This window comes from Natator depressus, chromosome 2 (genome assembly GCF_965152275.1).
Source record: "Natator depressus isolate rNatDep1 chromosome 2, rNatDep2.hap1, whole genome shotgun sequence".
NCBI lineage: Eukaryota > Metazoa > Chordata > Testudines > Cheloniidae > Natator > Natator depressus.
In genome coordinates, this window is record NC_134235.1 from 262,249,570 (window position 1) to 262,393,748 (window position 144,179).

A 144,179-nucleotide genomic window follows, 5' to 3' on the forward strand; every position below is an offset into this window, starting at 1 on the left:
ATCTACCATCCTGATTTTACAGAGGTGATTCCTTTTTACTTCTATTAAAGTCTTTTTGTAAGAAAACTGAATGCTTTTTCATTGTTCTAAGATGCAAGGGTTTGGGTCTGTGGTCACCTATGCAAATTGGTGAGGATTTTTACCAAACCTTCCCCAGGAAGTGGGGTGCAAGGGTTGGGAGGATTTTGGGGGGAAAGACGTGTCCAAACTACTTTTTTTTCAGGAACTCAGATAAAGTTTGGTGGTGGCAGTGGAAGTCCAGTGGCAAAAGGGTAAAATAGTTTGTACCTTGGGGAAGTTTTAACCTAAGCTGGTAAAAGTAAGCTTAGGAAGTTTTCATGCAGGTCCCCACATCTGTACCCTAGAGTTCAGAGTGGGGAAGGAACCTTGACACTCCATCTTGAACTAAATTTTCAAAAATGTAAAACTGCTGCGGGCTCCACACTGGGGGGGGGTGGTTAGTGGGGGTATTTAGTGGGGGTGGTTAGCGGGGGTTCTAAGAAAAAAAAATCGGAACTGTGTATCTATGTCCTTTTAAACCTGCGCCCCAGGCCCAATGGCTGCATCTGAATACACTCAGGCCTAGTCTGCCCCAGAATCACTCTTGTGGCACAGCTGTACCGCTGCGGCTGTAGCTGGGCTAGTGCAGACACTCTCTGCCCATGAGAGACGCTCTCCTGCCAACATAGCGCTCTCCGCACCGGCGCTCAGGTCAGTGTAACTTACGTCACGTGATGCGGGGGCTTTTTCACACCCCTGAGCGACATCAGTTATGTTGACATAAGTGCTAGCAGGGGCGGCCCTAGACTAGCTGCCAGCAACTGGCGCCCTAGGCAAATCATGCAATCGGCGCCCCCCCACCACTGAAGGAGACGACTGGAGCATTTATGACTGAAACTGTTCTACAAGAGCTTGAAACAATGGCATTATCTGTTGAAAACTTACGTGGCCAAGGCTATGATAAGGGGAGTAATATGAAGGGTAAAGACAATGGTGTGCAAAAGAGAATGATGGAAATCAATCCTAGGGCCTTTTTCATTCCTTGCAGTGCGCATTCTCTGAATTTGGTTGTCAGTGATGCTGCTAGATGCTGTTTGGAGGCATGCAGTTTCTTTGAACTGGTGCAACATGTTTGTGTTTTTCTCAGGCTCAACATGCCCTTGGGAGATTGACTCATCCTGTGAATTCTCTAACTGTGAAACCACTTAGTCAGACAAGATGGGAGAATCGCATTGATGCTTTGAAGCCTCTTCGCTATGAACTTGGAAACATTTATGATGCCCTAATTGAAATTTCTGATGATACTACCTTTACTGGATCATCTGGCAATACGTCGTGTTCAGATGCAGAAGCTCTTGCAAATGGCCTTTCCAAATTCAAATTTGTGACTTCACTCATTTTGTGGTATAATATCCTTTTCGAGATTAATCTCACTAGTAAGCAGCTTCAGGAAAAGAACTTGAATACACATTCTGCTATTCAAAAACTGCAGCAAACTAAAAATATTCTGGAGGAATTCAGAAGTGATGAAGAGTTCGAAAGAACACTGGTAGATTCTCTTGAGCTTGCTGAAGAAATAGACTTTCTGACAGAATTTGAACCAGAGCCAGTTCGCATTCGTCAAAAGAAACAGCAGTTTTCACATGAAGGATGAAACACACCCATTCAGAACCCAAAACAAAGGTTCAAAGTGAATTTCTACTTCGCAGTCCTTGATACTGCTATTCACTCGGTTGACAAAAGATTTCAACAGATACAGCAGATAGAGTCAGTATTTGGCTTTCTATATGATATCCACAGCTAGCAAAAGAAAACAGATAAGAGAATTTTGTATAAAACTGGAGTCGGCATTGACTCATGAAAATTTAAAAGACATTGATGCTACAGATTTGTGTAGTGAGCTTCAGGCTTTTTCAAGACAACTTAAGAAACATTGAAGATGATCCGGCCTGGGACGGTATAGGTCTGGTCAGGGTGGACCATGTCCGCCAGCATGGACCCTAGCTGCAGTGAGATGGCCTTTGCTAAGACCTTGTAGTCCGTGCTGAGGAGCGAGACTGGATGCCAATTCCGAAGGTCGCGGGGGTGCCCCTTCTTTGGGAGCAAGGCAAGCACAGCTCGCCTGTACAACAGGGGAGGACCCCGCTCTCCAAGGACTCTGCCCAGACGGTGACAAGGTCTGGGCCGAGGACGTCCCAGAACACGCGGTAGAACTCCACGGTCAGCCCATCCATGCCTGGGGATTTGTTGGTGGGCATGCGACGGAGGGCTTCCGAGAGCTCGGCCAGAGTGAAGGGCAGCTCTAGCCGGTCCTGGTCGCCTGTGCTGACCATTGGGAGCCTGTCCCAAAGCACTCTACAAGTGTCAGGATCGGTCAGATCCGGGGAGAAAAGGCCTGTGTAGAAGGCCCTGGCCCTCCCGTGCATCTCCTCCGGATCCATGAGGGGGGCGCTGTCCTCTGCCAGAAGGCAGGTAACATGCTTCTTAGCCTTTCCCTTTTTCTCCAGGGCATAGAAGAAGCGGGAGCCGCGATCCAGCTCCCGAAGGAGGCGGATGCGGGATCGAATGAAGGCTCCCCAGGCCCGGTGGTCCTCGAGGGCCTGGAGCTCCTCACACTTCTCCCGGCACACTCTGCAGAGGGATGGATCCTCGGGGCTGGCGTGCAGACACCTCTCCAACTCCAAGGCCTCCTGTTCCAACTGCTCTATAGTTGCATCCCTCCGCCGGCTGGCGCCCCGGGTGTAGTCATGGCTGAAGACCTGTGTGTGCACCTTCCCCACATCCCAACACCGCCGTGCTGAGGAAAAGGCCCACCTCTGTCCTCGCCAGGCCATCCAGAACTCCCGGAAGGACACCACAAAGCCCACATTCTCCAGCAAGCTGTTATTAAAATGCCAATAGGCCGGCCCCGGCCTCTCCACACTGAGGGCGGCCATCATGGACACCAGATGGTGATCCGAGAATGGGGCCAGCTGGACGCTGGAGGAGTGGGCCCGTGAAGGGTGACAGTGTGACAAGTAAATGCGGTCCAACCAGGAGTGGCGCGACCGATGGGCCTCCACCCGGACAAAGGTGAAACGTTGAGATGTTGTCCGGGTGGTGGTCGCGCCAGACGTCCACCAGGGAGTGACGGTCGACGATCTCCCGGAGGACGTCCACGGCGGCCAGACACAGCTCGGCCCCCGAGGGGTCCCGTTCATCGAGGGTGGTGTTAAAGTCCCCGCCCAGGATCAGGTACTTGCAAGGATCCAAGGAGCCAAGGAAGGCGGATGTCTGCTGAAAAAATCGCAGCCGCTCCAGGGCCCGACGTTGGGGCATAGACATTGACGAGATTGACCACCACCCCCTCCATGTGGACCCGGAGGTCCAGCAGGCAGCCTGGCACAGCCTTGGCAACCCCCAGCACCTCAGGCCGTAGGTCGGGGGAGAACAGGGTAGCCACTTCAGCTGTACAAGCTGTGAGGTGGCTGAAATAAACCCTGTCCCCCTACTCTAGCTGCCAACTGGCTTCGGTGGCTGGATCTGTATGGGTCTCCTGCCGGAAAACCACAGAGTACCCCCGGTCCCGAAGGAAGGAGAGCACCTGGCATCTGCAGAGACCCACCCTACAGCCCCAGGTGTTTAGTGAGGCAAAGGTGGTGGGTGCCATAGGAAGGGCGGGGGGGATCCTCACCTGCAGAGATGCTCACGGCCACCGTTGGGCCACGCAGCAATCCATGACCAACCCCGTAAGTAAGCAGGGAGTCACGGAAGCAGTGGGTCAGCTGATAGGCCGAAGCGCTGAGCCCCCCGGTCCCTCTACCCTCCCCTAAAATGGCCCGCATGGCCCGGAGGATATCATGAAAGTCCCCCCAGAGCTGGAGAGCGAGCTGAACTTTATTCTGGGAGCCACGGGCATCCTGGAGAAACTCTCAGAGCTCGTCTCTCAGCCTATCGGTGGGCGGGGTCGCTGGCCCCTGGCCTTCCTCCCTTGGGGCCCCTGTCGAAGCCCCGTGGCCTACCGAGACGGGCAGGCGGGGGCGGACCCCCGGCGTGGTGCCCGATGTGCCCGCGCCACGCAGCCCGCCTCAGACCCCGGCTCAGTGGGGGGCGGTGGAGGGAAAATAGCAGCCCCTAGGAGGTCAGGACGGGGAAGAAGAGGGCCGCTCCCTGGGGGTCATCCTCCAGGAAGGGGAAGGAGACGGCCCCAGGGGCGGCAATAGCAGCACGGGAGGTGGAGGGGAGGGGGGCAGGGTCAGCATCAGGGGCGGGGGCAGGAGAGGGGCGGAAGTGGGATCGTGGGCCCCAGCAGTGGAGCCCCTGGGGGGTGGCACCTCTCGGCCGGGCTCAGGGGTCTGTGGAATGGGAAGGGGGCCCTTGGTGATGCTGGGTTTGGGCTCCATGGCGGGTGTTTCAGCCACGGCGTCGTCAGATGGACACGCAACAGTGGGGCCCCCACCCGGGAAGGAGGTCGGCCGCCACGCATCAGCGAGGGATACCCCCGGTAACTCAGGTCCCGGCCGCGTTGCACTGGCCATCGGCTCGGCGGCCGTCAGTGGGGTGCCAGCTGGGGCCGGGTTGGTGGAAGAGACCAGGGGTTCCTCGGAGGCGGGAGCGGAAGCAGCGGGGAGGGAGCATGGGGAAAGGGGGGCCGGGACGAGATCACCCAGATCAAGGCCCACTGGCAGAGGGTCGTCCTCCCCCTGGGTCACTGGGGTCAGACCTAGGGCCTCGATCTCCTCGAAAATGGAAGGAAGATCACCACCCCCCACCCCGGGGACCTCTCCACTGGCACCCGAAGCGACGCTTGCCTCAGGGCTCGCAGCGGCCTTAGGTGGCAAGGGGGCAGGAGGGGCCCTATCAGAGGCCCCCTTGAGGGGGGACTTTGGAGGAGGAGCAGTGCTACCCTCCATTGCTGCCACGTCATCCCCAGCTGGCTCCAGTGGATGGAATTCCCCTGGGAGCAAGGCGGAAGTCCCGGCATCGGTGGCCCCCTTCCTGGTCTTTCGGGAGGCCTCCGCATCAGATGGAAGGAGCGGAGCTCGAGCCTTCTGCTTGCCCTGCTTATGCTGAACTTCGACCCAGCCCTCCATGGTATCATCGGTGGGCTGGTGAACAAGGGTTCTGGTCGAGGGGCAGGGGCGGTGGCACAGGGACTCGGGGAGGTAGTGGTGGGGCGGTATGTGGGAAGGAAAACTCCCCCCGGGGCGGACCCTTTCCCATGCCCGGCGATATCCCTGCCGCACCCTCCTCCAAAGGCCTCACCAGACTGCACACAGCAGAGGCGGGGTGCTCCCGCTCCTCTGGGCACACTCGGGGGGGTGCCTCCAGCGCCTCAGTGGGAGCAGTGGTGGGCTGGGAAGGAGGAGGGACTACTCTGGGCACCGGGCAGCCAGGGGGGCCAGTGATGACAGGGTTGATGCCCTGGCGGGGCTCCAGACACTCCGGACGCTCCTCCGTGCCGGGCCAAGGGGCAGTCCCTCCGGACGTGCCCCATCGCCCGGCAGAGGTAGCTCCGGGCCTCCCCCGTAGAATAATGCACCTGGTAACAGGCCACCTGGTAGGGGACAAGGAAGGACCCCTCAAGCGCTTCTCCGTCACGTGCTGCCGGTGGCAGTTGAAGCTGCACTTGCTGGCGGAACAAGAGGACGTGACGGAGGGCGGGGTCTTTGCAGCCCAGCGAGAGAGGGCTGACTATGGAGAGAGGTTTCCCCAGGGTAGAGAGGCAAGGTAACAGGGCAGCATTAGGGAGGGATGGAGGTCAAGACCAACCAGCTGCCCAGGTCTTCCAGCGGCTCCAGAGGGATGAACACCCCCCGCACAGCCAGGTTCTTCTCCACCACCTCCTGGGCGGCAGCCTCCAATGCCAGAAGAAGACGATCTTCCCGTACATTTTGGAGGCTGCCACTATGGCAATGGGCCCCACCACCCTGGCCAATGCCTGCATGTAGGTCTCCACGTGGGGCGAGACGGGCACCAGGAGGCAGCGGACTTCCTGGTCATGGTGGAGAAGGGGCCCTGGCCGCTATAGATGGTAGCGGAGGCAGTGGGCAGGAGAGATAACGTAGCGGCAGGTGGGGGAGCTGCCGCCACCTGGACGTACGCCCTTGGGGACGGGAGGGGGCACCCGCAGAGCTGGGGGAGGGAGCAGCAGGGAAGGACGCCGCGGCCGGTGATGGGGCTGTGGCAGAGGGGGCAGTCCCTACCATGGAGGGCTTTGCCATTTTGGCAGGGCCCTTGCCCTTCTTTTTCCCTTGGTCTTTCCCACCAGCTGGGGGGACCCCCCCGAAATCGGAGGGGGCAAGGGACATGGCAGCAGTGGAGTCCACCCCTTTTCCCGCTGGTGCCCCAGCGGGGGTGGTAGCAGGTACTTTGGGAGTGGCAGTTGAGGTGGGAGCCACAGGGGACGACAGGGGGGCAGGTGGAGGAGGGGCAGTGGGGGCTGCCCGAGGGTTGGCACCCGCCTTGTCCCCCGCCATAGTGAGCAGGTAGGGAGGACAAACGCTGGCGGGGAGGAGGGGAAATGGGGAACAGGTCAGCCACTCCTCCCCGCTAGGCTGCAGGCAGGGGAGGAGGGCGCCGGAAAGGGAGGACTGGATGGGGAGGGCCATCAAGGACTTGGGGGGTCCAGTCACCAACACAAGATGGAATTCCGACTCCTCTAGCTGCCCTGCCCCAGCCTCTGACGCTAGCCCCTTGGCTTCCCTGTCCTACCTCCAGCCTGATTATTTCCTTCCCGCCCTTCTAGCCTCCCCATGGTCCCCCTGCCCTGATTAGCCCCTTGCTCCGTGCGCCCATGCCCCACCATGCACTTGTGCCCCTCCCATTATAGTTGACCCCGTCTCACTGCACCCCCCATGCTATTCTAGTCGCCCTCCCCGAGAGCAGCTAGAGGAGCCAGAATTCCATCTTGTGTTGGTGACTGGACCCCCAACTGTGGGGGGAAAAGGGTGGGGCAGGCAGACAAACTAAAGCCTAGAGTTGCTGAGGGGCTGGGGCAATAAGGGGGAGCAAAGGCTGCACAGGGCAGGTAGTAAGGGGAAAGCTGGGGGTCTGCTGCGGGGGTCTCAGTCCAAGGGGAGGGGCACGTGCACTTGCAAAAGTCAGAGTTTATGCTGGCTGCTGCTTCAGGCCCAAATGGTGGGAACAGGGTGTGGCAGGCCAAGCAAGCAGCTGAGTCCCAGAGGCAGGAGCTTGAGGCAGATGGTAAACAGCCAGTGGGGGTTGTGGAGGGGGCAGTGATGGGCGTGAGGGTTGCGGGGACACAGATGGACTAGGGGGCAGACTCCACGCCACACCCCCTAGGTCCCCACAGACACAGCCAATACCCCCACCACTGGAGCACAGGTCGAAAGTTACTCAGTTCTTACAAGGCCCCCTCCACGGTGGTCTGCAGAACCCCTGCGTGCTCCCCCAGCAGCAAACAATACTCCTCCTCCAAAAGAAATCTGATGAGGTTCAACAAGGACAAGTGCAGAGTCCTGCACTCAGGAAGGAAGAATCCCATGCACCGCTACAGACTAGGGACCGAATGGCTAGGCAGCAGTTCTGCAGAAAAGGACCTGGGGATTACAGTGGACAAGAAGCTGGATATGAGTCAGCAGTGTGCCCTTCTTGCCAAGAAGGTGAATGGCATATTGGGCTGTATTAGTGGGAGCATTGCCAGCAGATCAAGGGAAGTGATTATTTCTCTCTATTCAGCACTGGTGAGGCCACATCTGGAGTATTGTGTTCAGTTTGGGGCCCTCTGCTTCAGAAAGGACATGGACAAACTGGAGAGAGTCCAGCAGAGGGCAACGAAAATGATCAGGGGGGTGGGGCACATGATTTATGAGGAGAGGCTGAGGGAACTGGGATCGTATAGTCTGCGGAAGAGAAGAATGAGGGGGGATTTGATAGCAGCCTTCAGCTACCTGAACAAGGAGTAATGGTCTCAAGTTGCAGTGGGGGAGGTCTAGGTTGGATATTAGGAAACACTATTTCACTAGGAGGATGGTGAAGCGCTGGAATGGGTTACCTAGGGAGGTGGTGGAATCTCCTTCCTTAGAAGTTTTTAAGGTCAGGCTTGACAAAGCCCTGGCTGGGATGATCTAGTTGGTGTTGGTCCTTCTTTGAGCAGGGGGTTGGATCAGATGACTTCCTGGGGTCTCTTCCAACCCTAATCTTTCTTGATTCTATGATATCTAGAGGGACGAGGAAGGGCACATTGTGTAATCCACATTAAATTCAGTAAGAGCTCCAGCACCTCAGCGCCTGCCACATCAAAGCTGGTGACAGCCCCACCCCCAAAAGATTTTGTTTCATTCCTAGGCCCCCAGGCCCTCCCTCAATCCACAACCACCTGCAACTCCATAAGGGGCGGGGGGCAGGAAAAGCCCACTACACTGTTCCCTCTCAGATTTGTCCCCGAATGAGGTGTGCTGTCCTCCCATGATGGAGGCAGGTGCCCCATGTGTGTCAGGCAGGTCCCTTAGGATCCACACAAACCTTGGGTAGCCTGTGAATCCTCTGGGGTCAGCCTGAAATCCACTGATTGAGGGAACTGGCATCACAGTAGGAATGACACTGGATTCCTCAAAGGCCTGATGACTTAGGTTGGCCCCAATCCTGTTTTCCAATCCACTGCAGATCTCAGGCCAGGCCCCTGTTGGGTCAATATGGTGTTAGCTGGTCCTGGTCTAGGATTATTTTCTTCCTCCAGCAATTCAGCTGCATCAACACACCAAGTCCGACAGTTTCTCTAGCATAGTGCAGGGACCTTCCCCAGGTGGAGTCCAATTATACAGACAACTTCCTGTTTCCTCCTCTGGATTAAATAGGGTCTATGCCCACTCAAGTGCCTTGGAGCTCTTCCAATCAGAGCATAGGGGGTGGGGCATATGCCCCAGTTGGGCTTTATGGGCCACAATCCCAGCTGCTATCTGTAAACTTAGGTGGAGAAGGGAAGTGTGGTGACCTCCATGGACCATGTGACCTGACGGGGTGCACACAATGGTCTGATGGTAGACCATCAGTAACAAAGGCAGGTGAATGTCCCAGTCCCATTACTACTGCTCTTCAGACAAGGAGCATGGCACCTCTACAATGCAATTACTCCATGCCACTGTGTCATTGCTTTGGAGATGTGTAGGCAGGTGCCATCCCAGGATGCTCCCTCATGGTCTGAGATAGACATGTAAGGTGTATTGAAAACTGTTAACGTTGTGATCACTTGGAATTCTCATACAGATCCCCCTCGCCTGAAATGAGGACTAGGTAATCCCTTGAAAATTTAAAGTGATAACTTGAAGTTTTAACTTAATTTTCAACACACTAACATCTACTATAGGAGGCAACATAGTTGTTCATGTCTTGGGGATCTGCAGCAGTCTGCAGCCCTCCTGAAACGCTTCAGCCTCAGAATTCCTGCCCTGGTTGCTGTGCAGCTCTGAGAGGACTCCAAGCTATGAAAAGAAGACAGCCCCTACAATTGTTGTGGCTTTCTGACTGGTTAAGGCAAATGCCTCTGGGGTAGTCTGCATGGCATGGCTGCCAGGGTGCCACAGACCCTGTAAACTGTGAATTGCTGGCTCCTAGCCACTACTTTTCTGGACCTACCCAAGTTGCAGATCTTGGAAGCCCTGGTGTTCACAGCTCAACAGCAGTCTGAATGGATGGGCTGCCTGAGAGCCACAGATAGACCCTGGAAGCCCTGGGTTCCTCAGCTCCTATGCACCCCATTTGGGGCTGTCAAGGTTCCTTCCCCACTCTGAACTCTAGGGTACAGATGTGGGGACCTGCATGAAAGACCCCCTGAGCTTATTCTTACCAGCTTAGGTTAAAAACTTCCCCAAACAAACTTTGCCTTGTCCTTGAACCATATGCTGCCACCACCAAGCGTTTTAAACAAAGAACAGGGAAAGAGCCCACTTGGAGACGTCTTCCCCCAAAATATCCCCCCAAGCCCTACACCCTCTTCCTGGGGAAGGCTTGATAAGAATCCTCACCAATTTGTACAGGTGAACACAGACCCAAACCCTTAGATCTTAAGAACAATGAAAGATCAATCAGGTTCTTAAAACAAGAATTTTAATTAAAGAAAAGGTAAAAAAATCACCTCTGTAAAATCAGGATGGTAAATACCATACAGGGTAATCAGATTCAAAACATAAAGAATCCCTCTAGGCAAAACCTTAAGTTACAAAAAGACACAAACAGGAATATGCATTCCATCCAGCACAGCTTATTTTACCAGCCATTAAACAAAAGGAAATCTAACGCATTTCTAGCTAGATTACTTACTAATTTAACAAGAGTTGTAAGGCTGCATTCCTGATCTGTTCCCGGCAAAAGCATCACGCAGACAGACAGACCCTTTGTCGTCCCATCCCCCCCGCCTCCAGATTTGAAAGTATCTTGTCTCCTCATTGGTCATTTTGGGTCAGGTGCCAGCAAGGTTACCTTAGCTTCTTAACCCTTTACAGGTGAAAGGGTTTTGCCTCTGGCCAGGAGGGATTTTATAGCACTTTATACAGAAAGGTGGTTACCCTTCCCTTTATATTTATGACAGGGGCCTGCCACAGACCTGCAGACCTTGGATGTCCTGGGGGCCTGGCTCCAAGGTAGACCACATGGTGGGCCTGCCCAAGCATTGTGGATCCTGGAAACTCTGGGGCCCCTGGCTCTGAGGCAGTCTGCAGGGTTAGCTGGCCTCAGAACCACAAATCCCGCTCACAGATTAGAATCCTTCAGACCATCCACAAACTGCTTCAGCACCCTCTCCTTGGTAGTTTCCTGAGAAGCTGGTTTATAACCACCCACACCAGCTGCTGCACATCCCCAGCACAACCTGTGAGCATTTCAGCCATCTCTTTCCTACGTGCCTGGAACTGAACGTGGCCACTTCTGTCTGCTTCTGCATCACAACTCTGACAGCAAGAGCCGCACACAAGGTCTTGTACCTGCAATGCTTGCTCACACTGACAGAGGCGAGACCTGGCAGGACTTCCGCAGTCAGGTTTGTGGTCAAACACACACACCCCTTCTCCTCCTCTGGACAGTAGCTCAGCTCACTTACTATTTCAGACAGTGCTAGGCAAGTTACCCACCAAACCTTGCCATCAAATTCGGGTCCTTTCTGCCTCATCAGTGATCTCTGCTTTTCCCACTCTCTCCTCTGGTGCTGAAGCAGGATGCATTGCTGTCCAGTTTCTCCCTGGTGAGTGACCCCTACAATTTCTTTGTTCACCTTTTACAGAAGGGCCTCCAGCTGTCTCTACCTCCTCTCCTATTACCCAGCCTGCTCCATCTTGACTCTTCCTGGTGGCAGCGGTTTGGCATACCCTGCTGCCGCTTGCCAGATGTGCCAGTTCCTGAACTAACTTCACCTCAAATAGAGCCCTTGTGGTCTCTTTAAGGGCACACCACGTGAGCCTCTAGCTGTCACCTTTCTCAGGCCAGAGTCCTGTAACTCTGTCCCTCTAGACCTGGACCTGAGGGTGCAGACCCAGCCCTGTGCAATTTACTGTGATCACCTCAGGAGAACTGATTTTAGTTCTGCACCTGCGGTTCCATACTCTCTGGGACTGCAGACTCCTGTCTGGAACACTCCCAATTAAGTTCAGAGGCCCCTCTAGTAAAGGGGGCCTACGCTATACTACACTCTATTACAGCTAGAAACTAGCAGGGTGACTTAAGAATCTGTTGGTTTCTCTTTGGTTGCTGCTGCTGTTGCTGCTGTTTTCTTTCCATTCTGCTACTGTTGCAGCTTCGTGTCTATTCTTTCTCCTCCAGCAGCCGCTCTTCTAATTCCTTTCCTGCACCTTTCTCACTGGCTTCTAACATCCCTCCTCCAGCAGCTGCTTGCCCACTCTGCTCTAACTGACGTCTGCCTGCTAACCATCTGTCCTCTCGACTGTCCTGCCAGCTATTGACTTTTGTACTGTTTTTAAACCCATGATGCACATGCTCGCTTCCAGGCATTACCTCATTTTTAGCTACCAGAAGAAGCAGCCCCAAAGCAGAGCAGGCTGGAGCTGTCTGACCTCTCCCTGCCCATATACTGCACATAGAATCATAGAATAACAGAGTTGGAAGGGACCTCTGGAGGCCATCTAGTCCAACCCCCTGCCCAGAGCAGGACATGCTCATTGCTAAGCATTACCTCATTCTGCACAAGTTCACTTGCATGGGTTTTACCTCAGAGCCATGATTACCTCATCCAACCCTACTGCCCATGATCCAGATCTAATTTACTTCGAGGCCATACCTCATTTTACTCTCAGCTCGGGTCATGTGACCTACAACAGCTGATGATAAGTGACCTGCAGCTTTCAGTTGGTGAAGTGACTCCTGCTTATTCAAGAGGGAAGCCAGGGACACAAAATGGAGGTTAAGAATACAAAATGGAGTTGGGGAATTTCTTGGGTATCACATTGGCTTAAATGATTTGCTCTCCAATGGATTCAGCTGTTCTGAGCTGCTCTTCCAGATGACTTGTGGTTCTGCTACTTTCTTCTCTGTGTGCAATCTGTTTCCTTTGCCAGGAACAATCATCCTAACCTCACTGGAGCTGAGGCTGTGGTCCCAGCGTGTGTAGACATACCCACACTCGCGCTGATGCAGGCAGGGCACTAAAAATAGCAGTGTAGCGGCAGCAGCATGAGAGGCAGGAGGGACTAGCTGCCCCACGTACAAACCTATCAGAGACACGAGGCAGGTCCTCAGGGCAGCTAGCCTGACCGGCCTTTATTCCTGCTTCCACTACGCTCTGTCTTTAGCATGCTAGCTCTATCGGAGCTAGCACAAACATCTTTCCTTGAGCTGGGAACCACACTCTCAGCTCGAAGAGAGGACACACCCTTAGGCGGGGACCCAGGTACACTACCCAGTGCCTAGCAATTGCTTACCACCCTGCCTTTCTTCCCTGCAGGAACCTGAGGCCAGTGAGATTGACCAATAGCCTTCTTAGAACAAATTCTACCCTCAACTGGATGGCAATTCCCTGTTTGGCTGTCTGTAATGCTATTCATTTTGAAAACTGCATCCAATCAAACCAGAAAAGCCTGATTTCCATTAATAACAGGCCCACAGTGTACCCATTTTGGCACGCAGGATACAGGGATGAGGAACTGCACCGAGCCTGGATACAGGAGTGAGGCAGTGACCTCAGGGTTGGGGTTAGTGGGGTCCTCACCCCATTCCAGCAAATCCCGCCAGTCAGGCCCCTGACCTCCCTCACTTCAACAAGCCTGATTTTGGTGGAATGTGTGAGTGGAAATTGTTTGTATTCAGCCTTTGAAACAAAGCATTAGAGAGAAGAAATGAAAAGATGTTAAAACAAGAAAGGCCTGCCTGAATATTTAGTGTCATCTAATCATACGCTTCACTGCAAGCTAATGTAGATAACCTTCCTCTTAAGTTACAGGGACAGATCAGAACCACCGAACATTCTTCTAACAGATCCTGCCGTATGTCTGTAGGACTCTCAGTCTGATTCCCCTCTGACCCACCCTCTTCAAACTGAAGTGTGGAGCCCCCTGAGCTGAGCAGGCCAGAGCCATTGCAGCTCCTCGCGCCAGCATTGTCTGGTGAGGAGACCTGAGTATAAGCTATTAGGTGACTACTAGAGAGGGCCCCTTCCTCCTTGCCCCCAGCTCTGCTACCCAGACAGCTCCAGATACAGGGTCAGTAGGTGCTAAAGCGCAGCCTCCTCTTTGTCACACCTTCACAGTGTAGACAGGCATTGGTGCCTCCCAGCCTAAAAACCCTTAGCAGACATAAACCCAGCCTTGACCCACTTCCTCTCCATCATCTCCAAACTTACTGAGGGTCTGTCTGCATTGCAGAGTTAGCCTAGGCTCTTACCTGGGGGTTGCCCCAACCCCCTTCCTGGCTACAAACAAACCCTTCTCACCCAAACTTAGTGGTGCTTTAAACCCAGTCTTGGATGGCCTGGATGGGGGTATCAGCTAGGGCTGGGTGCCACTTTCACTCAGGCTGGTAACCCACCCACTTTCCAGTCAAGACACAAGCTAAATCACTCAAGTGCTGATAGTTCTCCAGTGCCATGCCACAATTCCCCCTGTGTACCCAGAAGGACAAATTCTCCCACCATTCACTGGGAAAGAATCATAGAGCGGCTCATCTTACTGCAGCACCAAATACCATGGAAAGGGCCCCCAGAAGACTTAGCAACACATGCAGGTGAGGGCAGCAGCTGCAAGGACACAGTAACTCGGGTGAGTCTTTCCAGTGTGGCAGCTCAAACCTGGGCTAGGCTAACCTGGGTACAGATCACCTGAGTTAACTCTGCAGTGAAGATGTCCCTGAGAGCGACATCTACAACTGCTGGTCTAAATTCTTCTCCTCTAATTCCATTCTAAACCCCTTCCACTCTGACTCTGCCCTGGCACACCACACAAATGGCTCTCACCAAGGTCTCCAATGTCCTCTTCCTGGTTAGATTTGATCGCTGGCTTTCCACCCTCATAATCCTTGGCGTATTAGCTGTCTTAACACTGCCAACCACACTCATTTCCCAAAACCATGCTACTCTCGGCTTTTGTCACTCTCTCCCCCCCTTACCACCTGGATCACTTCTTGGGTGTCTCAGATGATAGGTCTTCCACCTCCCCTCTCCCTCATCAGTTAGGGCTCTATCCCAGGCCCTCTCCACTTTTCTATGTACACCCCGTCTCTGGTTGCTCGCATCCACAAACATGGCTTTGAATACCATCTGAATGCTGATGGCTCTCAGGTCTACTTCTGCACTTTGGATGTGGCTCCCTCTATCCAAACTAAAACCTCAGCCGGTCTTTCTAACAGCTCCTCACTGATGGCGAGCTACCAACTGAAATGTATCCTGGCCAAACCTGAGCTTCTGATCATTATCCCTAAGCCCCTCCCCTTCTCCCCCTTTCTCTCTCCTTGTGGACGACACAACAATTTGTTCTGCCATCCAAGTCTCTAAACTTGGATTCATCTATGATTTGGCCCTCTTCTTTGACCCAGATATCCAGGCTGTGTCTAAAATCCTACCACTTCCTTCTACACAGCATCTCCAAATTCAACTTTTCATTCCAGCACACGCTGCCCAAATTCTTCTCCAGACCCTGATCGTCTCACATCTTGACTACTTCAGCGTCCTCCTTTGTGGCCTCACTGTCTGCTTCAAAGCCAGTCTTGAATCCATGCAAAATTTGGCTGATAAATTGGCTTGTTGCTCACACTATGCCCCCCCCCACCTTCCCTCTATGTCCCTCCACTGGGTCCCCCTCTACCCAACCCTCAAAACACAAACTTTGTGTCTTTACTGACGTAAGCAGGGTCTGAATGATTTCTCCTCTGACAGCTAGCTGGGAGGGGGAGGGACTTCAGGAGCAAACTGTATTTACATTAACACACCTTATCTGCTTAGATATCCAGCAGACAGGAGCTGTCTTGCTCAAAAGTGATCAACTTTGGCTGGTGTTGGGTTACAATACACTGTAGTACTGAATGCCGGGGTAGTGCAATGTTGTTATCAGTGTTGTTGTCTTTACTGCATGAGTAAAGAGGAGCAGAACTGTGCTGAGCCTGTCCTGATTGAGGGGTCACCCTCAGCTGAAAGGGACTCATTGAGCCAGGGGCTCGAATGCTAGACCCCTGTGAAAGTAACAGGAGTGGGGACAGGTATCACAGCCAGGAAATGTGGATGCTCCCTAAGGGTCCCCGGTCTGGTTTAATCTATTTCTCCCCACTGTTCAAAGATAGAGCTAAATAGTCTTCATTAGAGCCTATTGTTATTTTAAGTGCTCAGTCCAGAGCTGAAATCTCTTGTGGTGGAGCAGTGTTTCTGCCCAGACTGCTGAGAGCTAAAAGTCACTAAAGATCTGACAATCACTGAGAGATTGACCTACAACGCTCACAGAAGAGAGACAGGCAGCAACAGAAGTTGACTGATGGGAAAGTGGGTGGCTGGCGAGAGCAGCGAGCAGGTGGCCGGCGAGCGGGATCCGGCTGGAGCGGTAGGCGGCCAGCGGATGGGAGTGACCAGTGGGAGGCAGTGCAGAACAGCAGCTGGCCAGGCAGTCAGGAATAGCGGCTGGCCAAGCAAGCAGCCAGAGCAAGTGCTCAGATGTCAGAACAAGCCAGGTGCTTTCTTCCCCAGGTGGGAGGTGAACTCACACAGATGCACTTCTGAAGCCTGGGTCCTCACTGACCCAGGACAACCACTGTGAGTGGGGTATGGTCTGGGAGAAGAGGAGCACAGTAAAGGACCTTTGGGTTGTTGAATTCAAGAATATGAGACAGAAGGCTCTGCCCCATGCAACCTGGAGTGGTGTCCTGCTCACAGTTTTATGTTTGTGAATCCTGCTTGCAGAATTTTTCCTAACTAATGTTGAGTGACTTCTTTCCTTTCATTAAAAGTTTAAATAAGAAAGAGGTATTTACTTCTTCTCATAACACAAGAATTAGCGGTCACCAAATGAAATTAGTAGGCAGCAGGTTTAAAACAAAGAAAAGGAAATATTTCTTCACACAGCACAGTCGACCTGTGGAACTCTTTGCTACAGGATGTGGTGAAGGCCAAGACTATAACTGGATAAGTTCATGGAGGAGAGGACCATCAATGACTATTAGCCAGGATGGGCAGGGATGCAAAACCATGCTCTGAAGTGTCCCTAGCGTGTGTTCACCAGAAGCTGGGACTGGACGACAGGGGTGGATCACTTGGTGATTGCCTGTTCTGTTCATTCCCTCTGAAGCACCTGGCACCAGTACTGTCAGAAGACAGGATACTGGACTAGATGGACCATTGGTCTCACCTCGTATGGCCATGCTTATGTTCTTATGTTCCTGCTTCCTGCTGAAGATCTCCCATTTCTCTTCTCTGACTTCCTGACTTCTCCTCTTTTCTGCATCTTGAGACACTTGCCTAGCACATAGCTGCCCCAAAGGAATTGGCTGTGCACTCACAAAGCTAGAAAGAGGTACACAGGAAGGACACAGCGGGGGCAGGCTCTAAAAGAGACACACACTCCAAAGAACATAGACACATAGGCCCAGATCCTCCAACATATTCAGGTTCCTAACTTCCATGGATTTCAGCGGAAGTTAGGAGCCTAAATACCTTGGAGTATCTGGGCCATAGATGTATCCTACAGGCTGGAATGTACGTAACAGATATGCTTTTGTGTGGTAAGTCATTTTATACATTTACATGACTTGGGGAGCTGGAGATTATGCAGTTGGAAAGTGCTGATGTTTTGAAGGTTATTTACATTGTACTTAATGAACTGGAGCAGAGAAATGCTGCAAACTAGGGTTATGTAACACAGTGCCGGCCGTGGCATCGCTATGTGGAACAATTGGAGGGTATCACTCTTCTCTGCTGTAGGTTGCTTTGACACACAGAAAATGCTCCAATCTCAGAGAGAAACCAAAAAAAAAAAAAAAAAAAAAGGACTTGTGAGCCCATGCAAATGGCCTCAGTGTGAAAGGACCAGTCCTATCCCCACCAGTCCTGATTGATTAGGAGCCAGGCAGAGCGAGGAGCCAGCCCCAGAGCATGAGCTGGCTAGAGGATTGCATGAAAATCCCACTCCTGGCTCCCTGGTGCCAGACGGTCTCCTCACTGGAGCAGAGGAATGCCACTCCAGAGCAGGAGCCCCTGCCCAAGTGGGGACAGGGGATTGGCTGCACAGGGCTGATGAGGGCGGGAAAAAGGTGGGACAATTGCACTGGGGCCTGACCTCAAGGGGGTCCCCCAAACATCTGTAATGTCTGTGTAAAGTGAAATGGGACAGGGAGGGGCTAATGAACACAATGTACCAGAGTGCAGAAGTTCTCTTGCTGAGCCGGTTTGCAGCCACATGACTGGTTGTGGGGCAGTCGGCTGGCACCGGGTGGGGCAGGGCTGGAGGGAAGGGATGGCTGAGGTGTCTGCTGCTGAGGGCAGCAGGCCCGAAGCAGCCCTGAACCCGGGGCCAAGGGATCAGCTCAGGGAGCAGGCCGGAGCACAGCCCCAGCTAGGCTGAATGAGCAGCAGCCTGGACCCAGTAGAGGAGCACTGTGACCATGAGGAGGGACACCAGGCAACCCAGCAGGGACTGGGATTTCCCCCTCAGAGCCTGCACCACAATCAGGCACTGGTGACCACCACAACCGGCAGAAGGTCCCTTCCTTGGGACTGTCATGAACATTCAGCTAAGGGTAGCGTAAAATCCCTCCTTTAGCTGTAAAGGGTTAAGAAGCTCAGATAACCTGGTTGGCACCTGACCAAAAGGACCAATAAGGGGAGAAGATACTTTCAAATCTGTGGGGGAAGGTGGGGTTGTTTTTTTTTTTTTGTTATTTGTTTTTTTGGTGTTCCTTTGTTCTCTCCAGGTCAGCAAGGAACCAGGGCAGGGAAAATACATTTCCCAAAGCCATAGCTGATTACAGAATCAATTAAGATTACAGAAATTGTAAGGAATAGGAAGGAAATGCGTTAGCTTATCTTTTGTTTTAGCTTGTGAATTTTCCCTGTGCTAAGAAGGAGTTTTATCCCTGTTTTTTGTAACTTTAAAGTTCTGACTAGAGGGGAATCCTCTATGTTTTGAGTCTGACTCCCCTGTAAAATTCCCTTCCATCCTGATTTTACAGAGGTGCTTCTTTTACTTTTTTCTTTATAATAAAGATCTTTTTTTTTAAGAAGCTGATTGGTTTTCAGTGTCCTAAAAACCCAGGGATTTGGTTGGTATATGATTCTCATGCCTCCCCAGGAAAGGGGGTGAAGGGGCTTGGGGGATATTTTGGGGAAACAGGAACTCCAAGGGCTCCTTTTTCCTGAATCTTGGTCTAACTCACTTGGTGGTGGCAGCATACTGCCCAAGGACAAGGAAGAAGTTGTGCCTTGGGGAAGTTTTAACCTAAGCTGGTAAAAATAAGCTTAGGGGTCTTTCATGCGGGTCCCCACATCTGTACCCTAGAGTTCAGAGTGAGGAGGGAACCCTGACAGGAACTAAGAAACTAGGGCTAGGGAGCTGTTTGGATTCATAATCCGGGTAGAGGGTTTTCATCCACACATTCAGATGCTGGGCACTCAGTACATTGTGTTGTTACTAGGCGGGGAAGGCCTGTGTGACTCCCCACAGGGCCCCCTCTGGTCCATGGGACTGATGGAGGGTTTGTCTTTGCCCAGATAAAAGTGTCGATTTCTAGCTGGGTGCAGCGTTTGTTTCTGGGTGAATTCCCCTCCCGAAGGACTGTGGAAGGGAACCAGGGACTGGGCCTAGTGGGAGGCAGCGGGTTTTCTCAGGCATGTGGCTTGAGATGTGGGATCTGCCGAGTGAGCCGTGGGTGCTCCCACTACACAGTCTTGTTCTTTTCAGAGTTTTGCGCCAGGGCTCGTCTCCATAATCCATCCCTCGTTGCTGACCATCTACATCTGTAATCTCACACTAGGCCCCTGCTTGATCCCTTCACTCTGCCGATTCTCCTCCCCCACCCCCAGTCCCCTGCTCCTTGTTCTCCTCCATCAGGGACTGACTCTTGCTTGCTGACACCCAGCTGTCTGCACTACTCTGCCCATGTCCCTGGACTTCTCTGCTTTCCCAGTCCATCTTAAAATGCATTTCTCTGCCTCTTGTTATCAGAGAGCTGTTTACCAGTTCCTCACGCCTCTTCCCACCTCGCCAATACCACTGTTCCCCCTTCATACTGCCCATTCCCATTATCGTAACTGTCCTGAATTGTGTGAATAACACTGTGAAATGTTCTTGTGCTATCTGAAAGGTGTGTGTATAATCTCATGTGCTGGATGGCTAAAAGGGCAGGCTGAGAGGGAAAAGTCAGTGTGTTTATGATGAAATATAGTTAAGCACGTTATTGGTCAAGTCTTTCTTTCCTGTCTGTATCTGCAACGTGACAACAGAGGCGTGGTGGTTACCCACACTGTGCTAGTTTCTCTTCCCCTTCCTGTGTTTGTATCTGTTATGTGTGCATGAAAACATCTCTGAATAATTGTGGTCACCAGCAACACTCTGCTGATGTTTCTGTTCCTAGCAGCAGCTGCAGGTCTCTCTGTCTCCCTCACTCAGACAAGTTTCTTTCCCTTCCTGTCTCTAGCTGCAGCACTGGCCAACTCTGTAAGGGTGCGTGTGGGTACATGTGCACGTGTTACCCCCAGTGAGATGGCGTCTCTTTCCCTGGCTGTCTCTGATCTGGGAGCCTGTGGAAAGGCCTCGAACGTGTGGTTTGGTTTCGAGTCAGTTCAGGAGCTGTCTCCTTGGTGGCTCCAACCGGATCTGGAAGAATTTTAGTTTGGAGTCACGATCACACATAACAGGAGCCTCAACCCGACACCTCCAAATGCTCCCAACCCCGGACAGGTGTCTGAGTGCCCTCTGCTGCTGAGACCTTCCCACCCTCAGTGAAAAGCAGCCTTACCTCTGCCCCGTTGAATTCTTCTAGCTGCAAACTGCCTGTTCAGGGAATTGTTTCTCCAGCCCCCTGGGCCGTCCCACGGAGCAGCCCCGCAGTTCCCATGGGTCTTAAAAGGACAGGTCTCTGGGCAGTGTCCTGGAACGCCACAAACAGAAACCCCTAAGCCCAGGCCTCACATCCCATAATCTCCCGGTTCCCCAGTCTAATGAGACTCCTGCCACTTCCAGTTGTAGTGCTCTGCTGGGCATCCAGCTTCCATTCTCTGGCTTGCCAGTCTTCCTGCAGCCAGGTGAGCCTGTTTGAGGCATGCCTCAGTTTACCAGCCTCAGTGTAGGCACACACTCTATTGCTCCTACATGGACGGCCTTCAGGTTGCTGGGGTGTTGGCAGAGGCCCCTGGCCTACCACAGTGCCACCTTTTGCTGCCCACGGTTGCTGCCCACAGCTGTATGAGAGTGGCCGGGGCTCTCTCCACTTCTTGAGTTTCCGTTTTGCGGCCTCCTGCTGCTGCTGGGGTACACAACATCTGCCGTTCTTTTTCTCCCCTTATATCAGGAACTGCTGCTGCTATTGTCGACCTCCTTCATCCTCCAGGCTGAGCAGGATACCTGCATCACCACCACATGGAAGCTGGTGGGCCAAATCACCAACCACGACATCAGACGGGGCAGAATCTGTCCCTCTCTTCAGGGATGGGTTTATTTTTAAAAACCGAAACAGTCTAATATAAATCAAACAGAGAAACTTACACGGGCTGCCTGGACCTTTTCCCAGATCCTTTCTCCGACCTATTGGTGCTGCTGTGGTTTGGAATGGGAAGGTGTGATGGGTTTCATCACAGCGGGACTGTCACCTGATGTGCTCAAATTACCTCTGGATCCATTTTGCCTACCATCCTGGGATTCCAGAACCCTACCTTGTTGAGCCAGACATGCTAGCCTGCTGCAGCACAGACACAGGGTCTGGTCCATACCCCCAAAGCTGCAGACTTTAACTAAAAACAGCTCCAGCATCCAGACACCCAGCTCCCAAGGGATCCAAACCCCAAATTTTACTCTGTATAAATCTCCATTTTACTCTGTATAACGCTTATACAGGGTAAATTAATAAATTGGTTGCCCTCTATAACACTGATAGAGAGAGATGCACAGCTGTTTGCGCCCCAGGTATTCATCACTTACTCTTGGTTTATTAAGAAACAAAAGTCATTTTATTAAGTATAAAAAGTAGGATTTAAGTGGTTTCAAGTAATAACAGACAGAACAAAGTAAGTCACCAAGCAAAATAAAGCAAAAACATGCAAGTCTAAGCCTAATACATTAAGAAACTGATTAAAGGTAATATCTCACCGTCCGAGATGTTCCAAAAAGCTTCTTTCACAGACTAGACTCCTTCTAAGTCTGGGCCCAATCCTTTCCCCGGTACAGTCCTTGTTAGTTCCAGCAGACATCTCAGGTGGCAAGCAGCGTTTCTTTCATGACTGACTGCCCCCTTTGTCCTGTTCCACCCCCATTTATAGCTTTGGCACAAGGTGGAAATCTTTTGTCTGTCTGGGTGCCCACCCTTCCTTCTAAATGGAAAAGTACCATTTTAAGATGGATTTCATTATCAGGTGACATGGTCACATGTCACTGTCGGACCCCTAGTCTCCATTCCCCATGGGCTGGCCCACACGTATATAGGGAGGCTTTCAAGTAACTAAGGCCATTTACAACTGATTGTTTCTGGAACACCCTTAATGGCCTCCACTTAAATTTGTTAGTCTCTAAGGTGCCACAAGGACTCCTTGTTGTTTTTGCTGATACAAACTAACACAGCTACCACTCTGAAACCTGTCCACTTAATATGTTTATATCAGTGATACAAGCTTATATCTTATTCTCCTAACTCCAGATATAGAAATAATACATACCAACAAATAGGATGAACACACTTAGTAGATTACAAGCTTTCTAATGACACCATACAAGGGGTATTTAGAATAAAGCATATTCCAGTTATGTCATATTCATAAGCATATTTCCATAAAGCATATGGAGTTCAATGTCAAGGAGGGTTCAGCAGGGACCTTGAGCACCTGTTGGGTCAGAGAGGAGCTCACAGTGGATGCAGCCATGATGGGGTGGTCTGGAGAGTAAAAGAGAGAAGGCTACTAGACCGTGGGCTGCTGGAGCCAGGGTTCGGCATGGGACGTCTTTAGCAGGGACAGGGGATTGAGAATGCCCCTGGGGGAGGAAGAGCGGGGCACTGGGCAGAGAGAGGAATAGAAGTGTTGCTCTATCAGATATCCATCATTGCTCAAGGGACAGAAATGGTGGAAGCCATAGGAAGGTTGTCAAGGGGGGCTGCAGCCTGCAGCCAGCCATGGTGAACCTTGGACTGGTGACTGCAAACCACCCAGGCGGTAGAATGTCAAGTAGATGGCAAGTGGGGAACCTGCTGGCAAGGCCTGCACAGTCACCCTCTGAGCTTAGAGGACGTGGGGAAGAGCTTGCAGAAGGTGATTCGTTTAGAGATTGGCTGTTCAGTTGTGCATGGACGATGGTGCCTGGGGCTTGGCAAAGGAAGCTGCAGGGAGAGACGTGTGGGCATAAGGGTGATCCTGGCACAAGTGGGGAGAGGTCAGAGAGGGTGGTAGTGCCGGAGAGAGGTCAGGAGGTGGAAAGGGCTGCGGCCTCTGTGGTGACGATTGAGGCTGAGGGGGTGGTGGACTCAGACATCTGTTTCTAACTTTTCATATCCTTTGATAGCGGAGCTGGGGCTGGAGAGGGGAGGGGCAGAGCCCCCATAGCCTCTAATGCTCTCTGAGAGTAGGGCAGTGGGTGGAGGGGGGTTGGTTTCACAGGATTCTGACCTGGCACAGCTGACCCCTCCTTGGACAAGCAGGAGGTCAAGACTGGAGTCTCTGGTGGAATGGAAGGAGTTAGAGGACAGAATGGATAAATAGGGAGGATCAGAGCTGTTAAAGGCCTTAAAAGTGAGAATAAGAAACTTCATTTTGATTCAGTGGAGGCTGGGGAGGCAATGAAGGAATTCAAAGAGACGGGTGAAGCTGTGCGCGACCAATGGGCAAGGAACTTGATTTTGCCAACTGCATTTTGTAAGGACTGGAGTAGAAAGGCCAGGGAAGAAGGAGTTGTATGCAGAGGAGAAATTATGCAGATCTTGACAAGGGTTTTATAGGTGTTGGCTGAGAGAAATGCTGGATTGTGAAAAAGTTAGCAGAAAGATTTGCAAGATTTGTAAGTGGCCTGCAGTGAGGGTGGAATCAGAGAGGACACGAAGTTACAGGCCTGAGTTTCAAAGAGAATGGTGATGTTGTCAGAAGTGATAGACACAGGGAGGGACAAGGGAGGGTATTAGAGGAAAAAGTAGGAGTTCAGTTTTAGCCATGTTAAATTTAAAGCTATGGCAACGTATCCAAGAGAAGTCAGAGAGAACTGGAGATTCGGGATTACGTGACAGGTCAGGTGTGGAAAGACAGATTTGTGAGTCACCAATGTACATCGCTAGCTGAAATTACATGAATGGATGAAAATGCTGAGGTGGAAGAGGAGTGGACCAAAGACAAAGCCCAGTGAGACTGCAGAGAAGCAGCAGAGAAATCAAAAAAGATGAAGATGGAGTTAGGGTTGCCAACTCAGTCAGACCGGACACCATTTTAGGCAATGGCGTCCGGTCCGACTGAGTTGGCAACCCTAGATGGAGTAGAGGCCCTGGAGGAGGTCATTAAAGATCCTCCTGAGAGCAGTTTCGAGAGAGTGGAGAGGGTGAAGACAAGTTGGAGAAATTTTCCAGAAAAAAATAAGATGTTTATTTTACTGTCACATTAGAATTTCAGAAACGTCAGCTCTCACAGGGAACTACCAGGAATCGCAGTTTCATATTAAGTTGTGAAGCTTCTCTCTGAGCTTCATAAAACTACTAAGGAAGCCGAACATCTCTGTGCACACACTGTCATCTACATTATGCTGTTTTCAGGGGGTGAGGTTTCCTGTTATTTTTACAACTCTTCAATTTCCTCTCCAGCTCAACTCACACACAGGCCTCTGTTTCTATTTTTATTTAGTTTTTTAAGCTTTTAATCAATATAACACTTTGATGACATTGTGGATTGTTCTATCCATGTAGCTGAGTTACTTCCAACCTAACTCCCCCACGTTCCCTGGTATCCCATCAATAACAGTCCCTCTGACTCCAGTTCCATTGTCATGATCACAGGACCTAGTTCTCATGGGGGACTTCAAGCACCCCGATATCTGCTGGGAGAGCAATACAGCAGTCCACAGACAATCAAGGAAGTTTCTGGAAAGTGTAGGGGACAATTTCCTGGTGCAAGTGTTGCAGGAACCAACTAGGGGCAGAGCTCTTCTTGACCTGCTGCTCACAAACCGGGAAGAAACAGTAGGGGAAGCAAAAGTGGATGGGAACCTGGGAGGCAGTGACCATGAGATGGTCAAGTTCAGGATCCTGACCCAAGGAAGAAAGGAGAGCAGCAGAATACAGACCCTGGGCTTCAGAAAAGCAGACTTTGCCTCCCTCAGGGAACTGATGGGCAGGATCCCCTGGGAGAATAACATGAGGGGGAAAAGAGTCCAGGAGAGCTGGCTGTATTTTAAAGAAGCCTTACTGAGGTTGCAGGAACAAACCATCCCGATGTGTAGAAAGAATAGTAAATATGGCACGCAACCAGCTTGGCTTAACAGTGAAATCCTTGCTGATCTGAAATACAAAAAGGAAGCTTACATGAAGTGGAAGTTTGGACAAATGACCAGGCAAGAGTATAAAAATATTGCTCAGGCATGCAGGAGTGAAATCAGGAAGGCCAACTCACACTTGGAATTGCAGCTAGCAAGGAATGTTAAGAGTAACAAGAAGGGTTTATTCAGATATGTTAGCAACAAGAAGAAGGTCAAGGAAAGTGTGGACCCCTTACTGAATGAGGGAGGCAACCTAGTGACAGAGGATTTAGAAAAAGCTAATGTACGCAATGCTTTTTTACCTCTGTCTTCACGAACAAGGTCAGCTCCCAGACTAATGCGCTGCATCCGAGGGTGCTAAAGGAGTTGGCGGATGTGATTGCAGAGCCATTGGCCATTACCTTTGAAAACTCGTGGTGATCGGGGGAGGTCCCAGGTGACTGGAAAAAGGCTAATGTAGTGCCCATCTTTAAAAAAGGGAAGAAGGAGGATCTGGGGAACTACAGGCCAGTCAGTCTCACCTCAGTCCCTGGAAAAATCATGGAGCAGTTCCTCAAGGAATCAATTCTGAAGCACTTAGAGGAGAGAAAAGTGATCAGGAACAGTCAGCATGGATTCACCAAGGGCAAGTCATGCCTGACTAACCTAACTGAATCATAGAATCACAGAATATCAGGGTTGGAAGGGACCTCAGGAGGTCATCTAGTCTAACCCCCTGCTCAAAGCAGGACCAATCCCCAACTAAGTCATCCCAGCCAGGGCTTTGTCAAGTCTGACCATAAAAACCTCTAAGGAAGGAGATTGCACCACCTCCCTGTGTAACACATTCCAATGTTTCACCACCCTCCTAGTGAAAAAGTTTTTCCTAATATCCTACCTAAACCTCCCCCACTGCAACTTGAGACCATTACTCCTTGTTCTGTCATCTGATACCACTGAGAAAAGTATAGATCCATCTCTTTGGAATCCCCTTTCAGGTAGTTGAAAGCAGCTATCAAATCCCCCCTCAGTCTTCTCTTCCGCAGACTAAACAATCGCAGTTCCCTCAGCCTCTCCTCATAAATCGTGTGTTCCTGTCCCCTAATAATTTTTGTTGCCCTCCGCTGGACGCTTTCCAATTTTTCCACATCCTTCTTGTAGTGTGGGGCCCAAAACTGGACACAGTACTCCAGATGAGGCCTCACCAATGTTGAATAGAGGGGAATGATCACGTCCCTCGATCTGCTGGCAATGCCCCTACTTATACAGCCCAAAATGCCATAGGCCTTCTTGGCAACAAGGGCACACTGTTGACTCATATCCAGCTTCTCGTCCACTGTAACCCCTAGGTCCTTTTCTGCAGAACTGCTGCCTAGCCATTCGGTCCCTAGTCTGTAGCAGTGCATGGGATTCTTCCGCCCTAAGTGCAGGACTCTGCACTTGTCCTTGTTGAACCTCATCAGATTTCTTTTGGCCCAATCCTCTAGTTTGTCTAGGTCCCTCTGTATCCTATCCCTACCCTCCAGTGTATCTACCTTTCCTCCCAGTTTAGTGTCATCTGCAAACTTGCTGAGGGTGCAAGCCATGCCATCCTCCCGATCATTAATGAAGATATTAAACAAAACCAGCACCAGGACTGACCCTTGGGGCACTCCACTTGATACTGGCTGCCAACTAGACCTGAAGCCATTGATCACTACCCATTGAGCCCGACGATCTAGCCAGCTTTCGATCCACCTTATAGTCCATTCATCCAGCCCAGACTTCTTTAACTTGCTGGCAAGCATACTGTGGGAGACCGTGTCAAAAGCTTTGCTAAAGTCAAGGCCTAGGTGAACTCCTTGTTAGGATATAGATATTCAGGCCTGTCTGCAAAAGCCTGTACTTTAAGAATTTAGGGGTATTCTTATCATTTGGCTAGTTCTAGAGGTATAAAAGAAAGAATCAAAATCACTGTCTGCTGGTGTAAGGGCCTTCTCTTACTGTGACTGTTTGAGGCCCTGTTCTTAGGCTAAGGCCTTTGGCTAAGCAGCAGAGGCAGCCATAGGCCAGGAAGCGAACAGTCACATCCTCACATTCCAAACTAGTCACATTGAAATAAGGTGCTATTGGGCTGTTAGGAATACAATCCTGTCCTGAATACAATCCTGTCCTGATAATTCCTATCACCTCCAGAGAAAGGGAAGTGCCTAGAAAATGTAAAAGGAGACTTAGTTTGATAGCATCCTGTCTGGCAAGAACTCACTTATCAATAGCTGGGATGTGAAATCCTCACTTCTGTATTGTTTTGTCATTAGAGTTCCAACTTTGCTATTGTTTGTCTGTATAATCTCTGTCTGGTTCTGTGATTGTTTCTGTCTGCTGTATAATTAATTTTGCTGGGTGTAATCTAATTAAGGTGGTGGGATATAATTGGTTAGCTAATCATGTTACAATATGTTAGGATTGGTTAGTTAAATTTCAGTAGAATGATTGGTTAAGGTATAGCTAAGAATATTACTATATAAATTAGGGGCAAACAGGAAGTAAGTTGGGATTCGAAAATAAGGAAAAAGGAACTTGTATTTAAGCTTGCTGGAAGTTCACCCCAATAAACATCGAATTGTTTGCACCTTCGGACTTCGGGTATTGTTGCTCTCTGTTCGTGCGAGAAGGACCAGGGAAGTGGGAGAGTGAAGGAATAAGCTCTCTAACATCTTGGTGCCGTGACTTGGATACATCGCATTGGATAGGTGAGTGGCAGCCTGTAAGTCCCCCTCCCCAGCAGTCCGCGCAGCTGCTTGGAGGGGGTATGGCGAACTCTCGTGATGGTAGTTGCGGGTTCTGGCAAGCTGGGGTAACGGATTTTTTGAACAAATGGATAAGGAAGAATCAGGGCCCATACCAGGTGCAGGGGTTCACCTGGGATGAGATTGAGAAGGAGATGGGAGAGGTTTTGGGAGACCCCAAGGGAAAGGAGTGTAGGAAAAAGGGAATGGTATTACAAGGTTTGTGTGCTGGGATGGCATACTGGGTAAAAAGGGAAGCTGATCTCCTCCAACACATTAAGGATTTGGAGGGGATTGTGGATCAGCAACGCATTTTAACAGAAAAATCTGTGTTAGCAGTAGAGGTAGCAGATTTGAAGGCACGGGATGCTGCACGGACAGAGGAGTCTTGTGAGGCAATCCGGAGAGAGAGGGATGAACTGCTGGGGAGAGTAGGAGACTTAGAGGAGGAATTGTATCATTGTAAACATGGGGGCAATGGACTTGGGGACCCCAAACAATCCACCCCACTACTGGAACTGAAGGAGACACCTCCACCACCCTACCCTGAAAAAACACTGTACCCACCACTGCCAGTGGATGTTGTAAGCCGGCGATCCACAGTTACAGCCCCTGCGAGAGAGGCTACCCGGGAGGAACTGCAGGAGGCAGGAATAGTGGCCCCGGTTGCGGGGTGGGGGGACCAGGCCCCACAGGTAGTAGAACAGGCAGAAATCCGCCCCTTGTCCCTGAAGGACCGGGAGGCAGTACTGGGCCGTTTGGGAAAGGTACCCCGCGATGATTGGGATCAGTTTGTGCTGTGGCTAGTGGAGGTGGGCAGGGAGATGGAGGCTCTAACTCGTGAGGACCAGGTGATCTTATGGCGTAGTCTTTTGGGACGAGGTACCTTGGGAATCGATGTGGCAGGAGTAGCACACCCATTTCTAATCCCCGGACGGGTGGCAAAACACTTGTTTGGGGTGTACTCTCGTACTGCGGGGATGAATAGGATGAAGCGAATCCCTGGGGAAACAGGGCGGGATACACTTAATCGCATACAGGCATGGGCACGGTGCTGGGTGAATCCCCTGGATGGTCCATGGGTGTTGCCACAGGCAGGGGCACCGGGACCTGGTGGGGGTGTGGAGCAGGGTGGGGGTGTGGAATTGCTGGAGAAATGGTTGGAGCTGAGCAATCCGCAGTTCGTGGGGCATTTAAGGTTGCAGCACCCTGAACTTGCTCCCAATCAGCTGCCCCAGTTTCTGGAACAGGCAGACGTGTGGAGGCAGATGCATCAGGGGGAAGAGCCAGTCCATGCTATTACTGCGGGGGATCAATACAAGGTGGAAAGGAGTGGGTCAGCCTGGAGAGGAGGAGGTAGAGGGAGAGTTCATGGCTTTGGGAGGGTAGTCAGGGACGAGCGGGCAGCTATAGAGCAACAGATCCAGAGACTGCAGGCTAAACTGACTACCCATGATCTTACCAGATCAGGGGGAAAGTGGTCCCGGAGGCCAAGGGACTGGGACTGCCTGAAATGCCAGACACACAATTTTGCATGGAGACAGGAATGTGTTCGGTGCCAGGACCCCCGGTCCCCCCATGAACCAGTGGGAGGGACAGAGGTGGGTGCTGCAACTTAGGGGTGCCCTGGGAGGCGTCCTGTCCATGTTCTCAGTTTAGGACGGGATGCATCTGGTCGCCCCACGCTCCAGGGGGCAATCGAAGGGAGTCCCATGAGGGATTTTTTGATAGACACTGGAGCAGCCATCAGTTTAACCACATGGGGGCAGGGGAGACCCTCAGAAGGGACTGTGACAATTGTAGGGGCAACAGGAGGGGAGACACAGTTAACCCTGAGGCGGGGACAAATCAAAGGAATCTGGGGGGAAGGGGAGATTATGTGGGGTTGTAATGAGATGCTTAATCTGTTGGGGGCAGGAGATTTACACAAACTGGGACTTGTACTGGATTTAGCCAATTGGGTGTGTTTACTGGGGCAAACGCAGGACGGTCAGGGCTATACCATTCCCATGGGGATAGCCACTATGACCATTAAAGCGGCACATGCCCTCCCACCACCCCCGGCTGGGTGGGAACACATCCCTGTGTGGGCGAAGGATAACCTGGATTGTGGTAGGGGCAGCATGGAGGTACTGATGGAGGGAGGGGACCCTCCCCCACAGAAACAGTACCCTATTCCTCGGGAGGCATTGGCAGAGGTGGGGGCAACTATTGGGGAGTTGGAACAGAGGGGACTGATTCGGGCAGTTGCATCCCCTTGCGATGCTGCTGTGTGGCCCGTGAGGAAGCCAAATGGTACCTGGCGCCTCACTGTGGATTACAGGGCACTAAATGCTCTGGCCAATTCGCCAGCCTCAGTGGTGGCAGCGTACCCTGAAATGTTGGCCTGTATTGGACCCCAATTCCGAATTTTCACTGTTTTGGACATAGCTAATGGGTTTTGGTCTCTGCCACTAGCTACCTCGTGTCAGTATAAAACTGCATTCACATGGGAGGGCAGACAATTCTGCTGGACAGTCCTACCCCATGGATATAGGGACTCCCCTGCAATTTTTCACAGATACATGAGACAGGCTCTGGAGGGGGTGGATTCAGCAAGGTGCATACAATATGTAGACGACCTGTTGCTAATGTCAGGGACAGAGGAAGAAGACAGGGAACTAACTGAGCAGGTCCTGCAAGCTTTGGCAAGAGCAGGATTGAAGGTCAATGGGAAAAAGGCTCAGATGGGACAGACAAGAGTGACCTACTTAGGAGTGGAAGTGTCTCAGATGGGAAGGGAAATCGATAAGGGACGGGTGCAACTGATCCAGTCCCTGCCACTGCCTACGGATGTTAAAAGCTTGCAAAGTTTTCTGGGTCTAACTGGATTTTGCAGGGATTTTGTGGCCAATTATGCAGAAATAGCCCAGCCTCTATTTGACCTAACCCGAGCCTCAACTTCGGAATGGTCAGAAGAGTGTACTGAGGCAGTGAGAGTGCTAAAGGAAAACCTGGCCAGTGCTCCAGTGCTGGCCTCCCCGGATGGGGAGAAATTCTTTTATCTGTATCCTTTGGTATCAGACACTACCATTGGCTGTGCATTAACACAGGAGTATGGCGCAAAGGACCGACCTGTGGCCTTTGCCTCTCGACCTTTGAGTGCTGTGGAATTGAAGTATGGATGGTGTGAAAAGGTGCTGTTGTGCTCCTACTGGGGGGTAGGGAAATTTAAATACCTTACGGGAATGCAGAAAGTAATAATCCGATCTCATCATGACCCCCTGCGGCTGTTAAACATGCACACTATCTTACAGGGACAAGTGAGTGGGCAGCGTATTGCTAAATGGTTGCTGGCTCTACAGGCAGAAAACATTAAAGCAGAGGTGTTAAAGGAACCCACAGTCTGGGTAGCTGGATTACATCTGGCTGGCACCCCACACCAATGTGAAGCCAGCCCAGGTAAAACCCAACATCAGGTGTTTCGGGCGGCTAACCCCAATCAGGTAGAAGAGGGGACACTGGTATGGTTTTTGGATGGAAGTTGTAGGTATCAAGGGGGACGGAAAACTGCAGGCTTAGTTGTTGTGGGAATCAGAGGAAATGAGACAGTCAGCACCATTGGTTTCTCACTAGAAGCAAGGTCAGCTCAGGAGGCAGAACTGGCAGCCTTGCTAACAGCTTTAAATGAAGTGGATCCCAAATTTGAGCCAGAATGTTGGGTGGTGGTAGATTCAGATTATGTATTTCGTGGTGCCACATTAATGCTGAGATGGTGGGCAGATAATCATTTCAGGGCAACAGACGGCTCCACAATCAAGCATGCTACCTGGTGGAAGCGAGTGGAGGAGCTGAGTCACTGTTTTACACGGATCAATGTGGTAAAGGTAAAGGCACACAAGAAAACAGGACCCCTAAGCAAAGGAAATAATCTGGCTGATGTAGAGGCCAGGCGGGCTGCAACAGAGGCACCCCCATGGCCCTGGGAGCCAGAAGAGAGAGTGCCTGTAGCAGTGATAACAAGAAGCGGGGTGGAGACAGACCGGGGAGGGCGAATTCGAGAGTTGCAGGAATCTGACCCAGGACTGGAAGGCATCATGAAACTTGGGGACAGGCATGTGCCAAAGGTGGAACTAATGGAAGGGATTTGGTGTGTCTTAACAATTGAGGGACCGGTAATGTTGTGCCCTCAGGGAAGTCGGACGGCTTTCTTAAGCTGGGTGCATGGAAGCTTGGCAGGGGGACACCCCGGGTTTGAGGAGGCACTGGGAACTTTAAAAAGGTTGTGCTGGTGGCCAGGAATGGCAGCTGATTTAAAATCACATCTGGAACGTTGTTTGGACTGTGCCAGGCACAGCCCACCTCACAAGGTGCTAAGGGGAGAATTAATGAGACAAACCCCAAGGGGACCATGGGAAAGAATACAGATTGATTACACAGGACCCTTACCACCAGATCACAGGAAAAACCGATTCATGTTGGTGGTAGTGGATGCTTTCAGCCGGTGGGTGGAAGCTTTCCCCACAAAGTATCAAACTGCCCGGGTAACTGCTGCAATACTGGTAAATGAGGTATTCACTCGCTGGGGGGTCCCAAAGGTGATTGACTCAGACCAAAGAGCTGCTTTTCGGTCAGATCTGTTAGGGGAGCTATCAGCCCTCACTGGAATCACACAGTTGTTCCATATTGCTTATCACCCCCAGGCTGCGGGGCAGGTGGAACGCATGAACCGCACCATTAAAAGTGAGCTAAGAAAGGGAGTGGAAATCGGAGGAAAAAACTGGTCACAGTTACTGCCCTTTGTCTTAATGAGAATAAGGGCCCGAGAATCAAAGGGCACAGGATTTTCTCCATATGAAGCTCTCATGGGAAGGCCTATGGAGCGGTGGGAAAATCTACTTACCCCAGTACCTGGGGAAGTCACTACACACGGCTTAACACAAGAATGGATTTTAACTTTAATCGAACATGTAAAACAGGTACAGCAGGCGGTGGCCTGGCGAGACGAGCAAGGAGCAGCAAGAGTCAAAGCATGGTGTGACCTGCTTGGGGAGCGTTATCTACCCATGGTGGGAGATCTTGTGATGTACAAGATTCCAGGTCAACACCATCCATTCCCAGCTCCTAAATGGAAGGGCCCCTATCTTGTCCTTGACCAATTAGGGCCCAGCCTGCTATTACTGGGTACAGAGAATGGTGGACGGGAGTGGGTTCACTGCACGCAAATAAAAAGGTACAAACAGGGGATTGGGAAAGGGGACGTGTAAATTTTGTTATGTGTGTATTACAGGTTAATTCAAAAAGGAGAAAAGGATGAAAATTCCCTGGCCCTGGATGGAACAATTACTAGTGCTAATCACAATTGTCACATTTACAAATTCTATTCAGATCCCACGATGTGAAGTGTCAAAAGGAGGAAACACATGGACGGCTACACATGCAACCGGTGGTAATAAAGCTAATGAAGACTATGAGAATCTCCCCATAGAAAGCTGTACCACTGATACTCCAACAGGAATTTGGCAGTGTCGGTAGATGGTTTATGGATTAGATGGGGGAATCCCAACCAGGTGGAGAATATCAAATTTATCAGGAAATATCGCATGGTACTCCCTGGGTGCTGCCATGATTAACGATAGTGGAAAACACAGTTACCCAGCTATGTGGTTTGTTACAGAGGGTCCAAAGAATATAACCCTCTGGTCCCCTGGAGCAAATGAACCCTCTTGGGAAAATAGGGCCCCACATTTAGGGTGTGATGTTACCATATGTAACCACAATGGTACTTCCATGGAAGATAATCCCCGAGGGTGTGATTGTTATGTACATATTACATTAGGCGTAAAATCCCCTTTGGGACGCTGGGTGTACGATGAGTTAACCATTTTACAGAATGTAACCCTACAGGTGATATGGATGCCAAGTTGGAAGAATCCAAATTTAAAGTGGCCACAGCCTGGAGCCAAGAATATTCCCCAAAGAGCAAATGTATGGGAGCCATTGTGGGAGCAGGTGCAGCCAGCACTTTTTAATGTGTCCTTTCACTCTATTACATGGGTGGTACGCCCCAGGGAATGGTGGGTGGACCAAATCCATCCTAATTGTAGTATGTGCATAAAAGGATTGAAACAACAATTCAATGCATGGGTGAGGGGACACACCTGGAATCGTCGTCGGAAAAGGGGATTGTGGGCAGCTGGGAACACTATGCTGGGTGCATGGAATCTGGGGGACGAGTGGGTAACCAAACAATTAGTAAGCCAAAATGTGAAATTTCAACAACAAATTAATGAATTAATGGCACAGCATCTATCAGCAGTTGCCACAGGGTGGAGGACAGCAGTAGAGGTAAACTTGCAGTTAACTCATTGGGCAGGGGACCTGGTGACATGGGTAGAGGATGGCTTCAGAAGACTAACATGGGGAGAAGTGTGCGTAGGTATTCAAAATGCTCAGTTAATAATGTTAATGGATATTATGAGAGATGCTTGGTCAGAACAATGGCCTTCAGTATTAAATCGGGAGGCTAGCCCATATCTATCCACAATTGCAAAAACATACCCATCTACCTGGAAAATAACATCCCCGACCTGTGGGGACAGTTCTTGTGTAATTGTTACTATGATACCATGGGAAGGAAATGCAAATAAGGTGGTTCCCTTGAACCCTATGGGAGTAAGTAGGGAAGGGGGAGCACGTTGGGAGCCACTAGGGAATAGGTGGGGGGGATGGAATGGGGTAAACTGGACTGTCATCACATTAAGCAGTTGTATATCCAGAGGAGGAATATGGATGTGCCCCTCTCCTATGACTATGGAGGAGCAGGATCAATGGCCTATTGCAAAGGGGGGGCATTTAGGGGTAATGTATATGGGGTACGGTGTATTCTGTTGGGAATGTATCCAATCCTGCAATATAACACTGGGAGGCAAAATCCTTCCAGTGTATGACAAAATTATGAGCTTCTATACACTGCCACCTGGACTATGGTGCACCAATGGATCAGTGGACTTAATTGTTGTAAACAATCGAACCAGTACCTACTACCCCATACCGTACCAAGTAGTTGAATTGGTTTGGACAATACCAAATTTCACTGTGGATATTCAATGGACACACAATATGGACAAAAGTACACAAAGATTACAAGAGCAACTTGCTGCAAGCGCCAACAGTTGGACACACTTACAATCCACACTACAGGATGGCGCTGACAAAATTTTAACCTTATCAAAGGAGGAGAAGCAGTGTTTTTGGTGGTGGCCAGGATGTTGGACCATACTGCAGTGGTCAGGACTCTCGGTATTGCTGTGGATTATCATAGCAGAACTATATGTGTGTTACATTGCATATGGAAACGATCAAGGGGGGCACAACCCCCTAGAGAACAGCCACTAATTATAACCTATAAGTAATGTAGTAAGCCCCCCCAAGTGTACTAGACAACCCGGACCCAACCTTCTCGGGCCCACTATACTGGGAAGTCTGGAACACTAATTGGAATAGGTGTGGTATGCCCGTACGAGAGAAGGTGCAGGGCATGGTACTACACAAGGGGCAGTGGGACAGATGGAGCATCGACACCTTCCACCTTGATGCCTGGCCCTATCAGGAAATGTGTCGCCATATGTCCTATGCTTTTCCAGGGATACCTGGGCAGGAGGATCCCAAAAGAAAAAGAAAAAAAAGGGGTGGAGTGTTAGGATATAGATATTCAGGCCTGTCTGCAAAAGCCTGTACTTTAAGAATTTAGGGGTATTCTTATCATTTGGCTAGTTCTAGAGGTATAAAAGAAAGAATCAAAATCACTGTCTGCTGGTGTAAGGGCCTTCTCTTACTGTGACTGTTTGAGGCCCTGTTCTTAGGCTAAGGCCTTTGGCTAAGCAGCAGAGGCAGCCATAGGCCAGGAAGCGAACAGTCACATCCTCACATTCCAAACTAGTCACATTGAAAGAAGGTGCTATTGGGCTGTTAGGAATACAATCCTGTCCTGAATACAATCCTGTCCTGATAATTCCTATCACCTCCAGAGAAAGGGAAGTGCCTAGAAAATGTAAAAGGAGACTTAGTTTGATAGCATCCTGTCTGGCAAGAACTCACTTATCAATAGCTGGGATGTGAAATCCTCACTTCTGTATTGTTTTGTCATTAGAGTTCCAACTTTGCTATTGTTTGTCTGTATAATCTCTGTCTGGTTCTGTGATTGTTTCTGTCTGCTGTATAATTAATTTTGCTGGGTGTAATCTAATTAAGGTGGTGGGATATAATTGGTTAGCTAATCATGTTACAATATGTTAGGATTGGTTAGTTAAATTTCAGTAGAATGATTGGTTAAGGTATAGCTAAGAATATTACTATATAAATTAGGGGCAAACAGGAAGTAAGTTGGGATTCGAAAATAAGGAAAAAGGAACTTGTATTTAAGCTTGCTGGAAGTTCACCCCAATAAACATCGAATTGTTTGCACCTTCGGACTTCGGGTATTGTTGCTCTCTGTTCGTGCGAGAAGGACCAGGGAAGTGGGAGAGTGAAGGAATAAGCTCTCTAACACTCCTGATGTCCCTTCCAACCCTGATATGCTGTGATTCAATGATACACTAATTATTAACAGTGTTACCATTGTCATCTAGTAATGGGCCTATGCCATTGCCAAGATCTGTGAGAGTGATGGGTCGTCCTTCAGGCTAGGTTGTAGATCCTTGATGATGCGTTGGAGAGGTTTTAGTTAAGGGCTGAAGGTGATGGCTAGTGGTGTTCTGTTATTTTCTTTGTTGGGCCTGTCCTGTAGTAGGTGACTTCTGGGTATTCTTCTGGCTCTGTCAATCTGTTTCTTCACTTCAGCAGGTGGGTAGTGTAGTTGTAAGAACGCTTGACAGAGATCTCGTAGGTGTTTGTCTCTGTCTGAGGGGTTGGAGCAAGTGTGGTTGTACCGTAGAGCTTGGCTGTAGACAATGGATCATGTGGTGTGGTCTGGATGAAAGCTGGAGGCATGTAGGTAAGTATAGTGGTCAGTAGGTTTCTGGTATAGGGTGATGTTTATGTGACCATCGCTTATTAGCACCGTAGTGTCCAGGAAATGGATCTCTTGTGTGAACTGGTCCAGGCTGAGGTTGATGGTGGGATGGAAATTGTTGAAATCATGGTGGAATTCCTCAAGGGCTTCTTTTCCATGGGTCCAGATGATGAAGATATCATCAAAATACTATATATATATATACTTACTTTGGGGGACAGGCCAGTCCTTGCTTACAGACAGCCCCCCAACCTGAAGCAAATACTCACCAGCAACCACACACCACACAACAAAAACACTAACTCAGGGACCTATCCTTGCAACAAAGCCTGATGCCAACTTTGTCCACATATCTGTTCAGGGGACACCATCATATAATCACCTCAGCCACACTATCAGAGACTCGTTCACCTGCACATCTACCAATGTGATCTATGCCATCATGTGCCAGCAATGCCCCTCTGCTATGTACATTGGCCAAACCGGACAGTCTCTACGTATAAGAATAAATGGACACAAATCAGACACCAAGAATTATAACATTCAAAAACCAGTCGGAGAACACTTCAATCTCTCTGGTCACTCGATTACAGACCTAAAAGTCGCAATATTATAGCAAAAAAACTTCAAAAACAGACTCCAACAAGAGACTGCTGAATTGGAATTAATTTGCAAACTTGACACAATTAACTTAGGCTTGAATAGAGACTGGGAGTGGATGTGTCATTACAGAAAGTAAAACTATTTCCCCATGTTTATCCCCCCCCCCCCGCCCCGTTCCTCTCACATTCTTATCAACTGCTGGAAATGGCCCACCTTAATTATCACTGTTAGGGGGCTTATTCCTTCACCCACTTACTTCCCTGGTCCTTCTCGCATGAACAGAGAGCAACAATACCCGAAGTCCAAAGGTGGAAACAATTCGATGTTTATTGGGGTGAACTTCCAGCAAGCATGATTCCAGTTTCCTTCCTTAGTGTCCCCCTTCCCAGCTCTGACACCACAGAACCTTACACCTGTGTCCCTGTTCCCATTTCCCTCTTTAGCAAAACACAATTCCAATTTCCCCACCCCCATTCCCTGATCCCATTTTCCCCACACACACCCACACACCCCCTGATTGACTGCAGACTATATAGTAAAACTTGAGTTCTGCTTAGCTATATCTTAACCAATCATTTTCCTGAAATTTAACTAACCAATCCTAACATATTGTAACATGATTAGCTAACCAATTATATCTCACCACCTTAATTAGTTTACACCCAGCAAAATTAATTATACAGCAGACAGGAACAGTCACAGAACCAGACAGAGATGATACAGACAAACAAGAGCAAAGTGGGAACTATAATGACAAAACGATACAGAAGTGGGGATTTCACATCCCAGCTATTGATAAGTGAGTTCTTGCCAGACAGGATGCTACCAAACTAAGTTTCCTTTTACATCTTCTAGGCATTTCCCTTTCTCTGGAGGTGATAGGCACTATCAGGACAGGATTGAATTCCTAACAGCCCAATAGCACCTTCTTTCAATGTGACTAGTTTGGGATGTGAGGAAGTGACCGGTCGCTTCCCAGCTTATGGCAGCATCTGCTGCTTAGCCAAAGGCCTTAGCCTAAGCACAGGGTCTCAGACTGTCACAGTAAGAGAAGGCCCTTACACTGGCAGACAGTGATTTTGATTCTTTCTTTTATACCTCTAGAACTAGCCAAGTGATAAGAATATGCCTAAATTCTTAGAGTATAGGCCTTTACAGACAGGCCTGAATATCTATATCCTAACAATCACTACAAAAGATTTGTTTTTCTCTCCTGCTAGGAATAGCTCACCTTACCTGATCACTCTCGTTACAGTGTGTATGGTAACACCCATTGTTTCCTGTTCTCTGTGTATATAAATCTCCCCACTGTATTTTCCACTACATGCTTGCGGTGAAGTGAGCTGTAGCTCACGAAAGCTTATGCTTAAATAAATTTGTTAGTCTCTAAGGTGCCACAAGTCCTCCTTTTCTTTTTGCGGATACAGACTAACACGACTGCTACTCTGATACCTTAGAAGACACCTTTTGCATAAAACATATTCCAGTTACATTATATTCACATTCATAATCATATTTTCATAAAGCATATGGAGTGCAACATCACAAGGTCATATCCATACAGCACTGGCACTGTTCATATATTTGGTTTGTAGCAGCAACGTTACAGGCTGCTGGTTTCTGGTAACTGCCAAAACATTGGAAAGTTCTCAGTCCATAGTCCAAAATGATCCTTTTAGTTGTAAATCTACAGTCTGGAGAATGAGAATGGGAAAGAGGCAACATGGATATGTTTCAAAGGTCTTTTATATCCTCTCCCATATGCTTGGAATTTTACTGTCCCAATCAAAGCTCATAGCCTCTGTTTGTGGAAAATTACTGGCACAAAATGGTGTCTGGGATCACAGGAGCATATCACATGCCCTTACATGGCTGGCTAGCTCATAGAGCATAGGCACTGACTCCATGGAGCAGGAGCACCCATGGAAAAAATGTAGGGGTGCTCAGCACCCAGCGGGATAATCAGCCGTGGCAGCCGCAAATCTCTCTTGCGCATGCAGACAGATTAGCTGTTTGGCGGGCAGACAGATTAGCTGTTTCCAGGTAATCAGCTGTAGGCTGCAGCCACCTATCAGCTGTTTGTCAGAGAGCCAGATGAGCTCTTTTGCAGAGTGTGGCTGAAGTTCCTAACCCAGCTCCCATGTCCCATTGCAGGGGAGTGGGAGTAGGGCACCATTTAGAGAGGGCAGAGGGGGGCCTCTCTCCTCCCTGAGTTTCCTACCACAGCAGAGTGCAAACAGGAAAATGAACTGCTGCTCTGTGCTGTCACCAGAGGAACCCAAAGCCCTTAGATGTGAGCTGAGCAAGAAATGTATTTGGCTGGTAGGGCTGTCCCTGAGGAGCTAGATCAGCCGCTCCTCCCTCCTCCTTGGCTCCTGGCTGTGGGAAGTGTAAATTCCCCATTGTGCGGGTGGCTGCTGCTCTGTGGCTGGCAGCAGGAGAGCTTTCTGTAATGTTCTGTCTCTTCTCTGCCTCCTTTGAACATAGAGGGAGTGTTTAATAAGGTTCCCAAATGCCCCCTCAGGCTGAGAGCCTATGTACCCATTAGAAACCCCTCTTCCAGACATTGCAGCCAACAGGAGCGCTAACAGCCAAGGGACCAGAGGGCCACTGAAAGCACTGTATGTGGATAAATAGCTCGCTGTCACCTAGCTGATAGAATGAAACTGAGGAGAGAGCAGCTTCTGCCGAACCTTGGCAGAGAGAAGAGATCTGATGTGTGCTGATCTCCTAAAGTGTCTCCCATAAAGCTGATAAGCTGTCAGTGTAATAAGAACATAAGAGCGACCATACTGGATCAGACCAAAGGTCCGTCTAGCCCAGTATCCTGTCTACCGACAGTGGCCAGTGCCAGGTGCCCCAGAGGGAATGAACAGAACAGGGAATCATCAAGTGATCCATCCCCTGTCGCTCAGTCCCAGCTTCTGGCAAACAGAGGCTAGGGACACCACCCCTGCCCAGCCTGGCTAATAGCCATTGATGGACCTATCCTCCATGAACTTATCTAGTTCTTTTTTGAACCCTGTTAAATTCTTGGCCTTCACAATATCCTCTGGCAAAGAGTTCCATAGGTTTACTGTGCATTGTGTGAAGGAATACTTCTTTCTGTTTGTTTTAAACCTGCTGCCTATTAATTTCATTTGGTGACCCCTAGTTCTTGTGTTATGAGAAGGACTAAATAACTCTTCCTTATTCACTTTCTCCACACCACTCCTGATATTATAGACCTCAGTCATTTCCCTCTTAGTCGTCTCTTTTCCAAGCTGAAAAGTCCCAGTCTTAGTAATCTCTCCTCATATGGAAGCTGTTTCATAGCCCTGGTCATTTTTGTTGCCCTTTTCTGAACCTTTTCCAATTTCAATATCTCTTTTTTGAGATGAGGTGACCACATGTTCTTATGGATAGTTCTCTGAAAACATCGACTCAGTATACAGCAGCGTGAAAAAAAGCAAACAGAATGCTGGAATCATTAAGAAAGGGATAGATAATAAGATAGAAAATATGGTAACAGCTAATTTAGACTCCTTTATTTTATATGTATTGTTGGGATTATGTTTTCCAATGTCCATTACTTGCAGGGATTTCACTTTTGGTGCTGTACCTTTATCAACATTTAATTTCATCTGCCATTTTGTTGCCCAGTCACTCAGTTTTGAGAGATTCTTTTGTAGCTCTTTGCAGTAGACCTGGAACGTAAGTATCTTGACTAGTTTTGTATCATCTGCAAATTTTGCCATCTCCCTCTTTATCCCTTTCCCCAGATAATTTATGAACATGTTGAATAGGACTGGTATCAGTATAGACCCCGGGGGACACCACTATTTACCTCTCTCCATTCTGAAAACTGACCATTTATATCTACCCTTTGTTTCCTGTCTTTGAACCAGCTACCAATCCATGAGAGAACCTTCCCTCTTATCCCATGACATCTTACTTTGCTTAAGAGCCTTTGGTGAGGGACCTTGTCAAAGGTTTTCTGAAAATCTAAGTACACTATATGCACTGGATCCCCCTTGTCCACATGCTTGTTGACCTCCTCAAAGAAATCTAGTAGATTCATAAGGCATGATTTCCCTTTACAAAAATCTTCCCCAAAAAATTATGTTCAGCTATGTGTCTGACAATATTGCTCTTTATTATAGTTTTAACCAGTTTCCCCAGTACTGAAGTCAGACTTACCAGCCTGTAGTTGCCAGGATCACCTCTGGAGCCCTTTTTAAATTGGGTATCACATTAGCTATCCTCCAGTCGTTTGGTACAGAAGCTGATTGAGAGGATAGGTTACAGACTACAGTTAGTAGTTCTGCAATTTCACATTTGAGTCCTTCAGAACTCTTGGGTGAATGCCATCTGGTCCTGGAGACTTATTGCTGTTGAGTTTATCAATTTGTTCCAAAACCTCCACTAGTGACACCTCAATCTGGGACAGTTCCTGAGGTTTGTCACCTAAAAAGAATGGCTCGGGTTTGGGAATCTCCCTCACATCCTCAGCTGCGAAGACTGAGGCAAAGAATTCATTTAGTTTCTCCGCAATGGCCTTATCGTCCTTGAGTGCTCCTTTAGCACCTCGATCATCTAGTGGCCCCAGAGATCGTTTAGCAGGCTTCCTGCTTCTGATGTGCTTACAATTGTTTTTGCTATTACTTATTGAGCCTTTGGGCTTGATGTTCTTCAAATTATTTTTTGGCTCTTCCTAATTATATTTTTACACTTCATATACCAGAGTTTATTCTCTTTTTTCTTTTCCTCACTAGGATTTAACTTCCTCTTTTTAAAAGATGCCTTTTTGTCTCTCACTGCTTCTTTTACTTTGTTGTTTAGCCACAGTGGCAATGTTTTGGTTCTCTTTCTATGTTTTTTAATTTGGGGTATACATTTAAGTTGGGCCTCTATTATGGTGTCTTTAAAAAGTTTCCATGCAACTTGCAGGGATTTCACTTTTGGTGCTGTACCTTTTAATTTCTGTTCAACTAACTTCCTCATTTTTGTGTAGTTCCCCTTTCTGAAATTAAATGCTACCATATTGGGCTGCTGTGGAGTTTTCCCCACCACAGGGATGTTAAATTTAATTATATTATGCTCACTATTACCAAGCAGTCCAGCTATTTCACCTCTTGGACCAGATCCTGTGCTCCACTTAGGACTAAATCAAGAATTGCCTCTCCTCTGGTGGGTTCCAGGACCTGCTGCTCCAAGAAGAGGTCATTTAAGATGTCAGGAAACTTTATCTCTGCATCCTGTCCTGGGGTGACATGTACCCAGTCAGTATGGGGTAGTTGAAATCCCCCATTATTATTAATGAATGTTTTATTTCAATAGTCTCTCTAAACATTCTCTGAGCATTCACAGTCACTCTCACCATCCTGGTCAGGTGGTGGGTAACATGTTCCTATTGCTATATGCTTATTATAAGAGCATGGAATTACTATCCATAGAGATTCTGTGATATAGTTTGGTTCATTTACGATTTTTACTTCATTTGATTCTACTCTTCCTTTCATATATAGAAGACTAAATAATAATATGGGTGAACTCGAGTGCCTCATGTTAAATGAGGATATTGACATAATAGACATCACAGAAACTTGGTGGAATGGGAATAATTAATGGGACATGGTAATACAAGAGTACAAAATCCATCTCAAGGAGAGAACAGGTCGTGCTGGTGGGGGAGCATCTCAGCGGGGTTCCTACCTCGGGAAGAAGAACAGGAGGACTTGTGGCACCTTAGAGACGAACCAATTTATTTGAGCATAAGCTTTCGTGAGCTACAGCTCACTGCATCGGATGCATACTGTGGAAACTGCAGAAGACATTATATACATGCATCCGATGAAGTGAGCTGTAGCTCAGGAAAGCTCATGCTCAAATAAATTGGTTAGTCTCTAAGGTGCCACAAGTCCTCCTTTTCTTTCAGCTGTGTAGGGCACCTGAAAATTTGGGGCACCCCTGGGTCTTAGTGTCCACACTTCTGGCTTTCCTATCCCTGTTCTGACCCTTCCGGCAGGCTCCCACAGCTGGCTGCTGCAGCCTGGTGAGTCTTCCTCGGGAGGGGATCTAGTAGTTAAAAGTGAAAAAGCCTCCAGCCTGCCAGACCTATTAGCACAACATGGAAACTGCTAAAGAGCCATTCAAGGGGGAATGAAGCCATTTAACAGGCATTTGCCAACTCCCAGGTATAGACTGTCAGTTTCTGAATTTACTGACAAAAACAGTTGTGCATTGCTGTAATATTTACTCAGAACATGTCAGTCTACAGGACCTTAGTTTAAAATTTGCTTTAAAAAAAATATTTCATTAGTGAGTTGGTGAAGATTATAAAATCACATCTCTAAAAAATCATTGCATAGATTTTTAGATGCACAAACATCTTTAGCCTTAAATGCTTGGATCTTCAGACATATAGTTTTTTAAATAAATCCTTCAAAAGACCACCCTTATCTACAATACACGTTTTAATTACTATAATAAAAAAAAAACTTGCTTCCAAAGTCTTCCTGTCCTTTCTGTCAATCCCTCCCTTCACACCCCCGCTCACTGAAGAGAGCCCTTAAAGGGACAACACCCCTTTCCTTCCAGATAGCTGGACAAACGAGTTTCCCTTTCTTTACTTCTGACTATTTGATGAACTAGTTTTAAGAGAACCCTCCAGCAAAACCAGTACCTAGTCAGATATAAAATCCTTTGTTATGCCTAAAATCTTTGGAAACATATCTTTGAAAGTTGGTGAAATTTCATAAACACGTCTATTGTTATGGAGATCACACAAAGTAAATTAGTGTTCCCTTTTTCTAAAAACAGTGAACATTGTTATGAACACACTAAACCTCTGTGACTCATTAATTTAAAATAATGTCTTTGTTTCAGTGAGTTAAATATGTAGTAATCTGGAATGATTACTTTATGAAGGCTTAAGAGTACATTTAAAATATAAAGTCAGCTTAGAAATACTGATTAAGAAAATGTAAAACAGAGAAGAGCTGTATCATATATTCCATAATATTTAATGTTGTATTCAGCAGGACAGGTGACTCACCCTTACTACAAAGTTTTTGCAAATAAACCTCTGACAAACTTCAGGGCACATCAAAAAGCCTGTGACTGACATATTTTATTCCCAAGTTTAGTGCTTTTAATTAGGTACCGTCTGCATGTCCATTCTGCGTGAGGGAGAGGGTACGGGGGTCTCTGCAGGGAACTGTGACTCTCTGCCACCATGAGGTGGGCTGGGTATCTCAGTATCCTTTGCTGTCTCGCCCCCCAGCTGGGGTGCAAGCTTGGGCTGCCGTCGGGCATAGGGGCACCAGTTTAATAATACTGCGTAGGGCCCCATAAATCCTAAGGACAGTCTGAGAGCAAGGTACAGAGATGGACGAATGGAGATTCCAGTGGAAGGTCAGATGACAGGGCACATTGATTTGAGCCCTCACTGCTGGTGTCCTTTTGCTCATGGTGAATCTTCAATATGGGACAACTTATTACATTACATTGGAACAATTTCTCATCCTCTCCAGTGATCACTATGTGCTTGGGTGGAATTTTCAGGTATCACTTTATGGGGCGTTGAGACTCTTAAGAAAGATGTGAAGACAATGCCACAGCACAAGACTGAATTCCAGATCGTTGCATCTGATTCCATTGAATCTAAGGCCTCTGCTCTCAGTCTGTCTGGATCCCTGAAGGCCAGTCTCCTGGGGGGGATGGTGGAAGTAGGTGGATCTGCAGCATTTTTAAATGATACAAAGAAATCAAAATATCATGCTCGAGTTACTCTCCACTACTCAGTGACAAACAGGTTTGAGCCGCTGACTATGAGCCATTTGGGGACCGAGAACATCTCTTATCCTGCTGTGTTTGACCAAGGCATGGCCACCCATGTGGTCACAGCTGTGCAGTTCGGGGCTCAGGCTTTCTTTGTGTTTGATCGGGAAGTTTCTTCATCAGAGAGTGTGCAAGAGATAGAGGGAAACATGAAACTGATGGTAGAAAAAATCCCAAAGTTTTCAGGAGGAGGAGAGGTGTCTGCAGAAAAGAAGAACAAGGAAGTAGAAAAAGCTGAAAATTTTAGTTGCAAATTTTATGGTGATTTTGCTCTGGAGAACAATCCGGTTACTTACCAAGATGCCATGGAAGTTTACTCCACTCTCCCTAAGCGGCTTGGAGTCGCTGGTGAAAACGCTGTGCCGGTGAGAGTCTGGCTGTACCCACTGAGCAAGCTGGATTCCAGAGCTACTCAGCTAGTGGGTGAGATCAGCTCGGTGCTGGTTTATGATGCTCAAAGTGCCCTGGAGCACCTGACTGAGTGCGACGTCCGGTGCAACGACATGGTGAAGGACAGAACGGCTACAATCTTCCCCGAGATCCAAAGGAAAATCCAGCAATTCAGAGATCTGTGTAAACAGCCCAGACAGACCTTCCAAAAAGAGCTAGCTAGAACCCTGCCCTCTATCCGTGAAGATGGAGCAGAGGAGGGGGCCCTGGTGGAGATTTTAACTATAGCACCTAGAGACCCCCAACCAACCCCTCTGTGCAAGTCACACAGTCAGAGACAGGCTCTGCCCTGAAGAGCTGACAGTCTAAATAAACAAGACAGAGAAAGGTTGGTGGAAAGGAATCATTTTTATCCTCATTTTACAGACAGGGGACTGAGGTACAGACAAATCAAAAGAGTTCCACTTCCATTTGGGCACCAAACGACCTGAGCAGGTTTTCAAAAAGCTCACTACGTTGGATGTCGTGGCCTTTTGAACATTTAGCCACAAGCAACAGGAGCTGAGTGCTTTTGAAAATCTGGCCCCATTTGTGTGTGCTGAGCACTTGCAAATCTGGCCCTAGGGGTATGATGTACTCGGTCTCACGCCCAGGCTTACACGTCCACACTGCAGTGTTCAGAGCTTGTGACTCGGGTCTGCAGCTTGAGCTGCGTCCACATGGCAAAATGTCAGGGCTTGGAGCCACGTCGCAGGGGGTCTCAGGCTCTGACCCACCCCCCGAGCAGGATTAACTGAGTTAAGAAATTCTACACTGCACACCAAGGGTATGTCTACACTGGCAAGTTTCTCCACACAAGTTATACCTGTTTGATTAATGCGCTGGAATTAAACCACTGTTAGCAGCTCTTGCAAGGGCACAGAGAGCCGTGCATTGTGGTCGCTATCCCACTGTGCAAGGGGCTGCAGGGTGCTTTGGGAAGGGTTTGCAATGCCTCGTGGGGCAGCGTCACATGATGCAGGTTTCCCAATCCCATCATTCCATGGGCATCCTACTACATTTCCAGCTGCTTTTCAACTGACTGGGGTGGTGGGGGAGTGTGGGACAAGGAGTGTGTATGGGAGGGAGACAGTGTGTTTTGCGGGACAGAGAGTGTGTCAGCATGCTGTCTTCTAAGTTCAGACAGCGGCAGAAAGCAACCAGTCCTGGGCAGGGGGAGGGGGAAATCCCGATATCAGCCCCTGCCTACCTCCCTAGCTCTCTGCACAGCAATCTCTCTCTCTCTCTCTCTCTCTCTCTCTCTCTCTCACACACACACACACACACACACACACACCCTGCCTCTGTGTTCAACAACCTGAGCTTTCCACACTGATGGTTTGCCACGTGTCCCGTAGCCGATCAGCACAGCACTCAACAGCTGTCAGAAACGGAGCTTCAAAAGGGGAGCGGCGCGTGCCTTCAGGGCTGCCAGCCGAGTTCAAAACAATGAGCAGAGCGTCCACTTGAGGGATCGGGGGACATTTCTGGAGGCCAGCTACTGTGCTCAAGGCAATGGATGTGTTTACACTGACAACAACACAGAAGCCACTGCGCTGGGAGCCTTATTCCTCTCCTCGGGGTGGTTTTGGCAGTGTGTACACCATGCAGGTTTCTGCGCAGAAAGCTGATATACTGCCCTGTAACTTGCCAGTGTAGACATACCCTGAGTCTGGGCTCTGACTCAGGTTTGAGCCCAAGCCACCCCTTCCATCCACATACAAATCAGTCTGACTTGGGTCAGCGAGCACTCAGGACCTGGATCCTAAGACTCTGCACAATGGGTCCCCAGTCCTGCTGTGACTTGGCTCCAGGCCCTGTCATTGTGCAGTGTGGCTGCAGCTCAAGCTGCGGACCTGCGTCAGAAGGTCTGTGTAGTGATGATGTGCGGAAGCACTAACCAGGTTTACAACGCAGCATGGACGCCCAAATGTGGGCTTGCAAACACCACATCCACAAGCCCACAGATCTGGGCTTAGTGTACAGTGTAGTCATACCCTAAGAAACTTTCCCATAGCCCACATGGAGTCTGTGGAAGAGCAAAATCTTGAACCAGTTCTCCTGAGTCCCAGACCAGTGCCTTAAACACAAGGCCAACTTTTCTTTCTAGGGCTTGAGTGCCCCCTTTGAATATTTAATTACAATTTTGAATAGGTGGGGCATAGGAACAATTAATAAATTCAGCTGAATAAATATATAAGCAGAGCTGCTCTAGACCCTGAAACCAGTGCCCTCCTGAGCCCCTCGTTCACTTACACATGCTCCCCCAGAGCTCCACCTCGGCTATGGGCATGCCAGGCTTCTAGTTAACCCCTTCAGAGACAGAGTTAAGCCTCTTGTACTGCAAGGAACACAGGCTTAGCAAAAAGGAATGTCTTGTCCATAGACCCTTTCCTGTTAAAGCACCTGAGATGCCAGATCTTGGAAAGTAGCAAAAGTCCAGAGACGCAAGACCAGCACATCCTTCTTATGTGTGGCAATGGCCTCTGCTCAAAGCAGAACTCCGCTCATATACAGGGCCTGTCCCTGTGCTCAGATTGAAGCTCTAGACCCGGCATATATGCTCATCCCCCTTGTAAGACCCAGTGTAGACAGACCCCGGAGTTCCATTGAGGTGGGCAGTAGTTGAGTTACAGTCCATGGCCTTGGGCTGCTCTCAGCGATGGTCCCTCAGGTAGGTGTCAGACACTTTTCCCAGACAGGACACTGTCTGCACTGCAGCATAGCAGGCTTGCCCTTGGGCACATTCACACTGGTGTTCGGTACATATGTGGGCACACCTACTTGGGGAGCTTCTGAATCCTTTCAGTGGTATTCTGATTAGAGAGACCTCTAGGTACTGTATCCTGGCTGAGAAGGACTGCAGGGCTCAGGATGCAGTGATGGGCACCCTCTGGGATTGGACTGAGCTTCCTGGGGGTCAGCGGGTTGCATGGGGGCAGGGAGCTGGAAGAGAGAGCTGCTGCTCCCCTTGGATCTGGGCTGAGGAGAAGATACGATGGAGCCCTGCTGGTGAGTTGCTGGGGTTAAAGACACATAGGGTTGCCAACTGTCTAATCACACAAACTCAATCACCCTTGCCCCACCCCATCTCACCCCTTCCCCGAGGCTGCACCCCTCCCCCACTCCTTCTCCAAGGTCCTGCCCCTGCTCACTACATCCCCCCTCCCTCTGTCGCTTGCTGGCCCCCACCCTCACTCACTTTCACGGGGCTGAGGCAGGGGGTTGGGGTGAAGGAGAGAGTGCAGGCTCTGGATTGGGGTCAAGGGGTCACCGGGCTGAGCCTGGAGCAGGGGATTGAGGTGCGGGAGGGAGTTCGGGGTGAGGGCACCAGCCAGGCAGTGCTTACCTCAGGTGGCTCCTGGTCGGCGGTGCAGCGGGGCTAAGGCAGGCTTCCTGCCTGCCCTGGCTCTGCACTGCTCATTGAGGAGACTGGCACATCCCTGCAGCCCACAGGGCAGGACCAGGTGGCTCCACATGCTGTCCCTGCCTGCAGGCACTGCCCCTATAGCTCCTATTGGCTGCAGTTCCCAGCCAATGGGAGCTACCTAGTCAGTGCTCAGGGCAGGGGCAGCGCACAGAGCCACATGATCGCCCCTGTGCCTAGAGGCCGCAGGGACGTGCCGGTCGCTTCCAGGAGCCACGCGGAGCCAGGGCAGGCAGGAAGCCTGCCTTAGCCCCGCTGCACCGCCGGACTTTTAGTGGCCGGCCTAAAGTCTGCCGGATTGGCTTCAGTAGCCTCTGGGAGATCGAGCCCGATTCCGGGAGACACCCAGCCAATCTGGGAGGGTTGGGAACATGAAAGACACATGAGCAGGGTTAAGACTACACTACAGCTGACAGCTTGTTAGTGCTGAGCCCTGGCTCATGGACGCCTTCTCCGGAGCTAAGCACTGAGGGTGGAAGCTGGAGACTGTCAGCTGTGCAGCAGATCTGCATGTGACTGCAGACAACTGAGGAAAGAGTAGCAGCCGTGGTAGTCTGTATTCGCAAAAAGAAAAGGAGGACTTGTGGCACCTTAGAGACTAACTAGTGATAGAGATAACTAGTGTGTTATCCTGGGGCTATTGCCCTCTGATATAACAACGGTTACTGCCAGCTGGTGTTGTGCAACCTAAATAGGTCAAAACACAAAATTACCCCACTCCTTGTTTCACCTGGACTCCCACTGACAGCCTTACAAAGTGCTGGCCTGAACTCCTGCTCATTCAGTACGCCAATGCAAGAGAGGGCCCAGAACTAGAAGGTTAAGGAGAGCGTGCACTCTGGGATGGGTGGAGCTGTGAATATTGCCAAGCGTGTTGGTTAGGGTCAGTGATGAGCTGCCAAAATCTTAACAACCGGTTCCCTAGAAAAAGTTCTGATGTAAGGGATGTGCCCCAGTATGTATTTTTTGTACCCACAGGGTTACCATACATCCATATTTTCCCGGGAGGAATTTTTAAATTTTAAAAATTCCTCCCGGACGGCGATTTAAGAACCAAAAAACCTGACCTGTCCAGGAAAATATGGATGTATGTTAACCCTGCCGAAAGCTCTTTTTTAAAAAGAAGGGCCTGAGATAGAAATGAGCTCCGTTTCACAGGTGTGGGTCCCCGCCACGCCCTGGGGGTGGCTAGGGTGACCAGATGTCCCGATTTTATAGGGACAGTCCCGATTTTGGGGTCTTTTTCTTATATAGGCTTCTATTACCCCCCAACCCCTGTCCTGATTTTTCACACTTGCTGTCTGGTCACCCTAGGGTGTGCACATGTGTGGGTCCCAGCTGCTCCCTGCCCCCCTCATGGAAGCAGGTCTGCAGGGTTACTGCCCTGGGAACTGCAGGGCACCAGTGGCTGTGGGGCCAGCTGCAGACAGGGGCGTGGGGCAGGGCTAGCGGGAGGCAGGGGGTGCAGGGCTGGCTGCGGGCAGGGCAGGGGGTGCGGAGTTGGCTGGAAACAGGAGGGTGCAGGGTTGGCTGGAGGCAACGGAGTGTGGGGCTGGCTGGAGACAGGGGCTGGCTGCGGGCAGGGCAGGGGGTGCGTGCGGCAGGGGTTGGCTGGATACAGGGCAGGGGGTGCGGCAGGGGCTGGCTGCGGGCAGGGGGTGCAGGGGTGGCTGGAGGCAGGGCAGGGGGTGGCTGGAGACGGGCTGGAGACAGGGGGTGCAGGGGTGGCTGCAGGCAGGGGGTGCAGGGGTGGCTGGGGGCAGGGGCTGGCTGCGGGCAGGGGGTGCAGGGGTGGCTGAAAATGGGCTGGCTGTGGGCAGGGCAGGGGGTGCGTGTGGCAGGGGCTGGCTGCGGGCAGGGCAGGGGGTGCGGAGCTGGCTGGAGACAGGAGGGTGCAGGGTTGGCTGGAGGCAAAGGGGTGTGGGGCTGGCTGGTGACAGGGGCAGCTGCGGGCAGAGCAGGGGGTGCATGTGGCAGGGGCTGGCTGCGGACAGGGCAGGGGGTGCGTGTGGCAGGGGCTGGCTGCGGGCAGGGCAGGGGGTGCGTGCGGCAGGGGTTGGCTGGATACAGGGCAGGGGGTGCGGCAGGGGCTGGCTGCGGGCAGGGGATGCAGGGGTGGCTGGGGGCAGGGGCTGGCTGCGGGCAGGGGGTGTGGGGGTGGCTGGAGGCAGGGGCTGGCTGCGGACAGGGGGTGCGTGCGGCAGGGGCTGGCTGCGGGCAGGGCAGGGGGTGGCTGGAGGCAGGGGCTGGCTGCAGGCAGGGGGTGTGGGGGTGGCTGGAGACGGGCTGGCTGTGGGCAGGGGGTGCGGCAGGGGCTGGCTGGGGAGAGGGCAGGGGGTGCAGGGGTGGCTGGAGACGGGCTGGCTGCGGGCAGGGCACGGGGTGTGTGCGGCAGGGGCTGGCTACAGGCAGGGGGTGCGGGGGTGGCTGCAGGCAGGGCGGGGGCCGGCTGCAGGCTGGAAACAGGGGCTGGCTGGAGGCAGGGGGTGGCTGGAGACGGGCTGGCTGCGGGCAGGGCAGGGGGTGTGTGCGGCAGGGGGTGGCTGGAGGCAGGGGGTGCGGGGGTGGCTGCAGGCTGGAGACAGGGGCCGGCTGCGGGCAGGGTGGTGGGGGCTCATGGGGAGCAGCCCGAGCAGCAGGACGCAGCCCCGGCCCAGCAGAGCAGCCGGGGACCCCCCAGGCAGCAGCAGGAGCCCCAGGGCCAGGGGAGCAGCAGCACCAGGGCTCGTGCCCAGGGCCGGGGGGCAGCCCACGTGGCTCCCGCAGCGCAGCGCCCCCGGTGGCCGGAGGAGGAATTACATCACTTCCCGGCCAGAGCCCAGCAAAGCTTCAGCGCCCCCTGCAGGGAAGCGGGTTAACAGCCGCTTCTAAAACGGCTTCAAAATTTAACAACCAGTTCGCGCGAACCGGCTCCAGCTCACCCCTGGTTAGGGCTCTATTGCAACTTGCTGTTGGAAGCTGCAGTCGTTAGCTGAGCTCTTGCAGCGCCACCTACTGACCTGGTAGGGATATAACCACTTAATCCATGTGACTCTGGTGCATCTTCTGTTGTGTGCTGCTAGGGTACATTTTAAGTAAACGTGCGTTGGTTTTATTTTGCCTGACTAAGATCCATTATTGATATTTTTGGTCCTGGAGGCAACCGAAGTGCAGTCACAGATGTATTCCGTGCCTGTCCAGGTGGAGGCACCACCAACTGTAAATATTCCTAACAGTAAAAGAACTGCTGCAGGGGGGTTACTTGAGGATTCCCTCCAAATTTCCCATCTCAGCTGGGACCCCCAGGATCTCCATTGTCCTTAATGACGTCAGGTGCCCAGGCAACAGGTGAGAGTTGCCTGCTCTCAAGTAACCCAGGAAGGAAAGGGGGGGTTTACAAATAATACAGAATAAAATTCATAATTTGATACCGACGGATCCCACTGTCACAATAGCACCTACACGCCTCCCGCACATGGCACCAAAATGAAGGGTCAATCCCCGTAGATCGTGCAGCTCTGTGACTCTCCCCCTCCTTTCTGAGGCTTGTCTACACGAGAGCTTACTTTGGTATAACTTACATCTCTCAGGGGTGGGAATAATCCACCTCCCCAAGCCACATAATTCACGTCAATTTAAGCACCGGTGTGGACAGCGCTATGTCGGTGGGAGAGCGTCTCCCGTTGACATGGTTACCACCCCTCACGGAGATGGATTATGCGGCTGGGAGAGCTGCTCCCCTCGTCTTAGAGCCTCTTCCCCAGACGCGTTAGGAGCAGGGCAGCTGCCATGGTGCAGCCGTGTCAATGTAGCGCTTCTAATGCAGACTAGCCCTGACATGCTTTGGGCAGCAGTGACATCAGTAGCAATGTTCACATTGAAATTACTGTCATTGGGCATTTCACTTAAGCCCATATGGAGATGACTGGGGCACTTCAGACCTTTCTGGGCTATTGTTTCAGGCTGTCTGCATAGAATCATAGAAGGTCAGGGTTGGAAGGGACCTCAGGAGGTCATCTAGTCCAGCCCCCTGCTCAAAGCAGGACCAGGTAAACCTCACTGGAGTGGTTACACTTGGGTCACATTTTATTCTTCACAACCATGAGGGCTAGAGACTTAATCTGAAATGAAAGCTGAGATTCTGGAGAACAAGATGGCAGCTAAAAAGAAAAAAAATCTGGTCAACAACCCAATATGACCTGGCCCAATTCATGCTCTAGACATGCTTAAACTGTGGAAAGGTTTCCTAGCCTCTCTGTTACTCACTCTGTGTTTGGAATTTTGCAGGCATCACGCTATTGAACAGTGCGGCTCTTAGGAAGGACGTGGATATGCAAAAACAATACAAGACTGAATTTCAGGTTATTGCATCTGACACCATTGCAGAGAAGGCCTCTGCACTCCATGCTGGTGAATCGCTGAAGGCCAGTTTCCTGTGTGGTTTAGTTGAAATGAATGGATCTGCTGTATATTTAAGTGACACCAGGAAATCCAGACATCAGGCCCGAGTTACTCTCCAATACAAAATGACAATGAGGTCTGAGCATCTGACAATGAGCCATTTAGGACAGCAAGTTACTTATCCTGCTGTATTCGACCAAGGCAAAGCCACCCATGTGGTCACAGCTGTTCTGTATGGGGCTCAGGCTTTCTTTGTGTTTGATCGGGAAGTTTCTTCTTCTGAAAGTGTAGAAGAGATACAAGGAAAGATTAAACTTACTATAGAAAAAACAGCAAAGATTTCAGAAGAAGATGGAGAGTCCAAAATGGAGGATAAGGAAATAGAAAATACTGACAAAATCACTTGTACGTTCTATGGTGACTTTGGTCTTGAGAACAATCCAGTTACTTATCAAGATGCTGTAAAAGTTTATTCCACCCTCCCCAAGCTGCTGGGAGACAATGGGGAGAAGTCCGTTCCAGTGACAGTCTGGCTGTATCCACTCATCAAGCAAGATTCCAGAAGCACTCAGCTGATATGTGAGATCGGCGTCAGGCTGATTTCTAATGTTGAAGCTGTCATGGAGCACCTCACAGAACTAGACGTGCGGTGCAATGACATGATGAAGGACAGAACTGCCACAACTTTCCCTGAAATCAAGAGGAAAGTCCAGCAATTCCAAGCTCTGTGTAATCAGTACAGACAGGCTTTCCAGTGACAGCTATCGGAACTCTTACCCTGTATCCGTGGAGGAGGAGCAGAGGAAGGGGCCCTGGTGGACATTTTAAGCAGCAAAGAACAATCACCATTCAGTACTCAGCAACTCAATGAATATCTGGATAAAAAGATGCAAGAGATGAATTTTGTGAAAACATACCTCACTTTTCTAAATGACATGGATATTATCTCTTCCAATACTGAATTAAACCAGGTATTATTTAACCCTATGCATAAATATGTTGTCTCCTTTACATTTACTTCATTAGATGAAGAGGAGCCATATTTATCAATTTTAAATGTCTGGCTTCAATCCCAAAATGTGGAGAAAACTCATGATCCAGAATCAGCCAGTTCTCCCTATGAGAAATCAAACTCCAAACAGTGGTTTGTGGATGAAGAGATAAGAAGAAAAGCATGCATATTTGCAAAGTCCTTCTTAGAATTTACCAACATCAATAAATCTCAAGAAAAGACCCGGTTCATTGTGGCCTCTGTTCCAGATGAGGACCATCCAGGAGCTTCCATTTACCTGTATGGAGATGGAGAGCTGGTCAGCACCAATTTCGAGCCTCCATCAAAACCTCTTCCTCCTCTGATTGAGGGAATCAAACATGACCATGTGCAGCTCACATTTAAGCCATCAGACTCTGGAAGGGCTGCGATATCTGGCTACAGGGTGGAGTACAGAATTGTAGGGCACAAGAACTGGATGGCTGTGGATGTAAATAACAAACAAGAGACATTCACAGTAACAGGGCTACGTCCAAATACCGAGTACCAGTTCCGATACGCTGCAGTGAGCAAACCAGGGCTCAGCGAACGCAGCGACGTGAGTGATCCTGTGAAGACCCTTCCTACCTGCCCTCCTGGGAAGCCTGGAAAAAATACTGTAGGTTCATCAGCCATTACACTCACCTGGGAGTGTCCAACTGTGGTTGGAGAAGGAGTCAGTATAAGGGAGTATAAGGTGGAATATAAAGAGGAGTCCAGAGATACGAGTCAGGAGGAGAAAGGCAAATGGCTGGAACGAAGGACAGGAGAGAGAACTGGATCTTGTAACATTGATGGACTGAGGCCTGAGACTCCCTACAGATTCCGGGTGTCAGCTGTGTGTGCGGACGGGGCTGTGAGTGCCCCAAGTGAGGAGAGTTTGATCTCAACGCTAAAGAAAGGTAAACATTTAAGTAAATCTGCGTATTATTCCCTCAACTACAGCCCTCTCGTGCCTGGAGCTACTGGATCAGGTAAGGGATACCTTATGAAGGGCATGAATCTAAATTATCCTGGGTGTATAATGCAGGCTCAGCTTCCATTCAAATAATGACTACAATTAGAAATAAAATCCTAGCTTCTTGTTAAATACCCGAGCTGGTTCCTATGCGTGGACTGGGTGGCTGAGGTGATCGATGCCCCAGACTCCGGGCACAGAGTGGATCAACACAAGAACGGCCATATTGGGTCAGACCAAAGGTCCATCTAGGCCAGTATCCTGTCTTCCAACAGTGCCCAGTGCCAGGTGCTCAAGAGGGAATGAACAAAACAGGCAGTTATCAAGTGATCCATCCTGTCATCCACCCCCAGCTTCTGGCAAACAGAGGCTAGGGACACCCAGAGCATGGGGTTACATCCCTGCCCATCCTGGCTAATAGCCATTGACCTCCATGAACTTGGTGAATTGTCTTTTGAATCCAGTTATAATTTTGGCCTGCACAACATCCCCAGCAAGGAGTTCCACAGGTTGTGTGTTGTGTGAAGAAACACGTCCTTTTGTTTGTTTTAAACCTGCTGCCTATTAATGTCATTAGGTGACCCCTGGTTCTTTTGTTATGAGAAGGAGTAAATAACACTTCCTTATTTACTTTCTCCACACCAGTCATGATTTTATAGACCTCTATCATATCCCCCCTTAGTCGTCTCTTTTCCAACCTGAATAGTCCCGTCTTTTTAATCTCTCCTTATGTGGAAGCTGTTCCATACACTAATTATTTTTCTTGTCCTTCTCTGCACCTTTTCCAATTCTTTATATATCTTTTCAAGACAGAGTGACCAGAACTGCACACAGTATTCAAGGTGTGAGCACACCAGGGTTTTATATAATGGCATTAGGATCTCTACTGTCTTATTATCTATCCCTTTCCTAATTGTTACTAACAGTCTGTTAGCTATTTACTGCCACAGCACATTGAGTGGATGTTTTCAGAGAACTCTCCACAGTGACTCCAAGATCTCATACTTGAGTGGGAACAGCTAATATAGGCCCCATCATTTTGTATGCATAGTTGGGATTATGTTTTCCAATGTGCATTACTTTGCATTTATCAACATTGAACTGCCATTTTGTTGCCCAGTCACCCAGTTCTGTGAGATCCCTTTGTAGCTCTTCGCAGTCTGCTTCAGACTTAACTATCTTGAGTAATTTTGTATTATCTGCAAATTTTGCCACCTCACTGTTTTCCAGATCATTTATGAATATGTTGAATAGCCCTGGTCCCAGTACAGATCCTTAGGGAAACCACTGTTTACCTCTCTCCATTCTGAAAACTGACCTTTTATTCCTACCCTTTGTTCCCTATCTCTTAACCAGTTACTAATCTATGAGAGAACCTTCCCTCTTATCCCATGACTGCTTACTTTGCTTAAGAGCCTTTGGTGAGGAACTTTGTCAAAGGCTTTCTGAAAGTCCAAGTACACTATAGCCACTGGATCAGCCCTGTCCACACAGCTGACCCCCTCCAAAAATTCTAATAGATTGGTGAGGCATGATAGCCCTTTACATAAGTCATGTTGACATTTTTCCCAATAAATTGTGTTTATCTATGAATCTGATCATTCTCTTCTCTACTAAAGTTTCAACTAGGGCTGTCAATTAATTGCAGTTAACTCAGTGATTAACTCAAAACAAATGAATCACGATTTAAAAAATTAATTGCGAATAATCACAGTTTTGATTGCACTGTTAGTACTAATTGGTGTTACATTTTCTTGAATAATCAATTCTTTTGCAACAACCAAGAAACGCTCTACACGTTTTAGCATAATGTCTCTCTTCAGTATGTGTTACTATTAAAGCAAACAACTGCAGTGTCCATGCAGCATCAGTCAGGTGTGCCGTGACTCCAAGATAGCTGTGATTGCTCAAAGGTGTCCAATGATCACCAGTCAAAACAACAGCTAGTGCATTTTCAAAAGCTCCAACTTAGTCTTCCCTCCGCAGGACTCTCTCTCATATTTGTCCACATCCTTTCTGTAGTGGGGGGACCAGAACTGGACGCAATACTCTAGATGTGGCCTCACCAGTGGCGAATAGAGGAGAATAATCACTTCCCTCGATCTGCTGGCAATGCTCCTACTAATAGAGCCCAATATGCCGTTGGCCTTTTGTCATAAATATAAAGGGAAGGGTAAACCCCTTTAAAATCCCTCCTGGCCAGAGGAAAAAATCCTCTCCCCTGTAAAGGGTTAAGAAGCTAAAGGTAACCTCGCTGGCACCTGACCAAAATGACCAATGAGGAGACAAGATACTTTCAAAAGCTGGGAGGAGGGAGAGAAACAAAGGGTCTCTCTCTGTCTGTATGCTGCTTTTGCTGGGGATAGAACAGGAATAGAGTCTTAGAACTTTTAGTAAGTAATCTAGCTAGGTATGTGTTAGATTATGATTTCTTTAAATGGCTGGGAAAAGAACTGTGCTGAATAGAATGACTATTTCTGTCTGTGTGTCTTTTTTGTAACTTAAGGTTTTGCCTAGAGGGAGATATCAGGGTGATTGAAGTCCCCCATTAGAATCAGGGCCTGTGATCTGGAAACTTCAGTTAGTTGTCCGAAGAAAGCCTCGTCTACCTCCTCCTCCTGGTCTGGTGGTCTGTAGCAGACACCCACCACAACATCACCCTTGTTGCTCTCGCCTCTAAACTTAACCCAAAGACTCCTCAACAGGCTTTTCTCCAGTTTCTTACTGGAGCTCTGAGCAGTCATACTGCTCTCTTACATACAGTGCAACTCCACCACCTTTCTTCCCATAACTGTCCTTCCTGAACAGTTTATACCCATCCATGACAGTGCTCCAGTCATGTGAACTGTCCCACCAAGTTTCTGTTATTCCAATCACATCATAGTTCCTTGATTGTGCCAGGACTTCCAATTCTTCCTGCTTGTTTCCCAGGCTTGATGTGCTGGTCAACGACTGTGTGCTTGTTTAGGGTGCGGTAGTCAAAACACATCTATGATTCTATGATTCTATGATCCTGCCGCTTCCAAGGTGACTCTGCCTGCCCGAAACATGTCCTTGCCCCAGCCCAGCTCTGCCTCAACCCCTCCTGCCTCAGCTCCCACCCTCACAGCCCCCTGCCCCCACAAACCAGCTCCAGAGCATATACCCTGCTACCCTCTCCTGTCTCAGCTCTGAGCCCCTCTAGTCCCTGCGCCAACTCCCAACCTTCATTCCACCTCGGAGTTCTGTATTTCCAGGGTTCAGAGGTTGAGGTTTATCGACCACCCTCTTCCGGGAAGGTCACAAGGCAGCACTAGGCAACCCTAATTCTGCATGAACAAAACCCTCACCTGGAAAGCTATGTTCAGTGCTAGTCAGCCCATCTCTAAAAGGACAAGGAAACATGGGGGATTTGTGGTGGGAAGCAGGAATGATGACAGCCACTGAAAAACGGTCATATGAAGACAGGTTGATGAGGTGGATTAATAAGGAGATGAAAAAACAAGGGAGATGATCCAGGAAAAGATCAGAGTAAATGGCTTAGAGAAGGTAGGCCAGGCACTTACAGTTATACTAATAATTAAAACATAATCCAATTATTAATAATTAATTAATCCTTAATAAATACCTCGCTCTCATATAGCCTTTTTCATTAGTAGATGTTAGGATATAGATATTCAGGCCTGTCTGCAAAGGCCTGTACTTTAAGAATTTAGGGGTATTCTTATCACTTGGCTAGTTCTAGAGGTATAAAAGAAAGAATCAAAATCACTGTCTGCCGGTGTAAGGGCCTTCTCTTACTGTGACAGTCTGAGGCCCTGTTCTTAGGCTAAGGCCTTTGGCTAAGCAGCAGAGGCAGCCATAAGCTGGGAAGCGACCGGTCACCTCCTCACATCCCAAACTAGTCACACTGAAAGAAGGTGCTATTGGGCTGTTAGGAATACAATCCTGTCCTGATAATTCCTATCACCTCCAGAGAAAGGGAAGTGCCTAGAAAATGTAAAAGGAAACTTAGTTTGATAGCATCCTGTCTGGCAAGAACTCACTTATCAATAGCTGGGATGTGAAATCCTCACTTCTGTATTGTTTTGTCATTAGAGTTCCCACTTTGCTATTGTTTGTCTGTATAATCTCTGTCTGGTTCTGTGATTGTTTCTGTCTGCTGTATAATTAATTTTGCTGGGTGTAATCTAATTAAGGTGGTGGGATATAATTGGTTAGCTAATCATGTTACAATATGTTAGGATTGGTTAGTTAAATTTCAGTAGAATGATTGGTTAAGGTATAGCTAAGAATATTACTATATAAATTAGGGGCAAACAGGAAGTAAGTTGGGATTCGAAAATAAGGAAAAAGGAACTTGTATTTAAGCTTGCTGGAAGTTCACCCCAATAAACATCGAATTGTTTGCACCTTCGGACTTCGGGTATTGTTGCTCTCTGTTCATGCAAGAAGGACCAGGGAAGTGGGAGAGTGAAGGAATAAGCTCTCTAACAGTAGATTTCAAATCACTTTCTAAAGGTGATCAGTGTCATAATTACAGTCCTGGGATTTCAATCTGCTGAAGGGCTGAGTGCCTTTGGCAAGGTGCCAGACCCCTCAGTACTCAGCCCCTCACAAGTCCAGATTCCCCTAAATACCGCAGAACTTCGTTTAGGTCCCATTTGCACAGGAGTAAGTATACTTAAATATGCAAACACAGAGCTAATCTCATTACCATCATTGCTTCCTTCTTCCCTTGTTTTACCTTTTTCTTGTAGTATTTCTGTATTTCTTTCAGCAGCTTTTCTTCCTGTTCTGCCTCTCTGGCTTTTTGAGCTTCTGACAGCGTTTCTAAAGCTCGATAAACAGTCTCGCCTAGTTTTAGATGTATTTCCTTTATTCCCTCTGGCCTTGACTTTAAGCCTTCCTTTATATTTTTATATTTCTCCTTGAAGTGATGTATCATATCTTTTACCTTTTCTTCCTCTTTTCTCTGTATTTTTTCTCAAGTGCCCTCTCCTGTTGTCCAATCTTCTCTTTGGCATATTTGTACATCTCATTGCTGTAAGATCGGCCTCCATTCCCCTGCACCATTTCCTCAATCACTTTCCTCAGTTCATTAATCTGCTCATCCCTTTCTGTGCCAGTTGCTTTATTGTTGAAAGCGCAGCATCGGTTCCCACAAACTTTAATCAACTTCTGAAGATCTTGGTTATCCAAGTCTCTTATATAATCATTCAGTGAGTCACCTTCTAAGTCTTCTTTCTGGCTGAATAAGACAACCGTGTACCTCATCGCTTCAGCCCCAAAAATCTCTCGTATTTGCCTGACTGCTGCCTTATCGTCTTCAGTGTAACGGCCCAGCTGTGTAACCAGCACCAGAGCATGGGGGCCTGGGCAGGAGAGCATGATACAGCGAGCCATCTCACAGGCAGATTCTTCATCAGGGGCCTTTGTATCAAAAATATCAGGAGTATCGATAACCACAACCTCCCTCCCATCCCATGTTACCCTCCCTTTAGCACAAGTCTCAGTTACTGACTTTACACTGAGCTTGGACTCAAACTTTCTCTTGCCAAGAATGGTGTTTCGTGTCGCACTTTTCCCAGCTCCACTTTTACCAACGAGGACAATTCTCAGTTCACGTCCTCCAGGGTCTTGACCATCAGCATGTGACTCTGTGGGAAACAAATGAGATTCAGAACATCATTGCACAGGTAATAAGGTAGCGACGGACAGACTGGAGCTGTGAGGATAACTGTTAATGGATACTTCAGCTCAACTCTCTTGCCCCTGTTTTCTGTCAGTGAATTGTGTGCAAACAGACTGATTTTCTTTCATTTTTATTCAGAATTATTCACTGAATGTTTCCTCCAAATATTTTATCTGTAGTTTCTGCTTGTTTTACACGTAGCCCATTGCAACAATTCAATATTCAAAATTTCACTTTCACAGAACACATGAGTAACATGGTATTGTTACCCCTTTTAGCTTGAGTCATTAGCCAAATAGGGTGACCAGACAGCAAGTGTGAAAAATCAGGATGGGGATCAGGGGGGCATGTAATAGGCGCCTATATAAGAAAAAGACCCCAAAATCGGGACTGTCCCTATAAAATCTTGACATCTGGTCACCCTATCGCCAAAGAGCCGTAGGGGTTCTTTCTAGTTGGAGGAGAACCTGATGATGGATTCAAGTATTTTCTTTTATGCAAGCTTGTTTATTTACAAAGAATATGCTCAAGGTCATGTTTCCCTGAACACAGTAGGAATTAAACAAAGGAGACAGTTCATTTGCTCACAGTTGCAAGCCACTTTCCAGTCAGCACTCTGCCTAAAATTATCTCTTAGCGTTCTTAGGGCCATGCTACAAGATGCCTCACTTGTTGTTTCCTGGCATTCTGCTTCCTTTTAGTCTGCCTCTGGCTGCTTCTGACCCACACAGACACACACAGCTGCAACCAAACCAGATCCCAGCCTCTGTGCTTGTATTCTGGGGTGTAGTCTCTGGGGGTAACTTCCATTGTTCCAATGATCACTAAAGAAAGGGTATTTAATTGTTCCCTTATTTAGCCTGAGTGGAAGTTAGCTAGCATGCTCCTGAGCTTCAATGAGGTTTCATCAAACCAACAGCATGACAATCCCCCACATCACAGCTCCTTTCACCACCTTAATGGAGTTCAAAATGGTGACACCCTGTATGACTGATCGCAAACAAAAAGAAAAGAAATAATTTACAAATGATGCAAGTTTAACTATTTACGTGGTGGTTTTTCATTAGGATCACAGAATCATAGAATATCAGGGTTGAAAGGGACCTCAGGAGGTCATCTAGTCCAACTCCCTGCTCAAAGCAGAACCAATCCCCAACTAAATCATCCCAGCCAGGGCTTTGTCAAGCCTGACCTTAAAAACCTCAAAGGAAGGAGATTCCACCACCTCCCTAGGTAACGCATTCCAGTGCTTCACCACCCACCTAGTGAAAAAGTTTTCCCTAATATCCAACCTAAACCTCCCCCACTGCAACATGAGACCATTACTCCTTGTTCTGTCATCTGCTACCACTCAGAACAGTCTAGAACCATCTTCTTTGGAATCCCCTTCCAGGTAGTTGAAGGCAGCTATCAAATCCCCCTCATTCTTCTCTTCTGCAGACTAAACGATCCCAGTTCCCTCAGCCTCTCCTCATAAGTCATGTGCTCCAGCCCCCTAATCATTTTTGTTGCCCTCCGCTGGACTCTTTCCAATTTTTCCACATCCTTCTTGTAGTGTGGGGCCCAAAACTGGACACAGTACTCCAGATGAGGCCTCACCAATGCCAAATAGAGGGGAATGATCTCGTCCCTCGATCTGCTGGAAATGCCCCTACTTATACAAACCAAAATGCCGTTAGCCTTCTTGGAAACAAGGGCACACTGTTGACTCATATCCAGCTTCTCGTCCTCTGTAACCCCTAGGTCCTTTTCTGCAGAACTGCTGCCTAGCCATTCAGTCTCCAGCCTGTAGCAGTGCATGGGATTCTTCCGTCCTAAGTGCAGGACTCTGCATTTGTCCTTGTTGAACTTCATCAGATTTCTTTTGGCCCAATCCTCCAATTTGTCTAGGTCCCTCTGTATCCTACCCCCACCCGCCAGCGTATCTACCACTCCTTCCAGTTTAGTGCCATCTGCAAACTTGCTGAGGGTGCAATCCACACCATCCTCCAGATCATTTATGAAGATATTGAACAAAACCAGCCCCAGGACCGACCCTTGGGGCACTCCACTTGATACCAGCTGCCAACTAGAAATGGAGCCATTGATCATTACCCATTGAACCCGACAATCTAGCCAACTTTCTATCCACCTTATAGTCCATTCATCCAGCCCAAACTTCTTTAACTTGCTAGCAAGAATACTGTGGGAGACCGTATCAAAAGCTTTGCTAAAGTCGAGGAATAACATGTCCACTGCTTTCCCCTCATCCACAGAGCCAGTTATCTCGTCATAGAAGGCAATTAGATTAGTCAGGCATGACTTTCCCTTGGTGAATCTGTGCTGACTGTTCCTGATCACTTTTCTCTCCTTAAGTGCTTCAGAATTGATTCCTTGAGGACCTGCTGCATGACTTTTCCAGGGACTGAGGTGAGGCTGACTGGCCTGTAGTTCCCCGGATCTTCCTTGTTCCCTTTTTTAAAGATGGGTACTAGATTAGCTTTTTTCCAGTTATCAGGAACCTCCCCTGATCGCCATGAGTTTTCAGAGATAATGGTCAATGGCTCTGCTATCACATCTGCCAATTCCTTTAGCACCCCCGGACGCAGCGCATCCAGCCCCATGGACTTGTGCTCGTCCAGCTTTTCTAAATAGTCCCGAACCACTTGTTTCTCCACAGAGGCCTGGTCACCTCCTCCCCATGCTGTGCTGCGCAGTTCAGTAGTCTGGGTGCTGACTTTGTGTCATAGATATAAAGGGAAGGGTAAACCCCTTTAAAATCCCACCTGGCCAGAGGAAATCTCCTCTCCCCTGTAAAGGGTTAAGAAGCTAAAGGTAACCTCGCTGGCACCTGACCAAAATGACCAATGAGGAGACAAGATACTTTCAAAAGCTGGGAGGAGGGAGAGAAACAAAGGGTATGTGTGTCTGTCTATATTCTGTCTTTGCTGGGGATAGACCAGGAATGAAGCCTTAGAACTTTTAGTAAGTAATCTAGCTAGGTACGTGTTAGATTATGATTTCTTTAAATGGCTGAGAAAAGTATTGTGCTGAATAGAATAACTATTTCTGTCTGTGTATCTTGTTTCTAACTTAAGGTTTTTGCCTAGAGGGGTGCTCTATGTTTTGAATCTAATTACCCTGTAAGGTATCTACCATCCTGATTTTACAGGGGGATTTTTTTTTTATTTCTATTTACTTCTATTTCTATTAAAAGTCTTTTTGTAAGAAAACTGAATGCTTTTTCATTGTTCTCAGATCCAAAGGTTTGGGACTGTGGTCACCTATGCAAATTGGTGAGGCTTTTTATCCAACATTTCCCTGAAAAGGGGGGTGCAAGTGTTGGGAGGATTGTTCATTGTTCTTAAGATCCAAGGGTCTGGGTCTGTAGTCACCTAGGCAAATTGGTGAGGCTTTTTACCAAACCTTGTCCAGGAAGTGGGGTGCAAGGTTGTGGGAAGTATTTTGGGGGGAAAGACGTGTCCAAACAGCTCTTCCCCAGTAACCAGTATTTGTTTGGTGGTGGTAGCGGCCAATCCAAGGACAAAGGGTGGAATATTTTGTACCTTGGGGAAGTTTTGACCTAAGCTGGTAAAAATAAGCTTAGGAGGTTTTTCTTTCATGCAGGTCCCCACATCTGTACCCTAGAGTTCAGAGTGGGGGAGGAACCTTGACACTTTGTCTGTGAAGACAGAGGCAAAAAAAGCATTGAGTACATTAGCTTTCTCCACATCGTCTGTCACTAGGTTGCCTCCCTCATTCAGTAAGGGGCCCACACTTTCCTTGGCTTTCTTCTTGTTGCTAACATACCTGAAGAAACCCTTCTTGTTACTCCTAACATCTCCTGCTAGCTGCAACTCGAAGTGTGATTTGACCTTCCTAATTTCAGTCCTGCATGCCTGAGCAATATATTTATACTCCTCCCTGGTCATTCGTCCAATCTTTCACTTCTTGTAAGCTTCTTTTTTGTGTTTAAGATCAGCAAGGATTTCACGGTTAAGCCAAGCTGGTCGCCTGCCATATTTACTTTTCTTTCTACACATCGGGATGGTTTGTTCCTGCAACCTCAATAAGGATTCTTTAAAATACTGCCATGAAACCCAAATCTCCTTGGAGAATTCCTTTTATGTCTCTATGTGATTTCCTTTCATCCACCCAGGAGAGGCCTCTTCCAGTGAACCTTGAGCTCTGTCTGTTGTTTCTGTGAAATCTGCTGTCTGGGATAGGCCCTGTCCATTATATTCTATTCTAATTGGGAACTCATTACTATCACAGCTCTTCCAGCCTCAGCTTCCACAGCTACATTCTCAGATAGAACTCAAAAAGATCATCTCCCTTTTTGTTCATCTCCTCATTAAACTGCCTCATCAACCTGTCTTCATATGACCATTTTTCTGTACCTGTCATCATTCCTGCTTCCCAACCCCGAATCCCCCATGTTTCTGTGTCCTTTTAAAGATGGGGTAATTAGCACTGAACATAGTGTTCCAGGTGAGGGTTTTCTTCATGCAGAATTAGAGTTGCCTAGTGCTGCCTTGTGACCTTCCCGGAAGAGGGTGGTAGATAAATCTCAACCTCTGAACCCTGGAAATACAGAACTCCGAGGTGGAATGAAGGTTGGGAGTTGGCGCAGGGACTAGAGGGGCTCAGAGCTGAGACAGGAGAGGGTAGCAGGGTATATGCTCCAGAGCTGGTTTGTGGGGGCGGGGGGCTGTGAGGGTGAGAGCTGAGGCAGGAGGGGTTGAGGCAGAGCTGGGCTGGGGCAAGGATATGTTTTGGGCAGGCAGAGTCACTTTGGAAGCTGCAGGATGGGGGGAGGGCATTGAAGCTGAACAGGGAAGAGGGGGAGTAGTTGCAGGAAGAGGAGCAGCAGTGCAAGTAAGCTGGTCCGCTCCAGTCCTCCATACCAGCAAGCTATTTATAGCCGGTATGGTGTACGGGAAAGTCACTGTACTGCCCCCGGCCCCTCCATGGAGCTGCCTCTCAGTATAACAGGGCTGGGAGCGCTACGGCAGTCGGAGGAGCTGACGGTGTTTTGCTCCTTTCCCCCTCCCAATCTAGGGATAGGAGCAGAACCCCCGCTATTGTCACAGCCTCTGGATTTCTTGTCGGATAAGCCTCAGGCCATTTTGTGAAGTACCCGTAGCTACCAGCAAATATTGATTGCCAGCGTCTGTGTCAGGCAGAGGCCCCAGCAAAAAGACTTGCAGACTGATAGACCTACCCCATTTGTGAGCCTACAAAAATTGGATGAGAAATTTGATGAAAGTATTTACAATGTTCTAAACAGATGTAACAAGAAATGATGATGGGGAAAAGGTACAAAAAAGGGAGACAGAAAAACAAATTGGCCCAAATGAAAAGGCCTCCTGCTAGAGATTCATAGATTCCAAGGCCAGAAGGGACCATTGTGATCGTCTAATCTGATCCCCTTCTGACAGGTAGAGGGCTGGGCTTACCCGTGGTGTCCGCTAGTGGTTAGGTCACTGGGCCTCCACTCACCTCATCTTCAACAACAACTCTTCCCGGCATACCCTCCAGTTGGGTCAACAGTTCATGCCCCTTTCTGGAGTTACAGAGTTCAAAGAAATATACAGAGTCCCAAGGCCCTACCTGTGGTGAGGATGTAAGTCCACGTTCTGACCCCTATAGAAAAGGAGTACTTGTGGCACCTTAGAGACTAACCAATTTATTTGAGCATAAGCTTTCGTGAGCTACAGCTCACTTCATCGGATACAGCAGGAGAGTGAGTTTGTGTGTGGGGGGGTGAGAAAACCTGGATTTGTATTGGAAATGGCCCAACTTGATTATCATACACATTGTAAGGAGAGTGATCACTTTAGATAAGCTATTACCAGCAGGAGAGTGGGGTGGGAGGAGGTATTTTTTCATGCTTTGTGTGTATATAATAAGATCTTCTACACTTTCCATAGTATGCATCCGATGAAGTGAGCTGTAGCTCACGAAAGCTCATGCTCAAATAAATTGGTTAGTCTCTAAGGTGCCACAAGTACTCCTTTTCTTTTTGCGAATACAGACTAACACGGCTGTTACTCTGAAACCTGACCCCTATAGGTGGCTCACCCTTGCCTCGGGGCTTTGAATGTCTCTACTCTCTCCTTACTTCTGAGAGGGCTGCTTCCGAGGGCATAAACCTCCCTTCCCTGCGACAAGGACCTGGGCCCTCTCTCTTCAATGGGCTCCAACCCAGGGCCCTATGAGAGGCAACAGTATCAAGCACCCTGGAGCACCTCAAGGGTGCCTCCTTGGGCCACTTCCTACCATTCGCCTCCCCAAAAAGACTCAAAGTTCAACATAAGAGAGGAGAAATCCAGCTGGGCTCAGCTGGTAGCCTCTTCCTGAGAGCGAAGGCTTCTGCAGTTCCCCCATTCGGGAGCTCTCAGGATAGGTCTGTCCACTTCTGAGCTGTCTGGCTCCCTTTTAAGCTCCTCCTCCAGCAGGAACAGGCTGTGCAGGTGGTGGGGGCAGAGTCACCTGGGCCCAGAACTTCTCCTTAACTCCTTCAGTTCCAGTGTGGAACTATATACCCCATCACACACTGTATAACACAGGCCATAGAATCCTCCCAAAATGATTCCGAGAGCAGATCTTTTAGAAAAACATCCAACCTTGATTTAAAAATTACCAGTGATGGAGAATCAACCGCAACCCTTGGTAAATTGTTCCAATAGTTAATTACGCTCACTGTTAAAAAGTTATGCCTTATTTCCAGCCTGAATATATCTAGCTTCAACTTCCAGCCATTGGATTGTGTTAGACCTTTCTCTGCTAGATTGAAGAACTCATAATTCAATATTGGTTCCCCATGTAGGTATTTATAGACTGTAATCAAGTCACCCATTAACCTTCTCTTTGTTAAGCTAAATAGACAGAGCCCCGTGAGCTTACCACTATAAAGGCATGTTCTCTAATCCTTTAATCATTCTCATGGCTCTTCTCTGAACCCTTTTCCATTTATCAACATATGGACATCGGAACCGGACACAGTATTTTAGCAATGATTGCACCAGAGCCAAATCCACAGGTAAAATAACCTCTCTGCTCCTACTCAAGATTCCCCTGTTTATGTATCCTAGGTTCTAATTAGGAAATTTGGCCATAGTGTCACACTGAGAATCAATCGTGTTCAACTGATTATCCACCAGGACCCACAAATCTTTTTCCGAGAGACACTGTTTTCCAGGATAGAGTCCCCCATCCTGTAACTACAGCTTACCTTCTTTGTTCCTAGAAGTATACATTTGTGTGACACGGTGCTGGCTAGGAAACCCTGAGCCAGCCTTCTGTCACGCCAGCTCCAGCCAGGAAAGGGGAATTGGAGCTGGCTGAGTAAGCCCAGCCCTAAGTGGCAAATAGGGGACAGCTGGCTCTCTTGTTAGCCAGGGACCACATAAAGGCTGGCAGGAAGGAAGGAAAGGGGGGAGGAAAGGGATGAGCCAGGGAGTTAGAGGCCACTCTCCCCTGCTGGCTGCAGAAGCTAGCAGTCCCTGAGGCTATCAGCCTATTGTTGTCTATATTTACAAGTTGGTGGGAACTTGGACTGTAAATAAATAGCACTGGTGATTGCATCAAAGCAGAGGTCTCTGGGTGTAGAAGTGGAAGAAGACAGAGGGGCCCACCTGTGCCCTGTTATGTGTGGGGTCTTGTCCAGGATCCTGAGCCAATGGATGTGGTTGGTGTCCTGGAGATGGAGGAGACACTGCAATGGCTCGTCAAACAGCAGGAGCAGATGCAGAAGGCCCTGCAAGGCTTCCAGCAGCCCCACCAGGCCAAGGGACAGGCCTTGCTAACCTGGCAGGCAGAACAAAAAAGAATCCTACAGGACTTTATAAGAGAGCAGGCCAGCGTGTAGCAGCAACTCCCAATGAATGGTGAGTCCTGCGGTAGGGGATAGCACCCGGCTGCTGGGCTAGAGATTCTGTAAAATGGGCCCTGCAGATGACCCAGATGCCTTCCTTGGTATGTTCGAATGTGTAGCCATGGGTGCTGGATGGGATAGGGAAACCTGGGCCCTACGGCTGTCTCCCTACCTTGTGGGAGAAGCTCAAGTGGCCTATGTGGCCTTGAGTGAGGAACAGACCCGGCATTATGAAATGGTGAGGGTGGCCATTCTAGACAAGGTGGGCCTGTCAGTGGAGAAATAGAGCCAAAAATTCCAGTCTGCCTAATAGACCAGGGCTGTGCGGCCCAGGGCATTCACCCAGAGACTGATGGACTGGGCCACCCTCTGGCTAAGGCCCGAGACTCAAACTGTGGGGGAGATAATGGACACCCTAGTTCTAGAACAATTGCTGCAGGGCCTCCCTGAGAATATCCTAGTTTGGGTTGGGCAACATCAGCCAAGTACGGTCGATGCCGCAGTCAAGCTGACCGAGGAGTGCATGGAGGCAGATGTTCACGAAAGGAAGGGCTGACCCTATAAAGACAGAGTTGGGGAAGAAGCTAAGGGAACCCCTTCAAAGAAGAAGGAGGAACCCCGAGGAGCTCTCAGAAGAGTCAGCGTGATTGTTTGCTGGCAGTGCGGGCGGCCAGGACACAAAAAGGACTGCCCATATATGGAATGTGGGTGGGATGAATGTTTTGGTTGGATGAATGCTTGAGGGTGGACAAGGGGGCAGAGGCTGTACACTGTCCCAGTGAGGGTGGAGATAAAACTCCAAAAGGGCCTGATGGATTCAGCTTCAGCCTGAAAAACAACAAGGAGCCTGGTGGCACCTTAAAGAGTAACAGATTTATTTGGGCATAAGCTTTCGTGGGTAAAAAGCTGGGTAAAAAAACATGAAAACTTATGCCCAGATAAATCTGTTAGTCTTTAAAGTGCCACTAGACTCCTTGTTGTTTTGTGGATACAGACTAACACAGCTATCCCCTGATACTTGACAGCTTCAGGCTGCTCGCTCGTCCAGAGGGGGCTGATAAAACCACACTGGGTGGTCACATAGATGGCCCTGGAGTGTATCCATGGAGACAGGAGATACTTCCCGGTGGCCTAGGTGCCCCAAGAAATGCGGGGCAGCTTTAAATGGAAGTGGGTTGGCATAGTAGAGGGGTTACTGTACCTGTCATAAATATAAAGGGAAGGGTAAACCCCTTTAAAATCCCTCCTGGCCAGAGGAAAAATCCTCTCACCTGTAAAGGGTTAAGAAGCTAAAGGTAACCTCGCTGGCACCTGACCAAAATGACCAATGAGGAGACAAGATACTTTCAAAAGCTGGGAGGAGGGAGAGAAACAAAGGGTCTGTGTCTGTCTGTATGCTGCTTTTGCCGGGGACAGAACAGGAATGGAGTCTTAGAACTTTTAGTAAGTAATCTAGCTAGGTATGTGTTAGATTATGATTTCTTTAAATGGCTGAGAAAAGAACTGTGCTGAATAGAATGACTATCCCTGTCTGTGTGTCTTTTTTGTAACTTAAGGTTTTGCCTAGAGGGATTCTCTATGTTTTGAATCTAATTACCCTGTAAGGTATCTACCATCCTGATTTTACAGAGGTGATTCCTTTACTTCCATTAAAAGTCTTCTTGTAAGAAAACTGAATGCTTTTTCATTGTTCTAAGATGCAAGGGTTTGGGTCTGTGGTCACCTATGCAAATTGGTGAGGATTTTTACCAAACCTTCCCCAGGAAGTGGGGTGCAAGGGTTGGGAGGATTTGGGTGGGAAAGACGTGTCCAAACTACGTTTCCCAGTAAACCCAGTTAAAGTTTGATGGTGGCAGTGGAAATTCCAAGGGCAAAGGGTAAAATTAATTTGTACCTTGGAGAAGTTTTAACCTAAGCTGGTAAAAGTAAGCTTAGGAGGTTTTCATGCAGGTCCCCACATCTGTACCCTAGAGTTCAGAGTGGGGGAGGAATCTTGACAGTACCACATTGTGTTGGGTGTGGGTTGGGGCCCTCCCCCTCAGAGGAAAAAGGAAAGGTTCCCCAAAGAAGGGGGATGGGATCCCTAGTCTGAGAAGCCCCAGGGAGGAGGAGGAGCAGGAACAAAGTCCTCAGGGTAATGAACATGAGAACCCTAGACAACAGAGCCCGGATAGAGTAGACAGAGGGGAAGGATGTATAGGGGAGATGGCCAGCCCAAGCCCTGTGGAGGGAGAAAAGGGGCAACTGGAGCTCCCCACAGCACAGCTCTCAGAAGAAGAAGTGGGGACCCCGCTTGGTGGCTGGTGAGAACCCGAGGCCTAGGGTGTCCAGCAGGAGGTTGGGATTGGCCTCTACCTCCTACCAAAAGAAAAGGGGATAAAAGAGAAGGGACACCTGCGGGGGTGTGGTTGGTATGAGGACCTGTGGGTGGCAGCAGAGCTATGGGAATACCCACCCCCCGACCAGTGTACTTATTGCAGGTGGAAGATGAAGGAATCTCCCATAGAGGGTGTCGTGATTGTCTGAAAGAGGGGGAGAGACTTCCCTGGACCAAAGCCACTGGAAGGGGGCAGAGAGGCTAAGGAAGGACGAACCTGGCAAATAGAGAACAGCTGCTGGCCTTGTTAGCCAGGGGCTACGTAAAGGCTGGAAGGAAGGAAGCCAGGAAGAGGGAAGGGAGGAGACAGGGAGTTAGAGGCCACTCTCCCCTGATGGCTGCAGAAGTAGCAGTCTCTGAGCCTGACTGTCTGTAGCTAAAAGGTGTTGGGAACCTGTACTGTAAATAAAGAACACCGATGATTGCACCAAAACAGCAGTCTCTGGCCAGTTTGTGGATACAGAAGAGGCAGGAAACAAAGGGGCCCATCTGCTCCCTGTTACAATTTGCATATAGCTGTATTAAAACTCATATTGTTTGCTTGAGCCCAGTTTACCAACCGATCCAGATCGCTATGAAGCAGTGACCTGTCCTCTTCATTATTTCTTTACCACCCTCACAGCCACTCAAAGACTGTGTTCTAAGCATGTTTGTTAAACAAGAGAAGCGTGGGACTAGAAATTATGGTCCAAAGTTGGGCCTAACTGGAAAACAAAATAATGAAGAGCTGGACTATTCTGTCCATCACTGTCTTTTGGGGTCCTTAAAGAAAATTGGGGGGTAAAAACAGCAGCTGACTGGTTGTAAGATGGGTGGACAGGAAGGAGTGAACTTCACCATCAGGCCTGCCATCTCCACCCTCTGCTGGGACTACAGGATCCACTGTGACACCACTGGACCTTTACCATGGTTATCCAAAGAGAGGGACCCAGAGGACATCTCCTCTTCTACTGTTTACCCCCCTCTCCTTCTAGTTCCTAGCTGTAGCCTGGCCAGCTCAGATTGATGTCTGGTTCTAAACTACATGTCAAGGGATTCTACTGTATTGTACTCTATTCTGTTCTGTACAGGTTCTTCTATCCCACTCCTCATATTAATATCTGAGTGCCTTCCAGTAATGAAAAAAGCAACGTGACTGTACATCTGGCATGTGTTGTTTGATCTATCATTCTGTCCTGAGGGGGAGAAGCATGTGCAGCAGAGTGCCTTGTTTTGGTATTTGGTTGGTTGGTTTTTTTTAAAAAATAAATATCCATGTAACTATGTGTTTAAGATAGAGAAACCAAGGTCAAAGAAATGCACCTTGCCCTTGGAGCAGTCTGTGGTGAGGTTTGCGATGGTCCTTACCTCCTGAGGGAGTTCATTCACCGTCTGAGGCCAGCCCTCCAGAAAATTCTGTCCACTGCACAGACATGTTTTTCTTTATTGTAGAGAGTTCCATTGTGCCAGAGGGCTTTAAACTAGGTTCACCAGGGGAAGGAAACCAAAGCCCCAAGGTAAGTGGGAAAGTGGGGTACTGGGAGGAAGCACAAGCAGGAGGGCACAAGAGCGGAGGGCTCCTGCCCCATATTGAGTCAGCAGGACAATCAGCGAGTTATCTTAAGTGCCTATATACTAATGCAAGAAGCCTGGGAAACAAGCAGGGAGAACTGGAAGTCCTGGCACAGTCAAGGAATTATGATGTATTTGGAATAACAGAGACTTGGTGGGGTAACTCACATGACTGGAGCACTGTCATGGATGGATATAAACTGTTCAGGAAGGACAGGCAGGGCAGAAAAGGTGGGGGAGTTGCATTGTATGTAAGGGAGCAGTATGACTGCTCAGAGCTCCAGTATGAAACTGCAGAAAAACCTGAGAGTCTCTGGATTAAGTTTAGAAGTGGTGAGCAACAAGGGTGATGTCGTGGTGGAAGTCTGCTATAGACCACCGGACCAGGGAGATGAGATGGATGAGGCTTTCTTCTGGCAACTAACTGAAGTTACTAGATCGCAGGCCCTAATTCTCATGGGAGACTTCAATCACCCTGATAGCTGCTGGGAGAGCAATACAGCGGTGCACAGACAATCCAAAAAGTTTTTGGAAAATGTAGGGGACAATTTCCTGGTGCAAGTGCTGGAGGAACCAACTAGGGGTAGAGCTCTTCTTGACGGGCTGCTCACAAACCGGGAAGAATTAGTAGGGGAAGCAAAAGTGGATGGGAACCTGGGAGGCAGTGACCATGAGATGGTCGAGTTCAGGATCCTGACACAAGGAAGAAAGGAGAGCAGCAGAATATGGACCCTGGACTTCAGAAAAGCAAACTTTGACTCCCTCAGGGAACTGATGGGCAGGATCCCCTGGGAGAATAACATGAGAGAGAAAGGAATCCAGGAGAACGGGCTGTACTATAAAGAATCCTTATTGAGGTTGCAGGAACAAACCATCCCGATGTGTAAAGAGGAAAGTAAATATGGCAGGTGACCAGCTTGGCTTAACAGTGAAATCCTTGCTGATCTTAAACACAAAAAAGAAGCTTACAAGAAGTGGAAGATTGGACAAATGACCAGGGAGGAGTATAAATATATTGCTCAGGCATGCAGGACTGAAATTAGGAAGGCCAAATCACACTTCGAGTTGCAGCTAGCAGGAGATGTTAGGAGAAGCAAGAAGGGTTTCTTCAGGTATGTTAGTAACAAGAAGAAAGTCAAGGAAAGTGTGGGTCCCTTGCTGAATGAGGGAGGCAACCTAGTGACAGAGGATGTGGAGAAAGCTAATGTACTCAATGCTTTTTTTTACCTCTGTCTTCACAGACAAGGTCAGCTCCCAAACTACTGGACTGCGCAGCACGGTATGGGGAGGAGGTGACCAGCCCTCTGTGGAGAAAGAAGTGGTTCGGGACTATTTAGAAAAGTTGGATGAGCACAAGTCCATGGGGCCGGATGCGCTGCATCCGAGAGTGCTAAAGGAGTTGGCAGATGTGATTGCAGAGCCTTTGGCTATTATCTTTGAAAACTCATGGCGATCGGGGGAGGTTCCTGATAACTGGAAAAAAGCTAATGTAGTGCCCATCTTTAAAAAAGGGAGGAAAGAGGATCTGGGGAACTACAGGAGAGTCAGCCTCACCTCAGTCCCTGGAAAAATCATGGAGCAGGTCCTCAAGGAATTTATTCTGAGGAGAGGAAAGTGATCAGGAACAGTCAGCATGGATTCACCAAGGGAAAGTCATGCCTGACTAACCTAATTGCCTTCTATGATGAGATAACTGGCTCTGTGGATGAGGGGAAAGCCATGGATGTGATATATCTTGACTTTAGCAAAGCTTTTGACAGTCTCCCACAGTATTCTTGCCAGCAAGTTAAAGTAGTATGGGCTGGATGAATGGACTATAAGGTGGATAGAAAGCTGGCTAGATCATCGGGCTCAATGGGTAATGATCAATGGCTCCATGTCTAGCTGGCAGCCGGTATCAAGTGGAGTGCCCCAAGGGTCGGTCCTGGGGCTGGTTTTGTTCAATATCTTCATTAACGATCTGGATGATGGCATGGATTGCACCCTCAGCAAGTTTGCAGATGACACTAAACTGGGAGGAGTGGTAGATATGCTGGAGGGTAGGGGTAGGTTCCAGAGTGACCTAGACAAATTGGAGGATTGGGCCAAAAGAAATCTGATGAGGTTCAACAAGGACAAATGCAGAGTCCTGCACTTAGGATGGAAGAATCCCATGCACTGCTACAGAGTAGGGATCGAATGGCTAAGCAGCAGTTCAGCAGAAAATGACCTAGGGATTACAGTGGACCAGAAGCTGGATATGAGTCAACAGTATGCCCTTGTTTCCAAGAAGGCTAATGGCATTTTGGTTTGTATAAGTAGGGGCATTTCCAGCAGATCGAGGGACGTGATCATTCCCCTCTATTCGACATTGGTGAGGCCTCATCTGGAGTACTATGTCCAGTTTTGGGCCCCACACTACAAGAAGGACGTGGATAAATTGGAAAGAGTCCAGCGGAGGGCAACAAAAATGATTAGGGGGCTGGAGCACATGACTTACGAGGAGAGGGGGGATTTGATAGCTGCTTTCAACTACCTGAAAGGGGGTTCCAAAGAGGATGGATCTAGACTGTTCTCAGTGATAGCGGATGACAGAACAAGGAATAATGGTCTCAAGTTGCAGTGGGGGAGGTTTAGGTTGGATATTAGGAAAAACTTTTTACTAGGAGGGTGGTGAAGCACTGGAATGGGTTACTTGGGAGGTGGTGGAATCTCCTTCCTTAGAGATTTTTAAGGTCAGGCTTGACCAAGCCCTGGCTGGGATGATTTAGTTGGGGACTGGTCCTGCTTTGAGCAGGGTGTTGGACTAGATGACCTACTGAGGTCTTTTCCAACCCTGATATTCTAGGAGCAGAGCTGTTTGACCATAATCTTCATCCCAGAGCTACAGGCTCCTTTATGTGTTTCATGCTCTTGGCCCAAGCTATGGAACAGCTTGAAGAGAAGGACTGAGATCTTGAACTTGATTCAGTATTCTGTGGAAAGAGCAGAGGGCAGATGTGATGTGCTTATAGTAGCCCATGTTGCTGAGGAGATGCACTGCAGAATTCTGTACTGATTGGCTTTTCCTAAGTGCTGGAGGTTTCATGCCCAGGTATATCACATTGCTTTAATCCAGCTGAGAGGTGATGGGAGTAAGGATAATAAAGCTGGGGGGTGCAGGTGGTGTTCTCTTTGATCCTTCCAGTCAAGAATAGAGGCCCAGGCAGAGGTGGTAGATGTTGTCTATCTTGACTTTAGTAAGGCTTTTGATACTGTATTACACGACTTTCTCATACATAAACTAAGGAAATACAACCTAGATGGAGATACTATAAAGTGGGTGCATAAATGGTTGGAAAACTGTTCCCAGAGAGGTTTCAGAGTGGTAGCCGTGTTAGTCTGTTTCATCAAAAACAACGAGGAGTCCTTGTGGCACCTTAGAGACCAACAAATGTATTTGGGCATAAGCTTTCATGGGCTAAAACCCACTTCATCAGCTGCATGGAGTGGAACATGCAGTAGGGAGGTATAACTACACGAAAAGATGGGAGTTGCCTTATCAAGTGGAGGGTCAGTGCTAACGAGGCCAATTCAATTAAGGTGGAAGTGGGCTATTCTCAACAGTTGACAAGAAGGGGTGAATACCAAGGGAGGAAAAGTTTTCCGAGTAGTAGCCGTGTTAGTCTGTATCGGCAAAAAGAACGAGGAGTACTTGGTTGGTTGTGGCACCTTAGAGACTAACTAATAAGTTGATTAGTTTCTAAGGTGCCGCAAGTACTCCCTGTTCTTTTTAAGGGAGGAAAAATCACTTTTGTGGTGCTAATGAGGCCAATATAATCAAGGTGGCCCATTTCAAACAGTTGACAAGAAGGTGTGAGTATCAACCTGGATAAATTAGTTTTTGTAGTGATCCATCCACTCCCAGTCTTTATTCAGGCCCAGTTTGATGGTGTCCAGTTTGCAAATTAATTCCAGTTCTGAAGTTTCTCGCTGGAGTCTGTTTCTGAAATTTTTTTTGTTGAAGAATTGCCACTTTTAAGTTTGTTTGAAATGGGCCACCTTGGTTACATTGGCCTCATGAGCTCTACAAAAGTGATTTTTCCTCCCTTGGTATTCACCCCTTCTTGTTAACTGTTGAGAATAGCCCACTTCCACCTTAACTGAATTGGTTCATTAGCACTAACCCCCCACTTGGTTAGGCAACTCCCATCTTTTCATGTGCTGTGTATTTATACCTGCCTATTTTTTTTCCTATTCTATGCATCTGATGAAGTGGGTTTTAGCCCACAAAAGCTTATGCCCAAATAAATTTGTTAGTCTCTAAGGTGCCACAAGGATTCCTCGTTGTTTTTGTTCCCAGATAGTAGTTATCAGTGATTCACAGTCAAACTGGAAGGGCATACTGAGTGGGGTCCTGAAGGGATCATTTCTGGGTCCAATTCTATTCATATATCTTCATCAGTTATTTGGATAATGACTTAAATGACACTGTGACAGGGCAAGGCCAGATGGCTGTAGGAAAGTAGTGGGAGACAGATATATTAGCCCCAGGCTAAACAAATCCCTGTTACCAGGGTAAGCAAATGGCAGTTGCTCCAGGTCAATTAAGACACCTGGGGCCAATTAAGATCCTTCCAGAAAGCAGGGAAGACAGCTAGGTTGATTGGAACATCTGAAGCCAATCAGGGGCTAGCTGAAATTAGTTAAAAGCCTCCCAGTTAGTCAGATGGGCGTGCGTGTGTTAGGAGCTGTAGGAGGAAGCCACGCTGCTGGAGAAACAGAGCAGTACAAATCCTATCAGGCGCAACGAAGGAGGCCCTGAGGCAAGGGTGACATAGATATTGAGGAAGTGGAGACTGCTGTGGGGAAGTGGCCCAGGGAATCATACTTGTCTTGTTTCAAAAAAGTCAGCTACCAAAAGCTGCTACTATCAGGGTCCCTGGGCTGGAGCCTGGAGTAGAGGGTGGGCCCAGGCTCCCTCCTCCCCATCCCAACTAACATCAGAGACTGTGCGAGGGAGGGTTGCTTCTCCTCACCTTCCTTGCTGGCTTATGATGAAAATGGCTCAGTAGGCTGTGACCCTTGCCTCTAGAGAGAGAAGGGCTATGTGGAAGGTCACAGTGAGCCTCTGAGGCTAGCGTAATCCACCAGGAAGCTTGGGACCCACTGAGACAAGATCAGAGTTTTGTCAAAACACTTATAAAGTTTGCAGAAGATACCAAGATGGAAGGGGTTGCAAGTGCTTTGAAGGATAGGATTAAAATTCAAAATGATCTGGACAAAACTGGAGAAATGGTCTGAATGAAATAGAATGAAATTCAATAAGGACAAATGCAAAGTACTCCACTTAGGAAGGAACAATCGGTTACACATACACAATGGGAAATGACTGCCTAGGAAGGAGTACTGTGGAAAAGGATCTGGGGGTTATAGTGGATCACAAGCTAAGTATGAGTCAACAGTGTAACACTGATTCAAAAAATGTAAACCTCATTCTGGGATGTATTAGCAGGAGAGTTGTAAGCAAGACACAAGAATTGATTCTTTTGCTCTTCTCTGCACTGTTTAGGCCTCAACTCGAGTATTGTGTCCAGTTCTGGGTGCCACATTTCAGGAAAGATGTGGACAAGTTGGAGAAAGTCCAGAGAAGAGCAACAAAAATGATGAAAGGTCTAGAAAACATGACCTATGAGGGAAAATTGAAAGAATTAGGTTTGTTTAGTCTGGAGAAGAAATGACTGAGAGGGGACATGATAACAGTTTTCAAGTACCTAAAAGGTTGTTACAAGGAGGAGGCAGAAAAATTGTTCTTCTTAACTTTTGAGGGTAGGAGGAGAAGCAATGGGCTTAAATAGCAGCAAGGCAGGTTTAGGTTGGATATTAGGAAGAAAAACTTGCTAACTGTCAGGGTGGTTAAGCACTGGAATAAAATGCCTAGGAAGATTGTGGGATCTCCATCAGAAGAGATTTTTAAGAGTCGGATAGACAAACCCATCAGTAATGGTCTAGATAATATGTTTTTTTGCCTCTGTTTTCACTAACAAGGTCAACTCCCAGACTGCTGCGCTGGGCATCACAAAATGGGGAAGAGATGGCCAGCCCTCTGTGGAGATAGAGGTGGTTAGGGACTGTTTAGAAAAGCTGGACGTGCACAAGTCCATGGGGCCGGACGAGTTGCATCCGAGAGTGCTGAAGGAATTGGCGGCTGTGATTGCAGAGCCCTTGGCCATTATCTTTGAAAACTCGTGGCGAACGGGGGAAGTCCCGGATGACTGGAAAAAGGCTAATGTAGTGCCCATCTTTAAAAAAGGGAAGAAGGAGGATCCTGGGAACTACAGGCCAGTCAGCCTCACCTCAGTCCCTGGAAAAATCATGGAGCAGGTCCTCAAAGAATCAATCCTGAAGCACTTACATGAGAGGATAGTGATCAGGAACAGTCAGCATGGATTCACCAAGGGAAGGTCATGCCTGACTAATCTAATCGCCTTTTATGATGAGATTACTGGTTCTGTGGATGAAGGGAAAGCAGTGGATGTATTGTTTCTTGACTTTAGCAAAGCTTTTGACACGGTCTCCCACAGTATTCTTGTCAGCAAGATAAGGAAGTATGGTCTGGATGAATGCACTATAAGGTGGGTAGAAAGCTGGCTAGATTGTCGGGCTCAACGGGTAGTGATCAATGGCTCCATGTCTAGTTGGCAGCTGGTGTCAAGTGGAGTGCCCCAGGGGTCGGTCCTGGGGCCGGTTTTGTTCAATATCTTCATAAACGATCTGGAGGATGGTGTGGATTGCACTCTCAGCAAATTTGCGGATGATACTAAACTGGGAGGAGTGGTAGATACGCTGGAGGGGAGGGATAAGATACAGAAGGACCTAGACAAATTGGAGGATTGGGCCAAAAGAAATCTGATGAGGTTCAATAAGGATAAGTGCAGGGTCCTACACTTAGGACAGAAGAATCCAGTGCACCGCTACAGACTAGGGACCGAATGGCTAGGCAGCAGTTCTGCGGAAAAAGACCTAGGGGTGACAGTGGACGAGAAGCTGGATATGAGTCAGCAGTGTGCCCTTGTTGCCAAGAAGGCCAATGGCATTTTGGGATGTATACGTAGGGGCATAGCGAGCAGATCGAGGGACGTGATCGTTCCCCTCTATTCGACACTGGTGAGGCCTCATCTGGAGTACTGTGTCCAGTTTTGGGCCCCACACTACAAGAAGGATGTGGATAAATTGGAGAGAGTCCAGCGAAGGGCAACAAAAATGATTAGGGGTCTAGAGCACATGACTTATGAGGAGAGGCTGAGGGAGCTGGGATTGTTTAGTCTGCAGAAGAGAAGAATGAGGGGGGATTTGATAGCTGCTTTCAACTACCTGAAAGGGGGTTCCAAAGAGGATGGCTCTAGACTGTTCTCAATGGTAGCAGATGACAGAACGAGGAGTAATGGTCTCAAGTTGCAATGGGGGAGGTTTAGATTGGATATTAGGAAAAACTTTTTCACTAAGAGGGTGGTGAAACACTGGAATGCGTTACCTAGGGAGGTGGTAGAATCTCCTTCCTTAGAGGTTTTTAAGGTCAGGCTTGACAAAGCCCTGGCTGGGATGATTTAACTGGGAATTGGTCCTGCTTCGAGCAGGGGGTTGGACTAGATGACCTTCTGGGATCCCTTCCAACCCTGATATTCTATGATTCTAGTCCTGCCTTGAGTGCAGGGGACTGGACTAGATGACATCTCAAGATCCCTTCCAGACCTACGATTCTTTGATTCTATGAAAGCTTCAATGACTGAGGCCAGGTGATTGTCCCATCCTAGCAGACAAAGTCTCCTAGACAATGGTGGAGCTAATATGGGATGGGGAAGGACCCCCCCCCCGGCGGCCTTTAGGTGTATGTGCAATGCTTGTTCAAGCATGTCATGCAATTGGAAAAGAGAGGCATATGGCATGATTAGGGGTTTGGAACAGGTCCCATATGAGGAGAGATTAAAGGGGCTAGGACTTTTCAGCTTGGAAAAGAGGAGACTAAGGGGGGATATGATAGAGGTCTATAAAATCATGAGTGGTGTGAATAAGGAAAAGTTATTTACATGTTCCCATAATATAAGAACTAGGGGCCATCAAATGAAATTAATGGGCAGCAGGTTTAAAACAAATAAAAGGAAGTTCTTCTTCACACAGCGCACACTCAACCTGTGGAACTCCTTGCCTGAGAAGGTTGTGAAGGCTAGGACTATAACAGGGTTTAAAAGAGAACTGGATAAATTCATGGAGGTTAAGTTTATTAATGGCTATTAGCCAGGATGGTAAGGAATGGTGTCCCTAGCCACTGTTTGTCAGAGTGGGACATGGATGGCAGGAGATCATTGATCATTCCCTGTTAGGTTCACTCACTTCAGGGCACCTGGCATTGGCCACTGTTGGCAGAAAGGATACTGGGCTGGATGGATCTTTGGTCTGACCCAGTACGGCCATTCTTATGTTCTTATGAATTTTCACATGAGGGCAGAAAGAAAGCCCACCCCACCCTCACACAACAATGGTAACTCCTATGGGTGGGCCTTGTTCTCCTCCAGGCATTGCAACATGGAACACAGGGTCACATGGTGCTGCGAACCCATCCACCATATCATAATGCCAACCACTCATATTTGGCCTGGCCGTCCCTCTGTCATGATGGAGGGGAGGCCAGGCCAAACATGAATGGCACTGTGACTCCGTGCACCAGGCCGCAATTCCTGGCTGGAGCCGTCTCTGCTGGGGAAGTGCAGGTGGTCTCACTCTCCAGCCTACCACTAGTGACTCTTCTCCCTCCCTGTTCCAAAACCTGGCTCTGTCATTGCTCCTAGTTGACTGGAGATGACAGCATTACTTACAGATGCTGCTATGTGAGAGCTTAGCATTAACAAGAAATCTACAAGTGCTCCTAAACTACAGATTGAACTGACCAATTGAGGTGTGAACCTTCAACCAAAAGAGGCTTCATTGTGACTGTAAACTCTTCAAAATGCAGTCCTCTGCTCACCAGTATCATCTCTGTCTTGCTCGGGTTCAGCATACAAAAGGATAGCTAGAGCTGTGCGTCATCTGCATGTTGGTGGCACTTTAGCCCATTTCATTTGACCAGTTCACTTAAAGGCTTCAGGTGGATGTTCAAAAGGATGAAAGAGAGAACTGATCCCATTGTGGGATTCCACAAGTGAGGGGTCGAGGGGTGGAGGTGCCATTTCTCATTACTACTCATTGGATATATAATACAAAAAAATAATGTGTTGGGAAGTTATGTTAACTATATATATTCTGCTACAATTCTGTTCACCCATATCAACATCCCCCCGCCGCTCCACGCACTTTGCAAAGCTGAAGTCAAGAAAGTAGGAAAATTGTCAAAACAAAGATGCATGAATAGTTTGCACCAAGTATAGTTAAGGAGTGCTTTTGTGGCTCACCAACACTTGGTATGAGTACTCAAAATAAGATATGGGAGAATATAGGGAGGTACCAAGGACAAAGCTGGCACAAACTAGTTGGTTAAACTTAAACTTTATGTAACGTAAAAAGTTTTGTAACTTGTAAAAACCAGATTATAAATACTACTAGCTGAAGTGCATATGCTTGAATTACAAGCTCTGGGTAAGATGAAAATGCTGCGAGATAAGAATTGATTCCTAGACGGAGGATATGTACGTCTCCTTTTTGTACTGTACTGTTTTGTCTTTAGACAATACATTTGGCTGAGTTCAGTTATTTGCATTTTTAAGAACAAACCGTGAGTGTAGTCTAACAATCGGCTACACCTTTTAATCAATACACTCAAACCATTTTAGCACATTATCTTGGTCCCCTGCCACCTCATTATGGTAAAAGAATAGTATCTCATGGTCAACAGTACAGAATGCTGCAGAGAAGTCCAGAAGGATGAGAATGGATGTCTGTCCTCTACCCATTGACAGCAGGAGATCACCCACCAGTGCCACTAAGAATAGTTTCAGACCTATGTCCTGGACTGAATCCAATTTGAAGCTAGCATTCTAGACCTGGCATAATTAGATAAGCTTGGTATTGGACTTTGGCTAGCTTCTCTATGAGCTTGCTCAGGAAGGGGAGGTCCTTCCCACTGAACATGGCATTGGCATACGTCGATCAGGAGTGGCACCAGTTGTTCATGACTTTCACAAGCCAGGAAGGCCCTGGGTTGGATTCACAAGTCTTGGGTTGAGATTCCTTTAGGGTGTGCAGAACTTCTTGATGAGTGAATGTGTTGAACTCTGGGAGTGCAGGTGGGCTGCTGTTGGTGGGAGCAGGTGGAGCGGATCCAGGCTGTCTGAGAAGACTTCCTGAAGGTGCGTAATCATTTTAGCACAGTTGGATTTCTGGTTTTAGAACAGTAGGATGACAGTTCTTGGTAGTGCTCAGTTCTGGTGCAGGTTGCAAGCACCCGGGGTGATGAAATAATTTACCCCCTGGATAGCTCCTAGGGGAAAGATTGGCAGCCCCAATGGAGGCTGATAGGAAGTTTCTCATCGTCTGTAATGTGCGGTTTGTCTACACTTTGAGCTGGGAGTGTGATTCCCTGGGCTTGAGGAGACAGACCAGCGCTCACTCTGATTGAGCTAGTGTGCTAAAAATAGAGTGTAGCCATGGCAGCACATGTAGGAGAGGACAGCCACCCTGAGTACATACCTCTCCAAGGCCATAGGCACACATGTCAGGGCAGCTGTCATTTGAGCTAGCACAGGTCTGTCTCCTTGAGCTGGGAACTTGAGACAGGCTGAGAGCTTTGTTTTAGACTTAGGCAGTGAGCCCAAAATGCACGTGAGAATGGGGTTTCAGTCATGGGTCTTGCTTTGTTCTGTGCTTCCTGTCCAGAGCTCAGGAACCTGGTGGGCTGACTGCACAGCTAAATAGCAGAGCTGGTGGAACTGACTTCACTGAGTTAGGACCTGACAGTGGCAGGCCTGGTGTAGTTAAATTCTTGGAATCAGACCTAGCAGCAGCAGACTGCATGCAGCTGACTTTGCTCAACCACACCCAGCAACAGCAGATTGGACGGGCCCTTGTTCTACAGACTTCACTGGGCTAAAGCAGACAGGCTGAGGACAGCCATCTCCTCATGTCCACTTGACCACCACTGAGGGTATGTCTACACTAGAAATGTAAGTCAACCTCAGTTAGGTCGACTTACAGCCACTGCAATAAGTACTGCAGTTGTGCATGTCCACACTACCCTCCTTGGGTCAGTGGTGCATGTCCTCACCAGGACATCCTCCATTACAGCCTCAGCATAGGCTTGTAGGAATTCATTGTTTCATCCTGTCTCACCTGCCTTCATTTTCTGCTAGTGGTGCTTGAGTTTGCTTCAAATGTAAGCTGCTTGTATTCACTTTCAAGCCTCATCACAGTCAATCCTACCTATCACCTCTCATAGAATCATAGAATATCAGGGTTGGAAGGGACCTCAGGAGGTCATCTAGTCCAACCCCCTGCTCAAAGCAGGACCAATCCCCAATTAAATCATCCCAGCCAGGGCTTTGTCAAGCCTCACCTTAAAAACTTCTAAGGAAGGAGATTCCACCACCTCCCTAGGTAACGCATTCCAGTGCTTCACCACCCTCCTAGTGAAAAAGTTTTTCTTAATATCCAACCTAAACCTCCCCCACTGCAAGTTGAGACCTTTACTCCTCGTTCTGTCATCTGCCACCACTGAGAACAGTCTAGATCCATCCTCTTTGGAACCCCCTTTCAGGTAGTTGAAAGCAGCTATCAAATCCCCCGTCATTCTTCTCTTCTGTAGACTAAACAATCCCAGTTCCCTCAGCCTCTCCTCGTATGTCATGTGTTCCAGTCCCCTAATCATTTTTCTTTCCCTCCGCTGGACGTTTTCCAATTTTTCCACATCCTTCTTGTAGTGTGGGGCCCAAAACTGGACACAGTACTCCAGATGAGGCCTCACCAATGAGGAATAGAGGGGAACAATCACGTCCCTCGATCTGCTGGCAATGCCCCTACTTATACATCCCAAAATGCCATTGGCCTTCTTGGCAACAAGGGCACACTGTTGACTCATATCCAGCTTCTCGTCCACTGTAACCCCTAGGTCCTTTTCTGCAGAACTGCTGCCTAGCCATTCGGTCCCTAGTCTGTAGCGGTGCATTGGATTCTTCTGTCCTAAGTGCAGGACTCTGCACTTGTCCTTGTTGAACCTCATCAGTTTTCTTTTGGCCCAATCCTCTAATTTGTCTAGGTCCCTCTGTATCCTATCCCTACCCTCCAGTATATCTACCTCTCCTCCCAGTTTAGTGTCATCTGCAAACTTGCTGAGGGTGCAATCCACACCATCCTCCAGATCATTTATGAAGATATTGAACAAAATCGGCCCCAGGACCGACCCTTGGGGCACTCCACTTGATACCGGCTGCCAACTAGACATGGAGCCATTGATCACTACCCGTTGAGCCCGACAATCTAGCCAACTTTCTACCCACCTTATAGTCCATTCATCCAGCCCATACTTCTTTAACTTGCTGGCAAGAATACTGTGGGAGACCGTGTCAAAAGCTTTGCTAAAGTCAAGGAACAACACGTCCACTGCTTTCCCCTCATCCACAGAACCAGTTATCTCGTCATAGAAGGCAATTAGATTAGTCAGGCATGACCTACCCTTGGTGAATCCATGCTGACTGTTCCTGATCACTTTCCTCTCCTCTAAGTGCTTCAGGATTGATTCTTTGAGGACCTGCTCCATGATTTTTCCAGGGACTGAGGTGAGGCTGACTGGCCTGTAGTGCCCAGGATCCTCCTTCTTCCCTTTTTTAAAGATGGGCACTACATTAGCCTTTTTTCACTCGTCCGAGACCTCCCCCGATCGCCATGAGTTTTCAAAGATAATGGCCAATGGCTCTGCAATCACATCCGCCAACTCCTTTAGCACTCTCGGATGCAACGCATCCGGCCCCATGGACTTGTGCACGTCCAGCTTTTCTAAATAGTCCCGAACCACTTCTTTCTCCACAGAGGGCTGGTCACCTCCTCCCCATGCTGTGCTGCCCAGTGCAGTAGTCTGGGAGCTGACCTTGTTCGTGAAGACAGAGGCAAAAAAAGCATTGAGTACATTAGCTTTTTCCACATCCTCTGTCACTAGATTGCCTCCCTCATTCAGTAAGGGGCCCACACTTTCCTTGACTTTCTTCTTGTTGCTAACATACCTGAAGAAACCCTTCTTGTTACTCTTCACATCTCTTGCTAGCTGCAACTCCAGGTGTGATTTGGCCTTCCTGATTTCACTCCTGCATGCCCGAGCAATATTTTTATACTCTTCCCTGGTCATTTGTCCAATCTTCCACTTCTTGTAAGTTTCTTTTTTGTGTTTAAGATCAGCAAGGATTTCACTGTTAAGCCAAGCTGGTCGCCTGCCATATTTACTATTCTTTCTCATTTGCTAGTGAGCTGTCAAGGTTCACCCCTGACTGGTCTATGATGCCAGCCTCCGTTGTGTGTTTGTTAAATTTTCAAACTAGCCCCTTTGTGCTTTCTCCCATGCTGCCCCAGCTGCTTGGGTGGAGCTGCCTGTAAACATCCATGAAACTCACTCATTATCTTCCTCTGGGTCCCTCCTAATAACTCTCCTTTGCTGTGGCGCCTACAAAAAACTCAGTGGTTAGACCACTGGTGTACGGAGACCACTGCCTATCATGCTGACCCAAACTGTCTCATTGTTTCCTTGTCCTCTCCTCTCTGCTCATATTCATCTGTCATCTCGTCCTATTCTTAGATTGTAAGCTCTTTGGGACAGGCACCATCTTTGTACAGGGCCCAGCACAATGCGGTCCTGGTCTATGACTAGGACTTTCTCGGCACTGTGGTAAAACAAATAATAGCTGCCCAATTTGAACCCATTACTCTTCAGCCCAGGGTGCCCCACTTTCTCTAGGGTATATCATTTCTAGTGTATTCCCCTTTCGTAAACTAAGTTACATGACCGTTTAAAAACATGACAAATCAACTCCAAATAAACAACACCGTATGGACCTGCATTATGGTGAATGTATGGAAATTAAGACTGTCAGAGCCAGCTTTTCCCCTTTCTCTTAGAGAGAGATCGGGAGTGCCTTTTTTCCCTTCACACCTCCTAGCTCTGGGACTTACATAAGGGATATGGGGAGTGGTCAAACTTAATACCAGATTTATTTGTTTTTCCAACAAAGCAGTTGGGGCATTTAATTCTCCCAGTTAGGAAGGGTGCACTGATCATCAAGTCACAATTGTAACTCGATATTAAATATGTTTGTCTGGTGACTATCACTTACAGCGGACGTGTAGCTTGGAGCTGAGACGATCATGCACATTTACTGCCAAGATCAGTTCAAGAAAGTTTCGGTTACCCCCAAACAATATTATAAATCAGTCTCTGCTATACCTTTTAATCATTGCCTCATCCCTCCCCTCCCCCCGTTGAAATGGGGATCAGAGTTTTTAGTGTATCTAGATCCCAAAGAGAGAAAAATGATTGTCCCTTGTAACACAGAAGCATGTTCAGTGACAAGCCTTACTGATACATGTTGTTTTTTCTGACATTGCAGCCAAGTTTGAACCGTCCCCTGCCCTCCCCGCCCCTCGCCACAATGCTTTACCTCTCCCCTTCCAGCTCTGCTCACAGAACATACTGTATCTCCTACAGCTGCAAATCCTTCTGCCTTCTACAACAGCCTTCCAGGCGGCGGCGGCTGCTGCTGCTGCTTTACCCAGCTGGTTGGGAGCTCGTCTGCTTTCTTCAGCTTACAAAACAGTCTCAGATGCTCTCGCACAAAGTGCTGGAGTGGCAAAGGGACGAGAGCAAAGCAAAGAATGAGTTCAGTCCCCTTCTGTGTGTGTGCAGGCGTGCGTCCAAATGGGTCAGTAAGTCACCAGTAAGGGAAGAACAACCTCGGAGAGTTTGACAGGAACTGAGTTTGTGGAGATCAGCTTGTCACAAAGAGCAGCGAGAGGAACATGTGAAAAATTCAAAGTGAAACTAAAGCCCTTAGTGCACACGAGAAGCTACAAGCAGCTCAGCTACCAGTACAGGCATGGTGCAACTGCACTCAGTGGGGGCTGTGGGAAGCAATGCGGGCCGAGGGATGTGCTGGCTGCTGCTTCCCACAGCTCCCACTGGCCGGGAATGGTGAACCGCGGCCAGTGGGGGCTGCGGGGCTCTGTGCCTGCAGATGCTCCAGGTAAACAAACCGTCCTGGACCGTCCTGACAGGCTGAGTGCCAAAGGTTGCCTACCCCTAAACTAGACCATTCCTGACAGGTGTATGTCTAACCTGTTCTTAAGGACCTCTAATGATGGAGGTTCCCCAGGCAATTTGGTCCAGCACTTAACCACCCTGACAGTTAGGAATTTTTCACCCTCCTCCTTATATAGGTACTTGAAAGCTGTTACCATGTCCCCTCTCAGTTTTCTCCTCTCCAGATTAAACACCCAATTTTTTCAATCTTCCCTCATAGATCATGATTTCTAGATCTTTAGTCATTTTTGTTGCTCTCCTCTGGGCTTTCTTCGTTTGTGGCACCCAGAACTGGAACAAAACTCAAGTTGAGGCATAATCAGCGTGCAGTAGAGCGAAAGAATTACTTCTTCTGTCTTCCTTACAACACTCCTGCTAATATATCCCAGAATGATGTTTGCTTTTATTTTTGCAACAGTGTTACAATGTGGACTCATTTAGCTTATGATCCACTATGATCACCAGATCTCTTTCTGCACTAGTCCTTCCTCGCAGCCATTTTCCATTTTCTATGTGTGCAACTGATTGTTCCTTCATAAGTGATGTACTTTGCATTTGTCCTTATTGAATTTCATCCTATTTACTTCAGAACATTTCTTCAGTTTGTCCAGATTATTTTTAATTTTAACCCTAGTCTCCAAAGCACTTGCAACCCCTCCCAGCTTGGTGTAATCTGCAAACTTTATAAAAGAGTACTGTCTATGCCATTGTCTAAATCTTTGATGAAGATATTGAACAGACCCAGACCCGGAAATGATCCCTGCAGGACCCCACTCTTTATGCCCTTCCAGCCTGACTGGGAACCACTGATAATTACCCTCTGGGAATGGTTTTCCAACTAGTTACACACCCGCTTAGCTCCATCTAGGTTGCAGTTGTCTACTTTGTTTATGAAAAGATGATGGGAGACAGTATCAAAAGTCTTATTAAAGTCCAGATATACCATATCTACCACTTCCCCCCCATCTACAAGGCTTGTTATCCTTTCAAAGAAAGCTATCAGGTTGGTTTGACATGATTTGTTCTTGACAAATCCATGCTGACTGCTATTTATCTAGGTGTTTGCAAATTGATTGTTTAATTATTTGCTCCGTTATCTTTCTGGGTACTGAAATTAAGCTGACTGGTCTGTAATTCCCCAGGTTATCCTTATTCCCTTTATTATTATATGGGTTTTTTTTCATACAGTATAAATATCTGTGGACGTTAAAACTGTTCAAAACTGACCATTCTGTCTGTCAGATAGAACTGTAATTGCAACAGAAAATTCCTCCGTGACTGGCAAAATAAACTGAAGAGAGATCCAAAAATATCGTCCATAGGTCTCTGAACTTTTAAAAAGGGATAAAGACAAATATACCTGACAGTTACTGGTATAAGTTTATGGAAATCATGGACTACAGATGCCCAAGCCAAAGGCCAAACCAGAGTCGGAACTGGAGTACTTGCAGATAGGGAAGGCAGGAGCAGGCCTGGGTCCAAAGCATGTAGCAAGGCTGAGAAAGGGCCAGAATGAGGTTAGGAAACAGTAACAAGGCAGGATCAGCAGTAGACCAGGGTTCTACCTGGTTGTACAGACAGCATCCTGGAACGTCCTCCATGCTTAAATAGTGTGCATGGACCCATCAGAGGCCGTGAGGGTGCTGCCAGTTGGGACTTCCATGGGTGGCACTTTCTGTGGGGTCTAGTCCGCTAGGGTTTACAGTGCATTGTCGTAGCTCTGCTGTGGTGGCCTGGAAGCACTGGAGACAGGGGTTCTGGCCTAACTCATCCTTCCAGCTTAACTCCATTTGACCCTTAACCAAAATACCATTTTACCAAGAGAGGGAAGCCAATAGGATTTGGGATACAGGCCAGTACCTCTAAATTAGTGACTGAAAAAAGCACCCCCTCTAGAAGTGATAAACAAACACAGCTAAATATACAAAAAAACCTAAAATGTAAAAAGAGAGAGGAAGATGTTTTAAAATATGTACAAATAGATCTGTTAAGGAGAAATGAATGTAAAAAAGGTCTGTTTGAATATGTGTTAATAAAATCACCCCAAATTGTTTAATTGGAGGAGGATTTGACCAAGTCTTCCAACTCCCCAAGACCCTCCTGATCTAGAGAAGGAAGGCAATAGGATTTGGTAAGTGACCCCATGCCTCTAGACCCATGATTTATATGTAGCATAACCTCTAGAAATTATAAAGAACTGCAGCCAAAATAATGAAAAGCTAAAATGTAAAAAAGACAGAGACATGTTTTAAAATACTAGCAAAGAGCTTTGTTAAGGCAAAGGGAACATTCATAGGTGTACATGTTAGCTCACATATGCCAGTGTGTTTTTCCAAGTGATGAACTGGAGAGAAAATGGCAAAAGATCAAAGTATTTATCATACTTTATGATAATCTCTGATATAAATTCTATATGTTTAAAGACACAGTAGTTTTTAGAAGGTGAATATTAACCTTTTTACTAAAAGATACACAGAAATTTTCATAACCTTCTGTAAGTATTGAGAGAGAGAGAAAGTACAAAAGGTAAGGCATAAGGAATAACTTGGACATTATCAGTTGTGCCTTCCAGTGTAGCCCATAGAGCTAATTTAACTTATTACATTCAGCAGTAACACAAGGAAACTACAGGTCTGTATCCTGTAAGACATCAGTATAAACAACTTAGCATAAGAATAGCCAAGTATATTAGGCCTGTGACCGTTGGCTTAGATAAATGGCCTGACAAGTACCCTTAGATTTTGGGGAACTAGGACTAGCTTGTTCAATAACAGGAGTTGGAACCTAATGGTACTAGGCATCTGCAGGAACATGGAAGTGATAGCAGACTGGGATATTTTAGGATAGAATCGTTGGCAGATGTCTAAGCACCAGCTTGCTTGACCAATAGGTGACATATCTGATAATGAGTTAAATGGCATTAATACGTTAACCTATAGGATAAATGCACCCCCAATATTATGAGGGTGAAGAAGTGGATTTGGACATGGAAGGCGGGGCATTAGAATAAATATTCATGATAGGGCTCAGGCCCTATAATAGGGCAAACCACCACATGGAGGGGGTTAACTTTCCATCTTTTGATTCTTCCGCGCTATTATCATCTTCCATCAATTGTGGGCATTGAGGAACCTAGACCATCGGACTCATTCAGCATGCCGGAGGCAGGGCTTGTCCTTTGTCTCTCACAATTAAAAATTCTGCACACACTAATTCTACAGCTCACTTCATCGGATGAATGCATCCGATGAAGTGAGCTGTAGCTCACGAAAGCTTATACTCTAATAAATTTGTTAGTCTCTAAGCTGCCACAAGTACTCCTTTTCTTTTTGCGAATACGGACTAACCCGTCTGCTACTCTGAAACCTGTCAAATACCTAACAGTATATATAGAAGCTTGAACTTGGACAAGACTTGACAGACAGACACAAAACAGTCCTTAAGGTCATTAGCACCATCTTAGGCCAGGTTGTTACAATACTTTTGTATAACAAACTTTTGTATAATGCCTTTGTTTAAATGAAATATTTAATTTCATTGAAACAGAAGATAACTGTCAACAAAAGTACATCAAGTCTGTATTAATAAGCTTAGTAAGGAATCTATTTGTCCAAAAATATTTCCTGAATCTTTGTTGTCTGTATTATTGCAGACATATTTGCTGACAAGTATTTTGAAAATGATAAATTACCAAAAAAATTGGAACTGGCATAATTGTGTTATTTTGACAAATAAAATATGCAGAATTTTAAAATAGTGTGTGCAGAATTTTTAATTTTTTGGTGCAGGATTCCCCCGGGAGTAGAATATAAAGTTAAATGCTTCTAAGGTCATCTGCACTATTTGCCAAATAATTTGGCCAGTCTTGTCTTGGCTTCTTCCTTGGACTTCCTGCTTTGCTGAAACATATTTTGGCTTTTTCTTAAATCCCTCTCATTACACTGTTCCAGAGCTTTCCCCTTTACTGCTAGATCTTTATGCCAAAGAAAACACCCATTTTCATGGGCTTTTTAACTGCTTTTTTGAACTCACTTCTGTCATCTTTAATTCTTCCTTCAGTTTTTTTTAATTGTGCCTCATAATTATGTGTTACTTTCTTTCTTCTTTCCATATCTTTTTTGCAGTGCTTCTGTTTTTTCTTGAATTTTTTTTTCCAGGATATTTTTATGTCCCATTATTGTAATGCTTCCCTTTTCCTTGCACCATCTTATCTGTCATCACTAGTTGCTCATTAAAGTGGGCACCCCACTCCTCTGCAGTTACTCTGTGGTTGAATGTGCAGTATTGTTTTAGAGAGATATGGTGGGTGACATAATATCTTTTAATGGACCTACTTCTGTTGGTGGCCTTACACAGAGCTTTTCTTCAGGTCTAGGATATTTACACAGAGTACCACAGGTAAATACGAAGTGGAACAGATTGTTTAGCATAAGTAGTAAACACATATTTCAAGGGACCATTCAAGGTGAAGTGGCCTGTTTAAACCTCTCCTGTCATAGGAGGGGAAAATAAGAGGGGAAAGGCTGCTGGGGGTGCTAATGGATTATAGATTGTTGTAATAAGTGAAAAATTCCAGTGTCTCTGTTCAGTCCTTGATTCTTAGTGTCAGGAAGAATGTCGGGCAAAGTTATAAATTTAAGCTCCCAGGCTCGTCTTTTGAAAGTATCGTGTGTTTCCTTTGAGGATGAGGACTGAGAGGTCAGATATAGAGTGATCGCTCTGTGACCAGTGTTTACCTACGTCATTCAAGAGTGTAGTGATTGTCTGGTTTCACCCACATAGTTGTTATTGGGGCGTTTAGTGCACTGGATGAGATACACCACATATTGTGGTAGGCATGTGCAGGACCCAAGGCTCTTGAAATGTGTGTGGTGGAGGGTGTTGATCGTTGTAGCAGTGGAGATAGGTCTTCAGGTTTTGCATCTGTTGCTCTGGCAGGGTGTGGGGCTGCTTTAACTTGGTGTTTCCTGGTCTGCGAGGAGCTTGCTTCTGATGATGAGCATGGAGAGGTTGGGGGGCTGTTTGGATGCCCAAAGTGGGGGTTCAGGAAAGATTTCTTTCCAGATGGGTCCCCATGGCTTGTAGTTTTTTGATGGTACCCCATATGAATTCCAAAGTGGGGTGGTAGGTGACAACTAGGGATGTGCAGTCAGAGGGGGTTTTATTTCTGTACTGAAGCAGGTTCTCTTGGGTTATTTGGGGGGCCCATTCCCTGATGAAAGAAAAGATTAAGCACTATTTAGAAAAGCTAGACATGCACAAGTCCATGGGCCCAGATCTAATGCATCCGAGGATGCTGAGGAAGTTGGCTGATGTGATTGCAGAGCCATTGGCCATTATCTTTGAAAACTCATAGTGATTGGGGGAGGTCCCAGATGATTGGAAAAAGGCAAATATAGTGTCCATCTTTAAAAAAAGGAAGGAGGAGAACCCAGGGAACTACAGACCGGTCAGCCTCACTTCAGTCCCTGGCAAAATCATGGGGCATGTCCTCAAGGAATACATTTTGAAGCACTGGGAGGAGAGAAAGGTGATCAGGAACAGTCAACATGGCTTCACAAAGGGCAAGTCATGCCTGACCAAACTGATTGCCTTCTATGATGAGATAACTGGCTCAGTGGATATGGGGAAAATGGTGAATGTGATATATCTTGACTTTAGCAAAGCTTTCGATATGGTCTCCCACAGTATTTTTGCCAGCAAGTTATAGTATGGATTGGATGAATGGACTATCAGGTGGATAGAAAGCTGGCTAGATTGTCAGACTCAATGGGTAGTGATCAACGGCTCTATGTCTAGTTGGCAGCCGGTACCTAGCAGAGTTCCCCAGGGGTTAGTCCTCTGGCTGGTTTTGTTCAAAATCTTTATTAATGATCTGGATGATGGGATGGGTTGCACCCTCAGCAAGTTCTCAGATGACACTAAACTGCGGGGAGAGGTAGATATGCTGGAGGGTAGGGATAGGGTCCAGAGTGACCTAGACAAATTGGAGGATTGGGCCAAAAGAAATCTGATGAGGTTCAACAGGGACAAGTGCAGAGTCCTGCACTTAGGACGGAAGCATCCCATGCATCGCTACAGGCTGGGGACCGAATGGCTAACCAGCAGTTCTGCAGAAAAGGACCTGGGGATTACAGTGGACGAGAAGATGGATATGAGTCAGCAGTGTGCCCTTGTTGCCAAAAAGAATCAATGACATATTGGGCTGTATTAGTAGTAGCATTGCCAGCAGATTGAGGGAAGTGATTATTCCTTTTTATTCAGCACTGGTGAGGCCACACCTGGAGTACTGTGACTAGTTTTGGTCCCCCCCTACAGAAAGGATGCTGGAGAGAGTCCAGTAGAGGGCAACAAATGATTAGGGGGCTGGGGCCCATGACTTAAGAGGAGAGGCTGAGGGAACTGGGCTTATTCAGTCTGTAGACGAGAAGAGTGACAGGGATCTGTTAGCAGCCTTCAACTATCGGAGGGTTGGGAGGTTCCAAAGAGGATGTAGCTCGGCTGTTTTCAGTAGTGGCAGATGACAGAATAGGGAGCAGTGGTCTCAAGTTGCAATGGTCGAGGGCTAGGTTGAATATTGGGAAACACTATTTCACTAGGAGGATAGTGAAGCACTAGAATGGGTTACCTAGTGTGGTGGTGGAATCTCCATCTTTAGAGGTTTTTAGGGCCTGGCTTGACAAAGCCCTGGCTGAGATAATTTAGTTAGTGGTGGTCCTGCTTTGAGCAGGGGATTTGACAAGATGACCTCCTGAGGTCTCTTCCAACCCCAATCTATGATTCTCTGATGCAATCTACTTCTCTGCTGGCATGTCCTTATTTGGTGAAGCCAGTTTTGAGCATGTCAAGGTATGAATCCCTGACTTTCTCCTTGGAATATATTCAGTAGAACCTGGCAGTAGAAAACAGATTTCTTGGTGTTTTTGGGGTGGTTACTGAATCCAGGTGTGTTGACTTGTGCATTTCTTGTATATGGTTGTCCTTAGGGTTTCATTGTTGAAGCTGATGGTGGAGTCCAGGAAGTTGATGAGTGTGTGAGTGTTCTCACCAGAACTGGCATGTCTGCTGATTGTGGAGGTACTGAAGGCTTATCATCCCTATTTACTAGGTACAGAATTCACAGTTACACAGACTACAGTGTTCTGCAGTGGATCCTTACTAAGCACAATGAAGGACCCCTGTGGAGATGGATTCACAGACTGTCTGACAATATGTTCTCAGTTCATTATAAGCCGGGAAAGAAAGTGTGGTTATGGATGCTCTCAGCCAGGTGAGGGCAGTGAGCACAGACTTAGCCTGTTCTTGTAAGGACATCTTACAGAGACACCTCAAGGTTAGAAAGTTGTCAAAATATAAGTGTGACAAGTTCGGTCATAGAGACCCCCTGGGGACTGTCACCTGATGTGCTGGAATTACCTCTGAGCCCATTTTTCCTGATGGCTTGGGACTTCAGAACCCTGCCTTGTTGAGCCAGGCACGCCAGTCTGCAGCAACACAGACCCGGATCTGAACTACACCCCCAAAGCTGCAGGCTTTAACTGAAAACCACTCAGCAGGTTGCCTGTCTCCAGCACCCAGACACACAGCTCCCAATCGGATCCAAACCCCAAATAAATCCATTTTACTCTGTATAAGGTAAGCTCATAAATTGTCTGCCCTCTGTAACACTGATAGAGAGATATGCACAGCTGTTTGCTCCCCCAGGTATTAATCACTTTCTCTGGGTTTATTAATAAACAAAAGTGATTTTATTAAGTATGAAAAGTAGGATTTAAGTGGTTTCAAGTAATAACAGGCAGAACAAAGTAAGTTAACAAAGTAAAACAGAACACGCAAGTCTAAGCCTAATACATTAACAAACTGAATACAAGGAAATCTCACCCTCAGATGTTCCAATAAGCTTCTTTCACAGACTAGACTCCTTCCTAATCTAGGCCCAATCCTTTCCCCAGTACAGTCCTTGTTAGTTCCAGATCAAGTGGTAACTCGGGAGTTTCTCTTGACTGACAGCCTCCTTTGTTCTGTTCCACACCCTCTTATAGCTTTGGCCCAAGGTGGGAATCTTTTTTCTCTCTGGGTCCCCACCCCTCCTTCTAAATGGAAAAGCACCAGGTTTAAGATGGATTCCAGGACCAGGTGACATGGTCACATGTCCTGCGAGACCCCAACCTTCATTCTTCCAGCGCTAGTCTGCATGTACCCAGGAAGTTTTGCAAGTAAACAGAGCCATTCATAACCAATTATCATAGGTAATTGGAGCCATCAAGATACCAAGCCACCATTAATGGCCCATACTTTGCATAGTTACAATAGGACTTCAGAGTTATATTTTGTATTTCTGCCTTTAGATACAAGAATTATACATTCATAGAAATAGGATGAACACACTCAGTAGATAAGCTTTGTAATGATACCTTACAAGAGACCTTTTACATAAAGCGTATTCCAGTTGCATTCCATATGTTTATGAAAATATGCTAATAAGTATAAATATAATGTAATGTCACAATAAGAAACTGAGTTCACGTTTGTGTGTGTGGGGTAAGGTATGTATTTCTTTTTACTTGGTAAGAAGAATAGGCATATGATTACCACATGGCCAGAGCAAGATTCATTTCATTTTATTTAATGTGGGTTTTGTAAATATTGAATAGATAAGTACATTGTTGCAGGGTTAACTGATTTTTTTTTTTTTGTTATGAGGCATCTCATCTGGGGATGGGAGAAATTTTTAATGCAAATTCAGTTCTTATTGTTGCTTTGTGTCCTGGACACTAAAATACACACCTCATGACACACACCCGCCTTCGCTCAGGCTTGTTCTTATTTTGAAAGCTTTTCTCCTCCAGGTGTCACTATAAGACAAGAACCACAGGACACCACAAGGTGGTCTGAAAATATAACTAGGCATTTTAGTTCATTTGCTATGGTATTAGATAAGATACCAAAAAGTGTATATGACATATCGAAAAAAAATTCCACATACTTCATTTTGTAAGGATACCATTTCTATGTGAGGAACGGATCATTTTGATGTAGGTTATTTCTTATTTGAACACTGGGGACGTTGGTTTTAGGCTCAATGTTCTCATAAGTTGCTGCTGTTCACCACAAGCTGACTTCCTGTAAAACTCCCAATTGTGTATTTGCTGATCAGTGGCTTTGGCTCACCCCACATCACGTATAAACAGAAGGAAGTTTAAATCATGCTCTTTTCATTTTCACATTTGTCCTCAGTCTATTCAGCTATTAATCTGACACTGCTGTTAAATGAAAGAAACTGGCAGCCAGTCATTCTTGATTAACACCAGCAGCCTGGAGGACAGTGAAGAAATTGGAAATATTGGCTTAATCTGAAGAAATAATGATTTGATCTTCAAGCTGAGCCTTCAACATAGAGGTAGCGTTAGAGAGTGTGTGTGTGTCTATCTGTCTGGGCAGGAACAGGGGTGAGGAGATGTGTGAAGGGGTTGTCTGTGTGGGCATTTAAGGTAAATTTAAAAATTGGTTACAAAGCTGAAAATGCTGCTGAGTTACCAGGAGACAATGCAGTGAGCATGGTGATCTCTCTCTGGGCATCAATTCTGCCTCATAGCTATTCCCAAAGGGTAGAAGGGAGCAGATGGGAAGAAATTAAAAGTTTTAAGAGAATTCATCAGATTTACAGGTGATAGAAATAGTTAATTTGAACAGCTGCAATAGCCTCTGGGCAACCGGGTCCATTTCTGGGCAGCTGTATTTATCCCAGGTTTGAGGAGATGCAAAGGTCTTGTTGTACCTTTTCCCCTGTGTCAAGTTTAGCTCTGGCACAGGGATGAACTGGGTCCTCAGACCCTCTCAGAAGTCATTGACCACCCCATAACCTAGTTGGTAGTTAGAAGGACTTCTGAATTTTTGGTTAGAAATATACTATTTCTATACTATTTATAGAAATATGCTGTTTTGAATCATTCATCAGCTAAGCAGTGAGAATAGGACAGGAAAGTGAGAGTTTTAATGATTCCAGCAATTGATGGGAAGAACACCAGCTTGAATTTTCAGAGCTCATACTATACCATCTAGATCCTAAATCTGTTACTTAAGTATTTTTGAAAAAAATGTAAGCTATTTGAAGTAATGCTTTAAATGGTTAAATCACGAACCATTTAAGATAATTTCAGTGAATTTCTTTACTTGGTTTTGAACTTAATTTTCCTAGTTTTGTATTTACCTGTAGATGATCTGACATACCAGTCACACATTTAATCATATATCAGTTCCAAAAATATACGTCAAAAAATCCCTACTGAGTCACCACTTGATAGAGAATTTTCTTGTCGTTCAGTGTGCGCATTCTTCAAAACAAACCGGCAAAATGCAAGTTTTGTTGGCTGGGTGTGGATAGAGTTGTGATGAAATTTGATCTCTATTAACATCTTTTCTTATTTGCCTTAGAAGAACATGTGGAGTCAGAGTAAAACCCTGAAGAGCTACTGATCTGAGGCTCTGATCCTGCAAACATTTATGTGCCATCTAAATCAATTTGGACACCTTGTGTTGTTAAATTTAAGCGTGCGTGTTAGTGTCTGCAGGATCAAGGCCTTAGCTTAGAACAAGAAACAACAGTGAAGCAAATGAGCAGAGGCAGGAAAGGCTGCGGGGGTTGCGGGTGATAAAGGGGCAGGGGAAATAAGTAATTCAAGCACTTCCTGTTATATTTACTACATATGACAAAAGGCGAGAGTACTTAACATTTGTTACATATGTATTCCCAGAGAAAAAGCTACGTTAGACTGGAGTTCAGGTTAAAGAATATTTCAATTGCCCTAAAAACAAGTAGTATAAATTGTGCAGGTTCAGAGTTAAGGTTCAATTTTAAAGGAATCCAAATGTGTTAAGATATGGAAATTCTCAGTGCGAGCACCCAAAGTAGTTTTGGAGAATTCAAGCTCTGCTGAAGAGGCGAGGTAGGAGTTTAAACACTACATCTAAAATATGTAGCTTCCTAGGAGCTACTGTTTCAAATTATAAAAAGAAAAGGAGTACTTGCGGCACCTTAGAGACTAACCAGAGCTGTAGCTCACGAAAGCTTATGCTCAAATAAATTGGTTAGTCTCTAAGGTGCCACAAGTCCTCCTTTTCTTTTTACGAATACCGACTAACATGGCTGCTACTCTAAAACTTGTTTCAAATTTAGTTCAAGATGCTGTAGATAAAATAATTTTCATGTAGCTTAGCATTTGGATTTCTCAGACCAAATCTGCAGTGCATGAGTTCTGTTGGCTGGGTGTGGACACAGTCATGATCAATTTTTTGCATGTAGGATTTGTCCCAGTGTCATTGACCAAATTGTCTCCTTCCCCCACTCTAGCACAGAGACCTGCCCACTCGTTAACGGCTGCCCTTCACCCCAGAGGCTGCTGCAGTTCCAGCATTTGTAAGTGGCAAACTGAAACACTCATTTGTCCCTCTAGGGGACAGTCCAATATTGCTGTAAGAGGGGGTCCATTGCATGTGAGACTTTTCCGGCATAGGACTTGGGTTGCCCCTATATCAGCTGAAAGGTCCCATAGAGAAAGCGCTAGTTCCAGAGTCTGGGTACCACTTTTCTGTATTTTCCTCCTGGCATCTAGATGTAGCAGATGCCTCACACCTCCGGCTTACTCCCCTTCTGGCTGACAATTACGCTACCAGCCCCACCTTTCCATGCCCTGCACCTGCCTTTTCAAGCAGAGCTGCCCCTCCTTTTGTTTTAACAACTGCTGAGATCTCACTGACCCTTTTCCCTGGCTAATCCCCAGGGTCTGGGGCATCTTGGCTGCAGGGGTTGCTGCTTCTTTACGAGCCTCAGAGAGCTGCTGCCTCTGGGCTCCAAACCAAGTCCCATTTCAGACCACACCCTATTCTGTTTTCTGTCCCCTGATCCCCTGTGGCCCAGGCTCTGTGACTTCCTCCAGACCTTTATTCAGCACCTCTGCTGGGCTCTGTCCTTCACGCGGCCTCCCCATCCCAGCTCTCCAAGTGCCTGGCTTAGAAATCAGGAGAGTTTTAAAAGAAAGAATAAATCATGTGGATTTTTTAAACTTCCCTGCCCAGCCACAGAATATGTGTGTGTGTGTGTGTGACAATGACAAGTAGAAACTTCAATCCTAAGTGCACAGAAAATGTGCAAAAACAAAGCCCCCAGCTTCCCTACTCACCTCATCCCTGGCTCCCTTCCCACATTGCTTCTGGGACCCCCTGATTCCCATTGGCAGGCGCCAGTGGCCCTCAGTCCCCAGGACCCCAACAGATCCCAGCAGCTGCCCTGTCTTCAACTTGCACAGAAGGGGGTTCCCCTGTGCTCCTTGCTCCACTGAGGGGAGATGAGGTTTGCTGCTGAGCTCCGAGTGAAAAGGGGAGGGGGCCCCTCTGCAGCCCTTTGCCCAGTTTGAGCCTCTGCCCAGGTCACATCACAGAGGGGCAACCGGGTACCACCCCTGACTGCTGCTGCATATGGCACAAGCAGCACAGCAACTGTGGGTGGTCAGAAGATGACACTGCAGGTGAAATCCCTGAGCTGCCCGGGATCTCAAGCAACTGCCAAAATCCATCCAAAATTACAGTGTTGTGTGTGTTGGCAAATGGGCCCCTGCTCCAGAAATTGGGATGCCTGCTCCTGGCAATTCCTCACTGGCTCAGCCACACATGTGCTTCCCATGTCCACCTCCAGCATGATAAGACCCCTCCTCTGAGCTCTGAATCCATGAATTGGTTCTTATCTGACTGTTGGTTGTATCCCCAAAGAGAACAGGCCCTTTTAGAGGCGTTACGCCCACAAGGAATTATTGGTCTGGAGACAGGACTGGGGTCTGCTGTCCCTCCCTTTCTACTGACCTATGACCATCAGGTGCAGTCCTTGGGGGAGGAGAAGAAAAGTAGCATAGTTGCTGGTTATCAGATTATGTGAATAATTAGTGCAGCGTTAGACATGCCCTTGTTCTAGCTTGGCTGTGCAGGATGGGTGCAAGAAGCCTTCCACCTCTGTGCTCCCTGCATCAGGCCTTTGACCAGTTCCAGTCCTTGAAACTGGTGGAAGTACATGCTGAGCTGTGCACTCGGGGGATAGAATCCACACTATAGGCGGCTGGGAGGAGGCAGCCCAGAGACAAAAGCATCCCAAGGGATGATACTGGATGCACAATTCCTCCCCTCAAGATTATGCCTGCTGAATCTCCCAGTGGAGACCAATGACTAAATGCCAGTGTGTAATGGTAAAGTAAAGCAGAAAACTATAGGCTGCTTAGCCTGGCATTAGTCCTGAGGAAAATCCTAGAAAAGATAATATGGGATGCAACCAGTAAAGAATTAAAGGATGGAAACATAATTAATTCTAATCAGCATGGTTTTATGGACAAAAATGAGATCACAAGTTTGGTTGATACACAGTAATGTATGATCATGTTCCTTTTTGGAGGGTCGTGAGTCTGGGGTTTTGTCCAGTGGTGCAAGTAAACAAAAGTTTTTGCCAGTATGGGAGGGGGAGGGCACACCAGCTAAGGGGGGGCATGTAACCTCCCCACATGACTCTGCCCCACCCCCAGCCCAGGACCCCCAATGCTCTTCCCATCCCATGTTACCTGCAGGGAGGGGGACTCGGGGCAGTACAGCAGCTGGAGGAGATGCTGGCAGTTCTGCTCCTTTCCCTGCTGGGGACTGCCACCTGACATGCTGACTTTACCTCTGAGCCGGTTTTCCCTGCCAGCTTGGGACTCCATAACCCTGCCTTGTTGAACCAGACATGCTAGCCTCCTGCAACACAGACCAGGGTCCGGTCCACTCCCCTCCCCAGAGTTGCAGACTTTAAGTGATCTGCTGAGCAGTTTTTGGTTATTTCTCATTGGGATCCAAACCCCATGTAAATCATTTTACTCTGTATAAAGCTTATACAGGCTAAACTCATAATTTGTCCACCCTCTATAACTCTGATAGAGAGATATGCACAGCTGTTTGCTCTGCCAGGTATTAATCACTTACTCTGGGTTTATTAAAGTGATTTTATTAAGTATAAAAGTAGGATTTAAGGGGTCTCAAGTAATAAGACAGAACAAAGTAATTTACCATGCAAAATAAAAAAACATGCAAGCCTTAGCCTAATACATTAAGAAACTGAATACAGGTAAATCTCACCCTTGGAGATGTTCCAATAAGCTTCTTTCACAGACTAGACTCCTTTCTAATCTGGGCCCAATCCTTTCCCCTGGTACAGTCCTTGTTAGTTCCAGAAGGCATCTTGGGTGAAAAGCAGGGGATTTCACATAACTGCAGCTTCCAACCCCTTTTATAGCATTGGCACAAGGCGGGTATCCTTTGTCTCTCTCTGGGTTCCCACCCTTCCTTCTAAGTGGAAAAGCACCAGGTTTAAGATGGAGTCCAGTATCATGTGGTCACATGTCACTGTAAGACTTCATTACCCACTGACTGGCATATAGGTATACAGGAAGGCTTACAAGTAAATAGAGCCATTTACAACCAATTGTCCTAGTTAATGGGAGCCATCAAGATTCTAAACCACCATTAATGGCCAACATTTTGCATTACTAAAGTAGAACCTCAGAGTTATATTTTATATTCCTAGTTTCAGATACAAGAATGATACATTCATACAAATAGGATGAACACACTCAGTAGATTATAAGATTTGTAATGACACCTTCCAAGAGATCTTTTGCATAAAGCATATTCCAGTTATATCATATTCACACTTACAAACATTTTTATAAAGCATATGGAGTGCAACGTCACACCAGCGTCACGCCCAGTAACACTAACAGTTTTCTATCTGTTCCCATTATACTAACAAACCCACCTGGCCAGGCAAAAACAATCTAAGCAGTGTTTTTGTCCTTTGTTTACACATATTAGTATGGATTCCTTTGTTAACATATATTAGTAAGAATGTAAAAAATCAAACAGGCAAGCAAGACCCAAAATTCTATCTCAGGCAAAAATACAGGCTTGATTCCTACATTGTCATTAACACTCCTAACACTTAACTACAGACTTGATTCTCCATCACTTGATGTCTTTAAATCAAGTCCGGATGTCTTAAGAAATATGCTATGCTCCACCAAAAGTTATAGCTTTGTCACAGGAATTACTGAGTGAAATGCTTTGGCCTTTGTATGCAAGAGATCAGACAAGATGCTCATAATGGATCCTTCTGGCCTTGAAACCTGTGACTATCTGTACTCTCTCCCTCGTGCCTTCCATGCTGAATAGATCTTGTGTAAGAGGTAGTTTTCTAAAAAGTAATACTGAGGACTAGTGGTCATTTGTTCCTGTTATTCTTCATATCTGATCAAAAGTTGGAACAAAAAAATCATCTCCTTCAGAGAAACTCACCAAGAATAGCCCTTTTTCAAAACATCTGCCCTCTCCCACTGTTCCCAAAGGAACAGAGCCGCAGGTTCCCCTCAGTTATAATGCCATGTTTCAAACGGGCACTACCTTCTATTGTTCTGAATTAGAGTGAAGTCAAAATGCCCCCAGAGAAGATGTAACCTGTCATATCAAGGAAGTGTGATGAGCTGGTGGGTCCAGATTCACAAGTCAGCTTAGGCATTGTGATGCTGAGCATTGCAACACTTACCTTTGGGCCCCTAGAAAAATCACAGGAACAACACTGTGATCCACAACACCTGAGTTAGGCATCTGGGCTCTCTGTACAAAGAGCTGAGAAAGATTGGTGCCTTAGAATACGATTGACAAAGTCAGCATACTAGGCGGGAAGGTGCCAAAGCTAGCCAGGGGAGATACCTGTGAGAAGGGTGTGTGCTAAGCCCTGTCACACTCTAGGAGACAGGTGTCTATTTATGCTGGGGATCCATGAACTGGGGGGAAGATGGCCACTCCTCTGCTTAATTCGCATGTGGGGCCCAATTCAGTAGCCGTGCTGAGCAGCTGCTTAACTCTGCACAACAAGGAGGATTTCCCTTTTAACCAGTGGTAAGGGTGCTCACCCAGGATATGGGAGACCCCTGGTTCAAGTCCCACCTCTTCCTGATGTGGAGAAGGGATTTGAATAGGGATCTGCCAGCTAGTCAGCAATGAGCTCCCGCTCCCTGGAGCGGACTGCAGTGTGAGAGCCAGTCATCATAGGCAAGGGGCATTTGGACCTGCTGCCTTTGTCTAGCCCCAGGCTACCCACCTGTAGCCTCAGTTTCTGCTCTGGGCCCTTATGCAAGGCCTCAGCCTGGGGAGTTGCTAGGCAGGAGCTCCCTAGCCCCTCTTGTCTTTCCTCAGCGCTGCTCTACCTCAGGTTGCTGTTCAGCTTCCAGGCAGCTAGGTCCTTCCCTCTCAGAAGCTAGAGAGAGAGTGTTAAACTCCTGGCTCACTGGCCTTTTATAGGGCCAGCTGCAGCCTGATTGGGGCATGGCCTCAGCTGTGGCTGCCTTCCCAATCAGCCTAGCCTTTTCTCGCAGCCCCAGCCCTCTCTCAGGGCTGGCTTTAACCCTTTCAGGGCCGGAGCTGGTGACCACCCCGGAATGGGGCATAAGCTTTCGTGGACTGGAACCCACTTTGTCAGATGCATCACAAAGGGGCCACTGCTTCCCCCAGGCTGTACCTCTGCTGAACCCCGAACACGAAAGCTTATGCCCAAATAAATTTGTTAGTCTTTAAGGTGCCACAGGACTCCTTGTTGTTTTTGCTGAAACAGACTAACACGGCTACCCCTCTGAAATAACTACCAGCAATCCCCTCTGGCCCTTCACCTAGCCAGTTTCTTGTGGATATCTCAGTATAATTAAAACTTGAGGAGGAATTTGAAGGAGAAGAGATTAGTGGCTTCATATACTACATGAGTGATCTCACTGATTTCAGTGCGACTATTCACATACCTAAAGTTAGGCACGTACTTAAGTGTTTTACGAGATTGGGGCGAGAACACTGAGGACTTAGCAGGACTGAGCCTTAAGGTAAAAGAGCAGATAAAGAGAGAGGGAAAGAATCAATGCCAAAGTGCAGGGTGCATTCTCTTCAGCCTGATGCATGAAAAGTCAAACTGTCAGGTAAGTTCTTATTCCAGTTCTGATTCCTGATGAAAATGTATTTGTATACATAGAGCAGTACACAGGAATGGCCACACTGGTTCAGACCAAAGGTCCATCTAGCCCAGTTTCCTGTCTCCTGACAGTGGCCAATGCCAGGTGCCCCAGAGGAAATGAACAGGACAGGGCAGTTTATCGAGTGATTCATCCCCTGCCATCCACTCCCAGCTTCTGGCAGGCAGAGGCTTAAGTACACCCAGAGCACGGGGTTCCATCCCTGAGCATCTTGGCTTATAGCCATCGATGGACCCATCCTCCATACCAGAGACTGATTTTCATATACCCATCTCAGCTTGAGTTACTGGCAGTTAGGAAAATTGATATGGCCCCAATCCTGCAAACACTTCCACGTGTGTGAATGTGAATATACCCATTGCCTTCACTGGGACTAGCCATGTTCTTAAACAAGACAAAACGTGTTTGCAGGATCAATGCCTATGGCTACAGTATAGCTTGGTACTTAAGCATATGCCTAACTCTAAGCACATGGGAGTAGTTCCATCGAAGTCACATGTCAATAGTACTAATTGTGATTAAAGTTAAGCACATACATAAGTACTTTGCTGAATCAGGGTCTTTATTTCTAAACTGGGAAAATTTGAGGAAAAAGAATGATGGACATTAAATATTAAGAATCAAAGTGTCATTTTCAGAACCTCACTATTCTGGCCATAATCAAGATTTCTAGGCTGATAGCGGAGTATTTCTAATACTGTAGTTTCTAAATTCTGAGCTTGGAGGTAAAAGGATGTTTTAAATAAATAACACACTTTAATCTATTTCAGAGAGAGATGAAAGAGAGGAAGAGCAAAGGAGGAGCCATAACATATGGTGAGAAAGTTACACCAAGAGCCTTGTTCTGGCCACATTTCTGTGCTTCATTCAGAGGACCTTCCTCTTCTCTGCACCAACTTTCAGTGGGAATTCCAGAGGGCTCTGTTCTGGGCCCCCTCCTATTTCATAGAATCATAGAATCATAGAATCATAGAATATCAGGGTTGGAAGGGACCCCAGAAGGTCATCTAGTCCAACCCCCTGCTCGAAGCAGGACCAATTCCCAGTTAAATCATCCCAGCCAGGGCTTTGTCAAGCCTCACCTTAAAAACTTCTAGGGAAGGAGATTCCATCACCTGCCTAGGTAACGCACTCCAGTGCTTCACCACCCTCGTCGTGAAAAAGTTTTTCCTAATATCCAACCTAACCCTCCCCCACTGCAACTTGAGACCATTACTGCTTGTTCTGTCATCTGCTACCACTGAGAACAGTCTAGAGCCATCCTCTTTGGAACCCCCTTTCAGGTAGTTGAAAGCAGCTATCAAATCCCCCCTCATTCTTCTCTTCTGCAGACTAAACAATCCCAGCTCCCTCAGCCTCTCCTCATAAGTCATGTGCTCTAGACCCCTAATCATTTTTGTTGCCCTTTGCTGGACTCTCTCCAATTTATCCACATCCTTCTTGTAGTGTGGGGCCCAAAACTGGACACAGTACTCCAGATGAGGCCTCACCAGTGTCGAATAGAGGGGAACGATCACATCCCTCGATCTGCTGGCTATGCCCCTACTTATACATCCCAAAATGCCATTGGCCTTCTTGGCAACAAGGGCACACTGTTGACTCATATCCAGCTTCTCGTCCACTGTCACCCCTAGGTCCTTTTCCGCAGAACTGCTGCCTAGCCATTCGGTCCCTAGTCTGTAGCGGTGCATTGGATTCTTCCATCCTAAGTGCAGGACCCTGCACTTATCCTTATTGAACCTCATCAGATTTCTTTTGGCCCAATCCTCCAATTTGTCTAGGTCCTTCTGTATCCTATCCCTCCCCTCCAGCGTATCTACCACTCCTCCCAGTTTAGTATCATCTGCAAATTTGCTGAGAGTGCAATCCACACCATCCTCCAGATCATTTATGAAGATATTGAACAAAACCGGCCCCAGGACCGACCCCTGGGGCACTCCACTTGACACCGGTTGCCAACTAGACATGGAGCCATTTATCACTACCCGTTGAGCCTGACAATCTAGCCAGCTTTCTACCCACCTTATAGTGCATTCATCCAGCCCATACTTCTTTAACTTGCTGACAAGAATACTGTGGGAGACCGTGTCAAAAGCTTTGCTAAAGTCAAGAAACAATACATCCACTGCTTTCCCTTCATCCACAGAACCAGTAATCTCATCATAAAAGGCGATTAGATTAGTCATAGATTATTTCTCCTCTGACCCTATTTATTTAGCACATAAATATTGTTTTACCTCTGTGCTGACAACTCACAAATCTCCACTTCTGACCTATCTCCTTCTCCCCAAACGAAAGTCTCAGCCTGTCTTTCTGACATGTCATTGGTGATGTCCAGCCTTCAAATCTATTTCAAAATGGCCATAACAGAGCCTTTAATCTTTCTCAGTAAAACTCTCCACTTTTCTTCTCTTTCTTAGTTACTGTGCCCAGCACCACCATCCTCCATGTCACTCAGGCCTATGACCTGGGCATCATCTTTAGCACCACCATTTCTTTAGACCCTTATCTCCAGGTCATGTTTACATCTTGCTGCTTCCTCCTGCACAGCATCTCTCGGATTCAGCCTTTCCTTTCTGTCTGCCCTGCTAAAACTCTCCTCCTCCTCCTCTGTTTATCTCTCAGCCTCCTCTCTGGAGGAGCAGTCTTACTCCAAGTCTACCCATTGAATATAGTATTGCATAAAACATAGAATCATAGAATCATAGAAGATTAAGGTTTGAAGAGACTGTGGAAGTCATCTAGTCCAACCCCCTGCTCAAAGAAGGACCAACACCAACTAAATCATTCCAGCCAGGGCTTTATCAAGCCGGGCCTTAAAAATCTGTAAGGATGGACATTCCACCACCTCCCTAGGTAACCCATTCCAGTGCTTCACCACCCTCCTAGTGAAATGGTGTTTCCTAATATCCAACCTAGACTTCCCCCACTGCAACTTGAGACCATTACTTCTTGTTCTGTCATCTACCACCACTGAGAACAGTCTAGATCCATCTTCTTTGGAACTCCCCTTCAGGTAGTTGAAGGCTGATATAAAATCCCCCCTCACTCTTCTCTTCTGGGGACTAATCAAGCCAGTACCCTTAGCCTCTCCTCATAAGTCATGTGTCCCAGCCCCCTAATCATTTCCGTTGTCCTCCGCTGGACTCTCTCCAATTCGTCCACATCCTTTCTGTAGTGGGGGACCAAAACTGGATGCAGTACTCCAGATGTTGCCTCACCAGTGCCGAATAGAAGGGAATAATCCCTTCCCTTGGTCTGCTGGCAATTCTCCTACTAATGCAGCCCAATATGCCGTTAGCCTTCTTGGCAACATGGGCACACTGCTGACTCATATCCAGCTTCTCCACCACTGTAATCCGCAGGTCCTTTTCTGCAGAACTGCCTCTTAGCCAGTCAGTACCCAGCCTGTAGCAGTGCATGGGATTCTTCTGTCCTAAGTGCAGGACTCTCCACTTGTCTTTGTTGAGCCTCATCAGATTTCTTTTGGCTCAATCCTACAATTTGTCTAGGACACTCTGGACCCTATCCCTATCCTCCAGTGTATCTACCACTCCTCCCAGTTAGTGTCATCTTCAAATTGGGTGAGGGTGCAATCCATCCCATCATGCAGATCATTACTGAAGATGTTGAACAAAACCGCCCCTAGGACCGACCCCTGGGGCACTCCACTTGATACCGGCTGCCTACTAGACATCAGGCCGTTGATTACTACCCATTGAGCCCGACAATCTAGCCAGCTTTCTATCTACCTTATAGTCCATTCATCCAATCAATACTTTTTTAACTTGCTGGCAAGAATACTGTGGGAGACCGTCTTCCTGGCTCATTGCTTCAACAATATCACCCTTCCTCTTTGCTTTCTTGCACTGGCTCCCCCTTTTCCACCCCTTCCACTGTCTTTAATTTTAAGTCCCTTCATAGTCTATGTCTGACCTACCTATCATCTCTCATACAGTAAGGGGAAGTGGACTTGCACCTCCACTCTGCCAGTGACGCTAGCCTTTATCACTGTCCAATTTTTGGAAAGGCACTTTTGAAAAGTCTCCCATGCCACCACCTGCACATGTCAGGAGCTCTCTGTAAAACTGCAAACATTATCCTCCTTTACATTTCTCCCTAAACCCACCTGTGCCATGGTGCCTACAAAACACATGACAATGTTGAGGCAGCTTATGTGCTGTAATCAGGGATAACAGTCTCACAATTATCTTTTGCTCCCTCCATCTGTTTCTTTTACTGACTTGTAGTCTCTGTATTAAATTTACATTGTAAGCTCTTTGTGTCAAGAAGTGTCTTTTGGTCATGACCTCCACCTCGTTGGTGAAGTGGTTCCTGGAGGTAGGGATCATCTGTTGTGACTTCTCCTCACCACAGCAGGGGTCATTTTGTGTGGGATGAGCAGGAAAGATCCTGTAGTGACCAGAGCACTGGACGGGACACAGGAGATGGGTTCAAATCTTGGCTCATCCACAGACCCTCTGTGTGACTTTAGACAAACCACTTAGTCTGCTTCTGTTCCTCAGTTTCCCCTCTTTAATATTGGGGTGGTTTCCCCTTATTTCCCAGGGCACTGTGAGGATATATCCAGGAATGATTGTAGGGCACTCAGATACTGTGGTGATAAGAGCCATATAAACTCTAGGGTCCTAGAGTCTAGATCACCACATTGTATTCTCTTCAGACTCTTGTATGCCCCTCATCCCCATCGAACTACTGGCCAGAATCTGTGGGCTGAAGGAACAACAAAAGGTTCTGTACAATATATTTTTACATTTCAGTGGGTGTGTTGAATTTTAAATGTTCATAAATGTAAAGGGAAAAATCAGGTAAACTTCTGCAAACACCCTCAGTCCTGACCCCCACGCCCACTCTCCACACAAAGATCTTAAGCCCTTCAACCACAACTTGAAACCTTCCTTCCTGCTATCCCAGGCTTGGTGTGTGCTTGAATGGAGAATGATAGATTTGCTTAATTGTGTTGTGGTTTAATGATGTGGCTGAATAGCCATTAATAAGGATAAAACGAGAAATTGGATTCCACTAGTGAACTCATCTAATTTGAATCTGTGTCCACACTGGTAAAAGACTAGTGTTCTGACCCATCCTGGGCCTCACAGCTATAATTATAGGAGTAGAAGTACTACTCAGGTTCTTACTCTGTCAAACTTGTTCCCAGCAGACCCAGATATGGGATCAGAACTGAGACTCATCCTTGTTGGTAAAAGTGGAGCTGGGAAAAGTGCAACAGGAAACTCCATCCTTGGCGAAGAAAAGTTTGTGTCCAAGCTCTGGGCAAAGTCAGTAACTTTGACTTGTGAAAAAGGGCAAAGGAGCTGGAATGGGAGGGAGCTTGTGGTTATTGACACACCTGCCATTTTTGACAGAAAGGTTTGTGATACAATAACTTCAAGAGAGATTGGTCGCTGTATCGCACTCTCTGCCCCCGGCCCCCACGCTCTGCTGCTGGTGACCCAGCTGGGCCGTTACACTGAGGAAGACAAGGACGCAGTGAAGCGAATAAAGAAGATTTTTGGAGTTGAAGCCGTGAGGCACATGATTGTCCTGTTCACCCGGAAAGAAGATTTAGGGGTTGACTCACTGCGTGACTATGTGAGAAACTCAGATAACAAAGATCTTAAGGGGCTGATTCAGAAGTGTGGGGACCGATATTGTGCTTTCAATAACAAAGCAACTGGAGCAGAACAGGCTGAACAAGTTTCTGAGCTGACTAAAGTGATCCAGGGAATGGTTCAGGAGAATGGGGGCAGGTATATCAGTGAGCGCTATTTAATTGAACAAAACATGAGACGCCCGATGGGAATAAATAAAACAGCCGCAGTGAAGACTGTGAAAGCAGATGGTCCAAAGTATAATGACATTCTTTTGGGCTTCGGGGTTGCTGCAGTTTGTATTGTTGTTGTTGTATTTCTCCTGTTTTATCTCCCTCATTAACAGCCATTAATAAAGTTTCATTGCAACCTAACCCGACTGCTTCCCAAACCCTGCCTCTCAGCTTCTCCGGCACCTCACTCTTATGCTAGTGCAGCACGTTCACACAAAATACAAGTAATAATGTTAATATTTCTTCCTTATTAACATTATGTATTATAATAATATCGAGTTCTTATATAGAGCTTTTCATAAGTAGATCTCAAAGTGCTTCACAAAGGAGGCTGGTATCATTCTCCCCATTTTATAGATGGGGAAACTAAGGCTCAGAGAGGTGACGTGATTTGCCCATAGTTACTCCGCAGGCGAGTGGCAGAACTGGGAATAGTCCAGTGGTGCAGCCATGAGGCCTCAATACTAGGTTGCTTTAAAGATTCTGGACCAAACTCTGCCCTCACTTACCCTACATTTGCAGTAGTTTGATTCCATTAAGTTCAGTGAAGTAATCTGGATTGTGGCCATGTAACTGCTCCCAGGTACTCTGGAGTTGCAGTGGGGTAGCTCTCTTAATTTCAGTGGAGTATTGTGAATTTACAGTTATGCAACAGACTACAATGTAGCCCTCTGAACAGAGGTCAAATAACTTCAGTTATTATGTAAATTTATAGTAGTTCAAACTCTGAGACATTGAACACTGTAAAGTTTCCACTAAAAATTAAATCTTGAACATTTAGAGGCCAAACTTAGACCTGTGAGTAGATGAAACTCCATTGGCTTCAGTTACACAAGGAATTAATGTGGCCCATTAAGTGTACCCTCATTTGATATTTTGAAAGCAAAGAGTATAAAATCACCAGAGACATGCGTATGAAATATGGTAATATATGGAATTGTTACTTTAAAAAAATAATCTTTAGTTTCTTTCTCAATTAGAACTGCTGCCAAATACAATGGCAATTTCCCCAGAATATAGAGATCAGCATTTGTCCAGTATCTTGTGTGAACAAATCATGAGAACACCAAAAACTTTTCTGCAGCTGAAATCCATGTAATAGAACATCTGGCAGTGCTGATTCAGGGAATGCAATTCATTTTTGTGGAGATTTCTGTTTCCAGGCTCTGACCTCAGTGATTTTTCAGGACTGTGGGTTATGTAAATCTGCAAACAAAAGGTGTCACTCTGGTTTTGATGCACAGTTCTGCTTCTTTAAGTGTAAACGGGTCTCCATAGCCTGCCTGCAAGGGCCATGCTGTGAGGCAGTTCAAGATGGAGGATGTTCCAGAGACTGAAGCTGGGCTGTTACTCACATCGAAACTTTATATTTGTTCTGATTTTTTGCTGTTTTTTCTTACTCGGAAATAAAGTTGTAGAGATTGAAGTTTGGTACTGTTCTTAATGCATAAAGATGAAAGATAACAGAATTTGAGAATAAAAAAGTGAAACCACAAATGTAGATGCAGGGAGAAATCTTCTGTGTTTCATGTACTACATTTTGGGTAATAACATGAGAGGAATCTGTGACAGGTTAGACCCCTTTGGGATGCCACCTGACGTACCATGGTTTCACTGAGCCTCTCCTGCCCAGCCAGCCTGGATTCCCTCTCCCTGTTTTGCTGAATTAGGCTCTGCGGCCTCTTGCAGCACACACACAGGTAGGGTCACAACCAACTGCTGACACAGACTGAAGTCAGCTCTGTGTGAAAGGGCACCAGCAGCACTCATGTGCACACCCCCTTTGTGTGCCCAAAATAACACTGTCTTGCCCTGTATAGGAAGATCTGCACAGTGCAAACTCATAAAAATTCACCCTCTCCATCAGTGCGAAGCGAGATATGCACAGTCTCTCCCGCCCTCCAATTATAAATTGCACAAACTGGGTTTAATAATAAACAAAACAAATTAACTATAAAATGCAGATTTTAAGTGATTATAAGAGATAGCCAACAGAATAAAGCAGATTACCTCAGTAAATAAACAGAAACCACAAACTGATCGTAACACACTAGATAGGCAGGATACAAATTACCAAATTCTCACCCTGAGTCAAAATCAGGCTGGCAGATTCTTAAGGCACAAGCTGCCTTGGCTTTCCCAGGCTTTCATACACAGGCTAAAAATCTTATCCTGGGACCATCACTTCCCCCAGTTCAGTCTTTGTTCTCCAGGTGTTTCCAGGTGTGTTTTTGCAGGGAGAATGAGGTCCCCTCATGTTGTCATTGTCCCCCTTTTATATCTTTCCCTCACTTGCTGGAAAGCTCTTTTGCTGTGACCTGGGTCAAACAGTTCCCATTGTGTGGCGCTCTCTCTGAGAGGTTTCTATTGCACACAGTTCCTGGGGTAATCCTTATGTTTTTGCACATTTCCTCAATAACCCGTAACGTAGCACATTTGAAATACAGAGACATGGTCAATATCCCCAGCTTCAGATACAAAAATGATACATGCATGCAAATTAGATAAACACATTCAGTAGATCATAACCTTTTCAATGATATCTTACATGAGCCATCTTGCATGAAGTATATCTTAGTTATGCCATATTCATATTATACCCATATTTCTAATAAGAATATGGGATGTAACCTGTGTCCATGCATGAAAACTGAAACTGGGCTCTTTAATAAAGCAATTATTTACAGGGCTGCTCCTACTGATACTTAGCATTCCAGCCAAGTACACACAGACTGACTTCCTGGTGCTACCTCCAAATCCTTCCCTCCTGCAACCTGTACAACTCCATGCATGTTCCCAAATCTTTCTGTTTAAAAATTAATTGTTTTTATTATGTCTTTGTGCAAACATTTCATTACTGGAAGGGTCAGAGGTTACTACTACATAGCCCATCCTGGGCACATGGGCTTTATCACCAGCCCATTGTGGCTGGTTAGGCATCATAGTCCTTCAAGTGTGCTACTCTTCAAACCAGTCTCCAACTTCTTCTTTGTGTTATTGCTGTTGATGAGGGACTTGATTTCACCCTTTTGCCTCCTCCACTCTGTTGGGTGGCACCCTGATAATCCTCTGTATTGTTCATATTCCCATTACTTCCCACTCTCCCACATCAGTCAAGTTGATGGCAGAGACTCATTCTAACTAAGCAATAATTGGCTAAGAGGGAAGGTCCTCTCATGGATCATAACTGATTAAAAGACAGGAAACAAGGGGTAGGAATAAATGGTCAGTTTTCACAAGGGAGAGAGGTAAATAGCAAGGACCCCCAGGGATCTGAATCGGGACCTAGGCAGTTCAACATATCTATAAATGATCTGGAAAAGGTAATGAACAGTAAGGTGGCAAAGTTTGCAGACAATACAAAATTACTCAAAATAGGTAAGTCCAAAGCTGACTGCAAAGAATTACAAAGGGATCTCAGAGAACTGGGTGACTTGGCAACAAAATGGCAGTTGAAATTCAGATTTGATAAGTGAAAAGTAATGCACATTGGAAAACATGATGGTGTCTAAATTGGCTGTTACCACTCAAGAAAGAGATCTTGGCGTCATCAAGAATAGTTCTCTGAAAACATCTGCTGAATGTGCAGTGGCAGTCAAAAAAAACTAACTGAATGTTACGAACCATTAGGAAAGGGATAGATAATAAAACAGAAAATATCATAATGGCACTATATAAATCCATGGTTTGCCCACATCTTGAATACTATATGCAGTTCTGGTCACCCCATCTCAAAAAAGATAGATTAGAATGAGGAAAGATACAGAGAAGGGCAACAAAATTGATTAAGGGTATGGAACAGCTTCTTTATGAGGAGGGATTAAAAAGACTGGGGGACTGCTCATCTTGGAAAACAGAAGTCTAAGTGGGGAGATATGATAGAGGTCTATACAATCATGACTGATATAGAGAACAAGAATAGTGAAGTGTTTACCCCTTCACATAACACAAGTACCAGATATCATCCAATTAAATTAATGGACAACAGGTCTGAAACAAACAAAAGGAAGTACTTCTTCACACAATGCATGATCAACTTGTGGAACTCATTGCCATGGGAAGTTGTGAAGGACAAAACTATAACAGGATTCAAAAAAGAATTAGATAAGTTCAGGGAGGGTAGGCCCATCAATGGCTATTCGACAAGATGGTCAAGGACACAACCCTATGCTCCAGGCCACTGTCAGAAGAGATGATACTGGACTAGATGGACCATTGGTCTGACTCAGTATGGTCATTATCATGTTCTTATTTTCCCCTCGTTCTGACCTTAGCATTGTCTGTCCGGATGTGCCAGCTGTCTGCTGATACACCACAGTTGTCTCCATCATTGTCCTGAGTCTGGAGTTGCCTCACATGACCTGTGACCAACTTCAGCTTGGACTCTTGCATTTGCCTTTGCTTTGTGTGGCTGTTCAGTGGTTGGACCTAGACCTGCTCACCTGTCCATAGTGTCTGCAGGTCCTTGATTGCTCTGTTGTCTTCTTAGCTTGGTATCCTTTTAACTGCTTCTGTCTCCTGTCTATTGGTCCTCTGCTGTAACTCACTCTATGCCTCATGATAAGCAGGATCCCTTCCTGTCCATTTTGCCTTTGCCATCAGTCTCTTTGCTGTCGTTGCTGCTGTTCCCACCTTCTTGTTGTTTTGTGCGAATCCAGGGGAAGATGTCGTAAGCTCAAATTCCCATTTGTGGCTGAATTGTTTGAATTCTGTTGCAGGGTCCTGTGGCCCATTGTCTGAGACAGCGTGTCAGGTATGCCAGGCCTTAATGAATTAATGGATTCCAAGGCCAGAAGGGACCATTGTGATCATCTTGTCAAACCTCCAGTATAACACAGGCCAGAAAACTCCCCAAAATAATTCCTAGAGCAGAACTTTTAGAAAAACACCCAACCTTCGTTTTAAAATTGCCAGTGATGGAGAATCCACCACAGCCCTTGGTAAATTGTTCCAAAGGCTAATCAGATGCACTATTAAAAACGTACACCTGATATCCAGTCTGAATTTCCTGAGCTTTAGCTTCTAGCCATTGGATCCTGGTGTTACCCCTGGGTGCGCTAGATTGAAGCGCCCATCTTAATAAGTATGGCCTACGCATTTGTTCCTAGATCTGTGACCTTATATTTGGAATTGAAATGCGTATTGCTTGCTTGTGGATAGTTTATCACGTGATCCAGATCACTCTGTATACGTGACCTGTCCTCTTCATATTTTTGCCACACCCGCAATCTTTGTGTCGTCTGACAATTTTATCATTAATGAGTTTATGTTTTCTCCCAGGTCATTGATAAAAAGGACAGTGTAGGGCCAAGAACTGATCCTTGTGGGAGAAACACCCAATCATTGATGATTCCCTGTTTACAATTACAATTCCCTGTTCTGAGACCTTTCAATTAACCAGTTTTAATCCATTTAATGTGTTCCACATTGGTTTTCTATTGTTCTAGTTTCTTAATTCAAATTGTCAAGTTGTACCAAGCCAAACGCCCGACAGAGGTCTAAGTATATTACATCAACGCTATTATCTTTAAAAAGGAAGAGGAGTACTTGTGGCACCTTACAGACTAACACATTTATTTGGGTATAAGCTTTCATGGGCTAGAACCCACTTCATCAGATGCATGGAGTGGAAGATACACTAGGAGGATATATATACAAAGAACATGAAAGATGGGGGTTGCCATACCATCTCTAAGAGACTAATTAATTAAGGTGGGCTATTATCAGCAGGAGAAAAAAAACCCTTAATTAATTAGTCTCTTAGAGTTGGTGTGGCAAAAGAATCCTGAGTCCCATTCCTTTATCAATGTACTCCGCAGCTTTCTACCCAAATTCTCTCAGAGACCCTCCCTTGCATGTAGTAGGGCGCCTCCCTCCCACAACTTCCTGATCAGGGAACCAGAGCGAGAGATCCCCAAGCTGAACTGAGGTAGGAAGCCTGCAGCCTGTCAGGACACTTATCCCTCACAGTGTGTGTGGGGGGATTGAGGGGGGAGGGAGAAGTAATGTTTGAGGGGTGGCAGCTGAGAGGGTACGGGGTGACTGTTCTAAGGGAGATGGTAGATTTGGCAGTGGTGAGGCTGCTTTTCACTGTGGGTGGGAAGGTTTCAGCAGCAGAGGGCACTCAGTGTCCTGTCAGGTGCAGGCCTCAGGACCATTTGTCAGTGATCGGGTTGAGGCTCCTGTTATGTGTGACTCTGAACTAAAATTCTCACAGAACCAGGTTGGAGAAACCAAAGAGACAGCTCCTGACCTGACTAGAAACTAAGCCCATGTTCATGGCCTGGGCAACAACTAAGGAGCCGTGCATGAGCACACACTCCCAATTCAGAGAGAGCAAGGGAAAGAAATTCCAGCTCAGTGAAGGTGACATTCCCCCCTAAACACCCACACACCCCCTACTGATTCTGCACATGCTTCAGATAGAGAGACAGGAAGAGAGACAGGAAGTGAAATTAGTCTCTGGTGGAGGAGACAGACCTGCAGCTATTGCTGACCAGAGAGAGGAGAGGGAATGGAAGCTTCAGCAGGATGTGACTGGAGACCACATGTGTATGCATCTGCTACCCAGCTACAAAAACAGTAAGGGAAAGAGGCACTAACACAGTGTGTGGGTAATCACCATGCCTCAGTTATCACACTGCAGATAGAGACAGGAAAGAAAGACGTGAACAGCAACGTATCTAACTATATTTCATCGTAAACAAGGTGACTTTTTCCTCTCAGCCTGCCCTGTTAGACATCCCAGCATCTGACAGTATAGAAATGTATTTCAGATCACACATTTTACAATTAGCATTTTACAGTGTTATTCACACAGCTCTCTCCCATTTCATGGCAGTTACAATAATGGGATGTCAGCAGTATAAAAGTGGGAGGGTGTATGGGGGGGAACAGTGGAAATGGCCAGGTGGGAAGAGGTGTGAGGAACTGGTAAGCAGCTCTCTGATAATAGCTAGGAGAGAATCATAGAATATCACGGTTTTGAATCATAGAATCATAGAATATCACGGTTGGAAGGGACCTCAGCAGGTCATCTAGTCCAACCGCCTGCTCAAAGCAGGACCAATCCCCAACTAAATCATCCCAGCCAGGGCTTTGTCAAGCCTGACCTTAAAAACTTCTAAGGAAGGAGATTCCACCACCTCACTAGGTAACGCATTCCAGTGTTTCACCACCCTCCTAGTGAAAAAGTTTTTCCTAATATCCACCCTAAACCTCCCCCACTGCAACTTGAGACCATTACTCCTTGTCATGTCATCTGCTACCACTGAGAACAGTCTAGATCCATCCTCTTTGGAACCCCCTTTCAGGTAGTTGAAAGCAGCTGTCAAATCCCCCCTCATTCTTCTCTTCTGCAGACTAAACAATCCCAGTTCCCTCAGCCTCTCCTCATAAGCCATGTGTTCCAGTCCCTCAATCAATTTTGTTGCCCTCTGGACTCTTTCCAATTTTTCCACATCCTTCTTGCAGTTTGGGGCCCAAAACTGGACACAGTACTCCAGATGAGGCCTCACCAATGTTGAATAGAGGGGAATGATCATGTCCCACGATCTGCTGGCAATGCCCCTACTTATACATCCCAAAATGCCATTGGCCTTCTTGGCAACGAGGGCACACTGTTGACTCATATCCAGCTTCTCATCCACTGTAACCCCTAGGTCCTTTTCTGCAGAACTGCTGCCTAGCCATTCGGTCCCTAGTCTGTAGCGGTGCATGGGATTCTTCCGTCCTAAGTGCAGGACTCTGCACTTGTCCTTGTTGAACCTCATCAGTTTTCTTTTGGCCCAATCCTCTAATTTGTCTATGTCCCTCTGTATCCTATCCCTACCCTCCAGTGTATCTACCTCTCCTCCCAGTTTAGTGTCATCTGCGAACTTGCTGAGGGTGCAATCCACACCATCCTCCAGATTATTTATGAAGATATTGAACAAAATCGGCCCCAGGACCGACCCTTGGGGCACTCCACTTGATACCAGCTGCAACTAGACATGGAGTCATTGATCACTACCCGTTGAGCCCGACAATCTAGCCAACTTTCTATCCACCTTGTAGTCCATTCATCCAGCCCATTCTCCTTTAACTTGCTGGCAAGAATACTGTGGGAGACCGTGTCAAAAGCTTTGCTAAAGTCAAGGAACAACACGTCCACTGCTTTCCCCTCATCCACAGAACCAGTTATCTCGTCATAGAAGGCAATCAGGTTGGTCAGGCATGACTTGCCCTTGGTGAATCCATGCTGACTGTTCCTGATCACATTCCTCTCCTCTAAGTGCTTCACAATTGATTCCTTGAGGGCCTGCTCCATGATTTTTCCAGGGACTGAGGTGAGGCTGACTGGCCTGTAGTTCCCAGGATCCTCCTCCTTCCCTTTTTTAAAGATGGGCACCACATTAGCCTTTTTCCAGTTGTCCGGGACTTCCCCCGATCGCCATGAGTTTTGAAAGATAATGACCAATGGCTCTGCAATCACATCCGCCAACTCCTTTAGCACTCTCGAATGCAACGCATCCGGCCCCATGGACTTGACCTCCATTTTAAGATGGACTGGGAAAGCAGAGAAGTCCTTCTAGGTGGGCAGAGTATTCCAGACAGCTTGGTGTCAGCAACAAAGAATCAACCCCTGAGAGAGGAGGAAAGGGAGCAGGCACCTGAACTGACAGAGAGGAGGAAGCAAATAGGGATCTAGGAGGAGATCACATAAGTAAGTGAGAAGGAACAGGTGGAGTTGTAGGGGAGCCCCCCCCCCCGAATTCTGGCCTTCAGATTCTAATCCAGGGCTGTGGTCTCCCCTATACCCAAACATTCCCTGGTTCACACTCTCCTGTAGCTAATTCCTACCACTTCAACTTTCGTAGGTGACAAAGCTTGCCAGAGAGTCCTGGTCATGGATTTTAAGGCCAAAGAGACATTTTGATAATCTAGTCTGACTTCATGCACAATGCAGAAGATATGACGAAGTGGGTTCCAACCAATGAAAGCTTATGCCCAAATAATTTTGTTAGTCTTTAAGATACCACAGGACTCCTCATTGTTAATGCAGAACATAGAACTTCACTCAGTGATTTCTACATCAAGCCAAATAACTTGTGCAGGAATTAGAGCATCCATTTTACAAAGACATCCAATTCTGATTTAAAGTGGGAGAATCCACTTGTTCCAGTGTTTATTAACCTCTCTCTTAAAAATGTGTGCCTTATTTCCAGTCTGAATTTGTCTAGCTTTTACTTCCAGGCATAGGATCTTGTCATACCTATAACTTGTTATTCTAGTCCTAGAAATTGTGATCAAGATGTCTCTTAATCTACTCTTTGATGAGGTAATAGTTTGAGCTTCTTAAGCCTTTCATTGGGAGGCATGTTTTCCAGATTTTGAATCACTCTCATGACTCTTCTGTGAACCTTTATGGTTCTTTCCAGCATCATTTTTGAAGTGTAAACACAGTATTCCAGTAGTGGTCTCAACAATGCCATGTACCAAGGTCATATAAACTCTATTCCTACTTGAGATTCCCCCGTTCATGCATCCAAGGATCCGAATAGCTCATTTGACCACATCTTTGCACTGGAAGCTCATGTTTAGTTGAGTATCTAACATGGACTCCCCCCCGCCCGTCCTTTTCAGAGATGGTACTTCTTTGATATCATCCCCCATCCTGTAAATATGGCCTACTTTCTTTGTTCCTAGATGCCTGACCTTCCATATAAAATGCATGCTGTTTGATTGTACCCAGTATATGAAGTGATACAGATTGCTCTGTAACACGGACCTGTCCTCATTTTATTTCACTTCACTGATCTCAGTTATATGCAAATTTTACCATCAGTTGTATTGTATTTTCTGCCAGATCACTGGAAAAACTCATAAGTAGTGTTGGGCCAAGAACCCATCCCTCCGGGCCACCACTAGCAACATACCCTGTTCTGAGGTCCAGAGGAAGGTGAGAGGTACTCCTGTTGAAAGTCTCTGGTTGAAGACAAAAGCGGGGTGGAAAGCAGGGGTGACGTCATTGTAGGGGGGGTCTCCTATAGGCCACGCAATCAGAACAAGGAGGAGGTGGATGAGGCATTTGTAGAACAAATAACAGACATATCCAAAGCATAGCTAGTGAACAGGAGTGGCAAACAGGGGGATTTTGCAAAGGAGTTCTCCAGGTGAAGGAGGAGTGATGAGGTGACCCTTGGGGTGAGTTTGTTGTCTGTTAGTTTGTTTGTATGTGGTATGCTTGCTTAGTGTGTGACTGCTGGATTAAAGTGTATAATATGGTCTGTTTGAGGCTGTGAGCTGAGTCAAGCAGTCTGCCAGGATAGGCTGAGAGCTTACTAATGAGGCTCCAGCCTGCCATCCTTCAATCCCTACTCCCTTTAGGATCCCTTGGCAAGGGGGCAGAGCTAACTCAAGGAGAACAGAGGTTTAAAAAGCCAACTCCTCAGCAAACAGGGGAGTTTTGCAAGGGAGAGAGGGAGTGTGAGACACAGATACACCTAACAAACATACTCTAAATTTGGATCCCCCCAAAACACAACGAACAAACACAGCCCCCGCCCCACATCAGGATAAATATAATGCAGGCAGGGTCCAGCATCAGAGCGGGGGCTATCCAACGTATTGCTCTGAATGCAGCAGGTAGAAGTTCCTGCCTTGTGGGCAGGTGGCCTATGTGTGCATTCAGTGAAAGCTGCTCCTGGCCCACTGAGACTGTGTATGGGCTCTGGAGGCCAGAGTGGCTGAACTGGAGGAGCTAAGAGAGACAGAGGGGTATAGATGAGACTTTCAGGGACACAGTAGCGTGGTCCCATCCCCGGTCTGACAGCCTTTGTGCTGCTGAGGAGGATGAAAGCCTCAGGGAAGCAAAACATGAAGCTGGAGTGGAGGGAAATGATCCCAGTGGTTTTGGTACTTGAAAGTACCAATGACATAGGGAAAGGTAGGAGAGGAGTCCTGGAGTCCAGATTTAGGCTGCTAGGTAAGGATTAAAGACCAGGACCTCCATGGTAACATTCTCTGAGATGCTCCCAGTTCCATGTGGAGGGCCAGTTACGCAGGTGGAATTGTAGGGTCTCAATGTATGGGGGATGAGATGATGGTTTAGGGAGGAGGGGTTTAGGTTTATTAGGAACTGGGGAACCTTTTGGGAAAGGAAGAGTCTATACAGGAACAAGGGACTCCACCCAAACCTCCAAGCTGGATTTTGGAGATTTTTAAGAGCAGTTTAGACAAACCGTCAGGGATGATCCAGATACTACTTAGTCCTGCAATGAGTGCAGGCGGCTGGACTAGTTGACCTCTTGAAGTCCCTCCCAGTCCTACAATTCTATTAGATCTATTTTCTTGGCTCCCTGCAGCGCTGAGCTCAGGTCAGGTGAATGCCCCAAGCTCTGGGCTCTCCCTTTCGCTAACCTGCCAGCTCAAATCCAGGCTGGCAAGAAAGGGAAGTTTGGCTGAAATGAACCAACCCCAGCCGACCTGGGCTGCAGTGTACAGAGCTCCCTGCCCAACAAGCAGAGGGCACCCTCCTGGTGATGACAGTGTGCTGTTGTGGTTGTTTCTGCTCGTAGGCAGCAGTGATAGTTATGGAAAGCAACATGTAGAAAGCTGTAGTATTTAAGTAATAATAATTTTTGCAGTCTAGCCGAAACATACGTCAAAACACAAAGCAGCCCATGCTCAGCGATTCTAAGAGGAGTGGCAGTCTCAGGAGCAGTTTAAGTTTGATTTCTGAAAACAGCTGGGCAGCTGACCTCAGGCCAAGCCAGGGGAAGGAGTAAAGGGGAGCTGAAATCAAGCTGGCTCCACCTTTGATCCTACTACGGAGCAGCGAGAAAGATCATCTGGACACAAACAAGCCCTGGCTAATGTGCTGCTCTCTCCAAAGTGCGCCTGGCTTTCGCAAAATATTGAATTAGCTTCCACAACCTTCCTTTCCTCCCCTGCAGACTATTGCGATCTCAGCCCAAGAAGCCCTGGAATGTGATTCCTCCTGAGGACATGCTCAATTGAGATGTAATGACATTGACTTGGGGTGCAACAGAATGTAATGCGGAGAGCATGAACTGGATTTTATTAACACTAGTGAGCTGCTTGTGAATGATTTTATGACTAAACATATTGGTGACTTCTTTCTCTGAACGTCATTTTAATCGGAAAAGTCGCTAGCTTTGTCGCTGGTCACTTTGACACTTCTTTCCTCACTAGGGATATCAAAAAGTCACTAAATCTAGTGACCAAGTAGCTAAATTGGCAAAACTCCTGTATGGATACCCACTCTAGACTGTAGGCTCGTCAACCATCACATCCCTTGAGTAGATACCTATATCTCTGTCCCTCCTGACCGGTATTTCCAGGCAGCACAGTCCCCTGACTCTACTGTGACTTTCTTTGCCCAGCAAAGTCAGACTGCCTAAGCAGACCTGCTTTGCTTTTCTCCTCAGAAAACAGTGTAATTACCCACAGTTAAATTACCACTCAGGTTGTTCTAAGCAAGCACATTTATTGTTAAGGTAACATTGTTACAGGTAAAACATGTTAAAACAATAAAAGAACCGACACATATGCTAATAAACTTACTAGAGATCGCCCTAACTCCAACCAGGTCTTTGACCAGGGAACAGTCCTTCAAACACCACTCAGGGTTTTTTTGTTGTCCCAAGCTCCTAACAGTTTATACTCAGAACAAGCACACTCATGAATAATGGGGCCTCGGAGGCCAAAGTCCTTCCAAGCTTCCCTAAGGATTGGGGCCCTCCGTGGATCAAAGGTCTTGTCCATTTGCTGGATCAGGAAGAAGGCTCTGAGTCAGTTTAAACTCAGGTTATTGACTCATCTTTGACTTCTGGACTCTAGAGAAGCCAGTTGGGACCAATCGATGTGAGTATTTCAAGGGGGTGGTGCCTCTTGGGAGGTGTTACAACCTGAGTGAATTTCCTAATCGCTCCCCACTGTTGTTAGTTCCTGGAGGGATTTCGGTTCCCCTCCCTCATGGAATTACACACAATCGCTGTCCCACAGCGATCCATGAACATAACGTAGCAAGACTTCCCATAATTCAGTCAGGAAATTACCAAACCCTGTCACAAGTGGCAATACGTTTTGTTCACATTACTTTTGCCTGACAGGGAGGGGGAGTGTGAGATTTTCTTGTTGAAACAAACAATGTGAACACAAATATTTGACAATTATTGTGAAGACAAAAGCCTGCTAGGGAGGAGAGAAAAGAAACATGGGAGAAAGGAGGATCATAGGAATCCCCGAATGCTGCTTCCATTCAGAAGCCAAAGTGGGGGAAAGGGATGTGGTGACTCTCTTCCAAAATCCCTCCACCAAATAACCTCGGCTTAGGTGAGTCACCAGAATGAGGCACCACTCCCAGTGTATTGTGCAAAATGTGATGGTGTGTATCACTGGGCTCCACTGAGCTCAATGAGCTTGGTATCCGCATGGAAGAGCTTGACAATACCCAAGGATTTTCTGGGCTCCTTGGGTTTGGCTCCTTGCCTGGGGAAAAAGTGATGACATCTCCCAAATGTCACCCCCTTGTCTCACCAAAATGAGACATCACTCACCGGAAATGGTGCACATTTGTGACTCTCCCTTTTCTTCTTACACTGGGAGTAAAAGTTGACTGTGCTGACATTTAAATCACCATGACTGGGCATCTGAGCTAAAATGTCTCTGAGATGCATAAGGCGGTTCACACCTTTCAAAGCTATTGGTCCAGGCTCTGTGGCAGAATCAGGCATATGTTGCTGCATCATTACATTTTAAGGTTTTATCTGCAACCATAACAGCTAGAGACCTACCGTTTAAAAAAATGAAAACTGAGACACTGGAGAACAAGACAGTATATTCAGATTTCAGAGTAGCAGCCATGTTAGTCTGTATCCGCAAAAAGAAAAGGAGTACTTGTGGCACCTTAGAGTCTAACCAATTTATTAGAGCATAGGATATGCTTCCACGGGCACAAAGTTCTGAAGATTCAGAGCAGGCTGCATAGCGGGGACAGGAGGACGGTGAAGAAATTTGGCAGCATGTGACCTCCAGAAGAAGAAAGGGGAGCATCCATGTACCAGCAGCGCAGATACAGGTAAGTAACCGTTTTCATGTTCTCTCCACAGGTACTAATGCGGAGAGTGGACTAGATGATACGTCTGAGGGAAGGGAGCAGAAGGAGACTCCGCCGATTGGAAGGCATGAGATCCACTGTCCTAGGGTTGGGGGTTCCACAACCACCGCTCCCAAGAGAAGGAGGCGGGTGGTGGTGGTCGGGGACTCTCTCCTCAGGGGGACTGAGTCATCTATCTGCCACTCGACCGGGAAAACCGAGAAGTCTGCTGCTTGCCAGGAGCTAAGATTCGCGATGTGACAGAGAGACTGCCGAGACTCATCAAGCCCTCGGATCGCTACCCCTTCCTGCTTCTCCACGTGGGCACCAATGATACTGCCAAGAATGACCTTGAGCAGATCACTGCAGACTATGTGGCTCTGGGAAGAAGGATAAAGGAGTTTGAGGCGCAAGTGGTGTTCTCGTCCATCCTCCCCGTGGAAGGAAAAGGCCTGGGTAGAGACCGTCGAATCGTGGAAGTCAACGAATGGCTACGCAGGTGGTGTCGGAGAGAAGGCTTTGGATTCTTTGACCATGGGATGGTGTTCCAAGAAGGAGAAGTGCTAGGCAGAGATGGTCCTCACCTAATGAAGAGAGGGAAGAGCATCTTCGCAAGCAGGCTGGCTAACCTAGTGAGGAGGGCTTTAAACTAGGTTCACCGGGGGAAGGAGACCAAAGCCCTAAGGTAAGTGGGGAAGAGGGATACCGGGAGGAAGCATGAGCACGAGTGCGTGAGAGGGTAGGGGTCCTGCCTCATACTGAGAAAGAGGGGTGATCAGCGAGTTATCTCAAGTGCCTATACACAAATGCACGAAGCCTGGGAAACAAGCAGGGAGAACTGGAAGTCCTGGCAAAGTCAAGGAATTATGATGTGACTGGAATAACAGAGACTTGGTGGGATAACTCACATGACTGGAGTACTGTCATGGATGGATATAAACTGTTCAGGAAGGACAGGCAGGGCAGAAAAGGTGGGGGAGTTTCATTGTATGTAAGGGAGTAGTATGACTGCTTAGAGCTCCCTTACAAAACTGCAGAAAAACCTGAGAGTCTCTGGATTAAGTTTAGAACTGTGAGCAACAAGGGTGATGTCGTGGTGGGAGTCTAGTTTAAACCACTGGACCAGGGGGATGAGGTGGACGAGGCTTTCTTCCGGCAACTCACGGAAGTTACGAGATCGCAGGCCCTGGTTCTCATGGGAGACTTCAATCACCCTGATATCTGCTGGGAGAGCAATATAGCAGTGCACAGGCAATCCAGGAAGTTTTTGGAAAGTGTAGGGGAAAATTTCCTGGTGCAAGTGCTGGAGGAACCAACTAGGGGCAGAGCTCTTCTTGACCTGCTGCTCACAAACTGGGAACAATTAGTAGAGGAAGCAAAAGTGGATGGGAACCTGGGAGGCAGTGACCATGAGATGGTCGAGTTCAGGATCCTGACACAGGGAAGAAAAGAGAGCAGCAGATACAGACCCTGGGCTTCAGAAAAGCAGATTTTGACTCCCTCAGGGAACCGATGGGCAGGATCCCCTGGGAGAATAACATGAGGGGGAAAGGAGTCCAGGAGAGCTGGCTGTATTTTAAAGAAGCCTTACTGATGTTACAGGGACAAACCATCCCGATGTGTAGTAAGAATAGTAAATATGGCAGGCGACCAGCTTGGCTTAACAGTGAAATCCTTGCTGATCTTAAACACAAAAAAGAAGCTTACAAGAAGTGGAAGATTGGACAAATGACCAGGGAAGAGTATAAATATATTGCTCGGGCATGCAGGAGTGAAATCAGGAAGGCCAAATCACACCTGGAGTTGCAGCTAGCAAGAGATGTGAAGAGTAACAAGAAGGGTTTCTTCAGGTATGTTAGCAACAAGAAGAAAGCCAAGGAAAGTGTGGGCCCCTTACTGAATGAGGGAGGCAACCTAGTGACAGAGGATGTGGAAAAAGCTAATGTACTCAATGCTTTTTTTGCCTCTGTCTTCATGAACAAGGTCAGCTCCCAGACTGCTGCACTGGGCAGCACAACATGGGGAGCAGATGGCCAGCCCTCTGTGGAGAAAGAAGTGGTTCGGGACTATTTAGAAAAGCTGGACATGCACAAGTCCATGGGGCCGGATGTGTTGCATCCGAGAGTGCTAAAGGAATTGGCGGATGTGATTGCAGAGCCATTGGCCATTATCTTTGAAAACTCATGGTGATCGGGGGAAGTCCCGGACGACTGGAAAAAGGCTAATGTAGTGCCCATCTTTTAAAAAGGGAAGAAGGAGAATCCTGGGAACTACAGACCAGTCAGCCTCACCTTAGTCCCTGGAAAAATCATGGAGCAGGTCCTCAAGGAATCAATCCTGAAGCACTTAGAGGAGAGGAAAGTGATCAGGAACAGTCAGCATGGATTCACCAAGGGCAAGTCATGCCTCACTAATCTAATTGCCTTCTATGACGAGATAACTTGTTCTGTAGATGAAGGGAAAGCAGTGGACGTGTTGTTCCTTGACTTTAGCAAATCTTTTGACACGGTCTCCCACAGTATTCTTGCCAGCAAGTTAAAGAAGTATGGGCTGGATGAATGGACTATAAGGTGGGTAGAAAGTTGGCTAGATTGTTGGGCTCAACGGGTAGTGATCAATGGCTGCATGTCTAGTTGGCAGCTGGTATCAAGTGGAGTGCCCCAAGGGTTGGTCCTCGGGCTGGTTTTGTTCAATATCTTTATTAATGATCTGGAGAATGGCATGGATTGCACCCTCAGCAAGTTTGCAGATGACACTAAACTGGGAGTAGAGGTAGATACACTGGAGGGTAGGGATAAGATACAGAGGGACCTAGACAAATTAAAGGATTGGGCCAAAAGAAATCTGATGAGGTTCAACAAGGACAAGTGCAGAGTTCTGCAGTTAGGACAGAAGAATCCCATGCACCGCTACAGACTAGTGACCGAATGGCTCGGCAGCAGTTCTGCAGAAAAGGACCTAGGAGTTACAGTGGACGAGAAGCTGGATATGAGTCAACAGTGTGCCCTCGTTGCCAATAAGGCCAATGGCATTTTGGGATGTATAAGTAGGGGCATTGCCAGCAGATCGAGGGACATGATCGTTCCCCTCTATTCCTCATTGGTGAGGCCTCACCTGGAGTACTGTGTCCAGTTTTGGGCCTCAAACTACAAGAAGGATGTGGAAAAATTGGAAAGAGTCCAGCGGAGGGCAACAAAAATGATTAGGGGACTGGAACACATGAGTTATGAGGAGAGGCTGAGGGAACTGGGGATGTTTAGTCTTCAGAAGAGAAGAATGAGGGGGGATTTGATAGCTGCTTTCAACTACCTGAAAGGGGGTTCCAAAGAGGATGGCTCTAGACTGTTCTCAGTGGTAGCAGATGACAGAACAAGCAGTAATGGTCTCAAGTTGCAGTGGGGGAGGGTTAGGTTGGATATTAGGAAAAACTTTTTCACGACGAGGGTGGTGAAGCACTGGAGTGCGTTACCTAGGCAGGTGATGGAATCTCCTTCCCTAGAAGTTTTTAAGGTGAGGCTTGACAAAGCCCTGGCTGGGATGATTTAATTGGGGATCGGTCCTGCTTTGAGCAGGCGGATGGACTAGATGACCTGCTGAGGTCCCTTCCAACCCTGATATTCTATGATTCTATGATTCTACCACAATCTAGGCCCACAGGATGCATTAGAGTAGCAGAAGGTCAAGGCAGCCATCCTTGATCAGACAGTCATTTCCCCTGAGACTTACCAACAATGGTTTCATGGCCAGAAAGGGTTAACTAACCCACAGGCTGACATGACCCATGGTTGACCTTTAAAGACTTGTTAGTAAGAGGGGTAAATGAGAGTTGGGTTATTGCATTAGGTTAGAATAGAACTTTGAACTGCAAACCAGCATTGTTAGAGCGGTAGAAGGGTAGGTGTTTGCTCAGGTCTTGTGATATAAACAAACAATTCTTGTCTGTTACTCTAGCTTTGATTCAAGGTCCAAAAGGAATATTAACATTTATGATGACACTTGACTGAAATAGTATTATTGTCTATATGTCTCTTTAAAGTTTGTGGTGAACTGTATATGAACTGTTCAATGGATACATTACCCTATGCTGAGTGCCATGATGTCTGGGAGACAGAAGGTTAAGCCTATTGTTCTCTCAGGCCAAGAGGTTGCTGGAAATGTATAAAGACCCTGGGGCACGATCTTTTTTTATCTCAGATCTGCTTTGGGTTTCAAGAAGGGGAAACCCTGAGCCATAAGGATTGAGATCCCCAGTCACTGACTGGAGTCACCCTGAACATGGACACTGGACTATAACCTCTGGACTATTTCTAAAAGGACTTTTGGCCACTACAAACTAACCATCTCTTCTATGTATTGAATTCAAGAATTGAACTCAGATCTGTCTGTATATTGATCTTTTAACCAATGCTCTCACTCTTTTCTTTTTAAATAAATTCTTAGTTTAGTTAACAAGAATTGGCTATAAGTATGTATTTTGGGTAAGTTATAATTGGACCTGGGTGTGTTGCAGATCCTTTGGGATCAGAAGAACCTTTTCTTTTATAAGGTGAAATAAGATTTTCAATAATCTTCATCATATGTTGACATGTGTAGCTGGATGGAGGCCTGAGGCTGGTTACTTTAAGGGAACTGCATTGTTTGGACTTCTGAGTAACCAGTAAGGTAATACAGAAGCTGTTTTGTGCTGGCTTGGTAAATCTAAATATTGGAATATCAACTGGCTTTTGAGGTTTGTCCGCCCCTTTCTGTTTGCAGTTCACTCTAACTGAGTGACCTTGGCAGGCTCCCACAGGGCACGGTTGTCACAGTGGCATCGTTGTGCTAGGATCCACAAACCAGGTCAATTGAGCTTTGCACCAGAACCCTATGTTAGTCTACATTTGAATTTTGGTATTGAGAGTTTTGTTGGTTAAAGATCAGTGACCATGAGCCAGAAGGCATCTGAAGAAGCAATGAAACTGTAAGCCCTGAGAGAGAGCCTGCAACTTAAACCTGAACAAAGAATGGAATATCTTTGAATTCAAGAGAAGCAAACTGCAGAAAGAATCAAGCAAGCTGAAGAAAAAGCCAATGAATATTACAGGAGGTGTGTGGAATGGCTGGCTGCTGAGAAGAGGGTTGCCAAACTTGATCTCCAAATCAAAAATGCAAGGGAAGAAAAGCAGAAACTGTATCCTCTTGGAAGTCCAGTTTATAACAATGTTGGTATGTTGTATGGCTCTCAGTTTTCTGTGTTTAACCAGTTTTGCTATGATCAGGGAGAGGGTATCTCTAACCTGGGGAAGGTGGAAAATAGCTGCTGGTATGTGAATGAAGTTTCTGAATGTCTGTCTAATATCTCAGAAGTGAATCTGGAATTAGATCTAGCACAGAGAGAGCTCATTGATCAGGAAAATGTTTCTCAAAAGCAGATTAAATTTGGTGATCAGGCTAAAGCCCTAACTGAGGAAGGAAAGGGTAGATTTTTGATGGATGATGGATTGTTGGCTAATACAGCTTGTAAAAGTAAACCTGAAAAAGGTGATTTGCTGGAAGTAGCTCAGTGCAGTGTGGAGAACAGCAGTTTATCTGTTGGGAGTGGCAACTTGCTTGGTAAGGAAGCTGCCCCACTATCCCAGTATTTGTCTGTAACCAGCCTTGGGTGCTGGTACAAGGGGAGGAAGGCAAGGAAAGTTTGGATGAGCCTAGGCAGCCTTGTGAGCTGATGGCTTTGTCTAATCCAGTGGTTCTCAACTGTCGTCCACCGCTTGTTCAGGGAAAGCCCCTGGGGCGCCGGGCTGGTTTGTTTACCTGCTGCATCCACAGGTTTGGCGGATCGTGGCTCCCACTGGCTGCAGTTCACCGCTCCAGGCCAATGGGGGCTGCGGGAAGCGGCGCGGGCTGAGGGATGTGCTGGCCGCCCTTCCTGCAGCCCCCACTGGCCTGGAGCGGTGAACTGCGGCCAGTGGGAGCCATGATCGGCCGAACCTGCGGATGTGGCAGGTAAACAAACTGGCCCGGCATGCCAGGGGCTTTCCCTGAACAAGCGGTGGACCACAGTTGAGAACCACTGGTCTAATCAGAAGTTTGGGAAGGCAAAGGTAGTGGAAGATGAGTGTCCCTAACCCAGGAGTGGGCAAACTACGGTCCGTGGGCCACATCCGGCTCATGGGACCATTCTACCTGGCCCCTGAGCTCCCGGAAAGGGAGGCTGCCCCCGGCCCCTGCCCCATTGTTCCCACTGCCCCGCAGCCTCAGCTCGCCGCGCCTCCAGCGCTCTTGGCAGCATAGCGGCATGGCTGGCTCCAGCCAGGTGGTGTGGCTCTGGGGCAGATTTACCAGTGAACACAGGGTGCTCCAGGGCCAGGCACTGGGGCAGCTCAGCACCGGCACACCCCCACTGGGGGCTGCACTGTGGGGGCAGGGGAGAGCAGGAAGGGAGGCTCACCTGCAGCCTCAGGGGAGCAGGTGGGTGGTGCGGGTAGCAGGAGTGCAGTGAACGTGGGCAGAAGACTCAGGAGGACACCGGGCGGCCGCGCAGCCAGCCGGAGAGAAGCGTCGCTTTGAGGGGGAAACCGCCGTTTCTCTCCGGCTGTGTGGCTGCCCCTGCTCCTCCTGAGTCCCCCGCCCATGTTCAGGGGCTGCATTCCGAAAGGGGCTTTAGAGGGGGGTTTGGATAGGGGGTGGGATCCTGTGGGGGGCAGTTAGGGGCAGGGGGAGTCCGGGAGGGGGCGGTCAAGGAACAAGGAGCAAGGGGGGTTGGATAGGCGTGTGAGTCCCGGGGGGCCTGTCAAGGGGTGGGGGTGTGGATAGGGGTCAGGGTAATCGGGGGGGGGGGGGTTGGATAGGAGGTGGTGTCTGGCTGGAAGCGGTTAGGGGCGGAGTTCCCGGGAGGGGGCAGTCAGGGGACAAAGATCGGGCAGGTTGGATGGGTTGGGAGTTCTGAGGGGGGGCGGGAAGTGGGAGGGGGCAGATAGGAGGTAGGGGCCAGGCTGTTTGGGGAGGCACAGCCTTCCCTACCTGGCCCTCTGTACAGTTTCCCAACTCCGATGCGGCCCTTGGGCCAAAAAGTTTGCCCACCCCTGCCCTAACCCTTACCTGTTACCTCTGTGGAGAATTGTGACAGTGAAGGAAATATTCCTGTGTCTGTTAGGGGTAATGACTTGCCCATGCAGGGAGCTACCCCAATCTCCAAGCTGTTGTCTGTGAACAGCCCTGTGTGCTGGGACAAGGGAAGTGAGATCCCAAGCTGTGTGTCTGTTGAAGGAGAGTGTCTCTACAGTTCCTCGTCTGTAAAGCAGACAGGAGCGGCCTGTCAACCTATGATGGTTAAGAATTTGTCAGTTGTTCCAGGGTTGGTTCTGGATCCAACTGAAGCCCAGGACAAGGATGGTTCTGAGTTTGTGTCTGCTAGGGAGAATGACAATGTAACTAGGTTGCATCCAGTTAGTGTCATGGCAGAATCCCAGAGACCAGACAATTCTGGTGCTTTTATTTTGCCCGTTGCTGGTATGTTTCTGGGTAAGGGCGACAATTCTGTTTGATCATATTGATATCCTAGCCAGGGCACAAGGAGGGCATAAAGGTGATTTGACTAAACTACCCACTGACCCACTGACAGTGAGGAAACTTGTAACAAGAAGGAAATGATTCCTGAACTTGTGTGTGTTGAGCCTAACAACTGGCATGTTGCCAGTAGCTGTGAGGAAAATGGCAAAGGAAAAAAGAATGCTTCTGACCATGAAATCTAGAACAGTTTGTCTGAAAGCGGATTGTGTAAGAATCCGCCTGATGGGCTGAAGGGGATTCTGGGTGTAGGTGAAACTCAGGAGTTGGTAGTGGCTCAGCAGAGCAATGCTTCTGTGGAGCAGAGTAAAGGTGAATTGTTGCTTAGAAAGATTCCTGAAGAGAAAAATCTTCAGGGTAGGCTTTGCAACCAGTTTCCTGCAACTGAAAGGTGTGGAACTTGTGATGTGATTAAAGTAAATCAGGATGAATTTCTGAATGGTTTATTGGTGGAGAGATTTGTTTCAGTTCCTAACAGCCAGAAATTTTCTGTTGAGAATGGATCCACTAACTTTGCTTTGGAAAGGTCCAGTGTGGATAGCTTTGAGAGGGTCTCAGACGGAGGGAAAGCTGTTAAGGAAGTTAAACAGCTCTGTAACCAAGTGGCTGTTCTTGACCAGTTTGTTGGGAGGACAAGGTTGTTGAGAGAGGAATGTCTCCATGATGATTCTTTAAGTGAGCAGTCTGTGCTTTGGGGTCTGAGGAAAGATTTGGTTACTGGTGTTTCAGAGCAGAACAGTCTTATGGCTGAATGCTTAAGGATGCAGGGGAGAGCAGGCAAACTCTTACCCTTAAACACTTTGGATTTGGATGGTATCTCTTTAAAAGAGAGTCCAGCCTTGGAATTGGTAACAGTTAAGGATCTGAGAATTGGTAAACAGGCTAGTGTCTGTATGGATGCAAATTAGCTGACTGACAGGGGGAAAAAGAACTTGCTGGTGGTTGTTAGCAAAGAGGGCACACCCAGCCAGCTAATGAATTCTGTTAAGCAAGAGAGCTCAGATTTTAACCCTACCGGCCAGGAAAAGAAGAGAGGTTTCAGAGTAACAGCCGTGTTAGTCTGTATTCGTAAAAAGAAAAAAGAAAAGGAGTACTTGTGGCACCTTAGAGACTAACCAGTTTATTTGAGCATGAGCTTTCGTGAGCTACAGCTCACTTCATCGGATGCATAGCATATCGTGGAAACTGCAGAAGACATTATATACATACAGAGACCATGAAACAAAACTTCCTCCCACCCCACTGTCCTGCTGCTAACAGCTTATCTAAAGTGATCATCAAGGAAAGCCATTTCCAGCACAAATCCAGGTATTCTCACCCTTCCCCCCCCCCCCCCCCCAACACACAGACACACATACAAACTCACTCTCCTGCTGGTAATAGCCCATCCCTCTTTGAAACCTCTCTTTATAATGCGCATGATAATCAAGGTGGGTCATTTCCAGCACTAATCCAGGTTTTCTCACCACCCCCCCCCCACACACACACACCCCTCCAAAAACCACACACACAAACTCACTCTCCTGCTGGCAATAGCTCATCTTACAATGTGCACAGCAATAATCCAAGTTTAACCAGAACGTCATGGGGGGGGGTTGTAGGAAAAAAAAACAAGGGGAGATAGGCTACCTTGCATAATGACTTAGCCACTCCCAGTCTCTATTCAAGCCCAAATTAATAGTATCCAATTTGCAAATGAATTCCAATTCAGCAGTTTCTCGCTGGAGTCTGGATTTGAAGTTTTTTTGCTTTAAGATAGCGACCCTCATGTCTGTGATTGCGTGACCAGAGAGATTGAAGTGTTGGGGGGGGGGGGAAGGGTGAGAATACCTGGATTTGTGCTGGAAATGGCTTTCCTTGATGATCACTTTAGATAAGCTGTTAGCAGCAGGACAGTGGGGTGGGAGGAAGTTTTGTTTCATGGTCTCTGTATGTATATAATGTCTTCTGCAGTTTCCACGATATGCTATGCATCCGATGAAGTGAGCTGTAGCTCACGAAAGCTCATGCTCAAATGAAAAGAAGAGAAAGCTCCAAATATTCAAAAGGGGTATTGAACAAGCTGACATAAAGAATGATTTGTCGAAACAAAATGCTTGGCATAACAAAAATGCTGGTACACATACACTTGCAGTGGGTTTAATGTTAATATTAACGCTAATGTTAACTTTTGTGACTGTGTTGCTGGTACCAAGAACTGTAAAAATGTGTAATGTGCCTAATCATTTGGAAAAACCCTTGAATATGTTAAGAGTGGTACATAAGAACATACTTTATATTAAAGGACCTTGTGATACTGATATTTCAAAGTTAGTGCTGCAACCAGTATTGGAACTTTTCACAGGAGAAAAGACAATCCAGACCTAATGTGCTGTATGAGAAGGGAAACCAAGGCACTACCATATTGCTTTCATGGCTACATGACAGGATTTCTCCACTATGGACAATATTAATATCTACATTGGCTTGATGTTAATTGGGCTCCAAACATTTGCCAGAGTGGGTACGGATAAATTAGTTATTTTCTTCAGCTCTTGGCAAATTCACATAAGACATATAGGAACCAGGCTGCAAGAGCAGATCCAATCTACTATTGTTCTAGCCAAGTTTTACCTGGAGTTTGTAATGAGATTCAATAATGTTGTTGAACATGACTTTGATTAAACCATTTCTGTCTTACACTGATTCAGCTTCTAACACAATGGTAGCAGTAGTAAGAGAGAACCAAAGACGGGGAACTTTTCAGATGCAGTCAACGACGTGTGTATCTTCCCTCCCTGCATCAATTTTGCGTTGGGGCTGTGATGTTATATGATTATAATATAATATCTCATTGAAATGTGGCACATGGCCAGAAAGGGTTAACTAACCCATAGGCTGACATTACCCATGGTCAACCTTTAAAGGCTTGTTAGGAAGATGGGTAAATGAGAGTTGAGTTATTGCATTAGGTTAGAATAGTACTTTGGAGTCCAAACCGGCATTGTTAGAGCAGTAGAAGGGTAGGTGTTTGCTCAGGTCTTGTGATGTAAACAAACAATTCTTGTCTGTTACTCAAGCTTTGATTCAAGATCCAAAAGAAATATTAACATTTGTGATAACACTTGACTGAAATAGTATTATTGTCTATATGTCTCTGTCAAGGTTCCTTCCCCACTCTGAACGCTAGGGTACAGATGTGGGGACCTGCATGAAAACCTCCTAAGCTTACTTTTACCAGCTTAGGTTAAAACTTCCCCAAGGTACAAACTATTTTACCTTTTGCCTTTGGACTTTCGCTGCCACCACCAAACGTCTAACCGGTATATTATTAGGAAAGAGTCCGTTTGGAAACGTCTTTCCCCCCCAAATCCTCCCAAAAGTTACCCCCCCCCCCTTCCTGGGGAAGGTTTGATAAAAATCCTCACCAATTTGCATAGGTGACCACAGACCCAAACGCTTGAATCTTAAGAACAATGAAAAAGCATTCAGACTCTTAAAAGAAGAATTTTAATAGAAAAAAAAGTAAAAGGAATCACCTCTGTAAAATCAAGATGGTAAATACCTTACAGGGTAATTAGATTCAAAACATAGAGAATCCCTCTAGGCAAAATCTTCAGTTACAAAAAAACACAAAAACAGGAATATCCATTCCATTCAGCACAGCTTATTTTCTCAGCCATTAAAAGAAATCAGAATCTAACGCATCTCTAGCTAGATTACTTACTAAGTTCTAAGACTCCATTCCTGTTCTGTCCCCGGCAAAAGCATCACACAGACTGAGAGGGAGGCTTTGTTTCTCCCTCCCCGCAGCTTTTGAAAGTATCTTGTCTCCTCATTGGTCATTTTGGTCAGGTGCCAGTGAGGTTATCCTAGCTTCTTAACCCTTTAGAGGTAAAGGATTTTTCCTCTGGCCAGGAGGGATTTTAAAGGGGTTTACCCTTCCCTTTATATTTATGACATGCCTCCCAAATCACAGATAGGGTGAAATGCTAGCTGGGATTTCTTCCTGGAGCTCTAGGAAAAAACAGAGTTAATAAGACAGATGCACCTCTGTCATAAAAATAAAGGGAAGGGTAAACCCCTTTAAAATCCCTCCTGGCCAGAGGAAAAATCCTCTCACCTGTAAAGGGTTAAGAAGCTAAAGGTAACCTCGCTGGCACCTGACCAAAATGACCAATGAGGAGACAAGATACTTTCAAAAGCTGCGGGGAGGGAGAAAAAACAAAGGGTCTGTGTTTGTCTGTATGCTGTTTTTGCCAGGGACAGAACAGGAATGGAGTCTTAGAACTTTTAATAAGTAATCTAGCTAGGTATGTGTTAGATTATGATTTCTTTAAATGGCTGAGAAAAGAACTGTGCTGAATAGAATGACTATTCCTGTCTGTGTGTCTTTTTTGTAACTTAAGGTTTTGCTTAGAGGGATTCTCTATGTTTTGAATCTAATTACCCTGTAAGGTATCTACCATTCTGATTTTACAGAGGTGATTCCTTTACTTCTATTAAAGTAGTTGTAAGTTATAAGAAAACTGAATGCTTTTTCATTGTTCTGAGATCCAAGGGTTTGGGTCTGTGGTCACCTATGCAAATTGGTGAGGATTTTTACCAAACCTTCCCCAGGAAGTAGGGTGCAAGGGTTGGGAGGATTTGGGGGGGAAAGACGTGTCCAAACTATGTTTCCCAGTAAACCCACTTAAAGTTTAGTGGTGGCAGTGGAAATTCCAAGGGCAAAGGGTAAAATTAATTTGTACCTTGGGGAAGTTTTAACCCAAGCTGGTAAAAGTAAGCTTAGGAGGTTTTCATGCAGGTCCTCACATCTGTACCCTAGAGTTCAGAGTGGGGAAGGAACCTTGACATGGTGACAGAGTGGTGGGATTAACCTGAAATCTTTTTGAGATCAATTTGAGATTTTTTGAACTAGAAATACAGATTTTAAAAAGGAATTTTTTTTCCTTTGGGGCTGCTGGAAAGGAGGTCCAACTGAAAGCAGCTAGTTTTTTCTCCGCTTTGGGGCCAGAGCAGAGACAAAAGGGGATTATCTTTGTGAATTGCAGGTTTTCTTTGCCTGGAGGCAGAGTAATTAACTCCTGCAGGGAAATTCACAGTCTTCGCAAACCAGAAGTTTTTCTTTTTCCCTAAAAGTAAATGTGGGGGTGTGTGTGTTCTACCTATTTGCCTGGGGACAAAAGTGGCAGGGTTTTTTTTTTTAGGATTTTGATTTTTTTTTTTTTACAAGGAGCACAGGTTTGAAAGGATTTTTTTTTCCTTTGGGCTGCTGGTAGGCAGGTTTCCAAGTAGTTGGAGGTTTTTTGCTTTGATTTGGGGCCAGAGCAGAGACAAAGGGAATTGTCTTTTTCTGCAGGCTGACAATCACTATCAGAGAATAGGTATCCTATTCCAGCACAGCAAAATTTTACAGCCAAGTTTTGTTTGTTTATTTCTAAACCTCGGGTGTAAAGTTAGTTAAAAACAGAGAGGTTAGCATGACAGAATCCACAGCTCAACAGGAGCTGGAATTAGCCAGATTTCAAGCTGAGGAAAAAAAAAGGAACATGAAAGACTGCTAGAACTCAAGCGGATGGAGAAGGAGGTACAGGAGGCTGCCCACAGGAGGGAAATGGAGGCAAGGGCCAAAGAACTGGAGGAGAAGGAAAAAGAGAGGAAACATATGGAGGAGATGGAGAAGATAAAGGCTCAGCAGAATATACCAACAAACCCTAGCAGTCCTTCTCCAGGTACCACTTCCCATCCCAGAAAGTTCCCCACCTACAAGGCAGGCGATGATACTGAGGCCTTCTTAGAAAACTTCGAAAGGGCCTGCCTTGGGTACAACATCTCTACTGACCAATACATGGTAGAGCTGAGGCCGCAGCTCAGTGGACCCTTAGCTGAGGTGGCGGCTGAAATGCCTAAAGAACACATGAACAGGTATGAACTGTTTAAATCCAAGGCGAGAGTCAGAATGGGGCTAACACCCGAGCATTCTCGTCGGAGGTTCAGAGCCCTAAGGTGGAAACCAGACGTGTCATTTACCTGACACGCCTACCACATTGTGAAACATTGGGATGCCTGGATATCAGGAGCAAGTGTTGAATCTCCAGTAAATTTGCCCTTCCTAATGCAACTGGAACAATTCTTAGAGGGGGTTCCTGAGGAAATAGAGAGATACATCCTAGATGGGAAACCCAAAACTGTAATCGAGGCAGGAGAGATTGGAGCCAGATGGGTGGAGGTGGCAGAGAAGAAGAAGAAAACTGGTCACAGTTGGAGCGGAGACCAGAAGGGACAACCCCAGACCACCCCCTATTACCGGGGGCCACCCAAGGCCCCACCTACCTCCCAAAGAACCCTCCAGACACCTTATCGTCCCACCACTCCGTTCTCCAGCAACCCACCTCGCCCCAGTGACCCGTCAGTTGGACGATGTTTTAAATGTAACGAGCTGGGGCATGTAAAGACCAACTGCCCCAAGAACCCCAACCGATTACAGTTCATTGCACCGGAATCACACCAGAGGTCCGCAGGCCCAGATACCTCCCAAATACCCTTGGAGCGGAGGGAAACTGTGAGTGTGGGCGGGAAGAAGGTCACCGCGTGGAGGTCTACAAGTGTCAACTATCCATGCTTCCTTAGTGGACCCCAGTTTAATCAACCCAGAGATCCCAGTGATGATTCAACCTTTCAAGTCCAACTCTTTCGATTTGCCTGCAGCCAAGTTGCCTGTCCAGTACAAGGGCTGGTCAGGAACGTGGACTTTTGCAGTCTATGATGATTATCCCATCCCCATGCTGTTGGGGGAAGACTTGGCCAATCATGTGAAGCGGGCCAAGAGGGTGGGAATGGTCACCCGCAGCCAGGCTAAACAAGCCGTGAGGCCTAGCTCTGTTCTGGAAACTTCTATCAGGACCTGGTCGGAGGTGATGGACCCGGACCCCAGGCCAATGTCTGCAACAGCAGTAGCAGATCCAGTCCCAGAGACCCAGACGGAACCAGTCCCAGAACCAGAACCAGCGGAACAACCAGCACCAGACCCATTGCCAGCACTGAATCCAGTACTTGCAACCTCAACACCAGAGGGCCCCACCGAACCTGAACCGGCAGCAGCCGATAACCCTACACAAGAGGCTCAGCCAGAGCCTGAACCCCAACAGAGTGTCCCAGCGGAGAGCGTTTCACAGTCAACGGAAACAGCCCCATCCCCTACATCGCTTCCAGAGGGACCCAAGCATAGGTCCACAATCCAATGAGGAACTGATGTCTCCAGCATCAAGGGAACAGTTCCAGACCGAACAGGAAGCAGATGAAACCCTCCAGAGAGCTTGGACGGTGGCACGGAGCAACCCACCACCTCTCAGCTCTTCTAATCGATCCAGGTTTGTTGTAGAAAGAGGACTTTTATACAAGGAAACTCTTTCTGGTGGACACCAGAAAGACTGGCATCCTCAGAGACAGTTGGTAGTTCCAACTAAATACCGGGCCAAGCTCTTGAGCTTAGCCCACGATCACCCTAGTGGCCATGCTGGGGTGAACAGGACCAAAGACTTTTTTGGGGGGTCATTCCACTGGGAGGGAATGGGCAAGTATGTTTCTACCTATGTCTGGTCTTGTGAAGTATGCCAAAGAGTGGGAAAACCACAAGACCAGGTCAAAGCCCCACTCCAGCCACTCCCCATCATTGAAGTTCCATTTCAGCGAGTAGCTGTGGATATTCTGGGTCCTTTTCTGAAAAAGACACCCAGAGGAAAGCAGTACATACTGACTTTCATGGATTTTGCCACCCGATGGCCGGAAGCAGTAGTTCTAAGCAACCCCAGGGCTAAAAGTGTGTGCCAGGCACTAGCAGACATTTTTGCCAGGGTAGGTTGGCCCTCCGACATCCTCACAAATGCAGGGACTAATTTCCTGGCAGGAACTATGGAAATACCAGTTATTGTGTTTATTTAAAATCAGTCCTGGACAAGACCATCACTTTCAACTCTTTCCCCCCTCTTACATATTGCAATCTCTGCCCTGGCAAACCCCAGACTTGGCTGACCCCCTACATTGACTTCCCCTGCTGCTGTTGCCGTGTTGCTGAGCATTGATGGCTGTCGTACAATCGTGCAGATTTTTTCCACTACAAATTCACTCGCTCCCCAGAGAGTCATAGATTTGAAGGCCAGAGGGGCTCATTAGATGATCTAGTCTGAGCTCCTGTATATCACATACCGGCAACACCCACTCAACATTCACACACTAAACTCAACAACCAAAATTGAAGCAAGGTATTTCAGCCCACAGGAGACTAAACTATTACGTGCCACAGGCAGAGAATAGGAGGGACCAAAGTGCACCAGTGCCCAAAGCCCCTCCAGTGGCAGGCAAATGATTCAATAAGCTGTATCCAGATAATTGGGGCAAGCGAACTGCCCCCACATGCTGCAGAGGAAGGCGAAAAACACCCAGGGTCACTGCCAGTCTAACTGGGGGGAAATTCTATCCCAACCCCACATATGGTGACCAGTTAGACCCCGAGCATGTGAGCAAAAATCAGGCAGCCAAGCACTAGAGAGAGAGAATGCTCGATGCCACCTCAGAGCTCTTAACCCCTTCTAGGCTACCCTTGGCTGCATGGTTATGACAGCATGATTATTGAGTAAAATCTGAGTTACATATTGACCTGGCTATGTGGCTGAACTCTTGAGATCAGAAAGACCCTTTGTTTGATGAAATTGGTTTTCAGTAACCACTCATCATAACGTCTAGTGTCTGGGTGATGAAATAAGGGCTGGAATGCCTAAGGAGACTGCATTTTTGACTTCTTGTTAACCAGTGTGGTGAGATCAGGGCCGGCTCTAGTTTTTTTTTGCAACCCCAAGAAAAACATTTTTGGCCGCCCTCCCCCCCTTTTTTTTGCATCCCCCCACTCCTGGCCCCTCCCCAACTCCACCCCTTCCAACCTCTTCCCCAAATCCCTGGCCTCGCCTCCTCCCCCGGGCATACCGTATTTCCCCTCCTACCCTTCCCTCCCTCCCAGGCACGGCAAGCCTGGGAGGGAGTGGGGAGAAGCTGAGCGGCGGTGCGCTCGGGGGAGGAGGTGGCGGTGGAGTGGAGGTGAGCTGAGGCGGGGAGCGGTTCCTCTGCGCCCCCCCCCCCAGGTTACTTCCTGCTGCCCACCCCATGCCCTCCCCCAGCTCACCTCCGCTCTGCCTGCTCCCCTGAGTGTGCCGCTGCGCCGCTTCTCTCCGCTCCCTCCCAGGCTTGCCACCAAACAGCTGTTTCACATGGCAAGCCGGCGGGGGGGGGGGAGAAGTGGAGCGGTGGTGGCGTGCTCAGGGGAGGAGACAGGGCGGAGGCGAGCTGGGGAGGGTGGGACGCAGGGACCTGCTGGTGGGCGCATAGGCACCCATAGAGTCGGCGCCTATGATGGCCGGCTCTGGAAGGCTGCCCCTGTAAAAGTGCCGCCCCAAGCATGTGCTTGCTTTGCTGGTGCCTAGAGCTGGCCCTGGGTGAGATAGAAGTTTACTTTTCTTGCTGGCTTGTTGTAATCTAATGATAGATTAACCACCAGTCTGGGGTGAGTCTGCCCTATTTCTCAGCAGTTTGTCCTGAATCTGATATTCTCATCTGTGACCCACTGAGGCATGGTGACAACTGATTAAAGGGGAGGCTACAAGGGGCCATGCTGAAAAGTAAACTGTCAGGCTGGAGGGAGGTTATTAGTCGAGTTCCACAGGGATCAGTCTTGGGACCAATCTTATTTAATATAATGACCTTGGCACAAAAAGTGGGAGTGTGCTAGTAAAATTTGTAGATGACACAAATTTGGGAGGTATTGCCAATACAAAGGAGGAGCAGAATATCCTACAATAATCTCTGGATGGGGCACTAGATGGGGAGGGCTCTGAGTTACTCCAGAGAATTCTTTCCCAGGTATCTGGCTGGAGGGTCTTGCCAAAATGCTTAGGGACTAACTGACCACCATATTCGAGGTTGGGAAGAAATTTTCATCCAGTTCAGATTGGCAGAGACCCTGGAGGTATTTCACTTTCCTCTGAAGCATGGGTCAATTGCAGATTTAAATTAATGTAAATGGTGGATTCTATGTAACTTGAAGTCTTTAAATCGTGATTTGAGGACTTCAGTAACTCAAAGGTTATGGGTCTATTACAGGAATGTGGGGGGCGAGGTTCTGTGGTTTGTGATGTGCAAGAGGTCAGACTAGATGATCATGATGGTCTCTTCTGGACTTAGTCTATGAGTCTATCCCCATTTGTTCTCGTGTCAACATTGTCCTTTAGCTTAAATAGCTCTTAACCCACCTGGATGTCTACCCCTCTAATGTATTTATAGAGAGTAGACAGATCTCCTCTCAGCCTTTTTTGCTAGGCTAAACAAGCCAAGCTCTTCCAGTCTCCTCTCCTAAGACAGGCCCTCCATTATTCTGATCAGCCTAGTAGCTGTTCCCTACACATCAATTCATTCTTCATCCAGCTTGAATTCATTCTTCTTGAACATGGGTGACCAGAATTGTACACAGTATTCTGATGAAGTTTTACAAATGCCTTGTACAATGGCATTGATACTTCTCTATCTCCATAGGAAATACCTCACCTGATACATCCTAGGATCGCATTTGCCTTTTTTTGCAGCTGCATCACATTGGTGGCTTGTAGTCCTCCTGTGATTGACCCATGGTCCCAGGTCTCTCTCCTCTTCTGTCACTTCCAACTGATAATCCCCCCAGCATGTAGCAGAAGTACTTACTATTAGACCCAAAGTGCATGACCTTGCACAGTGGTTCTCAAACTAGGGCTGCTGCTTGTTCAGGGAAAGCCCCAGGCCAATGGGGGCTGCAGGAAGGGTGGCCAGCACATCCCTCAGCCCGCGCATTTCCTGCAGCCCACATTGGCCTGGAGCGGCGAACCGCGGCCAGTGGGAGCCGCAATTGGCCGAACCTGCGGACGCGGTAGGTAAACTAACTGGCCCAGCGTGCCAGGGCTTTCCCTGAACAAGCAGTGGCCCTAATTTGAGAACCACTGACCTTGCACTTTGTATTATTGAATTCCATCCCATTTCTGTCACTCCAGTCTTCCAGGTCATCCAGATCTTCCTATATAATGTTCTGATCCTCCTCTGTATTGATGATGTCTCCCAATTTTGTATCGGCAGCAACTTGCATTAGCACACTCCTGTGCCAAGGTTATTAATAAAATATTTAATATGATTCGTGACAAGACCGACCCTTGAGAAACCCCACTAGTAACCTCCCTCTAGTCCAATAATTCACCTTTCAGCACAACCCATTGTCTTCTCCCCTTTAGCCACTTCCTTCTCCTCCTGAGAATTCTTGTACTGATTTGCATCTTCTCTAATTTCACTAATCATTTCTCAAGTGGTACTGTATCAAATGCTTTATTGAAGTCCAAGTATTAGATCTACTGCATTTCCCTTATATAAAAATAAGTTATTTTCTCAAAGAAGGTGTCATGAATATAAAGGGAAGGGT

General features: G+C 47.3%; 2 protein-coding genes, 1 long non-coding RNA gene and 1 pseudogene across 3 annotated transcripts; 3 read left to right on the plus strand and 1 right to left on the minus strand.

Moving 5' to 3' along the window:
* Positions 1 to 3,839: 3,839 nt before the first annotated feature.
* Positions 3,840 to 45,973, plus strand: LOC141981946 (cytolytic toxin-alpha-like). Its single transcript, XM_074943563.1, has 3 exons — positions 3,840 to 4,120; positions 20,595 to 20,656; positions 44,955 to 45,973. The coding sequence occupies exons 1-3, from the start codon at positions 3,840 to 3,842 to the stop codon at positions 45,971 to 45,973; spliced, it is 1,362 nt and encodes a 453-aa protein (XP_074799664.1).
* An 8,842-nt stretch (positions 45,974 to 54,815) lies between these two features.
* Positions 54,816 to 65,514, minus strand: LOC141981947 (GTPase IMAP family member 7-like; annotated as a pseudogene).
* Positions 65,515 to 97,354: 31,840 nt separating this feature from the next.
* Positions 97,355 to 106,025, plus strand: LOC141983433 (uncharacterized). The gene is made up of 3 exons (XR_012638368.1): positions 97,355 to 97,537; positions 99,488 to 99,553; positions 105,992 to 106,025. It is a non-coding gene; the product is annotated as an uncharacterized LOC141983433 (long non-coding RNA).
* A 4,386-nt stretch (positions 106,026 to 110,411) lies between these two features.
* LOC141983431 (GTPase IMAP family member 2-like) lies at positions 110,412 to 111,176 on the plus strand. The gene has a single exon (XM_074946564.1). The coding sequence runs from the start codon at positions 110,412 to 110,414 to the stop codon at positions 111,174 to 111,176; it is 765 nt and encodes a 254-aa protein (XP_074802665.1).
* The last annotated feature ends 33,003 nt before the right edge of the window (positions 111,177 to 144,179 follow it).

Excerpts from the sequence above, each read along its gene's own strand:
- LOC141981946 (XM_074943563.1), top strand. The coding sequence starts at position 3,840 with ATGAAAGTCCCCCCAGAGCTGGAGAGCGAGCTGAACTTTATTCTGGGA. Across the intron at positions 4,121-20,594 it reads AAAATAGCAGCCCCTAGGAG|TTGTAGTGCTCTGCTGGGCA; the intron begins GTCAGGACGGGG and ends TGCCACTTCCAG. Across the intron at positions 20,657-44,954 it reads GCCAGTCTTCCTGCAGCCAG|GTATCACTTTATGGGGCGTT; the intron begins GTGAGCCTGTTT and ends TGGAATTTTCAG.
- LOC141983431 (XM_074946564.1), top strand. The coding sequence starts at position 110,412 with ATGGGATCAGAACTGAGACTCATCCTTGTTGGTAAAAGTGGAGCTGGG.